The 144,179-nt window shown below is 38.7% G+C and overlaps 6 protein-coding genes and 1 non-coding gene across 12 annotated transcripts in view; 2 read left to right on the top strand and 5 right to left on the bottom strand.

Moving 5' to 3' along the window:
- Positions 1-2,682, bottom strand: part of LOC104212701 (mitochondrial fission 1 protein A-like) — a 9,633-nt gene extending 6,951 nt beyond the window's left edge. Inside the window, exon 1 of the mRNA XM_009762048.2 lies at positions 2,442-2,682. Within this exon, the coding sequence (XP_009760350.1) occupies positions 2,442-2,534 (93 nt within the window). The 5' untranslated portion in view covers positions 2,535-2,682. The remainder of the gene's footprint in view (positions 1-2,441) is intronic.
- A 75,234-nt stretch (positions 2,683-77,916) lies between these two features.
- Positions 77,917-88,285, top strand: LOC104221429 (homeobox-DDT domain protein RLT1-like). Of its 2 annotated transcripts, none has more exons than XM_009772499.2 (8): positions 77,917-78,322; positions 80,005-80,112; positions 80,213-80,860; positions 81,793-81,863; positions 86,718-87,173; positions 87,259-87,342; positions 87,437-87,534; positions 87,991-88,285. In XM_009772499.2, exons 1-8 carry the CDS (start codon positions 78,316-78,318, stop codon positions 88,061-88,063), a joined length of 1,545 nt encoding a protein of 514 aa, XP_009770801.1. In that variant the 5' UTR covers positions 77,917-78,315; the 3' UTR covers positions 88,064-88,285. The 2 variants fall into 2 exon arrangements, with proteins under 2 accessions (XP_009770801.1, XP_009770802.1); XM_009772500.2 differs by having other exon boundaries at positions 78,185-78,322; positions 81,811-81,863.
- Positions 88,286-88,312: 27 nt separating this feature from the next.
- LOC138882401 (U6 spliceosomal RNA) lies at positions 88,313-88,415 on the bottom strand. Its single transcript, XR_011404008.1, has one exon. It is a non-coding gene; the product is annotated as a U6 spliceosomal RNA (small nuclear RNA).
- A 1,569-nt stretch (positions 88,416-89,984) lies between these two features.
- LOC138881866 (uncharacterized) lies at positions 89,985-90,500 on the bottom strand. The gene has a single exon (XM_070162154.1). The coding sequence runs from the start codon at positions 90,498-90,500 to the stop codon at positions 89,985-89,987; it is 516 nt and encodes a 171-aa protein (XP_070018255.1).
- Positions 90,501-102,121: 11,621 nt separating this feature from the next.
- LOC138881865 (uncharacterized) lies at positions 102,122-102,628 on the bottom strand. The gene has a single exon (XM_070162153.1). The coding sequence runs from the start codon at positions 102,626-102,628 to the stop codon at positions 102,122-102,124; it is 507 nt and encodes a 168-aa protein (XP_070018254.1).
- A 6,864-nt stretch (positions 102,629-109,492) lies between these two features.
- Positions 109,493-109,954, bottom strand: LOC138881864 (uncharacterized). Its single transcript, XM_070162152.1, has one exon. The coding sequence runs from the start codon at positions 109,952-109,954 to the stop codon at positions 109,493-109,495; it is 462 nt and encodes a 153-aa protein (XP_070018253.1).
- Positions 109,955-124,981: 15,027 nt separating this feature from the next.
- LOC104216505 (pentatricopeptide repeat-containing protein At1g07590, mitochondrial) lies at positions 124,982-130,954 on the top strand. Of its 5 annotated transcripts, none has more exons than XM_009766558.2 (5): positions 124,982-125,190; positions 127,021-127,107; positions 127,234-127,480; positions 128,018-129,547; positions 130,123-130,954. In XM_009766558.2, exons 3-4 carry the CDS (start codon positions 127,307-127,309, stop codon positions 129,266-129,268), a joined length of 1,425 nt encoding a protein of 474 aa, XP_009764860.1. In that variant the 5' UTR covers positions 124,982-125,190; positions 127,021-127,107; positions 127,234-127,306; the 3' UTR covers positions 129,269-129,547; positions 130,123-130,954. The 5 variants fall into 5 exon arrangements, with proteins under 5 accessions (XP_009764860.1, XP_009764857.1, XP_009764858.1 ...); XM_009766555.2 differs by having other exon boundaries at positions 127,021-127,480; positions 130,123-130,734; positions 130,835-130,954; XM_009766556.2 differs by adding an exon at positions 126,051-126,253 and having other exon boundaries at positions 127,021-127,480.
- Positions 130,955-144,179: the final 13,225 nt, after the last annotated feature.

Genomic DNA, 144,179 nt, shown 5'->3' with positions numbered 1-144,179 from the left:
GAACAGCAAAAGAAATATTCTGCTATCCTTCAACTATACTCTCCCCTTTAGTCCCTGTTGTAATTATCAACACCATGAACTCCTAGAGATGGTTGGCACACCCACAACGAATTTCTGCTTCGAATGTGTAATGATTATTCAATGAAAACACCCAAAATTGACACACGATCATCCAGAATCCAAAGAGCCAAGTGAGCAGACCGACCTAAACTTTTTTGTTCTGTTGTCTCGAGTGGAATGGTTTGTGGGCATCAGATATGCTTTAAGTGCCTCTGATTTGAGTTCAGAAATTACTTGAGAGTCATATCTCATATCTGAACTCCAATAGTAGTTAAAAAGGGAAAATGCATAAGTACCCCCTGACCTATATTCGGATTTCCAACTACACACTTTTTCTTTGCGGGAATCCTATTACCCCCTTAAACTTATTTTAAATGGAATTATTTGCACCCTTAACGCTAACAACCAAACTCTTGGCAAGTGGTGAGCTACACGCGCCCCCACATGTATTTTTAGTACTTTTTTTATTCTTTTTTTCTTTTCTTATCCTTTTTTCTTATTTCTTATTATTCTCATTTTTTTTGGTTATTTCATTCTCTTTCTTTTTGTTTTGGTCACCGGCGGTATAAAATGGTGGTCGTCGGAATTTCACAAACACCATTTTTTCCGGCGACAGATTTTTATCCCGATCTAAGTGCTTTATATATATATATATATATATAAATTTTTCTTGAAAGTGTAATTTATGTATGGGAGGAAGAGCAAAGGAAATAAAAATGAATATAAGCTGAGAAAACTTTTTTCAATTAAAATTTCAATACATCATTTTTTTCCGGCGTGGGAAGGTTTTCCGATGATGAATTTTTTTCCCCAAATCTGAGTGTATTTTGCTTTGCTTATGAATAGATCTTTTTGAGAGTTTAATTTGTGTATGAAAACAAAAAATGGAAGAAAAACGGTTAGACAAAATCGACGGTGAATGAATATCCGCCGGAATTAGAGAAGAAATGAAAAAAAAAGTAAAAGAAAAAAGACAAAGAAAAAGGAAAAGGAAAAGGAAAAAAAAGTAAGAAAAAAATGGTAAAAAAGAATAAAAAATAATCCGAAAATCATTTTTTCTTGCTTAAGGAGAGTGAAATACACACTCTGCCACGGCAGCATTAAGGATGCAAATAATTCCATTTAAAATAAATTTAGGGGGTAATAGGATTCCCGCAAAGAAAAAGTGTGTAGTTGGGATTACGGGTATAGGTCAGGGGAGCTATTTATGCATTTTCCCTAGTTAAAAATGGTACTGTCTTTCAACGAAGTAAGCAGCACCAGTCTGATATACATCATATAAATAGTTTGTAGTAAAGTTGCCACGACAACTTACTCATTTTAGCCCCGACTCATGGAATATTTCATCTCTCGGGTGGTTGTGTTTCTCTAACATATATTTCTTTCTTGCTTAAAGCTACTTATTTATGTTACCTTCTGGAAATGAATCAAGACCTCGAGAGACAACTATTGAAAGTAAAACAAAGAAGGACTGGGGAAGCTAAAATTGGTAAATCACTTGCTAAGGCCAATTATATTGCACTTATAATGTGAATGTTCTCCAGACGGTTGCTCTATATAAATCAAACCCATTGCAAACATATTCATACTGCTCGGAAAAAATAAAAAACATAAAAAGCAAAGTTCATTTTGAGCTCTTATTTTGGATTGATTTGAAAACCACTTGAAAACGTGCCTTCCAAAATCTTAAACGAAAACTTATAATTTTGAAATCTCCTCTTTATCCACATTTCTTTGCTCAAACCATCCCTAAACATTTTTATTCCCCCCACTCCCATCCACCCCACCCCAAACCACCCCCAAAAAAACCACACGCACACACACCCGACCTTTAGCTAAAGTAATCCCTCAGCATGCACCTAAACAGGTTACTCCATAATTTGCCGCACAACCCATCTGAGTTAGCTCTTTCCTTCTCAACTTCAAAATAAAGATACGACAAACAAACAAACAAACAAACAAACAAACTACAACTACGCCTCAGTCCCAACCAAATTTAGAGTCAACTATATGAATCCTCACCGACCATGTTACACCATTTAAACTCATCTCATCCCAATATTATGTAACTAGACATAAAAATTATTATAAATTCTCTATATTTCCGAACTTATAAATCTCTGAAAGGCTAAATCATTTCCTTAATAGCAAGGACCTACAGTAAAAGTGCAAACATCTCAAACATATTCTCAACTAATAGGTATCGCTATGCTCAATCTTTCACTATGTCTGCACGAATACCTAGAGGTTGTAGGATAAACACCAAATATACAAAATTTCAAATAAAAAAACATATGTATAGATAAAACTGCAATTTACTGATAAACTCACTAAAGCTTTATAAATCAAATTGCAAAATTATTGATAAATATGGTACTTACAGTGACAATATCGGAATCGCACCAAGGAATCTGATCTCCGCCGCTGAAGAAATTTCCGACCGATTCGATGAATTTTCCAATCTTCGCTTCCATGTTTCTCTAGCTTGTACGTTATGCTGCTGGTATTGTACGTAGTGGGGGTTTAAGGAGATCTGTGTAAGCAAAGAGGGACTTTTTTGAAGTAAAGAAATACAAACTTGGGAGTATAAAGTGATTTGCTTTTTGACTCACTTTGATGGTTGAAAATTAGCGTCTGCGCCCATACAGTTTTAACAATTGCACTTAGGGGTCATTTAGTAGGGTGTATAAGAATAATGCAGAATAAGGCGTATTAGTAATACATGTATTATTAATGCATGAGTTAGTACTTAGTAATGCAAGCATTAGTTATGTCATATATTATTTCTTATCTATTGTTTGGTGTATTAAAATTATAAATGCATTGCATAATTTTAAAGAAGAATAGTTGTTTACAAAAATGGCCTCGATATTCTCTAGCTTTAAAGGACTTTTAAGTACAATCTTGTCTTTAACCATACTAATACAAGCATTAATGTCCTTGGTATTACTAATGCCATATTTTTCTATGCATTAATTATACATAGGATAATACCAAGTATGATGTAGTTATACAAGTATTAGTTATACATAGGTTAAAAAAATATACCAAACAAGGTATTAGTAATGCATAGAGCTAATGCTTGTATTATTTTTTCTAATACCTCCTACCAAACGACCCCTTAGAGTCTAAACTTTCCATTGTTCTTAAATAGTCACTTCGTTCCTTTTTAGTTGTCATGGTTTCCTTTTCAATAGTCAATTTAAATAATATTTTATGGATCAATTTAATATTTTAAAATTTAAATTTAAAAATTTAAAATTTATATAAAAAGTACTACGAACTACGATTCTTCTCGTGTCAATTTATTAAAAAGTTACATTTTTAAAATATTGATCAAAGTTCACATAGTTTAAATTTCGAGAAACAAAATATGACAATAAATTTGGAAAGAATGGAGTATAAATGTATGTCATGCTGGTTTTCGATTTTTAGTTTGTTCCCAAATGATCCTCAAATTTTCACTTTGGCCTTTAAGTGGACCTCAAAATGGTTGTTGGTGGGTGGGTATTAGTGTTGCTCCCTAACGCACACGCAAATATACGTGATCGTACAAATAATAAAATGATAAGTCGAGTGTCGAACTCACAGAGACTTGTATCAACTATCCACTAAGTTCACCAAGATTGTTATTTAGTTGAGCCAATTCGAGTTCAAGAGTTAACTATACTAAACTATAATCTATCTATTAATAAAAGGAGAGGCAAAAGCCACTATTTTTTGACAAGTGACATCATCACAATAAGTCATTTGGCACTTTAGGACATAGCTCCAATAAAATAGGAATTAAAAAATAATTTGGACAAAAAATCTCATAATATCAGTTATTTTTATTCTTTAAGAAGCAAAATATCAAAAGCATCCTAAAGCTTATGTGCACGTTTAGGAGGGACACATTTTTTAGACCTATATTTTGAGAAAATCTCCAGCAAAAATCGATATTCCATTTTCGTGAACTAAAAGTTTCAGGTTATTTTATTTTCAACAAGTACTAACTGATTTTACACGTGAACGTGAATACACACGTTTATATCTCACTTATCCTATATTTTAGATTTTATTTAAACTTACGCTATGCAAACCTACCCTCGATCTGTAACCATATGTAACTGTTCAAATTTGGATAGGTAGCATATTCCGACTAACTTGCCAATCTCAACGGCTGTTAATTTGTGTGATATGCGTCCAAGGCTCTCATGCTTTTAGGTTTGTCGAAACTTTCTCTTAGAAATTAGTATTGTTTTCAAGTCTTGTGGTTGCTTCAGAAATCATTGAAAGAATCAGATGAGATCACCAGAAAATAGAGTTGTTGTACATCAGCTTCATCACACTGAGGGTTGGCAACTAGCCCCACTAAATTTGGCTTTGCTTTTCCAAAGGACTCTACAACTTCTCACACCAAATTTTGTTTCTACGGCACTTTGACATGGAATAACAGAGGAAACTCGCAAGAAAAATAGAATATGCATACGGAGCCAAAAATGGCCTAAATATTCCTCGGATAACAAAGGTATGAACTGTTAACATCACTATCTACAAATTTTTATATAAAATTATATAATATTGTACTTAAAATTACGAACACTAAAAACTGATTGTGACCTATGAAAATAGAAAAATATAATTTTATGCGGTCCTTTTGTTACAATACAGTTGTACTCTTTCTTTCTTTGTCGTTAATTTGATTCTCCTTCTTCTAACTTGATTCGTCTTTCTCCCTAGCTTTTTATTTTGCCCTAAACTATCGATCAACTCCTTAAGTTTCTTTAACTATTCAAATTGTAGCATATTATCTGTGTACACTCTAATGATGAAGAGAAAAATATGTACATTTGTTCCAATACAGTTGTCCCATGTTCTTTTGTTTTGCTTAAATTAGTTTTTCCTTCTTTTTACCTCATTTGTTTTTTCTAATTGACCAGAAATAATTTGCCCAAAAATATTGGTGATGTCCTTAATTTTCTTTAATTGTTTAAAGCTCTTGCATATTATATGTGTAAATTCTAATGATTATCTATGTTGGGAAAAATAGTGAAATTAGATGTATTTGAGTTTACACGATTCTAGATTGTTCATTGAAATCATGTATTTCATTATGAAGCGATGACGTAAAAGATCTATATTATATGCGAGAATGTCAAAAATTAAATTTGGAAAAATTTATAAATCTTAATAAAAGTAATACATGATTAAGACAAAACAAATACGTATAAATTAATTGCTTGAAGTCCAAATTATCTTTGTCGATTTCTCATATACTTTACTTTAAAATAAATTAATAATATACAGGGTTCTGCAATTTGATGTTTAAATCTTAAATAGAAAGAATTTTAACTTGAATTATGTTAGAGCTCCTAACAAGAACTATTATGGACTTGACAAAAATTGTTTCTCTAAATTATTTTCACGTTCAAGCTCTTCTTGGATTAAAAAAAGTGAACATTCAGAAATTTATTTATAGAGTTTTAAATTCATGTCATTATCGTCCGTAGCTTCCTATAGAATTCATAGGGTGATCCTTTCATGCTGGCACGAGGCTATATAATTTGTTATCATCTCTGCTCTGTTTGACAATCTCATCCTTCTTGTGAAGTTATTGAATCTAATAGCATTTTTTAAAGTTCTTTTGACAAAATTAGTTGTGTACGTCTATCGTATGTATTAGTCGCTTTTCTACATGCTTTAGTCTGTTGCAATTAGAGAAAACCCACAAAACAAATAAGCCCTTCATTACTTATATTTTTACCTTTAAAAGTGGTGTTGGCTTTAAACATAGTTATATTAGTTGATTATATTGTATATATTACTCTGTAGGAACTATTTTTTATTGTTCTTAAATTCCTTGAATAAATTTAGGGTCAATGAAGTAAAACCTTCTTTTTTGATACTTCAAACGCACTTTGGTATGTAAACATAGGAATAAATTTATAAATAAAACACATCCAGACACGACATCCTTTATTGGTTTGATATTTTCCTAAGTTTTTCATCTTATAACAATTAGCTAATTCTTCTGTTTTATGGTTTACAGAATTTATTGATCCTGCTACTATCAGAAGGAATGCTTTTTGAAAAAGAAAAAACGAAACAACCATTAACAGACATAATAAATCGGCAAAATCCTACTCGATTACGTAGTACACCCATAAAGAGTTGTGGACACATTTCATCGTCTCAGTCTCAGGCACAATATCCAAATTCAATGCAAGAACAAGATCTGTGATGTGGTTTGGCAACTTCAAATGTGCATACAGATCTTCTTCTACCAGATTTAAATGAGCTACTACTATTACAAGGTATTTATTTGACTTAACTTTATTTCTATAATATGAATAGTTCATAAATACTAATTGCATATTATTATAACTTATTAGTAGAATTTGAGGATATCAAACTTTCTGTGTTGTACAGTCTCTCCATATAGGTAATGAGGTTATAAAGTTAAATACTTATACCTATTAAGCTTAAAAGATTGGAAAGAAAAAGACCTTTAAGTTTTTTTAAAGTTAAAACTTTCAATTTCTTTGTTATTTTTTAGTGGAGTTATCATAAGTTACGTGTAATTTGACCAAACGTGAAATGAGAAAAAACCTATGGTGCAAATAATGGTGTCACACCTCCTTTTTTACTACACCCCCGGAAGGGTATATAAGGGAGTTTTTTCCAACTCAAAGTGACAATCGAAACAGGATCATTTTATTAAAAATTCAGAGTCGCCACTTGGGATAATTTTATGGTGTCCCAAGTTCGGTTCAAATCCCGAATCGAGGAAAAGATTGACTCTGTATTATAGTCCGCAAACCAGAAATCCGGGTAAGGAATTCTGTTAACCCGGGAGAAGGTGTTAGGCATTCCCGAATTCCGTAGTTCTAGCACGGTCGCTCCACTACTATAATTGGCATAATTTATTTTAAAACTCTTTTAAAACCTATGTGCATTTTTAACTTTAAAACCGTTTTTATTTATTTAAAGAAGATTTAACATCGTGTAAAATATATCTTTGGATTACGCCACATGAAATGCACCCGCAATCCGAAACACATTTTATCCAACGTTATAAGGACTTGGATATAGGTCACATGAAATGCACACCCGAGTTTAGGAAGGTTAATTTTTAAAATAGCGCGCCTAAAGCAACTACGCATTTTTAAGTTTGCGAGGGACATGGAAGATTTGCTAAATGGCACGCCTCGAGTTCTAAGGATTTAAAATATTAATTAAACGAGAGCCATGCAATTTAAGGTTTTTGTTCGGTACGACACACCTCGATTTGTTCTAACCAAAGGTTTCTAAATTAGCACGTGAGGGCCATAAATTATAACTCGTCTAATATGGTTCGCCTCAAATTCATTTTAAGACAAACTAGTTAATTAAAAAGAAATGAAGGGATCTTAATTGATTGTTTGCAACTACGTAGAAATTAACAGAGGAGTTGTATCGAATAATCAATCACCTGAAATTTGCACTTACGCCAAAGCCTAAATGAGTGAAACAACTGCATTTGCATGAAACGAAACAAATCCGAAGGGTAAAACAATCTATTTACAAACACATTCAAGCTTAGGCTCAAATGAGCCCAAATTTGATAGAAGCCAAAGCATTCATGGCATATGCGCCAGAAGTGAGGCTTTTAACACTTAGGCCAGCACTAGGCCCAACGTTCAAACCCAAACAATGATACTCGACCACTTAGAATGCAAACCCAATCAGAAAATACGAAACATGCTACTGGATCGACATTTTGCTTTTGTATTTTAAAACTAATTGAATCCTAAATAGTCTAACCAAGCATTTTGAGATTCAATTCTAAGCTTAAACGTATTCAACATGCCATCCAAAATAAATTAATGCATGCTTTTACCCTTTTAAAACAACCTGAACCATTTCCCTTTTTACTAACAGGATTATGCGTGCCCTACACTTAAGAGAAACCTTCAGCCACCCCAATTTCATGAGTGTGGCAGCATCCAAAACCAACAATACTTGACAACAATGTGAATGAAATTACATTGTAAAAAATGTCCCGTGCAATTACAGGGTTTAATATGCAGAATCTATACTACATGATTCAACCAAATAAATCATTCTTCCAGTTTCATGACAGTCCCAAATTAAACACAATAGTAAAAGCTCACTTGTTCAAGCTAGAACTCAATTAACACATCAAGTCAAGAAAACGAAATCAAAATAACACTATTGAATCAACAGAACAAACGAATGCTAAGCTTTAAATTTTGTCTTTCATTTCATTCTTCAAATCAACTTCACAAACATTGAGACTCAAGAGTGTGTACCTGGATATCGAAAGAGAAAAACAAAGAGATGAAGAATCAGTAGCCAACAACAGAATAGAGCCCAGCAACAGAAAGACAACCAGCAACACTAAACCCAGCAAACAACCAATAGAACAGTAGAAAGCAGTAAACCAGAACTTAATCTTCAAACCATCCTCAATTCATTTCTCAAATCAGATTATAACTATGGAATTTTGGAGAATTTTAACTAGCACAAGATGGGTCAGAAATCCAAATAAGCAAAATTTGATAGTTCTTCCACCATGAAATGCAAGAATTTTTTAACTTAAAAAAAATTTCAGCCGTCTCAGCTTTTAGGTTTTTTATCTCCTTCCCCTCTGCCTTGAATGCCAAGTTAGACGTGCCTTTAAAGGCAAGACATTAGGGCAGCCTAAAGTATTCAGTTTTTTGCACCTTACCCCTTTTGAAATTCTCCTTTTTGCTTAGACCTCCTTAGTGTAAAATTCAGAATTGCAGATTAATCCCTACCCCAGCTTCCTAGAAGCTTCCTTAGGTAGTTATTTGCATAAGATTCCCCAAAATACCCTTTAAACCTCTGAAAACAACGCCTCCAACCCAAGTATAGGTCACACTGACCCGACTCAAATTGGTAGGGGTCTGCAAACCCAAATTAAATCCCCACTTGGGCTTTCTGATTTTCGGAGTCCAATTAAAATCCATCAGGGATTCTAAACTCGAAAGACTGGCCAAAATTTCCCTACAAGAAAACCTGAAACCCCTTCTTTAAGATATAATCAAGCAAAGACAAATATGAATGAGCTAATTAATAGGAAATCGACTAAATTAAGACCTAATTAAGTGATTTAATGAACCAGAAACTTAACCTGTTTAACAAACTAAAAATGTCACAAAACGGAATTCACGAAGAAAATGAGAGAAAATAGAAAAATAACGAACGGAAGAACAAACTTGGACTTAGAAGATTAATTGAATTTTCGACCAAATTATTATAAGAAAACTAGTTTTAAGAAAGGAAAAGATGAGGATGACAGAAAGGAAACCAGAGAGGGAAAGGGACTCACCAAATTGAACCTCGAAACCGGACGGGGACAAAGAACTTAGCCAAACTTATGTCGATCCCTTGTTCTTTGTCAAGAACAACTGAACGACATCAGTTTCGCCGAGTCCAAACCTCAGAGTTTGAAAGAATAGTGCTCCCCCGAACATGCATGCTACCAGGCTCGATGAAAAATGACTTTGAACTTTTTTGGGGTTTGAACTCGGATTCAAGATTCGCGGAGCTCCGGGCAGATTTGAAGGAAAATAGTTGTGGATTTGGTATGAGGGGATCATGGGGGTTGTAGGGTGTTAGTTTGGGGCGGTTTGGGAACAACGCCGACGACGACAAACGGTGGAAATTAGGGCGACGTCGCTAGGGTATCGGTTGGGGACGATAGGGTCTGGGAAATGAGACGGGGGGAAGTACAGGGTTCAGACAATCTTATACCAAACGACCCCCAACTTCCCAGCCGTTAGATCAAGTAACCTCGACGGTTGTGATCACATTTGCACTAAACGACGTCGTTTGGGAGGTGAGGGATGAAGACTGGGTAATGGGGCGGGTTTTGGGCCAGATCGAGAAGGGTTAATGGGGAACGACTTGGGCCTGGGCAGATTCAAGGGTTTTGGGAGGGGAAATGGGATTGGGCTTAGGCATATTAGCCCAAAATCAAGGCAGCCTTTTTTATTTTAATTTCCTTTCTTCTTCTTTTTTCAATTTTCAATTGTTTTCTTTTCTTTCTTTTCTTCTCAAATTAATTTAAATCATAATTTAACTCTTAAACTAAATTAATTTACTAAATTAAGCTAATTACTCAACGCAGTATTTTCAATAATTAATTAAGTCCTAAATTAGAAGAAAAACTATAAAATTCAAAATTAAAAGTTAAAAATGCAAAATGAGTTATTTTTGTGATTTTTCTCTATTTTTGTCAAACAAATTAATTTACTAATTAATCCAAAATGTAAAATTAAGTTTTAAATGCAAATGCAATGTATTTTGTATTTTCATGAATCAAACAAAATTAAACATGCACAAACAAATGGCAACAATTAACAAAATGCTACAAAAATCTACGAAATTGTAAATAATGGGAAAAATTATTTTTCTTAAATTTGTGGGAGTAATTCATATAGGGCAAAAATCACGTGCTCACAGCTGCCCCTCTTTGCTCGGAAACACGGAGAGTTTTCGTGCAAAGATAAAGTGAGCGGATACGAGCGATTTTTGCCAGTTTGAATACTCCATGGGAAACATCTTTGAAAGATTTTACTGTACCCTGCTTCCAAGGTTGCCTACATATCCTTGGCTATAAAGGAATCAGGTCAGTATAGTTCGAGATGTTTTGGGTAGCTGGGACTACCAGAAGCTGTGATTTCATTGTTGTTGCTGCTGCTACTACTGCTTACTGAGCCCCTTATTACACCATGACAAAATAAAAGAAGCTAGACTAAACTATGATCTACGCATTACAAAATCCTATCTATATCCTCGAACTTGATCTTGTGATTCTTGTTGCCTTGTTGATTTATATTCTCCCGGTGAAATCCCTTTGTTGCCAACTTGAATTGTAACCTGAGATGTTTTCCTTTTCTCCAGGTGGACGCCTGATTGCTGAACTCGAATTGTATTATGAGATGTTTTCCCTTTTTCCAGGTGGATGCCTGACTGCTGAACTTGAATTATATTCCCGTGCTCTCCAGGTGGGCGCCTGACTGCTGAACCTGAATTGTATTCCCATGCTCTCCAGGTGGGCGCCTGACTGCTGAACTTGAATTGTATTCCCATGCTCTCCAAGTGGGCGCCTGACTACTGAACTTGAATTGTATTCCCGTGCTCTCCAGGTGGGCGCCTGACTACTGAACTTAAATTGTATTCCCGTGCTCTCCAGGTGGGTGCCTGACTGCTGAACTTGAACTGTATTCCCGTGCTCTCCAGGTGGGCGCCTGATTGCTGAACTTGAACTGTTTCTCCCTGTTCTCCAAGTGGGTGCCTGATTTCAACAAAATAGACAAAACAAAGAAAATTTTCTGTCCCAGTTTGGTAGCTGGGCACATATGTGAGTGCTAAACTAAATCATATTACCAAATATTACTAAGAGTTTGAAAGTTAGGTCCCATTATCCAAGAGGGGTCCTGACAACGCCTACTTACACGACAGTTTTAAATCTAAATTATATCTCCTAAAGGTATTACTTTCGCTACATCTTGTTATCTAAGCTGATCTTAAAACTCCACCCCATTATCCAGGAGGGTCCTGACAATTCTTAATTAAACGACAATTTTAAATCTAAGTTATATCTTCTGAAGGTAAGAAAGTATTAAAGTTGCATCCCACTATTCAGGAGGGTCCTAACAATCAAAAATCAAGTCTTATCTTAAGAGTGACAACTTTTACGGCTGAATTATACTTCCTTACAACAGAACTTACGTTAAATCTTGTTATCTAATGGAAATCTTAAAGCTAGGTCCCATTATTCAGGAGGGTTCTGATAACTCCTAATTGAATCCTATCTCAAACTTGCAAACTTTGAAACCAACTTATATTCCTTTGTGGTGCATTTATGCTAGATTATGCTACTCATGATTGTTTTGAATTTTAAACTAGGTCCCATTTTCCATGAGGGTCTTGAGAGTTTACGATCAAACTTGTCTGGTACTTGCCTTTCCTTATAGAGGGTTTCTCCGAAACAACGAAACTTTCTTCCCCTATTTCAATCAAAGAAAAATCTTGTCAGTTTAAAATGTGGTGGTTAGTTGATGGCATTCTTGATGAAGGTCTCTCCGCTGTCGTGCTTTGTTTTGACTGGCTTCCCCGAACTGGCCGAGAACCGTTTGACTTTCTGACTGACTTTCAAACCTCATGACCTTGGATGACCCAAGTGTTCTATACCCGAACCACTATTTTACACCTCTGACCCCTTTTACCGAACCTCTGCATTTCCCATGAAATTACTAAATCATTCCATCGGTGGATCTTTTGCTGGCATTTTATCCCACTCTACATCATGCTATCTTTAGCAATGCCTTGTCCACCCTGTGCCTTGTGCAACTTTGGAAGTTGGGAGTAAGCTTTGAAATTCCCTCTTACTTGCTTAAACAGAACTGACATCAGGAACATCTTAAAGAGATAACCTAAAAGAAATGAAATGGGATGACTTTTAGAGTTAAGGATAAATAAAATCCAAGACTGGATGACTTGCTAAAAAGGGAAAAAGGAAAGAGACTTATCTGAGTGGAATAGCTGGTACTAATGATCATGACATGCATTTCAGATTAATTGGCCCAATCTGTCCAACCAATCAACTTTCAGTTGCCATACTTTGTTGCCCCGGAGTTTCCATAACCCGACTTCTTTTCCAAAACCTTGACTTGTTCGGCCTGCGGTGCCCTGAAGGGTTTTCACCACCAAGCCTCTCTCATTTGTTCATCTCTCAACTCACTTTCGCCTTACGGTGCCCGTGAGGGTTTTCACCAATAAGACTCTCTCATTTTTTCATTTCCTGCTTGGGCCAGAGTGTTGCCCCTGATATGAATCACCTCTACTTGCTCGACTTGGCATTTCTCGAAGACTGGTCAGAAGGTCTTTCTTTGGATCATAACGTGGGCTTTTGGATAGTGTTATCAAAAGGCTCAAAACAATTCGAATGTGTTCAAAATTACAACTTTCGGAATCAAATTTCTTACAATAACCATAACTTCTGCCCCAGTTTCTTTGCTTGGGGACTTTTAGATTTTTGTTTGATGGGACCGAACCATGAGGCTGCCTACGTATCCTTTATAGGAATCAGGTTGAACGTAGGTCAGGTAATAGGAATTGCTCTGTTGTTGTAATTATTTTTTCTTTCTTTTCTTTTCTTTCTTCCTTTTTCTCTTTTTGTTGTTTTGTTGTTTTTTCTTTCTTCTTTTTCCTCTTTTTTCTTCCCTTTTTTTTCTTTTTTTTTCAATTTTCATCTTTTCTTTTCTCTCTTTTCCTTTACCTAGCTTTCGCGCTCGTGTTTCTGATCTTTGCTATTGATTCCAAAAGAGGGGTATGAAAGGAAGTAAATAAGGGTCGAAAGGGGTAACAAAGGATAAAGTGTTTATATAGTAGAACAAAATGCCTTCGTCATTCCAATCTTCAAAATATGCCAATTACAAACAAACACAATTTAACTGAAGAAATCATACATAATATCTTTTGACCTCATTAGAATTGATGGTCATTTCTACACATTTGCCTTCTACATCTGTTAAATACAAAGCATCATTGGATAACACTCTCGTCACGATGAACGGCCCCTGGCAGTTTGGGGCGAACTTGCCTTTTGCTTCAGCCTGATGAGGAAGGATACATTTCAATACTAACTGACCCACTTCAAACCTCCGTGGACGCACCTTCTTATTATATGCTCTTGCCATTCTCTGTTGATACAACTGGCCATGACACACTGCTGCTAATCTTTTCTCATCAATTAAACTCAACTGTTCCAAGCGAGTTTTGACCCACTCATCGTCGTCAATTTTGGCCTCAACGACAATCCGAAGGGACGGGATTTCAATTTCCGCAGGTATCACTGCCTTAGTGCCATATACCAATAAATAAGGAGTTGCCCCTACTGAAGTGCGAACAGTAGTGCGATAACCCAGCAATGCAAAAGGCAGCTTCTCATGCCATTGCCTGGAACCTTCCACCATTTTCCGAAGTATCTTCTTTATATTCTTGTTGGTCGCCTCAACTGCTTTGTTTGCCTTAGGGCGATAAGGGGTGGAATTACGATGCGTAATCTTGAATTGCTGACATACCTCTTTCATCAGATGACTATTGAGATTAGCCCCATTGTCTGTAATGATCACCTTCGGTATCCCAAACCGATAAATGATATTTGAGTGCACAAAATCAACCACCGCTTTCTTGGTTACGGACTTGAACGTTTTAGCCTCTACCTACTCGGTGAAATAGTCGATGGCCACTAGAATGAACCTGTGCCCATTTGATGCTAATGGCTCAATTGACCCAATGACATCCTTGCCCCACGCGACAAAAGGCCATGGTGCAGACATTGTGTGCAATTCAGATGGTGGAGAATGAATCAAATCTCCATGCACTTGGCACTGATGACACTTGCGCACGAAACTGATACAATCTCGCTCTATAGTGAGCCAATAATAACCTGCTCGGAGGATCTTCTTTGCCAACATGCACCCGCTCATATGCGGTCCACAGACTCCAGAATGTACTTCGGTCATGATAGTTGTGGCCTGTCTAGCATCTATGTATCTCAACAATCCAAGATTCGGAGTCCTTTTGTACAAAACCCCTCCGCTGAAGAAAAATCCGCTCGCTAACCGCCGAATTGTTCTCTTTTGATCACCTGTGGCTTGTACGGGATACACCCACATACTGATATATTCCTTGATATCATGAAACCAAGGCTCTCCATCAAGTTCTTCTTCTACCACATTATAGTAAGCATGTTGATCATGGACCTGAATATGCAATGGCTCAACATAAGCCTTATCCGGATGATGTAACATTGACCCAAGGTAGCCAAAGCATCAGCAACTTCGTTATGGATCCTTGGAATGTGCCTGAACTCTACTGATCGAAACCGTTGACAAAGATCATGCAAACATTGCTGGTACGGTATGAGTTTTAGATCTCGTATTTCCCATTCCCCTTGAATCTGATGCGCCAGAAGGTCCGAGTCCCCCAAGATCAAAACTTCTTGGACACCCATGTCTGCAGCTAACCTCAAACCCAAAATGTATGCCTCGTATTCAGCCATGTTATTAGTACAATAGAAACGAAGCTGAGCCATAACAGGGTAGTGATGTCCTGTTTCAGAAATCAATACAGCTCCTATCCCAATGCCTTTCATGTTAGCAGCTCCATCAAAGAAAAGTTTCCAACCTGGCTCTCCAACTTGTTCCAACTCATCAAGGTGCATTACCTCTTCATCAGGGAAGTAAGTCTTCAAAGGCCTATATTCCTCATCCACTGGGTTCTCAGCCAAGTGGTCGGCCAATGCCTGGGCTTTCATCGCAGTCCGGGTCACATAGACGATGTCAAATTCTATGAGCAAAATCTTCCACTTTGCGAGCCTCCCTATGGGCATAGGCTTCTGAAAGATATACTTTAATGGATCCAAACGAGAGATGAGGTAAGTAGTGTAAGATGACAAATAGTGCTTCAACTTCTGTGCTACCCAAGTTAGGGTGCAACATGTCCTCTCAAGGTGAGTGTACTTAACCTCGTAAGATGTGAACTTCTTGCTGAGATAATAGATGGCCTGCTCTTTCCTGTCGGTGATGTCATGCTGACCCAGTACACAACCAAACCAATTGTTCAGAACCATCAAATATAGAGTCAAAGGTCTGTTCTGATGGCACCAACATAGGTGGGTTTGACAAATACCCTTTTATCTTATCAAATGCTTCTTGACACTCATTTGTCCACTTGACCGCAACATCTTTTTTCAACAGTTTGAAGATAGGCTCACAAGTTGTCGTAGGCTGAGCAATAAACCTGCTGATGTAATTCAACCTCCCTAATAAACTCATCACCTCAGTCTTGTTCTTTGGATGTTGCAATTCTTGGATAGCTTTAATATTTGACATGTCCAATTCAATACCTCAGCGGCTGACTATGAATCCCAATAATTTTTCGGATGGCACACCGAATGCGCATTTTGCAGGATTGAGCTTAAGATTGTACATGCGAAGCCTTTGGAAGAATTTTCTCAAATCTTTGACGTGATCAAACTGCTTTCTAGACTTTATGATTACATCATGCACATAAACCTCGATCTCCTTGTGTATCATGTCGTGAAATATGGTTGTCATTGCCCTCATGTAAGTTGCCCCAGCATTTTTCAACCTGAAATGCATGACCCTGTAGCAGTATGTTCCCCATGGTGTGATGAATGTCGTCTTCTCCGTATCTTCCTCATCCATTAAGATCTGATGATAACCCACAGAACAGTCTATAAAAGACCCAAGCTCATGTTTGGGGCAATTGTCAATCAAAATGTGGATATTTGGCAGTGAGAAGTTATCCTTGGGACTCGCTTTGTTGAGATCACGGTAATCAACACATACCCTAGTCTTGTCATTCTTCTTTGGCACATGTACTACATTGGCTAACCAAGTGGGATACCGAGTGACCCGAATGACTTTTGTATCAAACTGCTTGGTGACCTCCTCTTTGATCTTAACACTCATATCAATCTTAAATTTCCTCAGTTTCTACTTGACAAGAGGGAATACCGGGTCAGTGGGCAATTTGTGAACCACCAAGTCAGTGCTTAAACCCGGCATGTCATCATATGACTATGCAAAGACGTCTTTGTACTCAAGTAACACTTTAATTATCTCTTCCCTGAGTTGAGGTTCAAGATGGACACTTATCTTAGTTTCTCTGATATTATCTGGGTCCCCTAAATTGATTGCTTCTGTATCACTCAGGTTAGGCTTGGGTTTTTCTTCAAAATGGCTTAGTTCTTTACTAATCTCTTCAAAGGCCTCATCCTCATCATATTCTAATTTGTCATCACACTCTATTTCTTGAATTACTATTTCAGAATTAGACTGGTTTTTAAAACTAGGCCGAAAATTCCTCATGCATGTCATGTCATGGAAACCAGCATAAAAAACTGTACAAGAAAGAAAAGAAAACAAAAATAAAACTGTTAGGAATGAGGAAAAAGGAAAATTGCATTTCATTGAAATTGAAGATAACAGGGTTTATACATCCAAACGGACGGAACATAGAATCTGAATTACAACCCTGGAATAATCTAGATAAACTGAAAGAAATCAAAGCAAACTACCAAAACTCCTTCCTAGTGGGGAGAGGAGTATCTTCCCAATTGTTAATCTTTGCACTGGTCCCAACAAATTGCACATTTGTCTTGCTAGAACCCTCTCCAGCTTCCACCATGTTCACCTCGTCGAATAATTTCTCAAACCTTTCAAGCAACTCCTTATCAGGACCAACCACAGAACTGGGGACTGTTGTTGCTGGGCGTTTCTTGGTACCGGGCCTGACAAATGATCTGGAGAGACGTGGGATGGGCTTTGGGAGGACCCACTCCCTTTGTTTTAACTTTCTGGCTCTTTTTATGTCCGCAACTGTGGGCTTGAACCCCAAACCAAATGTATCCAAGTTTTTGGGGAGAGATACCGGCTGTACGATACCTTGCAGAGATGCACCCAAACCCTTGCCTGGTACAAAACCATTTTTCAACATTTCAACGGCTACCATGACTGATGTGACAACTACCCTCGGAGTTGGAACACACTTCCCTTCTGGAATTTTCTCTACTAATACCGTGTCAAAAACCTGATAAACCCATGGCCCCTTGTCGTCTTCAAACTCTATGAACGGAATAATGGCATCACTGTGGGCACACAAATTATCCTCATCGTGCACAACAATTTCCTATCTATCCCATTCAAACTTGACCATTTGATGCAGAGTAGACGGGACCGCTTTTGTAGCATGAATCCAAGGTCGACCTAACAGCAGATTGTAAGAAACAGCCACATCGAGCAGCTAGAACTCCATGGTAAATTCAACTGGCCCTATAGTAAGCTTAAGTACTATGTCCCCGACCGAATCTTTCCCTCCACCGTCGAATCCCCGAATGTAGATACTGTTCTTGTGAATTCTTTCATTGGATTAGTGGAGAGAGGGCAAATGTTCGCACTGGAACCATTGTCGACTAGTACCTGGGTAACCATGGAATATTTGCATTTCACCGTGAGATAGAGGGCTCTATTGTGCTCAGTACCCTCTGCGGGCAACTCATCATCAGAAAAAGTGACTCTATTTACCTCAAATATCTTGTTAGCTATTTTTCCCAAGTGGTTTACTGAGATTCTGTCAGGGACGTGGGCCTCATTCAAGATCTTCATCAAAGCCCGACGGTGCTCGTCTAAATGGATCAATAAGGACAATAGTGAAATCTGGGCCGGCGTCTTCCTCAACTGCTCCACAATGGAATAGTCCTGCACTTTCATCTTTCTCAAGAATTCCTCTACTTCTTCCTCGGTCACAACTTTCTTCACTAGCACTGGGTTATCTTTGGAAATCTTAGCTTTTCTCAACTCTTCGGGGGCAAAGCATCTTCTCGATCGAGTCAAACCATGGATCTCACAAACTTCTTCTTTAACCTCTTTCCCCTTGTAAGTCACTATCACTTGTTCATAATTCCACGGGACCACCTTGTTGTTGACTATCGGTAATTGAGTTACCGGCTGATAATGACAAGGTCTATGCGGGCACACTCCACAATTACAACAGGCTTGTTCGCCACTCCTGGCACAACTACTTTGGCTACTTCTTGTTTTATCGCCACATTACTTGGGGTACCCTTCTTGGCTACTGCAGATGGTTCATTGTTTGCCCCGCTCAACCGGATCACTGATTTCTCACTTGTTGGCTTTTCAACCGGCCTGACTTCACTGGACCGGATCATCATGACGGTCTGTGAAGGCTTCTTGGGCTCCCTTTCCCTATGCACTATCTCGATCATATTTGTCTCAAGATGGCCGGCAACGGATTCTGGTTGATATTGGGTGCCTCCGGAGCTTGGACCTCAATCTGATTAGTATCAATAAGCTCTTGAATAACTGTTTTCAATTGCCTGCACTTCTCTGTGTCGTGCCCCGGAGAACCAGAACAATATTCGCAATTCACAGGGTGATCAAGGTTCCTCGGGGGAGGATTTGGTAGTTTTGGCTCGATCGGACTCAGCATACCCAATTGTCGCAACCTATGGAACAAACTGGTATAGGATTCTCCCAATGGAGTGAAGGTTTTCTTCTTTTGCAACCTCTCGTTCTTAAATGCTTGGTTGAGTCAGAAACCTGATCTAGGAGGGTTCCGGTAGGCTCTTAGGGGTGGATAGGCATTTTGTGGAGTTGGGTATGTATTTTGTGGTACTGGCACACGTCATTGTGCGTGGGCCGGAGGTTGGCTGTATGTTTGGGCATAGTGGACAGAAAAATGGGGGTCTGGTGGTGGGTTGTAGTGTTGTGGTGGGCTATATAGGGTATGAGGGTAGGTTTGATGGTGGGGTCGAGGCTGGTTATAGTAATGTGATAGGCCCCTAGGTCCGAACCAAGCTCCTAAATCAGTCGCTGCTACATCCTCTTTCTTCTTCTTTCCAATTACTACCCCAGTTTCGCTTTGAATAGCCTGGGTGGTTGTCTTAATAGCCGAATAACTCATGATTTTATTTGTCTTGAGCCCTTCTTCTACCATACCACCCATCTTTACCACTTCATTGAAGGACTTACCTATAGCTGATACCAGATGACCGTAATAAGTAGGTTCTAAGGCCTGCAGAAAATAACCCACCATTTTACTTTCTTTCATTGGAGGGTCAACCCTTGCTGCTTGTTCTCTCCACCTAAAACCATATTCCCTGAAACTTTCATTGTGCTTTTTCTCAAGTTTTGTCAAAGACAGACGATCCAGAATAATCTCGAGATTATACTAGAAGTGGAAAGCAAATGCCTGGGCTAGATCATCTCATGTGTACCATCTTCCGTGATCCTGCTGAGTATATCATTCTAGCGCTGATCCACTCAGACTCTGACTGAAATACGCCATTAGCAGCTCGTCTTTCCCGCCAGCTCCCCTTATTTTGCTACAAAAACCTCTCAAATGTGCTAATGGATCACCGTGCCCATCATACAAATCAAACTTGGTCATCTTAAACCCTACTGGCAATTGCACATCCGGAAATAGACATAGATCTTTGTAAGCCACACTTACTTGACCTCCCAACCCCCGCATGTCTCTAAATGACTGTTCCAGGCTATTAACTTTCCTAAACATCTCTTCCTGTTCGGGATTTCTATATGGTTTTTCAGTTTCCACAGGGAGATCAAAATGGGGAGTGTAGGAATAAGGTTCGGGAACCTTGAAAGTGGGCTCCGGGGGGTAATAATGGTTGTCGTGAGTCTGGAACAGAGGATCAGTGTAATGCAGCAGGTGGAGGGGCCACAAAAATAGGAGTGACTGTTGGAGGAAGGTACGGGGTTTGTTTGGGTGGTGGAGCTTGTGATGTACAGGAAATGGTGTCGTAGCATTATTGGTATAGGGGAAAGGTCGGAGATGAGTTCACAGTGGGAGGTTCCTGGGCCTGAGCCAATGGTGGGATAAAAGCAGGGTTGGCGGGGTAAACTGGCGGTGGGTGCCCTTTTACCCATGTTTGGTACATTTCAGCCATCTGCTGCTTCATCTTATACAACTCATCTTTCAGATTAACCTCCGATTCTTCCACCTCTTTTGACGGATCGACAATACTTGCTTCAACTTCCTGGTTGGCCATGTTCAGCTTGTTTTTGGACCGGGTGTTGTAGGAGTGAATTGCCAGAATGCCAATCAAACTAACCACCTCTTAACCCTCACATTGCTGTTCTCTTTTTTCCAACTTTCTCCCATTATTCAAAAGCCGGTCAGAAGGCAAATCCAAATCAAATAAATGCACAAGTAGCAAGTAAGATGCATCAATATGGTCTTTTCATTTTGGGGTACACCTGTCTTAGACAGACCCAACCCCTGTGTTGAGTCTCCAAAGTCAAATGCACGTGATGCAAGCAAACGCTCCTACTAGGGATCCAGCATGAGGTCTTGTTATACAATATTTAAAACCTGGGTTTATTGTTCTAGACCTGGCTTACCCGAGCGGACAACTCGAGCCGAGGGGGCAGCGTACCAGGAATACAGAAGCTTCACCGGCTTTGCAACTTGTCCGAACATCGTTCTAAAATTTGGGATATGACTCTAACAGAAGAGAAGTCACACGAAGTGCACACTCCTCCATGATTTAGAAGATTCAGAGAGGAAACGTTTCGTGATAATTTATATACAGTTCACAGAATATCAAAGCGGTAAAAGCAACACTTGACATACAAAATTAATAAAGCCAACTATAACAATTCATCTAAGCTCGAATTCTGAACCCTGAACCAGAGATCTGGGTTAGATCCCCAGCAGAGTCGCCAGAGCTATCACACCTCCTTTTTTACTACACCCCCAGAAGGGTATATAAGGGAGTTTTTTCCAACTTAAAATGACAATTGAGACGGGATCATTTTATTAAAAATTCAGAGTCGCCACTTGGGATAATTTTATGGTGTCCCAAGTCACCGGTTCAAATCCCGAATCAAGGAAAATATTGGCTCTGTATTATAGTCCGCGAACCAAAAATTCAGGTAAGGAATTCTGTTAACCCGGGAGAAGGTGTTAGACATTCCCGAATTCCGTGGTTCTAGCACGGTCGCCCCACTGCTATAATTGGCATAATTATCTGATTTTAAAACTCTTTTAAAACCTAAGTGCATTTTTAACTTTAAAACCGTTTTTATTTATTTAAAGAAGATTTAATATCGTGTAAAATATGTCTTTGGATCGCGCACATGAAATGCACCCGCAATCCGAAACACATTTTATCCAACGCTATCAGGATTTGGATTTGGGTCACATGAAATGCACACCCGAGTTTAGGAAGGTAAATTTTTAAAATAGCACGCCTAAAGCAACTACGCATTTTTAAGTTTGCGAGGGCCATGGAAGATTTGCTAAATGACATGCCTCGAGTTCTAAGGATTTAAAATATTAATTAAACGAGGGTCATGCAATTTAAGGTTTTTGTTCGGTATGACGCACCTCGATTTGGTCTAACCAAAGGTTTCTAAATTAGCACGTGAGGTCCATAAATTATAACTCGTCTAATATGGTTCGCCTCAAATTCATTTTAAGACAAACTAGTCAATTAAAAAGAAATGAAGGGACCCTAATTGATTGTTTGCAACTACGTAGAAATTAACAGAAGAGCTGTATCGAATAATCAATCGCCTAAAATTTGCACTTACACCAAAGCCTAAATGAGTGAAACAACTGCATTTGCATGAAACGAAACAAATCCGAAGAGTAAAACAACCTATTTACAAATACATTGAGGCTAAGGCTCAAATGAGCCCAAATTTTGATAGAAGCCAAAGCGTTCATGGCATGGCATATGCGCCTGAAGTGAGGCTTTTAACACTTAGGCCAGCACTAGGCCCAACGTTCAAACCCAAACAATGATACTTGACCACTTAGAATGCAAACCCAATCAAAAAATACGAAACATGCTACTGGATCGACATTTTGCTTTTGCATTTTAAAACTAATTGAATCCTAAATAGTCTAACCAAGCATTCTGAGATTCAATTCTAAGTTTAAACGTATTCAACATGCCATCCAAAATAAATCAATGCATGATTTTACCCTTTTTAAACAACCTGAACCATTTCCCTTTCTACTAACAGGATTCTGCGTGCCCTACACTTAAGAGAAACCTTCAGCCACCCCAATTTCATGAGTGTGGCAGCATCCCAAACCAGCAATACTTGACAACAATGTGAATGAAATTACATAGTAGAAAATGTCCCATGCAATTACAGGGTTTAATATGATCGTTGCCGACTCGACACTACACTATGGTAGGAAGAGCGGATCGCAATAGCTTTTACCCGAATAGAGGTCCGGGATCGAATTTCCACAAGGAGCTAGTAGTGGAGTTGTATTTTCTGTCTAGCCTAGAGTTGTGGTTGTGCTTCTAATGTCACTTCAATCATCTTTTGAGTTTTTGTATTTATAACTAATATTATAAAACTACGGATTAAAGCTAGATTATGCTAGGAGAATATTGCTAAGTTGTAATTAATGGGAAGGAAGAGCACTAGGGTTGTGGCATTACCTTGGTGGCTAATTGACAGGTAGATGTTACTTAGGTTCGGTTGACTTGTTTGGGGTTATATTATAACCGTTGCACAAATTTTACCCACTCTCACACCTCTCGGTAGAGAGAATAATTTTACCCAATTGACTCTCTCGAGACCAACTGGGTTGGCAAATTAGACCAAGCAACTAGGGTTCAAGTAGGGTGATTACTCTCTCAAGATTTAACCCGTTAATTGGGACTATCATTTCTCATGAGTCCATTCCAATTCCTTGTTGGGTCAATTTTGAGGTCATAAACTCTCTTTCTTAAGAAGAGTTAAACCCACAAAGCTTGAATCAGTATTTGCAACCACCAATTCTAAATTTAATCATAAAATCAACCCAAATAACAAACACTCATAGTCAATCTAACCCTAGATGGAAACACCCATCAATTACCCACACCAGGGTTGAGCCACAACCCTAGCTAATGGGTTTGGCTACACATAATTAAAGAAGAAACTGAAGAAATAGATGAAGAACTACACATATTAATTAATTACTAAGAAGAAACTACAATAATCTATTGTTAATGGGAAGCAAATATGCCAAAAATGGCTACAACACCAAGCGTAGCTATTCTTATGTTCTCAGATCTGACATCCCCCCTAAAAAAATAGTAAAATGTGCTATTTAAACTAGGCTGGAAAAACTGGACAAAAATACCCCTGTAGGGTCAGTGCGAGCTGCACAAAACGAACCGCGTCCGTACTGGCTCTTGGGTTTCAGTTGTTTGATGACTTGAACTGGGGAATGCAGACCGCGTGAGAGTGTATCGCGGCCGCGAAGGCAACTGGCGCGGTCTGCGCAGACGTGACCGCGGACCGCATGAGGACAAATGCCCCTTTGCTGAACCTTATGAACGCGGACCGCACAGAAAAGGAGTGCGGCCACGAAGCTTCTCCGCGGGCCGCGTGAATCCTACCGCGGCCGCGTGACCTTGATCGAAAAATGTCCAGTCTATGAACCTCCTAGTGTGGCCGCGGTCATTGTTACGCGGTCCGCACTAGGCCCCTTTTGTCTTCACTTCTCTTAGTCTTTGATACTTAAGCAGGTTTCACTCCTTTTTGAGCCGATTTTTGACATCTCGTCACTTTGTCAATCAACCCTGCAATCAACCACAACTTGTGAGAATTTTGGGACTGTTCTTGTATCAATTTATACTCAAAGCATAGTCAAGTAGGGACATAAACACTTTAAAATCCTAACTTATCAACTCCCCCAAACTTAAACCTTTGCTTGTCCTCAAGCAAACAAAATAAGACACGCCCCTTAAAGGAACATCCCAGTGATTCCAGCTATCCTAAAATAACCTCAGCAAGCATCAATTGGGACTAACAATTTCCCTCAATACGAATGCATCATTAACACATTTAAAACTTTGAAAACAATGGATCAAGTGCGACACAAGAGCATCAAGAGTTGACACATTTCATCAAAGAGCTTTTCTCACTTACTTTGGTCATTGTGGAACCCAAACTCTCACATACTCAACTCTCCCTAAGGGAACCTCACCTTTTAAATATTGACACACAAATCGAATCGAAGCAAATGAAATTTCACTCATCTCTCTCAAAAAGGAAGGTCACAAGTCCGGCTCTAAGTACCATATGCTTGCCCCTTATGTAAGTATCAACTAATGTAGGCTCCCTTCAACTTGAGATCAAATAGGGCTTTTGTGGAGTCATTTTGAAGGCTTTTAGGCAAGGGTAGGACATGTTTTTATTCACGTGGGGTCAATCTTCCCTTAAGCACTTCTTTTGATTCATTTCGGCACAACTTTCTTGGATCTTTTTGAGGATTTCATTTCTTCACAAGGGGTTAGAGGGACACATTGTCACTCTTTCTTATACAATTCAAAATATTTCTCCTTTTTCTACTTTCTCCACAACTCTCTTCTCTTTTTTTTCCTTGAATCCCTTTTTATTCTTGTTCACATGGGATTTTCTTTTTGTCCTTTTTCTTTTCTTACTTTTTCATTGCCTTCTTTTCTTTCTTTTGTACCTTACTGCTTTGCTTCCTTTCTTGTCTCTCCCCCCAAACTTAGATTTTTGTCATTACTCAAGGGAAGATTTGGGTGCCAAGAGAGGGTAATCGTTTAGAACGGGTATAGGCTTGTAGCATTGGTTCTTGAAAGAAACAGGTTTAAGGCTCAAAAGGGTTAACTAGGGATTATTTCATTGGAAGGCTATGAAATTGTTCAACTTAGCATTTGAATCAAGGAGAGCCTATAATCATTTCTCAAGTCAAATTTCACCTAGTATTTTGCCTCAACAGACATTCAGGGCAAGTTCTAGACCATTGGCTCGGGACTTGGACTCAAATTTCAATTCCTCACCACACACGCTAGGTATTTGCTAAAGACATCGAGTCGAGGGCCCACAACGACCTTAGTTATGATTTAAACACACAATGATCCAAAAAGACCACACGATGATCGTTTGGTCAACGCAGAAGTCTCAAAGCCATGACTTTCACCATCCTGAACACAACATTATGTATTTGACCATAGGATCAAAGGCAAATGTGTTAGGCCTAAGTGAAACCTTGCTTGAGATGCTTTTAACTACGCTTATCAAAAACAAAAGAAAAATCAAAGAAACGGACTCAAACCCTTAAGAAGGTTGTCACGCCATCTATCATTGGGAAGAGCCACCCGGTTCGCACAATACTCCATCCTTGGAAAGAACCGTGGCATTAAGAAAACCAAGGGCTTATTGGAAACGCCAAAATCAAAACAAGCGGCTACAAGCCTAACTACAAAGCTAAAAATGAAATTTAGCAAAAATAGAAAATAGAATGAATATGTACAATAGGGGAGTAGAATATACAACGGGAGATGAATATATACAGAAATGTAAAGTTATATACAGCCCAAAGTAGAAAAAAACACAAAATCAATAAAAATAAACTAAGAATCTATATATATACAATCATCCAGAAAAAGTAGGGTGCACCCCCACGAGTAAAAGCTGACATTGTCCTAATGCCAACTATCAAATAAATATCAAAACAACAGAAAGGATATAGTATCTCCCTAGGCCTTGTCCGTATGTATGGGATCATCAGTGGTCCCCAAGTCCTCTGTATGTATAGGACCCTCAAACTGGTTCCCGATCTCCTACTGCTCAGCTGCTGAGATTGGGGCCTGCTCCTGAACCGGCTGACTGATAGGTGCATCACTGGAGGGGGTCTCCTGTGGGTCTGGTAGCTCAATAACTACACCAACTGAACTGGGGAGCTTCCTCTTCTTCCTTGGGGGCCTGGGTGCCTGCTCCTACTCTTACCGTAGTTGTGGCACTGGTGCTGCTGCTGGGGCTGGATCCCCGAATAACAAGTCTAAAGGCATCTGGTCTGCCAATAGCCTGTCCACATCAGTCCGTAGCACTCTCATCGACTCCTTGGACGCCCTTGACTTCCTCATCTTCTTGTGCTCCTTGGCAAGCTCTCTCAAAGCCTTGCCATGTGAATCTACCGCCATAGTCAAGGCGTCCTGAGTCCTCATAATCTTTTCCTAATTTTCCAGGAGCTTTTGCAGTGTGTCCTCAATGGACTGAGGAAACTGAGTAGTGGAAGGTGCTGAATGGGCCTCAACTGTAGCAGACAATGTAGACAACTTGGATGTCGCAGCTGACATCCAGTTGTTCAAACTGGCTAGTGTCCGGCTCAACTGCTGGGCCGTGAAAGGATGAGTCCGGGAAAAAGGGACCCCCGTGTCAACTGAAGTACTGGGGCCAGCAAAGGAGGAGGGTCGTGGAGGCAAATTATCATTAGTGGTGACCGTAGGCATGGTGGAAGGCTCTGTGGGGGGCTCAACTGAAGACACTACCGCCACTGGCTCCTCAGACTGGCCAGCTGGAGTGGAGGAAGGCGGTTTGTAACCTTTGTCTTTGGGGTTGTCTGGCCCCTTCAAACTGTACCAGGAAAATGGAGCCACAGGTTTTACCTTGACATCAAACGGTCTCTTCTCCACCTCCAAGTCCCGGAAATACATAGTAAGGGTGCTGGGAAAAGGGTAGTTTCGGTCATGCTCAACCCCGACTGCAGAAATGGTGCGGGACATCACATTTCCCACATTGATAGGGTAACCTGCCATAATAGAAGCAATAAGAACCGCCCGGGAAGGTGGAATAGTCTGATCATGAGTGGTCGGCTCGAGCCGACTGCATACAAAGGTCAACCACCCTCTAGCCTCGAAGTTTAAAGTTCTCCGAAGTATTTTGGTCCATGCTTGTAGCCATTCTGGAACCGTACCCGGGATTGCTAGGTACGAAGCTAGCCACGGACGAACCTCCTCGCCCATTGCTAACTTTTCATTGTACAGGGACTCATCTTCGTCAATGAACCCCAAATACTCATTCAATGCCTTCCCGGTGAAAACCACATTTTTGTTTCTCACTTTCGTCACTTTAGTGCCTTTCATGATATGGGTCACATTGCTGTAAAACTCCTTGACAATATGCTCATTTGCCTTCAAAAAATTGTCTTTAAAGAACTCCCAACCCGCTCAAGCCTGGAACTGTCTATGCACATTGGGGTTTAGGGGTAGAAGGTCTTTGTCAATAAAGCTCCGCTCAAGTATCAACATCCGTGCCGGCCACCATTCTCTAAATTTGTGGAACGCCACCCGGCTGACAAACCGATCTTCCCAAACTTCAGGTTTTCTAGTTCTCTCAACACCCCCAACCTGGGGCACCCCACTGCTTAGTACCTCATTATCACTATTAGTCCTGCTTTCTGCACTCTCCCCAGATACTGAAGCTGTGGGGGAGGTGGAGTATTCACCACTGCCTGCTGCTGAGCCATCAGATGACTCAGAATGTATACGTTGTGAGGCTTGGGCGGTATGTGAAGCCGGGACTGTAGTAGCTGGCCCTGAATCAGAAGAGAGGTCCTGGGTGGTACGTACTCACTCCCCAATTGGTCGTCTATAGCAATTTGTTTCCTTGTTTTCAGTTTAGGTCGGGAAGTGAGTTTAACTTGTTTCCCTATTCCTCCCTGGGAGGAGTCACCTCGGCTGGGTTGTTTAGCTCTTCTTCCTCGTTGTTCTACCATTGTCTACAAACAAACACATCTAACATTGTTAGTTGAAGCACAGGCAGTGAAACATGTGACTGAATTAAAATTGCAGAAGCAAAATGAAAGTTGCAGACATTGTTGCAGAACAAGGCACTGCGGACCGCGCCATTAGGAATGCGGCCACGTTGGAGGCACCACGGACCGCGCTAAGGTGACCGCGAGCTGCACTGATCAAAACCCCAGGAAGGGTCTTCTCTGAATCTCACACCATGGTTTGCAAAAAATGGGGTCGCGACCGCGGTGGGCCAGCGCGGACCGCACAAACGTTACCGCGTCCGCGCTAGATACAAGTGGTTCCTCAGTCATTCAAGCATCGCAGACCGCATGGAAGCGTAGCGCGGATCGCGTTAGGGCACCGCGGACCGCGCGAAGGCGACCGCGGGCCGCACTGGGTTAGGTTCAGTGAGTAAACTAGGGATTGCATGCTTTTGTTCTATTTTTTGTTCAACTTTTTACCCTACTTGTCCCTACTCATGTACCCAATCCTTAGTTATTTCAAACTAACATGGAAGCTGCCCTAGACTAACAATTCAAAGACAACTGTAAAGGCAAAGAAGATACAGACTATTGGCAAGCAATTAAGATAAAAATAAAAATAAAAGAGTAATAATCAAAAATGTATGAAATGTTACCAGGATTATGAAGAATGAATGCAATATATCCACACAAGCAAGAATCTCAGTTTTGGACGGGGATGAACAGTAGAATTAGGGTTCTGGGTTTCCAATTTGCAAAAGGGGTAAAATGAGACCCTTGATCTCTATTTATAGAGCCCCAGTAGGACCCGTACTCACCTACCAACGCGGCCGCACAAAAGTGATCGCGGACCGCGCTGGGTTTATTTGTGTGACCTCTCGTGATGAAGCCTACGTGGACCGCACAGACATGTACCGCGGCCGCGTCAGTCTACTGTGGACCACACTAGCTTGACCGCGGCCGCGGTGAAGAACTTCAGAGAGCCCCCCTTTTGACTCATGCCAGCGCGGACCACACAAAATGCACCGCGGCCGCGCTGGCAATCTTCAGAGACTATGCCATTTTCCAACTTTGTTTTGCACTGTTTCAACACAATCCCTGCAACATCTCATAAACAGTTAGTTCAAAAATCCTAAGCTACACATGGGTTGCCTCCCAAGAAGCGCCTGATTTAACGTCACAGCACGACGCATGTTACCATCACATCACTTTAGATGAAGAAGCGCCACTACGTGGCTGCCATCGAACTTTCCGAGATAATGCTTGACCCGGTGACCATTGACTCTGAAGACTTCACCATTTTTGTTTTTAAGATCAAGAGCACCAAACGGGGTCACGAACACAACTTCAAATGGCCCACTCCACTTTGACTTGAGCTTACCCGGAAACAGACGTAACCGGGAATTAAACAAGAGAACCATATCCCCAACTTTGAACTCCTTGCCCCGAGCATATTTGTCGTGAAAGTACTTCATTTTGTCCTTATACAAGGACGAGCTGGAGTATGCATGGAATCTAAACTCATCGAGCTCATTAAGTTGTTCAACCCTCAGATTTGCAGCAACATCCCATTCTAAGTTCAACTTCCTCAAGGCCCACATAGCCTTGTGCTCCAATTCCACCGGAAGATGGCAAGCTTTCCCAAACACCAAACGGTATGGGGACATACCAATCAGAGTCTTGTAAGCTGTCTGATAGGCCCAAAGAGCATCATCCAATTTTTTCGACCAATCAGTCCTATTTGCATTTACAGTTTTAGACAAGATACTCTTAATTTCTCGGTTGGAGACTTCCACTTGACCGCTAGCTTGAGGATGATAGGGGGTGGTTACTTTATGACTAACTCCATACTTGGCTAGCAATGAATCAAAAGCTTTATTGCAAAAGTGAGATCCCCCGTCACTAATGATAGCACGGGGAGTGCCAAACCTCGTGAAGATACTATTTTTAAGAAATTCCACAACACTCCGGGCTTCATTGTTGGGCAAAGCCACGGCTTCGACCCACTTGGAGACATAATCTACCGCCATCAGAATGTAAGTGTTTCCACAAGAGCTCACGAAAGGACCCATGAAGTCGATGCCCCAAACATAAAAAATGTCTACCTCGAGAATTGTATTGAGTGGCATTTCATCCTTTTTTGAAATTCCACCGGCTCGTTGGAATTCATCACATCTTTTGAACACATCACCGGCATCTTTAAACAAAGTAGGCCAATCAAATCCGCAACTAAGCACTTTAGAAGCTGTTCTCGCCCCGCCATGATGGCCACCATAAGGTGAGGAATGGCAAGCTTCCAAAATACCCAATTGCTCCTCTTCCGGGACACATCATCGAATCACACCATCGGTGCAAATCTTAAACAAATAGGGCTTGTCCCAATAATAATCCAAGCTATCCCGTTTGAGCTTCTTCCTTTGGTTAGAAGAGAGCACACACGAGATGATTCCGGTAACCAGATAGTTTGCAATATCGGCGAACCACGGTATTCCACTCATTGACACCGCAAGGAGTTGCTCGTCAGGAAATGTATCATTGATCTCAAGGCCATCACAAGTCCTCCCCTCCTCCTTCAATGGGACAAGTGGTCCGCCACTTGATTCTCGCTACCCTTCCGGTCAACAATTTCTAAATCAAACTCTTGAAGGAGAAGAACCCATCTTATCAATCTTGCCTTTGAATCTTTCTTGGTCATCAAATACCTAAGGGCGGCATGGTCGGTGTGCACAATAACTTTAGCCCCCATAAGGTAAGGATGAAACTTTTCCATAGCAAAAACAATAGCCAACAACTTCTTTTCGGTGACTGTGTAGTTCTTTTGAGCCTCATTCATGGTCTTGCTTGAGTAGTACACCGGGTGGAACATCTTGTTGATTCTTTGGCCTAAAACTGCCCCCATCGCAATGTCACTCGCATCGCACATGAGCTCGAATGGTAAGCTCCAATTTGGTGCGGTGATGATGGGGGTAGTGGTCAACTTTTGTTTAAGGAGCTCAAAAGCCTCCATGCATTTCTCATCAAAAACAAACTTGGCATCTTTCTCTAGAAATTTACACAACGGGTTAACTACCTTAGAAAAATCTTTGATGAACCTCCGGTAGAAACCTGCGTGCCCAAGAAAACTCCTCACTCCTTTGACAGAAGTAGGGGGAGGAAGCCTTGAAATAACCTCGATCTTGGCCTTATCAAATTCAATTCCTCGCTTCGAGATCTTGTGACCCAACTCTATACCCTATGTTACCATAAAATGGCACTTTTCCCAGTTTAGAACAAGGTTGGTATCTTCACACCGGGCCAACACTCTATCCAAGTTTACCAAGCACTCCTCAAAAGAGTCCCCAACCATGCTAAAATCATCCATGAAGATCTCCAAGATATCCTCCACCATGTCGGTGAAAATAGCCATCATGCAACGTTGGAAGGTCGTCGGAGCATTACATAATCCAAATAGCATTCTGGAGAAAGCGAATGTGCCATAAGGACATGTGAAAGTTGTCTTCTCTTGGTCCTCCGGGGCAATAAGAATTTGATTGTACCCCGAGTAACCATCCAAAAAATAATAGAAAGCCCAGCCCGCAAGACGATCAAGCATTTGGTCAAGGAAAGGCAATGGGAAATGATCTTTTCTAGTCACCTTGTTCCGCTTCCGGTAATCCATGCAAACTCTCCAACCCGTCACTGTCCGAGTCGGAATAAGCTCATTGTTGTCGTTGGTCACCATAGTCATTCCACCTTTTTTCGGTACATATTGCACCGGAGAAGTCCATGAACTGTTAGAAATGGGAAAAACCACACCTGCGTCAAGCCACTTGATAACCTCTTTCTTTACTACTTCTTGCATAGTCTCATTTAGTCTTCTTTGATGCTCAAGTAAAGGCCTCACATCCTCCTCCAATATGATTTTATGCATGCAAAAGATAGGGCTTATACCCCGAATATCATCTAGAGTCCATCCGATTGCCCTCTTTCGCCTTTGAAAAACTGCCAAGGTGGCCTTAACCTGCATGTTAGTAAGGCAAGAAGAAAGAATGACAGGTAAAGTAGAATTTGAACCCAAGAATTCATACCTGAGGTGTGGAGGAAGTGGCTTCAACTCCAACACCGGTGGCTCCTCAATCGATGGCTTCATTAGTGGAGTTTTGCGATTTTCAAGATCCAAAGATTGCCTTCTAGGCTCATAAGAATATGAACCCATACCATGCAATACATTCACGCACTCCACATCATCATTGACATCCATGTTAAGAACCACGGCCTCAAGAGGCTCTTCAACATTGATCATGGAACTTGTGTCATCCACTATCACGGCTGTGACAATGTCCACAAAATAACACACCTCCGTGCTATTTGGTTGTCTCATTGATTTGCAAACATGGAATACCACCTTCTCATCTCCCACTCGGAATGTCAACTCACCCGCTTCAACATCAACTAATGCCTTACCTGTAGCTAGGAAAGGTCTTCCAAGAATAATCGGCACTTCAAAATCCACCTCACAATCTAATATGACAAAGTCGGCCAACAATATGAATTTATCAATACGGACAAGAACATCATCGATTATGCCCAAAGGTCGCTTCATCGATCGATCCGCCATTTGATGTCTCATTGAGGTAGGTTGAGGTTGCGCAATTCCCAAAGACTTGAAGACCGAGTACGACATCAAATTAATACTAGCCCCCAAGTCACAAAGGGCCTTTGAAAAATCCGCACTTCCGATGGTACAAGGGATAGTAGAAGCTCCGGGATCCTCAAGGTTGGGTGCCATTGAATGCACTATGGCACTCACTTGATGAGTCATCTTAATTGTTTCACACTTCATCGACCTCTTCTTTGTAACCAAATCTTTCATGAACTTCGCATACCCCGACATTTGCTCAAGTGCCTCAACCAAAAGGACATTGATTGTGAGGCTCTTCATCATGTCAATGAATTTTTTTAATTGATTGTCACTCTTTCGCTTTGCTAACCGTTGAGGATAAGGTGGAGGTGGCCTAGACAAAGGTGCCTTGGCTTTTTGTACAACCGGCTCGGGCATGTCAATCACGTGTTCCCTAGACGGGTTTGTCACACCTCCTTTTTCACCTGCGCCCGCAGGGGCGTAGGGGGAGTTTTTCCAATTAAAGGACAATTGAAACGGGATTTATTTTTTAATTCATAGTCGCCACTTGGGAAATTATGGTGTCCCAAGTCACCGGTTGAATTCCAAATCGAGGAAAAGATTGACTCTGTATTACAGTCCGCGAACCAGAAATCCGAGTAAGGAATTCTGTTAACCCAGGAGAAGGTGTTAGGCATTCCCGAGTTCCGTGGTTCTAGCACGATCGCTCAACTGTCATATTCGGCTTATTTATCTGATTTTAATACATGTTGAACCTATGTGCAAATTTTAACTTTTTACCGCTTTTATTATTTTTTAATGAGAATTGCAACGTCGTGAAAACACATCTCGAACCACGTCACATCAATGCACCCGTGGTTATTGACATGTTCCGACTCCGTTGAGATTTGGATTTGTGTCACATAAATGTGCACCCGAGTTTAAGAAAGTACTTTATTTAAAGCGCGCCGGAAGTGACTTGCGCGTTATTATCTTTTGGGGAAGGCCGTGAAATTTGCTAGATGGCCCGTCCCTAAATCTAAGTATTTTAAAACAAATATTTATTGAGGGCCCCGCAATTTTGTAATTTTTTTATTCGGCGAGGCTCATCTCATTTTTTATTCAAGGATATCCTAAAGCGACTATGATTTTCTATTTATTTGTGTCTAAGTATAAAGAAAATCCTAATCAATTAGCACTAAAAGTTCGGGCTTAAAGTTCAAGTCCGGGTCCAAACAAAAAGAAACACCTTCTAGTTTGAACCTGCTACCTAACTTAAGATCCGCCGCCTGCCGTTGTAAATATTGACAAACTAGCTACCATTTCGATTCAGTTCAACTTTAGCTTTATTATATGAATTGGACTATTGGAATTAACTATGTGGAATACAAAGCCATTTTTTGAGCTCTTTTTACGATTTGCTGAAAAATGCATCAATGCTTAAAACTGTCATCAAGCTAACATTAATCACTAACATTTGAGAACTAACATGAGTTACTAACATTATTTACGTTGCTATTTAAAATGATGTTATTTACTCAAGTGAACTCGCAATTTCAGAATTAGACCTATTAAACCAACATGCTGATTTCCATAAACTATTTGAACCTGTTTTGTGACATAAACTATTTGAAACTATTTCACGACTACTGAAAAAAAAAGAATTAAATACAGTATATTTCGTAACTAGTAATCACCAACTAAGATTAATTACAATTGATATTCCATGTTTGTAGAAATAGATTCAATCAGTCCATTTTATGCATTCCAAAGTCATTCCAATACATACTATGAAATATCAAGTGAACTACTGCTTATACATCAAATTAAACACAAAGAAATAGGGGAAATTCAGAAATCCATTCCAACAACTCTTTACTTCCTTTCCTTTAAATTTGAGAGCTTTAGAACGTGTATCTGGATAACGGAAATACAAGAAGATGAAGGAGCAATCGCCAACAGTAATGACACAGCAACGCAGTGACAGAACAACCTAGTGACAGATTAAAAAGGAAGGAACCAGCAGAGTTTCAGCAACACCCAATGAAAACAGTAGCCAATAACCAATAGCAAACTCAGGAAGAACCAATTGAAACCCCAGAAATACCAAACAGCAACACCAATGAAATAGCAACAGTACTAGTTCTGATATTCAGCAGTAAAAGAAAAGACTCACTTTTCAGTTTCTTAGCTCTCCAAACACTGAACCTTTTAGGATTAAAAACCAGCCTGTTTTTTACTCTCAAATTACTGAACTTTTAAATGGTAAAAATCCAGCCTAAACTCCTTGGAAAAAAAACTCAAAGAGAAACTGACTTTCCTCTCCAAAAACCAGCCCGTTTTCTGTCTTGAAATGACCCAATTTATAACCCAAAAACAGGTATGGGCAAGATATTTTAATCAATCCTTTTTAAGCTTTTCATACCATTATGTTTTGTTCCCCACACTTGCATGCCTTGTTCCCCATACTTGCATGTCTTGTTCCCCACTAGCAAATGTCTTGTTCCCTACTAGCAAATGTCTTGCCCCCCACTATGTATTAAACAATGCCTTATTTTAATATTATTAGTGCTTCGTGGACAGAGCACTCAAATTATCATTTTTAAAACTTTAAATCCCAAAATACTCCTGAAACTATTGAAATTACCATTCTACCCCATCAGCTATATCCAATCCTCCTAATCAATTAACCAAACTATAGCAGCTATAACCAATCTTAATTGAGAAATCCTAACAATTGACTAATTAAACACATGAAACTAACTCCCAATCAACATCATTAGGACAATTCAACAAGGCCAGATTCATATCAGAACAAACTTAACAGAACTAACAAGTATATCCAAATCACTAAACACAATCATCAATTGAACTCAAAACAGTAGGAAAGTCATCAAAACGCATAAACATATAATTTCAACGAATATGCAGTAGGATACTTCATGTGAAAACTTTATCAAAATGAACCCACATTAAAACGAAACCACAAATAGACCCGTGAATAGCATAGATTCGAGGTAAGAGATATGACCTTTACTACTGCACTTTCTTGCTCCGTTACGCACAATGAAAATGAAACTCCAAAGAAAAAAAAAAAAAATCCATGAACGAGCTATGACTGACCTTTATGCTAACGATCCGAGTCGAACAATGTTGATCTTCCGATGAAACACAGCTTCGTTCACAACACTGCTTCGACGCTTGACTAACAAACATGGACTCGGATGGAACCTCGACGCACTGCCTCGACGTACGACTGAGCACGACCTCGGATGGTTGGTCTCGTTTTGGACTGGAGGGTGGCTGGAGAAGGTGAGGCGGGCTGTTTCAGGTGGTCGAACGAGCTGATGGAGAAGGCTGGCTAGTGGTCATTGGTAGTAAGGCTGGCGTGAAGGGAGGTGGTCGTGGTGGGCGTGAGGCGGGCTATCGACGAGTGATGGAGTCGCCGGTAGTCGTTGGACGTCGATGGAGAAGGCTGGCCAGTGGCCAGCAGTGCAGCGACGGGCGGACTGGCTGGAGCTCGCGACTGGAGGGTTGTTAGGCTGTAGGTTGTCGACTGGAGCTTGGAGATGGTAGTGGGGTGGTCGTTGGTTCGAAGAAGAAGGAGGGCAGCCATGGATGTCGAGGGAGCTTGGAGATGGCAGTGGGTTGGTCGTTGGTTCGAAGAAGAAGAAGGAGGAGGGCAGCCATGGAGGTCGAGGGAGCTTGGAGATGGCAGTGGGGGGGTCGTTGGTTCGAAGAAGAAGAAGGGCAGCCATGGATGTCGAGGGAGCTTTGGAGATGGCAGTGGGGGGGTCGTTGGTTCGAAGAAGAAGAAAGAGGGGGCGGGTGGTTTAGGGTTTTTGGATTGGAAATGAAAATGAAAATGGAGAAGGGGGGTGGTCGTTTGGGCTATGGGGCAGACCGGGTCGGGGATGGGGTATGGGTTGGGTATCTGGGTTTCAATTTCAAAGGGGAAGAAAAATTGTTTGGGATGATGGACTTTAAATTGATTTGGCCCAAATATGACTTAACACTCTTTTATTTTGCCTTTCTTTTCTTAAACTAATAAAACTAAAAATTCCAAATAGCCTAAATTAACTTATAGGACTAGATTAATTTATAAAAGTACTAACTAACTTTTAATAACAATTAACACACACAATCAAATAAGATCACATAACTTGGACATGAAATGCTAAAAATGCAAAAATACATTATTTTGTAATTTTCTTTCTCTTAAAAACAAAACATGGTTCAATTAATTCCTAAGTGCACAATTAAATCTTAAATGTGCATGCAACATTTTTGTATTTTTCTTAATTAAAGTAGAAATAAACATGCACAGACAAAATACAAATAAATCACAGACAACGCAACACCATTTTATTTTTTGAATTTTTTGGGAGTAGTTCTCATAGGGCAAAAATCACGTGCTCACAGCTGCCCCTCTTTGTCCGAAAACACAAAGAGTTTTCGTGCAAAGATAAAGTTAGCAGATACGAGCGATTTTTGTCTACTGGAATACTCCGTGTGAAGCATTTTTTGAAAAGATTTAACCGAACCTTTGCTTCACAGGTTTCCTACATATCCCTGGCTAAAAGAGAATCAGGTTAATGTAGTTCGGGAAGTTTTGGTAGCTGGGACTACCATGGGACTGCAATGTTACTGCTGTTGCATGCTGTTATTACTGCTTTCCGACCTTCTTATTACACCATTGCTAGAAAGAAAACAAAAAGCTAGACTAGACTAATGATTACATAATCTTATCTATCTTCGACTTGCTCTTGTAGTCTTCTTTCAGATTTCTGAAATGGGATTCATGCTGGGGGTATTTTTGTTGTAACCCTCCACATTACTGACTTCTGGCTTGATCTTGAAATGTATTCCTCTGTTCTGCAGGCGAGCTCCTGATTTCAACTTGAATGTGTACTCCTTTGTTCTACAGGCGGGCTCCTGACTCCAACTCAACTTTAAAAGATAATACGGCCTCCATTCTCCAGGCGGGCTCCTGAAACGACTTCTTAAAAATATAACACCTCTATTCTCCAGGCGGGCTCCTGACTTCATCAACTTAAATTTTAACAACCTCTATTCTACAGGCGGGCTCCTGACTTCTTCGACTTAAAATTATAACAACCTTCATTCTAAAGGCGAGCTCCTGACTTCTTTGACTTAAAATTATAACAACCTCCGTTCTACAGGCGGGCTCCTGACCTCAATCTTGAAATTTATTCCTCTGTTCTACAGGCGGGCTCCTGACTCCAACTTGACTTTAAAAAAGATAATACAACCTCCATTCTCCAGGCGGGTTCCTGACTTCAACAGCAATTTAAAGATAATGCAGCCTCCATTCTCTAGGCGGGCTCCTGACTTCAACAACTTCTTAAAAATATAATACCTCCATTCTCCAGGCGGGCTCCTGACTTCTTCGACTTAAAATTATAACAACCTCCGTTCTACAGGCAGGCTCCTGACTTCATCAACTTAAAATTTAACAACCTCCATTCTATAGGCGGGCTCCTGACTCCAATAGCGACTTTGCAAATAAATCAGCCTCTATTCTCCAGGCGGGCTCCTAATTCAACCGCAACTTTAAAGTAAATACCTCTATTCTACAGACGGGATCCTGACCCCTTCAACTTAAAATATGACAACCTCCGTTCTACAGGCGGGCTCCTGACTTCATCAACTTCAAATATAACAACCTCCGTTCTAATAGGCGGGCTCCTGACTTCAACTACAACTCAGAATATAATACCTCCATTCTCCAGGCGGGTTCCTGACTTCAATTATGACTTAAAAAATATAACACCTCCATTCTCCAGGCGGGCTCCTGACTTCAACAATGACTTAAAAATATAACACCTCCATTCTCCAGGCGGGCTCCTGACTCCTTTAACTTAAAATTAACAACCTCCGTTCTACAGGCGGGCTCCTGACTTCAACTATAATTTGAGATATAACACCTCCATTCTTCAGGCGGGATCCTGACTTTGACTGCAATTTAAAGATATAACACCTCTATTCTTCAGGAGGGCTCCTGATTGCAATAACTTCTTAAAATATAACACCTCCATTCTCCAGGCGGGCTCCTGACTTCAACGACCTCTTAAAAATATAACAGCTCTATTCTCCAAGCGGGCTCCTGACTGCATAAACTTCTTAAAAATATGACAACCCCCGTTCTATAGGCGGGCTCCTAACTCCTTTATGACTTAGAAAGATAATACCTCCATTCTCCAGGCGGGTTCCTGACTTCGACTGCAACTTAAAGATTTAATACCTCTGTTCTCCAGGCGGGCTCCTGACTGCGATAACTTCTTAAAATATAACACCTCCATTCTCCAGGCGGGCTCTTGACTTCAACAACTTCTTAAAAATATAACACCTCTATTTTTAGGCGGGCTCCTGACTTCGACTACAACTCAAAAAATATAACACCTCCATTCTCCAGGCGGGCTCCTGACTTCATCAACTTAAAATTTAACAACCTCCATTCTACAGGCGGGCTCCTGACTTCATCAACTTAAAATTTAACAACCTCCATTCTACAGGTGGGCTCCTGACTTCATCAGCAATTACTTCCCTCAAACTGGTGTTTTCACTTCTCTGAAACCTGGCGGGGATAACACTGCTGGGGAATTATCTTCCTTCTTTAAGACTAGTTACTTTCCTCCTTTTAGCAATGGTGGGGATGATATTGATTCAAAGACCACTACCCTTAAAACTTGGGTTATCTTGCTTCTTCCAAGACTGCTTTCTTTAAAACTTGTATTGCCTTCTCCCGTAAACTGCTGGGATTCCACTTCCTTCAAAACTTGTGTTATCTTCCATCTTCCCCAAGTGGGTATCTGATTTCAAGAAAATTTTTGCAATGAGAGAAAATTTTCTGCCCCAGTTTGATAATCTTCTTTGTGGCCATGTCTTCCCGCTGTCAATAACATTTCCTTTCCCTGCTTTAAATCAAAGAAAAATTTGTTAGTTTAAAACGTGGTGAGTGGTCGTGCCACTCCTGCTGGGGATGGTTTTTCCCTTTTTCCTTTCCCTGCTTTGCGTTTTATTACAAAACTTGCTAGGGATGATATTATTTGCTGGGGATGATATTCCTGCTGGGGATGGTTTTTCTTTTCTCTTCCTTCCCCGCTCTGTGTTGTCCGACCATCGCGGAACTTGGTCGATAATTTGTCGGAGTTGTTCCTGCATCTCGCAAATCTGCTGGGGATCCTCTTGGAATTTGATCCATAACTTTTCAACTGTTATTTTTCTGTTTTTCTCCAACTTCCCCTGTAAATTTGGTCCTCTTGGAATCTAGACCCATTCATTATTTGGTCTTGCGACAAACTTCTTTTCGCTTTGTCGCCTTATCTTTGGCCTATCCTATTCACATTGTGTTTTTGCACCATCTTGGCAACTGGTAATAAGCTCTGAAAATGCTTTTCAAAAACAAACTGTTGGGGAGATAAAGTCTTTAGATCAAGAAATGAAAAAGTGGTGATTTCAAAAGATAGAAAAAGAAGAAATTTTTCTGAACAAATGCTGGGGAAAAGGAAAGAAAAGAACTTATCTGAATGATATAACCGATCCCAATGATCATGTCGTGAATTCCGGATTAATCAACCCTGTCCACTTGTATCAATCAACCTTTCGGACGGCCTCATCTTGCTGGGGAAAAACAGGCACTCAACTCTTTGCCAAATGCGGATCCTTTCAGCCAATCTTGTCTTGTCGCCTCATAGTGCCCTTCGAGGGGTTTTTACTACTAAGACTCTGTCATTTCTCTCAACTCCCGTCGCCTTATGGTACATGTGAAGGTTTTCACCGATAAGACTCTCTCGTTTTATTTCTCTCAACTTACGTCGCCTTATGGTGCCTGTGGAGGCTTTCACCGATAAGACTCTCTCATTTTATTTTATTTTTTCCAGCTGGGGGTCGGAGTGTTACCGATATGACTCTCTCTGTTGGGTATTCTTTCGGCTACCAATTCATTTCTAGCTTATGATCCTCTTCTCTGCTGGGGATCAGAGTGTTATTCCCGACTTCAGTTTGCATGACTTGGCACTTCTCGGATACTGATTGGGAGGTCTTTTTTGGACATCAATATGGGTTTTTGTGTATGGCTAAAAGAAAAAGGGTAAAAGGTTCAAAATAATTTTGATGGGTAAAACATTACAACTCTTGGGATCAACTTTCTTTCCCAAAATTATAAACACAACTTCTGCCCCCGTTTTTCTTGCTTGGGGATTTTTTTTTTGTTTTTTTTTTGTTTTTTGTTACACTATGACCGAGCCATGAGGCGCCTACGTATCCTTTTTTGAGGAATCAGGTCAAACGTAGTTCCCAATTCCTTTGTTTTTCTTGTGACTTTTCTTTTGTCTTTATTATCATTATTTTCTCTTCTCTTTTTCTTTCATTTTCATTACAGATTCCAAAAGAGGGGTATGAAAGAATAAATAAGGCTCAAAAGGGGAAGCAAAGGTTAAAGTGTTTGTATAGAAGAAAGAATTGCCTTCGTCATTTCATTCTCCGATAAGTGCCAAGTACAAACAAACAAACATCAATTGCAATCAAAGGAATTACACATAATATCTCTTGACTGCGTCAGAATTGATAGTCATGTCAATGCATCTTCCCTCGACATCTGTCAGACATAAGGCGCCGTTGGATAACACTCTGGTCACAATAAACAACCCTTGCCAATTCGGGACGAACTTGCCATTTGCCTCGGCCTGATGTGGCAAGATTCGTTTCAGCACCTGCTGTCCTACTTCAAATTTCTTGGGACGCACCTTCTTATTATATGCTCTTGTGATCCTCTTCTGATACAACTGGCCATGACATACTGCTGCCAATCTCTTTTCATCAATCAGGCTCAACTGCTCCAATCGGGCTTTGACCCATGATCATCATCAATCCCAGCCTCAGCGACAATCCGAAGGGATAGAATTTCAACTTTCGTCGGTATCACTACTTCAGTTCCGTATACCAACGAATAAGGAGTTGCACCTACTGAAGTGCGAATAGTAGTGCGATATCCCAACAATGCAAATGGTAGCTTTTCATGCCATTGTCTCGAACCTTCTACCATCTTTTGAAGTATCTTCTATATGTTTTTGTTGGCTGTCTGAACTGCTCCATTCGCCTTGGGACGATATGGGGTGGAATTGCGGTGTGTAATCTTAAAATGCTGACATACCTCTTTCATCAAATTGCTATTAAGATTAGCACCATTATCCGTGATGATCACCTTTGGGATTCCAAATCTACAGATGATATGGGCGTGAACAAAATCTACCACTGCCTTCTTGGTTACCGACTTGAAAGTTTTAGCTTCAACCCACTTAGTGAAATAATCGATGGTCACTAGAATGAACCTATGCCCGTTGGATGTTGCTGGCTCAATTGGTCCAATGATATCCATGCCCCAGGCGACAAATGGCCATGGTGCTGACATGGTATGCAATTCTATTGGTGGAGAATGAATCAGATCTCCGTGTATCTGACACTGATGGCATTTCCGCACAAAACTGATACAATCACACTCCATAGTGAGCCAATAGTACCCTGCTCGAAGAATCTTCTTCACCAATACATATCCGCTCATATGTGGCCCACAAACTCCAGCATGTACTTCTGTCATAACTGTCGCGGCTTGACTAGCATCAATACATCTCAACAATCCCAAATCTGGTCTTCTTTTGTACAACACTCCTCCACTAAGGAAAAATCCATTTGTCAATCGCCGAATGGCTCTCTTTTGATCTCCGGTGGCCTGCTCCGGGTATATCCCCATCCTGAGGTATTCCTTGACATCATAAAACCATGGCTCGCCATCCATTTCTTCCTCTAACATGTTGCAATAAACATGCTGATCACGAACCTGGATATGCAATGGGTCAACATGAATTTTGTCTGGGTGGTGCAACATCGATGCTAAAGTGGCCAAAGTATCGGCAACCTCATTATGAACTCTTGGGATGTGTCTGAACTCCACTAATCAAAATCGTTTACTCAGATCAAGCAAGCATTGTCGATATGGTATGAGCTTCAAATCCCTTGTTTCCCATTCACCTTGAATCTGATGCACCAGGAGGTCCGAGTCTCCCAAGACCAAGATGTCCTGGACATCCATGTCTGCAGCTAACCGTAAGCCCAAAATGCATGCCTCATATTCAACCATGTTATTGGTACAATAGAAATGTAGTTATGCCGTAACAGGATAATGATGTCCTGTTTTAGAAATAAGTACCGCTCTTATTCCAACTCCTTTCGTATTTGCGGCTCCATCAAAGAAGAGCTTCCAACCTGGATCCTCAGATAATTCCAACTCATCTACATGCATCACTTCTTCATCAGGAAAATACGTCCTCAAGGGCTCGTATTCTTCATCAATAGGATTCTCGGCCAAGTGATCGGCCAATGCTTGGGCCTTCATAGCCGTCCTCGTCACATAGACGATGTCGAATTCTGTGAGTAATATCTGCCATTTCGCCAATCTCCCTGTGGGCATAGGCTTCTGGAAAATTACTTCAGTGGATCCAAGCGTTAAATGAGATAAGTAGTATATGATGACAGATAATGCTTCAATTTCTGGGCCACCCAAGTTAGGGCGCAACATGTTTTATCGAGTTAAGTGTACTTAACCTCATAGCATGTAAACTTCTTGCTGGGATAATAGATGGCTTGCTCTTTCCTTCCTGTAATGTCGTGCTGCCCCAGTACGCAGCCAAACGAATTCTCCAGGACCATTAGATAAAGAATTAACGGTCTTCCCGGCTCAGGTGGAACCAACACAAGTGGATTTGATAAGTATCCTTTGATTTGGTCAAATGCTTCCTGACATTCTGTCGTCCATTCTACCGCAGCATCTTACTTCAACAACCAAAAAATGTGTTCACAAGTTGCTGTGAGTTGAGCAATAAACCTGCTGATATAATTCAACCTTCCCAACAGACTCATTACTTCTGTCTTGTTCTTCGGCGGTGGCAAATCTTGGATGGATTTGATCTTTGACGGGTCCAACTCAATGCCTCGCCGACTGACGATGAATCCCAACAGCTTTCCAGATGGAACACCAAATGCATATTTGGCTAGGTTGAGCTTAATGTCGTACCTTCAAAGTCTTTGAAAAAACTTCCTTAGGTCTGCTACGTGGTCTTCCTGATGCTTGGATTTTATGATCACATCATCCACGTATACGTCAATCTCTTTGTGTATCATGTCATGAAACATAGTAGTCATTGCTCTCATGTACATTGCCCCAGCATTCTTCAAACCGAATGGCATTAACCGGTAGCAATAAGTCCCCCATGGCGTAATGAAAGCCGTCTTTTCCGCATCTTCTTCATCCATCAGAATCTGATGATACCCAGCATAGTAATCCACAAAAGACCCGATCTCACGTCTGGCACAATTATCGATCAAGATATGGATGTTGGGTAATGGAAAGATATCCTTTGGGCTTGCCCTGTTCAGATTGCGGTAATCGACACACACCCTGATCTTCCCATCTTTCTTCGGCACTGGCACCATATTAGACAACCAATCGGGATATTGAGTGACCCGAATAACCTTTGCTTGCAGATGCTTGGTTACTTCCTCTTTAATCTTCACACTCATGTCTGTTTTGAACTTCCTCAATTTCTGTTTGACGGGAGGGCATACCGGGTTAATGGGCAATTTGTGAACCACTAAATCCGTGCTTAACCCCGGCATGTCATCATACGACCATGCAAAAATGTCTTTGAACTCAATAAGTGCTTTGATTAGTTCTTCCCTGATATTCGGTGCAATGTGGATACTTATTTTAGTTTCCCTGATATCATCTGCATCCCCTAAATTGATGGCTTCTGTGTCATTTAAGTTGGACTTGGATTTCTCTTCAAACTAGCTTAACTTTCTGTTTATCTCTTCGAAGGCTTCATCCTCATCGTATTCCGATTCATCATCATAATCGACCTCGTGTACAATTAGTTCGGAATCAGATTAATTTTTAGACTGGGTTGAAGATCCGTTGTGCATACCATGTCATTAGAATCAATATAAAGAGAACTGTTCAGAAAGAGAAAAGAAGAAAACAAAATTAGAACAAAATAAGAAGAGAAAACTTTCACTTTATTAAAATATGGGATAACAGAGTTTCACGCTTTTGTCGAATACAAAAATAAAACAAAACTGGATTACAACTCTGGAATAATCCAGAAAACAAGAAAGAAAATCCAGAGCCTACTACCAAGACTCCCTCCGGGTAGGAAGAGGAGTAGCTGTCCAATTGTTGATATTGGCCCTAGGCCCCACAAACTGTATATCTACCTTACTGGAACCTTCTCCAGCTTCTATCACGTTGACGTCGGCGAATAACCTTTCAAAGCCCTCATTCAAATCTCCATCTGGCCCAATCAGTGGTCCGAGAAATTTGGGGACTGACAACCTTTTGATACCTGCTCTAACAAAGGATCTGGAGAGACGCGGAACCGGTTTGGGAAGAATCCAAACTCTCTTCTTCAATTTTCGAGCCCATCTTACATCCGCCGCTGTAGGCTTGAACCCCAACCCAAAGGTGTCTAGATTTTTGGACAAAGAAATCGGCTGAACAATACCCTGAAGATCAGCCCCTAAACCTTTGCCTGGCACAAACCCATTCTTCAACATCTCCGAGGCTACCATGACAGTCGCAGCTGCGATCCTGGGAAGTGGAAGGTCCTCACCTTCAGGAATTTTATCCACTGAAACCGTATCGAAAACCTGGTAAACCCACGGTCCCTTATCATCATCAGTCTCTATGAAGGGCATGATGACATCACTTACGGCGCTAGCATTGTCTTCCCCATGTACTATGATCTCTTGACTATCCCACTCGAATTTGACCATCTGATATAGTGTAGAAGGCACTGCTTTGGCGGCGTGGATCCATGGTCTCCCCAACAGAAGATTATATGACACTGCCACGTCTAAAACTTGAAACTCCATGGTAAACTCGACCGGACCAATTGTTAATTCAAGTATGATGTCACCCACTGTGTCTATACCACCACCATCAAACCCTCGAACATAGATGTTGTTCTTATGAATCCTGTCACCATCGACCTTCAGTTTGTTCAATGTGGTCAAAGGACAGATATTGGCACTGGACCCATTATCAATCAGTGCTCGAGTGACTACCGAGTCTTCGCACTTCACGGTCAAATAAAGGGCTCTATTATGTTCTGTACCCTCCACGGGCAACTCGTTGTCTGAAAAAGTGACCTTGTTGACCTCGAAAATCTTGTTTGCTATTTTCTCCAGATGGTTCACAGAGATCTTTTCCGGAACATTGGCTTCGTTCAGAATTTTTATTAATACCCGGCGATGCTCATCTGAATGGATCAACAAGGATAACAATGAGATCTGGGTCGGGGTCTTCCTCAACTACTCCATAATGGAGTAATCTTGTGCCTTCATTTTCTTTAAAAATTCTTCTGCCTCTTCCTCGGTAACTGGATTCTTTGTCGCTACTGGATTGGCCCTTCTTAACTCTACGGGAGCAAAACACCTTCCCGAACGAGTTAACCCTTGTGCCTCACATATTTCTTCCACAACTTCCTTCCCCTCATGCATTACCATTACTTGACTGTAGCTCCATGGCACAACTTTCTCGCTGATTATCGGCAACTGCATTACTGGCCTGATAACAACCGGTCCTATGCATGCCCCCTTCATGGCTACTGGCTTACTTGATATCCCTTACACAGTTACTTTGACCGGCTCTGGATTCTTGGCAACATCAGACGAACTCTTCCCCATCACCACCACTGGCTTGCCTTCTTCCCTTTCCGACTGTACTACCGCCTATCCACTAATCGATTTTTCTTTCGGACTGGCACGGATCATCATTACCGTTTGTGAGGACTTCTTGAGCTTCCCTCCTTCGTGCACTAGTTCGATCATGTGGGCTTTATGGTGTGCCGGCAACGGATTCTGATTGATGTTGGGTGCCTCTAGCTCCTGGACCTCGATCCTATTTGTGTCAATAAGATCTTGTACGACAGTCTTCAACTTCCAACACTTCTCAGTATCATGCCCGAGAGCCCCGAACAATATTCATAGCTTACCGAGTGGTCCAGATTTTTGGGAAGGGGATTTGGCAATTTGGGCTCCACAGGACTCAATAGGCCTAACTGCCTCAATTTGTGGAACAAAGTAGTATAGGTTTCTCCCAGCGGAGTGAATGTTCTCTGCCTCTGCACCCTTTCATTCCTGAAAGTCTGATTCCCACGGAAACCTGGTCCCGAAGGATTCTTGTAGGCCCTTGGTGGTGGATATGTGTTTTGTGGAGGTGGATATGTATTTTGTGGAGGTGGATATGTGTTTTGTGGAGGTGGATATGTATTTTGTGGAGGTGGATATGTATTCTGGAAACCCAGTGCACGCCATTGCGGCCGAACTGGAGGCTGGGTGTAAGTTTGGGCGTGATGGACAGAGAAGTGTGGCTCTTGTGGTGGGTAGTAGGGTTATGGAGGGCCGTATGGAATGTGTGGGTAATTTGAGTGATGGGGTCTAGGTTGGTAGTGAGGGAGGGGACCTCTGGATCTGGACCAAGTACTTGCCTCGACTGTTGCGACATTTTCCCTTTTCCGAGCGCACATCCTGTGCCGCTCTGGATGGCCTGAGTGGTTGCTTTAATCGCCGAATAGCTCAGGATTTTGTTGGACTTAAGTCCATATTCAATCATACCGCCCATCTTTTCTACTTCGTTGAAAGATTTGCCAACTGACGTCACCAAGTGACCAAAGTAAGTTGGCTCTAGAGTCTGCAGAAAGTAGTCCACCATTTCCCCCTCTCTCATCGTAGGATCAACTCTTGCTGCCTGCTCTCTCCAGTGGAACCCAAATTCTCGGAAGCTTTCCCCGGGCTTCTTTTCAAGTTTCAGCAATGTGAGATGGTCAGGGACGATCTCAAGGTTGTATTGAAAGTGACCTGCAAATGCTTGTGCTAAATCGTCCCAGGTGTACCACCTGCTCGGATCCTGTCTTGTGTACCATTCCAGTGCAGAACCGCTCAGACTCTGACCAAAGTAAACTATCAGCAGCTCATCTTTTCTCCCGGCCCCTCTCATCTTACTGCAAAACCCTCGCAGATGTGCCATTGGATCACCATGCCCCTCGTATAGATCAAACTTTGGCATCTTGAACCCTGTCGGCAATTGAATGTCTGGGAATGGGCACAGATCTTTGTAGTCCACACTGACTTGGTTGCTTAACCCATGGATATTCCTGAAGGACTACTCCAGGCTTTTAAACTTTCGAAGCACTTCATCTTGCTCTGGGATCTTAGTTGGCTTTTCAGTCTCTACTGGGATCTCAAAGTGAGTATTATAAGTATGAGGCTCGGGCGCTTTGAAGGTTGGTTCAGGGGGTAATATTGGTTATCGTGAGCCTGAAACAACAGCTCGCTGGATGATCTTTGCAGCGTGGCTGGTGGGGGTGCCACGAAAACAAGAACATTTGGTGGAGGAGGGTTCTGATCGGGTTGTGAAGCTTGGGGATCATAAGCATTTCTTCCCTGATAGTATCGATGACTGGGGGAAGCTTATCGAAGGGCCGGGGGGAGGGTATTCCGGCGTGTGTCCTGGTGGAAGAGTGGGAGTAATGGGAGGGTTAGGCACTTTTTGTACCCTAGCTAAGGCCAACTGCATTTCTTTCATCTCCTGTCTCATCTTATCCATTTCCTCCTTCAGCATTTGATTCTCCGTCCTTTCATCCTCGACACTTTGGTCTGAACTAGTCATGCTTTTTAGTATGGGCCCTTTGGATCTTGTTTGGTAATGGTAATCTGCCAGAACGTTCTAACAAACTAACTGGTTCGAAATCTCTGATATAAACAACAAACTTGTTAGCGTTAGAGTTTAACACATATTGCAATTTCACATTGGGGAATGCAATGTTCCTAGGCAGTTTAACCATTTCTAACATGTCTTTGCTTCGACCGCATGCGTCATTCCGGCTTACTTTGTTTGTGCCTCTTTTAAGTGTTTCTGAAACTTTCTTTATCTCTCTTTTTATTTCTTTCTTTTCCTTTCTTTTATTCACTTTGCCTTTTTTTTCTTTTCTTTTTAGTGGTGGTCGAATCTTATGTGGATTGCCTACGTATCATGTCCCCGCATGAATCAGACCGGGCGTAGTTCTTCCACAAGTGCGGAAAATAAAGACACCATTTTTGGATTTTCCAACCTTTACTAGCAAAACGTTTTATTACAAGGCAAAACATTTTTGAAAGGAAATTGACAGACTTGATACAGACTACAGACTTTATGCCAAAAAGGGAAATACAAACTCCGACGGACAACAGACTCTGAAGACAAGGAAAATACAGACTCAAACTATGAATGTTTCCGAGTTTTGAATTTTGGCGTCTGCGGGGCGTCGTTCAGCCTCGCCGCGGGTTTTGGTGCAAGGCCCCTTTGTAGGTCTTTCAAATATTCCATGATCTGGTGGACATAAATCATTATTGAAGCAAAGAAGGTGGCCTTTCACCACCTAAATCATCCCACCATAGCCGCAACTTGAAAGGGATTTTAGTCATTATTGAAAAAGGTTCATTTTGCATCGTACTCATCCTGCACATTTATTAAGGTGATTAAGAAATAAAATTTATTTGACTCAACAAATTGACTATTTTTAATTTTTCACAGATTAAAAGGAAGATCCGGCTCCGCACACGGCTTTTCAGCACTTCGAGAACGAAGATTTTAAAGCTGGGTGAGTCAACCGGTCAAAAATCCAAAAAATGACTAAAAGTGGCCGTTTATGCAAAGTCAGCCTTTCGGCGTCCCTTTCGGGAACATTCGGCTATTCTTGCCAAAAATGGCATCACCCGACTTATTTATGTTGACAATTAAAATTTGATATTTTTGGCTATTTTTGTAAACGGGGAGGTTGGACCCGATGAGGGTTGCCTACGTATCCCGCACCCTGTGAGAATCAAACCGGCGTAGTTCAGGTAGATAAAACAAACTTCTTTTGAAAACAAGACTCTTTCCAATGGCAAATAAAACCATTTTTCATAAACAAAACCCTTTTTTTTTCTTCTTTTTTTCATTTTCTCAAAAATTCGATAGAGTTTCGACGCTATTTGGACATTGATTTTTTCAAAATAGGCGATTAACTACCTCTATCTCTCTTTTCTCAAAGTATTCAAAAGCCGGTCAGCATGCAAGTCCGAAGTAAACAAATGCACGGGTAGCAAGTTGGATGCATCAGGATGGTCTTTTGTCGTTTTGGTACACCTGTCCTAGACAGACCCAACCCCTATGTTGAGCCTCCAAAGTCAAATGCACATGATGCAAACAAACGTTCCTACTAGGAATCCGGCATGAAGCTGAGTTATTCTAGGTTCGTAACCTGGGTATTTGTTCTAGACTGTGTACCCGAGCGGACAACTCGAGTCGAGAAGGGGGCTACGTACCGGGGACCCACGGGATCGTCCGGCTTTGTAACTTGTCCGGCCTCTTTCTTATCCCAAGGTAAGACACTAACATAATAAGGAGTCTCGACCAGCAAGCACATCCCCGGAGGTAAGAAAAGAAGGGTTTCAACACAGTTTATATACAGTTCAGATAATATCAAAGCGGTAAAAGCAGTATTTAGCACATTAGGCCCAAACATATAAAAATCAGATAATAAACAAAGCCAATTATAACAATTATTCCAAGCTCAAATTCTCGAACCCTGAACCAGAAGTTCGGGGCTCTTGATCCCCAGCAGAGTCGCCAGAGCTGTCACACCTCCTTTTTCACCGGCGCCTACAGGGGCGTAGGGGGAGTTTTTCCAATTAAATGACAATCGAAACGGGATTTATTTTTTAATTTAGAGTCGCCACTTGGGGAGATTTATGGTGTCCCAAGTCACCGGTTGAATCCCGAATCGAGGAAAAGATTGACTCTGTATTACAGTCCGCGAACCAGAAATCCGAGTAAGGAATTCTGTTAACCCGGGAGAAGGTGTTAGGCATTCCCGAGTTCCGTGGTTCTAGCATGGTCGCTCAACTGTCATATTCGACTTATTTATCTGATTTTAATACATGTTGAACCTATGTGCAAATTTTAACTTTTTACCGCTTTTATTATTTTTTTAATGAGAATTGCAACGTCGTGAAAACACATCTCGAACCACGTCACATCAATGCACCCGTGGTTATTGACATGTTCCAACTCCGTTGAGATTTGGATTTGGGTCACATAAATGGTGCACCCGAGTTTAAGAAAGTACTTTATTTAAAGCGCGCCGGAAGTGACTTGCGCGTTATTATCTTTTGGGGAAGGCCGTGAAATTCGCTAGACGGCCCGTCCCTAAATCTAAGTATTTTAAAACAAATATTTATTGAGGGCCCCGCAATTTTGTATTTTTTTATTCGGCGAGGCTCATCTCATTTTTTATTCAAGGATATCCTAAAGAGACTACAATTTTCTAATTATTTATCTCTAAGAATAAAGAAAATCCTAAGCAATTAGCATTAAAAGTTCGGGCTTCAAGTTCAAGTCCAGGTCCAAACAAAAGGAAACACCTTCTAGTTTGAACCCGCTACCTAACTTAAGATCCGCCGCCTGCCATTGTAAATATTGACAAACCAGCTACCATTTCGATCCAGTTCAACTTTAGCTTTATTATATGAATTGGACTATTGGAATTAACTATGTGGAATACAAAGCCATTTTTTTGAGCTCTTTTTACGATTTGCTGAAAAATGCATCAATGCTTAAAACTGTCATCAAGCTAACATTAATCACTAACATTTGAGAACTAACATTAGTTACTAACATTATTTACGTTGCTATTTAAAATGATGTTATTTACTCAAGTGAACTCGCAATTTCAGAATTAGACCTATTAAACCAACATGTTGATTTCCATAAACTATTTGAACCTGTTTTGTGACATAAACTATTTGAAACTATTTCACGACTACTGAAAAAAATTAAAAAAAAATATAGTATATTTCATAACTAATAATCACCAACTAAGTTTAATTACAATTGATATTCCATGTTTGTAGAAATAGATTCAATCAGTCCATTTTATGCATTCCAAAGTCATTCCAATACATACTATGAAATATCAAGTGAACTACTGCTTATACATCAAATTAAACACAAAGAAACAGGGGAAATTCAGAAATCCATTCCAACAACTCTTTACTTCCTTTCCTTTAAATTTGAGAGTTTTAGAACGTGTACCTGGATAACGGAAATACAAGAAGATGAAGGAGCAGTCAGCAACAGTAATAACACAGTAACGCAGTGACAGAACAACCTAGTGGCAGATTAAAAAGGAAGGAACCAGCAGAGTTCCAGCAACACCCAATGAAAACAGTAGCCAATAACCAATAGCAAACTCAGGAAGAACCAATTGAAACCCCAGAAATACCAAACAACAACACCAATGAAACAACAACAGTACTAGTTCTGATATTCAGCAGTAAAAGAAAAGACTCACTTTTTAGTTTCTTAACTCTCCAAACACTGAACCTTTTAGGATTAAAAACCAACCTGTTTTTACTCTCAAATTACTGAACTTTTAAATGTTAAAAATCCAGCCTAAACTCTCTGGAAAAAAACTCAAAGAGAACCTGATTTTCCTCTCCAAAAACCAGCCCGTTTTTTGTCTTGAAATGACCCTATTTATAACCCAAAAACAGGTATGAGCAACATATTTTAATCAATCCTTTTTAAGCTTTTCATACCATTATGTTTTATTCCTCACACTTGTATGCCTTGTTCCCTACACTTGCATGCCTTGTTCCCCACTAGCAAATAATGCCTAGTGGACAGAGCACTCAAATTGTATTAAACAATGCCTTATTTTAATATTATTAGTGCTTAGTGGACAGAGCACTCAAATTAATCATTTTTAAAACTTTAAATCCCAAAATACTCCTGAAACTATTGAAATTACCATTCTACCCCATCAGCTATATCCAATCCTCCTAATCAATTAACCAAACTATAACAGCTATAACCAATCTTAATTGATAAATCCTAACAATTGACTAATTAAACACATGAAACTAACTCCCAATCAACATCATTAGGACAATTCAACAAGGCCAGATTCATATAAGAACAAACTTAATAGAACAAACAAGTAATCCAAATCACTAAACACAATCATCAATTGAACTCAAAACAGTAGGAAAGTCGTCAAAACGCATACACATATAATTTCAACGAATATGCAGTAGGATACTTCATGCGAAAACTTTATCAAATGAACCCACATTAAAATGAAACCACAAATAGATCCGTGAATAGCATAGATTCGAGGTAAGAGATATGACCTTTACTACTGCACTTTCTTGCTCTGTTACGCATAGTGAAAACGAAACTCCAAAGAAAAAAAACAAAAAAAAAATCCATGAACGAGCTATGGCTGACCTTTATGCTAATGATCCGACGTCGAACAATGCTGAACTTTCGATGAAACACAGCTTCGTTCACAACACTGTTTCGACGCTTGACTAACAAACACGGACTCGGACGCAACCTCGACGTACGACTGAGCACGACCTCGGATGGTTGGTCTCGTTTTGGACTGGAGGGTGGCTGGAGAAGGTGAGGCGGGCTGTTTCAGGTGGTCGAACGAGCTGATGGAGAAGGCTAGCCAGTGGTCATTGGTAGTAAGGCTGGCATGAAGGGAGGTGGTTGTGGTGGGCGTGACGCGGGCTGTCGACGAGTGATGGAGTCGCCGGTGGTTGTTGGACGTCGATGGAGAAGGCTGGCCAGTGGCCAGCAGTGCAGCGACGGGCGGACTAGCTAGAACTCGCGACTGGAGGGTCGTTGGGTTGTAGGTTGTCGACGGGAGCTTGGAGATGGCAGTAGGGTGGTCGTTGGTTCGAAGAAGAAGGAGGGCATCCATGGATGTCGAGGGAGCTTGGAGATGGCAGTGGGGTGGTCGTTGGTTCGAAGAAGAAGATGGAGGGCAGCTGTGGAGGTCGAGGGAGCTTGGAGATGGCAGTGGGGGGGTCGTTGGTTCGAAGAAGAAGAAGGGCAGCCATGGATGTCAAGGGAGCTTTGGAGATGGCAGTGGCAGTGGGGGGGTCGTTGGTTCGAAGAAGAAGAAAGAGGGGGCGGGTGGTTTAGGGTTTTTGGATTGGAAATGAAAATGAAAATGGAGAAGGGGGGTGGTCGTTTGGGCTATGGGGCAGACCGGGTCGGGGATGGGGTATGGGCTGGGTATCTGGGTTTCAATTTCAAAGGGGAAGAAAAATTGTTTGGGATGATGGACTTTAAATTGATTTGGCCCAAATATGACTTAACACTCTTTTATTTTGCCTTTCTTTTCTTAAAATAATAAAATTAAAAATTCCAAATAGCCTAAATTAACTTATAGGACTAGATTAATTTATAAAAGTACTAACTAACTTTTAATAACAATTAACACACACAATCAAATAAAATCACATAAATTGGACATGAAATGCTAAAAATGCAAAAATACATTATTTTGTGATTTTCTTTCTCTTAAAAACAAAACATGGTTCAATTAATTCCTAAGTGCACAATTAAATCTTAAATGTGCATGCAACATATATTTTTGTATTTTTCTTAATTAAAGTAGAAATAAACATGCACAGACAAAATGCAAATAAATCACAGACAACACAATACCATTTTATTTTTTGAATTTTTTGGGAGTAGTTCTCATAGGGCAAAAATCACGTGCTCACAGGGTTCACGGCATCTTGAGTCTCTACCTCGGCCACCTCATTAATATCAATCCGCACATCATTGTTTGCATTTTGATTAACCACATCATCAACAATCAAAGGTATATCATCATCCCGCAACTCAACATCTTCATCCATAACTTGCTTTTGCATTGAGGCATTCACATCACCGCCTCTCCCACTTCTTGTTGTAACCGCCATACATGATTATTATTCCTACCCTTCGGATTCACCACCGTGTCACTTGGTAGCGCACCCTTGGGACGAGTATTCAATGCTTGAGAGATTTGGCCTAATTGCACCTCCAAGTTCCGGATGGATGTGTTATGCGAAGCTAATTGAGCCTCGGAATCTTGGTTCTTTTTCATCATTTGCTCGAACATGCTTTCAATTCTCCCCATATCACTTCTGAATGAACTCGGACCTTGAGAAGGAAAGGGGGTGGATTGTTCGGTTGTTGGTACATGGGGGGCCTTTGAAAGCCTTGCCCCCGGTTGCCTTGGTTCCCGCTATTGTTCCACCCACCTTGATTGTTGTTGTTGCCCCAATTATTGTTACTCCCATTCCAATTTCCTTGGTTGCTTTGATTACCCCAATTGTTGTTTTGGTTGTTGTCATTCCAATTACCTCCGCCTTGTTGTTGATTGCCCCAATTTCCTTGAGGACGCCATTGTTGGTTGGATGAGTTACCTCTATTCCCTTGGTAGTTGTTGACATATTGGATCTCTTCGCTTTGATCATCATAGCACTCATTTGAATAACCACCACCATCATTGTTGTTGTCATATTGTTCAAAATTACCTTGAGGTTGTTGTCCTCTTTGTCTCCTTTTCAACATAGAAACACCTTCCATTGCATTGACTTGGCGTGGGTTTTGGACTTGTTGCAATTGCGCCTTTGCTAATTGATTCATAGTTGTTGTAAGCTCGGCGATGGCTTGGCCATGATCATGCAATTCCTTGTGCAGATGGATGACCGTGGGGTCACCTTGGGGTACATTTGCTCTGCTTTGCCATGCCAAAGAGATGTCGGTCATTTCATCAAGTGGTAAGAAAGTTTCATAAAGTTCCCTCCAGTCAATTGGTTCACAATGCATTGATTCATGGTGTTGATGCCCCGATAAAAGGCTTGTTGAATCATAGCCTCGGTCATGTCGTTATTAGGGCACTCTTTCACCATTGTTCTATATCTTTCCCATATCTCGTGCAAAGGTTCTGTTGGCTCTTGCTTGAAAGCTAGAATTTCATCCCGAAGAGCTGCCATATGACTTGGAGAAAAGAACTTGGAAATAAATTTGTCCGCCAATTCATCCCATGTTGTAATAGAATGATTGGGGAGCCTTTCTAACCAATCCAATGCTTTACCCCGAAGAGAGAACGGGAAAAGCCTCGACCTCAATGCATCCTCGGACACGTTGGTCTGCTTGCTACCCCATCATGTATCCATGAACCCCTTCAAGTCTTGTAGGCATTTTGACCAGAGGCACCCGTGAAATACCCTCTTTGCTCGAGCAAGGTCAACATAACATTTGTGATTTGGAAGTTCCTCGCCCGGATTCGGGGAGGAACAATAGCACTGGCGTATCCTTGATTTGGTAAAACTCTGGGAGCCACTCTCGGTGGTGGTGGGGGAGGGTCTGGAATATTGTTGTTCTCATTTGCATTTACATTGACATGTCGGCCTCTCCGTGGAAGTTGAGGTAAGACCTCATCTGGTTCTAGATCCTCTACCTCCTCCCCCATTATCACATTGCCGAGAGGGTCATTTGCATTAAGAGCCATTGTACCTGATTGATCGACACAAACAAAATTAGTAAACAAGAAGGAAAGAGAAGTACAACATAAAACTAACTAAACATATAGTCAACACCGTAAGCTCCCCGACAATGGCGCCAAAAAGTTGATCGCTGCCGACTCGATACTACACTATGGTAGGAAGAGCGGATCGCAATAGTTTTTACCCGAATAGAGGTCCGGGATCGAATTTCCACAAGGAGCTAGTAGTGGAGTTGTATTTTCTGTCTAGCCTAGAGTTGTGGTTGTGCTTCTAATGTCACTTCAATCATCTTTTGAGTTTTTGTATTTATAACTAATATTATAAAACTACAGATTAAAGCTAGATTATGCTAGGAGAATATTGCTAAGTTGTAATTAATGGGAAGGAAGAACACTAGGGTTGTGGCATTACCTTGGTGGCTAATTGACAGGTAGATGTTACTTAGGTTCGATTGACTTGTTTGGGGGTTATATTATAACTGTTGCACAAATTTTACCCACTCTCACACCTCTCGATAGAGAGAATGATTTTACCCAATTGACTCTCTCGAGACCAATTGGGTTGGCAAATTAGACCAAACAACTACGGTTCAAGTAAAGTGATTTCTCTCTCGAGATTTAACCCGTTAATTGGGACTATCATTTCTCATGAGTCCATACCAATTCCTTGTTGGGTCAATTTTGAGGTCATAAACTCTTTTTCTCAAGAAGAGTTAAACCCACAAAGCTTGAATCAGTGTTTGCAACCACCAAATTCTAAATTAAATCATAAAATCAACCCAAATAACAAACACCCATAGTCAATCTAACCCTAGATGGCAACACCCATCAATTACCCACACTAGGGTTGAGCCACAACCCTAGCTAATGGGTTTAGCTACACATAATTAAAGAAGAAACTAAAGAAATAGATGAAGAACTACACATATTAATTAATTACTAAGAAGAAACTACAATAATCTATTGTTAATGGGAAACAAATATGCCAGAAATGGCTACAACACCAAGCATAGCTATTCTCTTATTCTCAGATCTGACCTCCCCCCTAAAAAACTAGTAAAATGTGCTATTTATACTAGGCTAGAAAAACTAGACAAAAATACCCCTGTGGGGTCAGTGCGGGCCGCACAAAACGGACCGCGGCCGCACTGGCTCTTGAGTTTCAGTTGTTTGATGACTTGAATTGGGGGATGCGGACCGCGTGGGAGTGTACCGCGGTCGCGAAGGCAACTAGTGCGGTCCGCGCAGACATAACCGCGGACCGCACGAGGACAAATGCCCCTTTGCTGAACCTTAAGAACGCGGACCGCACAGAGAAGGAGTGCGGCCGCGAAGCTTCTCCGCGGGCCGCGTGAATCCTACCTCGGCCACGTGACCTTGATCGAAAAATGTCCAGTATCTAAACCTCCTAGTGCGGTCGCGGTCATTGTTACGCGGTCCGCACTAGGCCCCCTTTTTCTTCACTTCTCTTGGTCTTTGATACTTGAGCAGGTTTCACTCCTTTTTGAGCCAATTTTTGACATCTCGTCACTTTGTCAATCAACCCTGCAATCAAGCACAACTTGTGAGCATTTTGGGATTGTTCTTGTATCAATTTATACTCAAAGCATAGGCAAGTAGGGACATAAACACTTTAAAATCCTAACTTATCAATATGCAGAATCTATACTACATGATTCAACCAAACAAATCATTCTTCCAGTTTCATGACAGTCCCAAATTAAACACAATATTAAAAGCTCACTTGTTCAAGCTAGAACTCAATTAACCAATATAACACATCAAGTCAAGAAAACGAAATCAAAATAACACTACTGAATCAACAGAACAAACGAATGCTAAGCTTTAAATTCTGTCTTTCATTTCATTCTTCAAATCAACTTCACAAACATTGAGACTCAAGAGTGTGTACCTGGATATCGAAAGAGAAAAACAAAGAGATGAATAATCAGTTGCCAATAACATAATAGAGCCCAACAACAGAAAGACAACCAGCAACACTAAACCCAGCAAACAACCAATAAAACAGTAAAAAACAGTAAACCAGAACTTAATCTTCAAACCATCCTCAATTCATTTCTCAAATCAGATTATAACTATGGAATTTTGGAGAATTTTAACTAGCATAAGAGGGGTCAGAAATCCAAATGAGCAAAATTTGATAGTTCTTCCACCATGGAATGCAAGAATTTTTAACCTAAAAAATATTTCCAACCATCTCAGTTTTCAGGTTTTTTTTTCCCTTCCCCTCTGCCTTGAATGCCAAGTTAGAGGTGCCTTTAAAGGCAAGGCATTAAGGCAGCCTAAAATATTTAGTTTTTTGCACCTTACCCTTTTTGAAATTCTCCTTTTTTGCTTAGACCTCCTTAGTGTAAAATTCAGAATTGTAGATTAATCCCTACCCCAGCTTCCTAGAAGCTTCCTCAGGCAGTTATTTGCATAAGATTCCCCAAAATACCCTTTAAACCTCTGAAAACTACCCCTCCAACCCAAGTATAGGTCACACTAACCCGACTCAAATTGGTAGGGGTCTGCAAACACAAATTAAATCCCCACTTAGGCTTTCTGATTTTCGGAGTCCAATTAAAATCCATCAGGGATTCCAAACTCGAAAGACTGACCAAAATTTCCCTGCAAGAAAACCCGAAACCCCTTCTTTAAGATACAATCAAGCAAAGACAAAGATGAATGAGCTAATTAATAGGAAATCGACTAAATTAAGACCTAATTAAGTGATTTAACAAACCAGAAACTTAACCTGTTTAACAAACTAAAAATGTCAAAAAACGGAATTCACGAAGAAAATGAGAGAAAAGAGAAAAATAACGAACGGAAGAACAAACTTGGACTCAGAAGATGAATTGAATTTTCGACCAAATTATTATAAGAAAACTAGTTTTAAGAAAGGGAAAGATGAGGATGATAGAAAGGAAATCGGAGAGGGAAATAGACTCACCAAATCGAACCTCAAAACCGGACGGGGACAAAGAACTTAGCCGAACTTATGTCGATCCCTTGTTCTTTGTCAAGAACAACTGAACGACATCAGTTTCGCCGAGTCCAAACCTCAGAGTTTGAAAGAATAGTGCTCCCTGATCGTGCATGCTACCAGGCTCGATGAAAAATGACTTTGAACTTTTTTGGGGTTTGAACTCGGATTCAAGATTCGCGGAGCTCCAGGCAGATTTGAAGAAAAATAGTTGTGGATTTGGTATGAGGGGATCATGGGGGTTGTAGGGTATTAGTTTGGGGCGGTTTGGGAACAACACCGTCAGCGACAAACGGTGAAAATTAGAGCGGCGTCACTAGGGTTTCGGTTGGGGACGATGGGGTCTGGGAAATGAGACGGGAGGGGGGGAGTACAGGGTTCAGACAATCTTATATCAAACGACCCCCAACTTCCCAGCCGTTAGATCAAATAACCTCGATGACTGGGATCACATTTTCACTAAACGGCGTCGTTTGGGAGGTGAGGGATGAGGACCGGGTAATGGGGCGGGTTTTGGGCCAGATCGAGACGGGTTAATGGGGAACGACTTGGGCTTGGCGGATTCAAGGGTTTTGGGAGGGGAAATGGGATTGGGCTTAGACATATTAGCCCAAAATCAAGGCAGCCTTTTTTTATTTTAATTTCCTTTCTTCTTTTTTTTCAATTTTCAATTGTTTTCTTTTCTTTCTTTTCTTCTCAAATTAATTTAAATCCTAATTTAACTCTTAAACTAAATTAATTTACCAAATTAAGCTAATTACTCAACACAGTATTTTCAATAATTAATTAAATTATAAATTAGAAGAAAAGATATAAAATTCAAAATTAAAAGTTAAAAATGCAAAATGAGTTATTTTTGTGATTTTTCTCTATTTTTGTCAAACAAATTAATTTACTAATTAATCCAAAATGTAAAATTAAGTCCTAAATGCAAATGCAATACATTTTGTATTTTCATGAATCAAGCAAAATTAAACATGCACAAACAAATGTCAACAATTAATAAAATGCTACAAAAATCTACGAAATTGTAAATAATGGGAAAATTTATTTTTCTTGAATTTGTGGGAGTAATTCATATAGGGCAAAAATCACGTGCTCACAAATGGTTCCTTTTGAGCTTTTCTTGTGATTTTGTTATGCTAAATCAATACTATTTTTTCCAGATTTGTTTTCCTCAGCCCACCTTACTACTAAGTAGTTATGTATTTTTTGAATATAATTTAAGTCGAAATGTCATACATTTAAGACGTCGAAATGTCATAGGCTATAGAAAAATGGTTCAAAGCCTTTGTAATGGCTGTTATTTGGAATACTAATGGATATGGTAAGCATTATTGTTGTTCTTCTTCTATGATACAAATGTTTGATGCAAATTTGTTAACAATTGCTATAGACTATAACAAAGGTGAAAAATTAAATTAACTTATACTTTAACCATCCTTCCTCATTGTCAGTTGAAGTAATTGTACAGTCATGTAAAATGGCTAGGTGTATAGTTGTATGCTTTGTTAGTTTTAAGGGAACTTCCAGTATATTGTATCAAATATTATGAAAGTTTTATATTTGTTTCCTAAATTTAGTACATGTTTTTGAATTATTCATTATAAATTTATTGTACTATATTTCACTTAGTTTGATGTGTTGATGCAAGCTCCTTTTAAAAATAATTTACTATCGTAGATCAGTTCTCTTACATCGATTATGTTTTTGTTAATGATATATTGATTAGTGATACAAGTGTTACGAGTGTCTTGTATAAATTTACTTTAACAATTGCTATAGACTATAATAAAGGTGAAAATTTGAATTAACGTATACTTCAACCATCCTTTCTCATTGACAATTTGAAGTAATTATGCAGTCACGTGAGATGGCGAGGTATTGATATTCAACAGATGGATATATAGTTGTATGTTTTTTTATTGTTAAGTCGAAATCCCAGTATATAGTATCAAATATTATGGAAGTTGTCTTTTTGGTTCCTTGATTTAGTTAGTGTTTTTGAATTATTCGCAATTAACTTATTGTATAGTATTTTATTGTGCGTTTATGCAATCTCATTTTTAGAAATAACTTATTATCATAGATACCTTCTCTTACATCAATCATATTTTTATTAATATTGCCTTTATTAGTGTTCATTCATAAATACATTTGTGACTATGTTTCAAATAGATAGGATTTCTTACATCAATCGTGTCTTTTTTCTATTATGTCATGATTAGTGTTCCTTCACGAGGGTAATCCAAAATATATTTTTTTCTTTTAGATGAGTTTTCACTTTTAATATCTTATATATGTATGCCTTATAAAATAATAGATTGTGCACATTTGAGGAATATTTCATGTGTGATTTGGATGATATTACTTCCTATGTGTACTTTCAAAGCTCTTGCATATTATTTGTGTACATTCTAATGATGTTAAAAAGTTTTTGTGTTCTGAAAGAGTTAGTGATAGAGTTATTTGAATTTATGCAATTCTGAATTGTTTATTAAAATCATGTTTTGCACAATGAAGTCGATGGCGTAAAAGATCTATATTAAATGCAAGAATGTTAAATAACAAATTTGGAATATGTTATAGATCTTAATAAAAAGTAATGTTGAAACATATCTTGGGGATTGGTGGTCCCTAACCAAAAAAATTTAGACAGACAATTCAATTAAATTCATCTTTTTCTTTTTGGTTTAATTCTTTTTAATACAGTCGACAAATTTAGTCTGCAATATACATCTGTTTCCAATATCTCTCTCCACTTTTTTTATTTAACTGATCCATGCATTACGCGGGTAAGTATACTAGTTCTAAGTTACAACTAAATTATCAAGCAGTAAAATGATTGTTGTGTATTCAATAGAAACAAATATTCCAGGGTAGTGATCGATTCACCAATCCTATTTTGTCCTAGTTAACTCTCCCTTTCATACAATTCACTCATGGTTGTTAATTACTCGAACAATTGCTCTCATAGCCTTCTCCCGAAGTACTACTCGCCTATTCAAAATAGATTAACGTATATACTCCTATGAAATCAATCTATTAAGTACCATTAAGACTATGATGTTTAAATAAGTACGGTGACTACGTATATTCCTATCCTAACCACAAATCCCCCTCCCCTCCTCCCCTCTCCCCCCCCCCCCGAGTTAAGATCACGCTCTCTTCAGTTCTTCTTTAATCTAAACATGTATTTCCAAAACAGAGCATAGATAGTAAATAGAACCTAACTAACGGCCAGACAATTAAACAATTAATCACAGAGTGAAGAAACAACCATATATTAGTGTAACGACCCGACTAGTCATTTTGAGCTTTTGTACTTTGATCGCCAGTTCTCGGGCATGACTTGACCCGTATTATGTATTATGACTGATGTAGATCGATGGTTTTGATTTTCAGGAAAATCGGAAGGAATTTGAAAGAACAGTCTTAGATGAAAGCTTTGAATTTGAAAGGTTTGACCAAGAGTTGACTTGTTTGTATATGATCTCGAATCGGAATTTTTATGATTTGGTTAGCTCCGTAAGGTGATTTATGACTTAGGAGCGCGATCGGAATGCATTTTGGAAGTCCGTGGAAGGATTTGGCTCGAATTGGCAAAGTTAGTATTTTGGCGAATTCCGGTTGATAGGTGAGATTTTGATCTGAGGGTCAGAATGGAATTCCGAGAGTTTATGTAGTTTCGTTATGTCATTTGTGATGTGTGTGCAAAGTTTCAGGTTATTCGGATATCGTTTGGTCTGGTTTTTGATCAAAAGTATATTTCGAAAGTTTTTGGAAACTTAGGCTTGAATTCAATGAGTTTTGGGTATTCTGATGTTGTTTGAGGTATTTTGATGATTGGAACAGGTTTTAATGATGTTATGAATTATGTTGGAAAGTTTGGTCGGGGTCCCATGAGGCTAGGATAAGTTTTGGAAGAGTTTTTGGAAGATTTTTGTCGTTTTGAGCATAAGCATGTAATAATCCCAAGGTCCATTTTTAGTTCTAGAGATCGAAATTTGATTTCAAGACTTCCAAAATTTCAATAATGAATTATAGGAGTGATCTGGAAAGTTTGGTCTAATTTCATCAAATCGCGACTGGGTTTTGACGCAAATCATGAGTTAATTGTTTAACGAGCGAAATGGATATCGCACTGAGAAAACGAGCTCCGAATTGAGTTTTAATTGATGGACTATGTTCGTATCATTATTTGTGACTCATAGGAACAAGAATCATCGAATTCCGAATTCGTATGATGGAGTTAGAGCCTTTTTAGTGAAATTAAACATTGCTGGTGCAGCAGGATCTAGTGCGCACCTTTAGCGACCAGATTTGTCACTTTTAGCGACGGGAATGGCTCTTTTAGCGACCAGAATAGGTTTATTAAAGCTGTTGCGTTTTTCTGCTCATTTTGATCTTTTTTTTGGTGAAAGAACACGGCTTGGGGCGATATTTTAGCAAGAAATCATGGGAATTCTTGAGGTAAGTTACTTGTGATCATTTCTACTTCATAATATTGAATTATCATCGAATAATCCGACTAGATTACATGCTTTTGAGGTGTAAATTGGGGATTTGGACTTAGGGATTTGAAAATAAGATTTGAAGATTTGGAGGCTGAATTGTTATCGGAATTTAGTAATTTTGGTATGATTGGACTCGTGGTTGAATGGGTTATCGGATTTTGTGAGTTTCGTCGAATTTTGAAGCGTGGGTCCGGGGGTCGGGTTTGAGCAATTTCGGGATTTTGATGTTAAATTTGATATTTTCGAGTGGGCTTCGCTCCCTTAGCATATTTTAATGATTATGTACTGATTGTGGATAGATTTGGAGCATCCGGAGGTTGATTCGTGCGGGCGATCCATTGCGGGCTAGATTTTGGACCGGATCGAGGTAAGTAATGATTGTAAATATTGTCTTGAGGGTTTGAAACCCCGGATTATACATCGTTGTGTTACTTTGAGGTGACTTGCACGCTGGATGACGAGCGTGGGCTAGAGCACCGCTGGGGATTGTGACCTAGTCCATCCCGAACGAATATTTTAATGCGTATTTGATAGTTAATTGTTTGACATTATTATATTTTTGGGTTGTATGCCATGTTTGGGGCTTTGTGGCGACTTGTTGAAACCCTTAGGGGCATTTTTACTATCTTTCCTCACTCTATTTATTTGAAAGCATATTCTCAGTCATGTTTTACCTGTTTACTGCTCAAATCTGGCTTTATCACTATATTCTTAACATGTGGAAATTGTTTTGGACTGAGTTCCCTGTTTTACTGAGATAGACCGAGAGTCTGATTGTGAGATTGATGGCTGAGATAGACTGAGAGTCTGATGGTGAGGTTAATGACTGAGAGAGGCCGAGTGCCTAGTTGTGAGGATTATATATCTATGAATCGGGTTGCACACTGCAACAATGTATATATATATATATATATGTATATGGATCGAGCTGCACACCGCAACGATACTTATATGGATCGGGCTGCGCACCGCAACAATATAGCGCTTGGGCTGTAGGAGCCCCTCCGGAGTCTGCACACCCCCAGTGAGCACAGTCGACTATTTATATAGATCGGGTTGTGTGCCATAGCGATGCATGGATCGGGTTGCACGCCGCATCGGTTACTTTGATTTCAGTTATTGTAAGAGATATACGGATCGGGCTGCACGCCGCAGCGGTTACTATATGGTACCAATTGAGCGTGAATGCTGAGTGCGAGTACTAATTGGTAAGAGTTGAGTCACGAGTGACAGAGAGGCTATCCCGAGGGGCGATAGATATACATGCATATGAGTAGTGTTTTGCCTGAGAGGCATGTTTATGGACTTATTGATTTCACTCCTCTTAAAATGAGTTTCTAGCGAAATGTTGATTTATTGACTGTTTTCACTCATTTTTATATTGAGCCTCTGTCGGAAAGTTGCACAAATGTTTTAAAACAACTTTTATTTAAACTGGGGTTTATGAGATGTTCAGAAATTAATCACTGATTTTACATTGGTTATTTCCACTGAGATTTTCAAGTTATGAAGTGTTTGTGATTATTGTTTTGCCCGAGGGACTGTTTTACGAACTATGCTTTGCCCGAGGGGCCGATTATGACTTTAATCTCTATTATTATTTTAAATGGTATTGAACCCCTACTGAAACTATTGGAAGGTATTTCAAAGATGATTTTTACTAAAAGCTGGATTTTAAAAGGGAAGATTGACTCGTATTATGATTTGAAAGCAGGTTGTGTTTATTGAACCCAGCGTAAATGTGGATTCATTGTTTCCTACTGCTCGGCCTTTATTTACTCTTATTACTTACTGGGTTGGAGTACTCACATTACTCCCTGCACCTCGTGTGCAGATTCAGGTATATCGGAACCCGGTAGCGGGTGTTGATAGCTCAGCCGCGGAGTCATCAGAGTTAGCAAGGTGGTTGCATGATGTTCGCAGCACCGCTTCCTTCCCCTCATTGTTGTTACTGTATTTAGTACATTTTTAGACTTTTGTTGTATTCAGACCTTGATAGTTTCTCATGACTAGTGACACCCCGATGCTGGGCTGGTATTTTATTCCACACTGTTATTCCAGGATTTTATTATGAAACATTGTTTAATTTAAAGACTTAAAAATGACTCTTAATGTTTAAAGAGTTAAGGTGAGTGTTGTGTCGGCTGGCCTTGTCTTCACGAGAGACGCCATCACGACCGGGCCGGTTTGGGGTCGTGACAATTAGTGAATTATAATCAAGGTTAAGTCAACTTCAAACAACAATACTCATGGCTAAATCACAACCCCATAACTATGGGTTTTAGCCACTCATGATAGTATCAGACAAAGTCATTAATGTTGAATAATTGAAAATACTAAGAAGCGATGAAGAAATCTAAGATAGCCTTGCTCCCGAATGCTCCGTGTCCCCTAGGTCTAAAGTATGTTAAAAGTCCCTCAAAATAACGTTTTATATGTATTTATACCATGTAGGGTCGGGTCCAACCGAAATTACCTTCTCCTACGCGAAATAGGATTGTTACTCTGTAAAACGTGCACAGGCGCACCGCATGAGGTGACGCGCCACGCGGGGTGGTATTGGACTTTATCAGGAACCTTGCAATTTCGAGGCAGGAGCAAAATAGGCAGCCGTGGCGCGCCACGTGCCGCGACTGTGGGAATTTGAAAAAATTTAAAACATGAAAATTGTAGCCCTTTTAAATAGCTTTCCAATGATATATTGTGGAGCCCAAACGAATTTATAAGCGAAAAATTATGTGCATTTTACTGGACAATACGCAGTATGCCTGCTCGATTTTTCGTTTCGTCCTTAAAGTGCACTATCATCTGTTGATCCCGAACACGATCCCAACTTAATCCCTGAGCTTTTAATCAGACTTCAAAGCTCCAGAATAGCTTGAATTCGAATTCATCCAATAATATCTATATAGATCGAAATCACTCCTACAAAGCATAAAACACACATTTAGTGCAAAACACTAGCGATTAAATCTCAAACTCAATTAAAGTGCAGTAAATTAGAGAGTAATAAGCGACTAAAATACATAATTATAGTCTACTATCAATTAGTCGATTCGGTTTGCTTTTAAATGTTATCGATTCAGCGATTCAACAATATCAGTCATCTGGTTTATAAATATGCCAAATTAATAATTGAACTAATAAAATATCAGTTATTGGATATCAGTTAATCGATTTGATCATAACAATTCACTTATTGATTTACCTGATAAGATGAAGTAATGCCTTAGTGATCAAGGAGATGACAAGATGATTAATAATTTTTTAATCAGGAGCTTTATGAGTTTAGAAGATGGATATAAGTAATGTCTTAACCGATCAACTATAGAGGTTGCTGGATGGCATTACTTAATAGTTCTGTATGTAGTTGGTTTTTAACAAATACTACCTCCTATATCTCATATTATTAGTTCGTGATTACTAGAAATAATTATCTCAAATTAATTGTCATTTTAAAAGTTTAAAACAAATTTTTTCCCTTTTTTTATCCTTAGTAATAATTGTTCTTAAAAATAAATATAATACATGAATAGAATATATATTCAATGAATAGAGATTTTATCTTAAGACATACGTAAGAGTAAAATAGTTTATTCATTTTTAATTTAATGTTTCTTAATAAGCGTGTAAAAGAAAAATACAATAAATAATATGAGACGGAGGGAGTATAGACATGTAATATTCTTTTAGCACTAATATTAAGGACCCGTTTGTCATAGATTTTGCCAAAATAATTTTGGATTTTATTTGGCAGACACATGTTTGACCATAGATTTTGCCTATATTTTGGCGAAATCCCAAATCTCAAAACCAGCTCAATAGCAGTTTTTGGGCCAAAATATCACTATTACGTTTTTTAAAAATTGCCCCAAACTTTTGTATTTTATAAAAGAGCCCACCATTTATTATTTTGTAACAATATTACTTCGTCTTCTCGGTCATCTGATAGTGTATCATGTAGTTCATTATTATTATAATAATTTTGTACCAAATTTATTTATGTTCAGGACTATGATTTCCGATAATATTATGAAAGTTATTGATAATGGTACTGTTGGGTATTTGTGATAGTTTTTAGAACTTGTGGGTATAAGTCATGTTTCATGTTTTTTCAAAATAAATTTGGGAAACATGTTTTGAAAACTGATGTCCAAACACATTTCATCTTCAAACTAAACTTGACCTAAATCAGAATTTTCAAAATAAATTTGGGAATCTAAAGCCAAACGCTAACTAAAACTTACCTAAGTCTGAAGAGTGAGGAGACCGCAGGTGTGAAAATTTTAAAACGAATGTCTCTAAGCCCTAAGGTGGCTTTTACACCTAAGAATAAAATTATTATTAATAAAGCTTATTAGATTATCGTAAATCGTTAATTAGGTAAAATGTTACCTAATTAATTAAATAATCCGATGACAATAATCCAATAACATATTTTCAAACAATGGGTTTCCTTTAGTTGTTGCTAAGTCAATTTCCTTTCTTTTGCTTTATATTTCAGACACCTACAATATGACAAATCAAGAGAAGAGAATAGTGACAAAATTGAAGTATTTAATTTCTGAATACAATGAATGTATGGTTTGCATTTACCATGTGAATCCAAAGAGAGTCTCATATAATTCTTATATTCTTATTTTAAAAAAATCATTAATATATTTTTTTGTGTACTAGATACATTAATAATTACTCCATCCAATTCACAATAAGTGATCAATTTACTTTGGACGCATCCCGTAAGAAAATATTAAATTCTAGATAAAAGTAGTTAGTATGACTAAACTACCCTTAATTAAATATTGCAGCATAGTTAATGTGAGGAATAAAAGACTTTTTAGGGATACATATATGAGAGTAATTTTGAAAAAATAAATTTAATTGTTTCTTGGCTATATAACCAAACCAAACCAAACTGACCAAAAACCCCCAATAAGCTTTATTAATAATAAATGTCAATTTATAGGTATCGAATAAGTTTGGTTTTGGTTTTGAATTTTAAAAACCGATCAAATTTGATTTGGTTTTGGTCTTAATTAGAAAAAGAAACCGAAAAAATCGACTATAGGAGTAGCTATTTCAAATTTATTATTATATATATATATATATACATATATATATATATATATATATATATATATATATATATATATATATATATATATATATATATATATATATTTACACCAGGATCTAGGTAGGCGGGCGGTAGTCACCGCCCGGCCATCCAGATCTAGCTGCTTTAGTACACTTTTAAAGGTTGGCGGTAGTCCGCACGACCAATAAAGATTCGAAATATACGGAAATTCTATTATAGTTTAATGACTGTATGGAAGGATCTATATCCTTTTACCCAAGCAAGGGGCCTGTCTAGGCCCGATACATACTCTTACTGAGCCCATGTGTCTAGCAGTTCTAACTGTGAAAGAGATAGCCCTTTTGACAACTTCAGCGGGCTTTAATGTCACAGCTGGCTAGATGTAGCCACTAAGGCAAAGCCAATAAGAGTAGTACCAGAACCGACTGTACCACCATCTTGGAACCAAATCAAGAAACTATATTAAAATTTTCTTTATATTTTGAAAGAGTCTGGATTCTTCATGGTTAATATGCAAGAGAAATTAGTGCTTCAACATAGATATGAATCCGTTTAGCCGGACATAGTCACGGCTTAGGGAGAGAGACTAAAAATACCTAAAAGAAGAATAAATATGTACCTTGTAGGCCGAGAAGCAAGGCCCTGAAGAAGAACTTCAAAACTTTTATTAATTCTTGAACTCGATTTACAAACTAAGCTATGAACTAAGTGTTTACAAAGGGGGTTGGTTGAGAGAGAGAGAGAGGAGAGAGAAAGTAGAGAGAGAGGGGGGTTCCGGCCTTCTTCTTCTTCAAATGAAGAAGCATTCTTAAATAACAAAAAAAAAGAATCTTGAATAGTAAAATGGGTCCCACATCTGGGTCCCTACACAGTGTTTTTACTGTAGATAAACAGTGTTTCTACTGTTGATGAACAGTGTATCTACTGTTTAAGTGGGTCCTGGCGGCTGATAAGCTGTCAAGTCTTCTTTTTGTCCATATTTTGCATCTGTTGGAGGAATTCTTCCACCTTGTCAATTTCTCTGTCAGATAATATCATTTCTGGCTGTATAGGTTGAGTATCTTCTACGAGGTCATCACCACTCGTCTCACTTCTCATTGAAGTGTCTGATTTTTCACACTGATCCAGTGATTGGAGCAGATTTCTTTTCAACCCTTCTAAGTATTGATTTATCAAATCCAATTTATCTCCATCTTGGATTGATATTCTCCGAGCAATATGTTTAACAGTGCTTTCTTCTACTATCCTTTTTTGAGGGGCTGTCACATATAAATGAATTTGTGTTTTTATAGAATCTAATAATTCTTGGCCGTATAACGTCTTTGTTTTGGGATCAGTTTTCATCAATTTGTCCCAAAAATTGTTGTAGAATACCCTATATAAACAAGGGATTTGTTCTTCCGTATAACCCATTTCCGGGGTCCATTTATGGATCCAGGGGATAGAAAATTCAATAAAGAAGTAAATCTGATCAATTTTTTCTAAATAGCAGATATGATCTGCGTGATATAAATCTGTTAAGAATGGAGAGGCTTTTGTCCATTCTTTGTATAATTTCAGGAATGGTTCAGGCAAAATTTTGGTAGTAGGACCGTGGTATGACCACCAGTTTAAAAACCAGTTAGGGATAGGTCCTGTAAATACCTTGGCGCATACCTTGATAAACCAAGTATGCTTATGTCTTTCATTGTTATAATAAAGCACTCTATCAAATGCTTGAATATAATCCCAATAAGTGAAATTCATTGGTGATTTATTAAGGCTTATCTGCCTTTCTTTCATTGTGGAAATACCCCATTCTTCAACAGATATAATCTGTTTGATAATGACCTTTGAAAAGTTATAAACATTTTCATTTGTGTTATAACCTGAAAAGTGCTGGAATTCTGCACTACCTGTACTGATCAGGATAGTTTCATAATAGGTGCGGGTTTTATATGATTCACCCGGATAGTATAATCCATTAATCAGATATCTCTGAAATATTTTCCACGGTTCTTCTTTTCTCTGAATCTCAGAGTTTTCAAGGAGAAATATCATTTCTCTTTTTGGTAACTTTTCATATGACTTGATATCATCATTGTCTTCCTCTTTAGCAATTGAAGCAAAAGTATCACTTTGCTTTTTAGATGCTAAATAAGCCTGCAGATGTCCGTATAACGGACTGTCTTCTGGAATATCTTCCAGATGTATAGAATGTCCTGAGGATTCTCCTGTATGCGGCACCTTTGAGTTTATCAAACTCTTTTTTCCTCTTTGTATTACTGGAGAGGTTGATGAGGATCCGTATGACGATCCCTGAGAATAAGTTCTACTAGGGGAAGATCTTCCCCTACCTCTGCCCCGGGTGACCCATGAAGGGTCCATTCTGCGGAAATTGCAAATCATTATTAATTAAAAAGTGATTGCAAATCATTATTAATTAAAAAGGATAACATAATTCTAGTGCTGATATCATCTTGACCGAAGGGACGCACATTTTCAATTAACTGAAGAATATCAATAACTTCTTGAAAATTAGAGTGTTCTTCTTCCCTTGTTTGAATAATGTCAGCCATAATAATATCAAGTATAACTTCTTGTAAGTCTCTATTTAATTTAATCACTTTAAGAATAGTGATTAGTACCTTATCATCCAAAAACATGGTATAATAATTCATAATCTATTCTAAATATTCCCGGGATAGAAAATCCGGAAGGGAATTATCAATTCCTTTTTTGTATTGTATTTCAAAATCGAAAGGTGCTAGCTGAGCCTGCCATCTAGCAAATATTAATTTTGAAGCATCGTGCTTAAAATCTTTGTCAAACATGTATTTAACCGATTGAGCATCAGTTTTTATCAAAAACTTTTGGTTGTATAAGTCGTCTTGAAATTTTAATACACACTTAACAATAGTTAACATTTCATGCGCCACAGTAGCGTATTTCTTTTGAGCTTCGGTCCATTTACCAGAGTGAAATCTTATTAAGTATTCACTCTTATTATTGGGATTTACTTGTTTCAAAATCCCTCCATAACCAACATTAGACGCATCTGTCTCGATAATCTTTTGCCAAGTAGGATTGGCAAGGGTTAAACATGGTAACGATTTAACACGCCCTTTAATACTCTTGACTAACTCAGTATGTTGGTTAGTCCAAGGGTGTTTATGATCTTTCTTTAGCCGATCGTATAGAGGGGCTAGATCTCGTGACAAACTTTTATAAAAAGGGGAAATATAATTTAGGCTTCCTAAAAATCTTTGTAATTGAGTCCTGTCAGTGATAACATCAGGAAATTTCGAGGCAAAATCAATAGATCTTTGTATTGGGGTAATTTTTCCCTGGCAAATATTATGACCTAGAAAACGAACACTTGTTTGGAATAGACTCATCTTGGGCTTAGAGATTACTAAACCGTTTTGTATAACAATTTTCTTGAAAATATCAAGATGCTTAATATGCATCTCCAGAGTTTTAGAAAATACCAATATGTCGTCAATATAAACGATGATAAAATCCAAATATGGGTTAAAAATATCATTCATAATTTTTTGAAATTCAGAAGGGGCATTTTTCAAACCAAATGGCATAACATTCCATTCATATTGCCCAAATGGAACATTAAAAGCAGTCCTATAAGTATGCTCTTTAAATATTTGAATTTGCCAATAACCAGATTTTAAATCAAATTTTGAAAATATATTGGCGTCATATAATCTGGATAGCAAGTCCCTTTTGTTAGGGATAGGATACCTAATCCATTTCAGATGTTTATTTAATGGTTTATAATTTATGACTAAGCGAGGAATACCTCGTTCCTTCTCTGCCGCATTATTAACATAAAAGGCAGAACATGACCAAGGAGATTTTGAGGGTTTTATTAAACCCTTTTGTAACAAACTATCAATCTCGTTTTTGCAGAATTCAACTAGCTCAGCATTCATCTGGCAAGGTCGAGATTTAGTAGGAATATCATCCTCAGAGAAGGTTTCCTCGTATGGAAGAGTTACAATATGCCTTTTCCTGTTCCAAAAGGCACTAGGGTGATCGGCGCAAACATCAACGGCCATTTTTTCAGCAATTAATTTAATCTTCTGCTGAACTCTTGCAGATTGTATAGTATCAAATATATTCATACTAAGAATTTCTAATTGTAGTGAATCAACATGCCTTTGTTTCATATTAATCAAGGCATTAATATCTCTAGTTACGGGATCTGTAACAAAGGAATAGCTTATCTTTTTATCTTGATAAGTAGCAGAAAAACCATGTTTATCTATATTATTAAACGGATAAATAGCATTAATAAAAGGTGTTCCAAGTATGATTGGAGGGTATAACTGGTTTTTTACCAAAAAGAAGAAATGTGGAATACAGACTTTATTCTGGCAAATATGAGTATTAGGCAATTTGTACTCTATATCTAAAGCATGACCAGAAGCGGATTTCACCAAATGAGTAGTCTTTTGAAAATATCTAGTAGGAATCAATCCTTCCTGAATGCAGCTTACATCTGCACCACTATCAATCATAGCTATATCAGTTATAGAAAAATTATTATCAATTAAAATAGTACATTTAATATACCATTTGTGTGCAGTAACAATTTGCATCATACCTAAAAATAAATCAGATTTTTCATCAGAAATTTCTTTTCCTTTATCATTAGAAAATTCAGAAAATCCTTTAGTCGAAGATTCAGGTAGAGAATTATTTTTCTCAATTTGAGTAATCCGGTGATCGCAAATCATTTGATTTTGCTTAAGAGACTTAATATCTCTTTTCAAATTTTCGATTTCTTCTTTTAAATCATCAAAAGAAGTATCTCGACTAGGAGTACTGGACTTTTGAAGTCTTCTATTTATTTCAGATAAAGAATATGGTGCAAAGTGTTCAAATTCGTTTTTGTATTTTTCAACAGTTTTTGAACTACTAGAACTTGAACTTGCAGCTAAAGTAATGATTTTTTCGCGAAGTTTTTCATCAGTAACTTCTTTTAAAAGTTCTATTACATTGTCAGATGTAATAGTTTTTATATTAAGATCATCAAATTGTGATTTTAATTTATAAAATTCGTCACTATCACAAGCACAAATATCACCTTTGCAAGCAGTGCAAGCAGTATCAACATTTTTATTATTATCAGAAAAATCAATTAACTCAACTTCAGCTTCAGATTCAGTCTCTGAGTAATAGTCAGATTCTGATCCCGAAGTGTATAACAAGCCATAAACCTTATCGTGTAACTCATCATCGAGTTCTAAGGTTTTTAGCTTTTGAAGCTTGCAGTTTGGAGAAATATGACCAAACTTTCCACACTTATAACACTTAATATCAGCGAGATCACGTTTGGATCTATTCTTCGCAAATCGAGTAGATTTCCTGTTCGCTTTTCTAGTATCACGTTCTTCCTTAGGCCTATATCTAGACCTCTTTTTCTTATACGGGCTATCCGGGTTAGGGTACCTATGATATTTGGTTTTCTTCTTCCTATTTTGAGTGGAAGTTCCGGGTAAACCAAACTGGGTACAAAAGTCACCTACTTGGGACCTTTCTTTAAGCTTATCTATCTTAAGCTGTCTAGAAAGTCTTAGCTCATTACATAATTTAAGACCTTCTTCTGTACAAACACCTATAAGCTTACCATAGGTATAATTATTATACAGAATCTCTCCGCAACTACCCTTTAACACATTCCTTACTCTTTCAGCAAATAAGGAAGGGAGGCCGTCTATAAACTTGGCTTTCCAGTGCTCATATCTATTCTCGGGTAGTTCCATAACTCTACTCATAAAAGTATCTTTATACCATCTAAACTCACTAAGGGTCTTACATCTAAGTCCATTAAGTAAAGTTCGGACGGTCTGATGGTTTGAGGTAAATCTACCGTTGAAATGCTCTAAAATTGTAAGGATAAGAGTATAAACTGCATCTTCTCTACCCACTACCAGAGCCATACCTATGTTATCAACACCTTCGTCGGTTGCCGTAGCATTTATAACGAACGCCTTTTCCTCTACAGATAAATGATTATCCCACCAGCCACGAAGTTGGCCAGTAAAACCTGCAATAATCATTTTGCAAATAGTTCTATCTGTATTTTTAACACTTTTACAGATAGTCGAATACATGAGCATTCTGTGTACGAGAATGGTTAATTGTCTATCAGTTAGACCATCAAGATTCCATTCATAAATTTCGGAACCGTTATAAGACGTATTAGTCTGATTCCAATCTCGTTCCTCAATCAACACATCTTGAGGAGTAGGACGAGGATAATAATAGGTCTGCATTCTCGGTTTATCAGCATACCTATGATTTTGTTTAACAATCCCTTTGAGTTTATTAAACTCTGACCAAGTCTCAGTTTTATAATCAGAAACGGTCTCCATTTTATCAGCAAAATTTTTTGATAAATCAATAGGTCTAATATTTAAACCAGAAAGCTTTTTATCTAAAAGCTGAGCTAAGTCATCAAGAGATTTAAATTTAAAATCCTGAATCTCAGGAGGTCTTTGAATATGGGTAAGAATGTTTTGATCAACTGTTTTACTTCCTGAAGTGGAGGCAATATCAGTTGGTCCTTTCTTAGTACCCATTTTTTTTATTAAAATAGTCAAATCATCAAGTTTTTTATCAAGAGAACCAATATGTTCTCCTAAAATTTTAACATATAAACCCAAATAATTGTTTTGAGAAATCAATTTATTAATTTCTGCAATACTAATAGCTGCCACATTATCATCAATAAATTTTTGAAAGGCAGTGAAAGTAATACCAGTATTATTAGGAAGAATAAAGGGAGCCTGAGGCGGATAAATTGCTTTAGTAATATTACCACTCCCGTCTTTATAAGATCTTTCTAATACCTTTATATAAAGAGGTAAATAAGTTGTTATAAACCAAGGAACAAAATACATAATTTGATTATGTAAGGCACAAGTTTCATAAAATTCTTGAGATATATTACTCAAATCCTCTTTACTATAAGTATCAAAAAACCATGTTTTAAACTGGTTCCATTTTTCACTAAAAAATTCTTTTTGAATATAAATACGGGCCCGAGAACCTGGGCTAAAATCAATTTGGTGTGGAATCATTAAATATTATTGGGGTCGAAATCCATCTCAGATAGAGAAGGAATATCCTTATCTGAAATATTGTCATTATCTTGAACAATATTTGTTTGAGGGTTAATCTTAACCCTTTCAACCCTCTTATCTTTGGAATCAGGCTTATCGCTAGCAATAGTGTGTAAAGAAGCCGCACGATTGCGAGCTGGACCGTAAACTGGTTCAACAGGGGAAATATGTTGCATAGCAGGTAGAAGTCTGTGATTAGAAAAAGAATGTCTATTATAAATAGTAGACTTATCATCAAATTGAATACAAATCCTACCATCCGGATTTTGAGTGACATGCGAAAATTCAGTATTTGACAAGTCGTTAGTAATCTGACTTGGGGATATAACAGAATTTAAAGTCCATGTAGTCGGAAAATTAATTTCCTCCCATCTGATAGGTCTCCTAGTGGTGACCTTGGACTTTGCAAAATTGGTTTCGACCAATATGGTCTGATCCGAAGTATCGTATAACTTACATTTCGGATTTAAAGTAGATAATAATTTGAAATAAATCCTATAGGACAGACATATAAGTTCAGAACCAGGCGCATAATTATAACCATGCGTTTTCACATTTAAAGTTAAAGCATCAAGAATATTAACATCAGAAAGAGATAGTTGCAAATTGGGTTGAGTATTAAAATATACTGGACCATAGGCCACTGTAGATTCTATCGAACCCATTAGAGACTGTCTGAAATTCAGATTTCTAGCATCTCTAAGAGCTGCTAAGAAGGTCTCTGGTAACCCTTTAAGGGTTAAAGGTTTAAAAGCAATTTGAACCATACCAATATGCACATAATGGTAATGATGTTTATATAAATCTATATCATGCTTGTTTAACAAACGAATAGTCTGTTCAGATGAATTTAATGCTAAAGACTGTTCAGTCGTTTTTATCAATTGTTTAGAAGAAAGTTTATCAAACAACCGAAAAACTCGAAAAACTGACAAAACCCGACATAAACCGAATGGAGAAAAAACCGACTTAATTGATTTGGTTTGGTTCTAATATTTAAAAAACCGACTTACTTGGTTTGTTTTTTTTATAGGGAAAAACCGATCCAAAACGAACCATGAAGACCCCTACCGGTAGGGGTGTTCATAAAAATCCGAAAACCCGAACCAAACCGACCAAAAAAACTGATACTTTTTGGTTTGGTTTTGAAATTTAAAAACCGATCAAATTTGGTTTGGTTTTGGTTTTAATTAAAAAAACCCGAACCAAACCGAATATAGGAGTAACTATTTTAAGTTTAGTATTACACCTATATATATATACTTTTATACAAAGTTTTAAAAATCTTATAGTAAATATTAATCATTTGCACTTTTAGTACAATTCTTTACCTTTACATTCTAGTTTAATTGGTAGTTTTCTTTTGTTAAATGTAAAAATCTATTTCATGTTAAAAATAATATATTTTTAATTGAGTCCTTAAATTATTCATCACTATTTGATTCAATTATCATCAATATATCTTGGTAAATAATAGATTTCTCAAAGTGCAATTGGTTTGATAGTGTTACGTTGAAAATGTGGTCGCCGAAATGTGTGTTTGGTAGTGTGTCTTATATTTAAGAAAAAACCGAAAACCTGTCATAAATCGAATCGAGAAAAAACTGACTTAATTGGTTTGATTTGGTTCTAATATTTGAAAAACTAACTTATTTGATTTGGTTTCTTTTTAAGAAAAAACGATTCAAACCGAATCATGAACACTGTGACTATAGGAGGGTTAACCCCTAAAAACAACTTGAAGATTAATAAATATCTTATTTTTGGTGGTATTGTCAAACAAAGCCCCCTTTCCCGAAAAAAGAAAAAAAAAGTCCTCTTTCACAGGGTGCAAAACTGAAAGCATTTAATTAAAAAAAAAACTGTAAAAATCAATAAACAAAAGAAAAGGGAGAATTTAGGAAGTAGCGCTATTTATTTATTTTGCCGCAGTAGTAAAGTGAGAAATAAATTCAGAAAAATTAATTGAAAATACAGAGAGAGAAGACGAACGTGTAATAAAGAAGAAAAGAACTCGAAGCAAAACCATAAGTCCATAACTTATTCCCAATTACCATTTAATTTTTTCCTTTATTTGCACAACAATTCTCTTACCCTTCTGATAATAATGCTTTCTCCAATCCAGATTTGTATCAAATTACAATTTTATTGATTATTTATTTTGTATATACAAATCTTTTTTTTTCCTCCAATTTCTTCCTCTGCATAAGATGCACAAAAGGTTGCTTCAATTCTTGCATTCTCCGTCTGGGAACGCATCAAGGTTGAGTCTTTGAGGTGATAGAGCAAAGAGTAGTGGAAATAGGCGAAAACCCACAAAAATTTTGGTGAAAAATTATCATGGAAGGTATAAAAATTTGACCTTTTTTTCATTACAGATCAAAATTTAATTGTAATTTGGTGTTTTACCGCTGTGTTGGATTTTACAATTATAGGCGTTTTTTTCTGTTTTAGAAATATTGGGTTTTGTGTGCAGTTTTAAGTTGAGTTCTATGGGTAAATTACAGTTTCTGCATTGTTGCGGGTTTAAAGTTTTGCAATTTTTAGTTCTGTGATATTGAGTTAGATGTTCTGTTTTGGTGATAAATCATAATGGAAGGTATCAAAATCTACCTTCTTTGGTTACAGATCAAAATCAAAATGTAATTCTGGGTGTTTTACCACTGTGTTGGATTTTACAACTGTAGGTGTTTCTTCGATTTTATGTGCTGTTTTAAGTTGAGTTCTATGGGTAAATTACAGTTTCTGCATTGTTGTGGGTTTAAGGTTTTGCAATTTTTAGTTCTGTGATATTGAGTTAGATGTTATTTTTGGTGATAAATCATAGTGGAAGGTATCAAAATTCTACCTTCTTTGGTTACAGATCAAAATCAAATGTAATTCTGGGTGTTTTACCACTGTGTTGGATTTTGCAACTGTAGGTGTTTCTTCGATTTTATGTGCTGTTTTAAGTTGAGTTCTATGGGTAAATTACAGTTTCAGTATTGTTGTGAGTTAAAGATTCTGATTTTGCAGCTGATGAGCTTTAGGTGTTCTTTTTTGAGAGATTGATCGTTCGGTTTTTGTACGGGGATTAAGCCTTGATGTTCTCTTTAGTAGAGAATGTTAATATCTGATAGTTCATGGTGTATAAATATTGTAAATCATGGTGATATTGAGGATTCAAATAATCTATCAGGGATTGGGCGCAGTTGATTGATATTGATTAATAATGGTTCCAGAGGAGTGGGCAAGTTGTTGTTGAATATTCCTTTATACCTTGAGATTTATGTGCAATGTAGGTATTTTGTGGTTTTGTGTGCCTTTTAGGAGGTGGGGATTGGAATGTTTTGCTGGTATGCAGATTACCTTATTTGTAATATGATATTTGCAGTGTCCTGACAAGGGAGGTGTTAATTGGTTATGATGACAGGGAATGAAATTGAGTCCTGATTAATAAAAAGTGGTTGAAACTTGAGATGATGATGGTTGAGATAGCATTTTTTTCTTTCTATGCTAGGTGCATGACTAAGATCACTGGGTATCAAGTACATAGTGTATTTGAAATAGGGAATGCCCCTTTCCTGTCCTTTTCCATTAGTACTGGAATTCACTTTCAAGTTAAACTCAAAATAAATTATATGGATGTGCTAAAGTGATATAGGTAAATGTGACTAGAGTCAATTCAGATGAGATAGGGAGGAGTTAAGTAATGAACTATTGTTTCGTCTTTTGTACGGATCATCTTTTGAAGTGGTCCATTATCACAGAATTGTTACACATGACCCCTTCCAAAGTCCCCTTCTTTTAAATGCTTACCGGTAGATACAATACCATCTTCGGTCTCTAGATTCCTTGAGAAAAAATTCTTTTCTATTTTCTTTTTGGTTTTGGATCCTTGATGTTTCATATAATAGTTATGAAGTTTGTTCAATTTATATACAGAATAGCAAATATTATTTCTTTTTCAAGTAGAATCTATTATTGTCGGAACAGTTAATAGTCTTTATTTCCTGCTTGGATAATAGTTAAGTTGTTAACCTTTTGCAGATTTATGTGAAGTGCATTCTGAAGACGATAAAGGTCACCCTGAGAAAAACAAGAAAAGAATAATCAAGACACGTGCTCAGGTCGAAGCTCTAGAGAAACTTTATGAGGGTAAGAGATCGTATTTACTATTTTTTTGTTTTGCAATTAGCTACTACATCATACCTGTTGTTTCAGACATCGCAATAAGAGAAAGCTTATAAATTTTCAGAACACAAGTACCCTACCGATGAGATGAAAGCTGATCTGGCAGAGTCATCGGGATTAACAGAAAAGCAAATTTCTGGTTGGTTTTGTCATAGGCGGTTGAAGGACAAGAGGCTGTCAAACGGGGAAAGATATGCAAATGGAAGACAAGATCGTTCAAGTGGCGTCATTCAGGACCATGGCAGTGGATTTAGGCAGGATTCTTGTGGTAGCACTAAGCAAGCGGATGATAAGAGATTTGATCATCGGGAAGTTGAGAGTAGAAGATTAACTGGCCCAGAATTCTCAACTGCAGATGTGACATATGAGGTTGGCACTCATTTTAGAGGGAAGTCTAATCCCATGGATGACGCATCTTCAAGAAGTAGCTCTTCGTTAAGGAATGAATGTTTTTCACACAATGCAGAATCATATGATATAGCAACTTCGAGATACATATCACAGAATTTGCCTGCTGACTTTAAGGGTGTAAAACCAAAGAATGGCCCATCTGGCTATTTAAAAGTAAAGGGTCAGGTAGAGAACGCTGCAATTACTGCTGTGAAGAGGCAATTGGGGAGGCACTATCGGCTGGATGGTCCAGCACTTGGTGTTGAGTTTGATCCACTTCCACCTGGTGCTTTTGAATCATCAGTGCCAAATCCTGTCAATGGTGAGGTCAAATGCTTGTTTGTTTTTTGGTGTTTTGGTTATCCAAGTTTTGTATTCCCTGTTGTTTCTATTTGGTACTACTTATTCTTTTTCTTCTCTCTTCCTTTTCTTTCCTCCTCCTCCTCCTCCTCTGTCAATGGCGAGGTCAAATGCTCGACTATTTTTTGGTGTTTTGGTTATCCAAGTTTTGCATTCCCTGTTGTTACTATTTGGTATACTACTTATTCTTTTCTCCCTCTTTTCCTTCTCTCTTCCTTTCCTCCAAGTTTTATGCTGTCTGGAATTACTCTCTTTTTTTCCAGCTCGTATGCCTTAATCTTTCAAGAAGATGCCTCCTTTTTCTGCTTTGCCATGCTTAGTTCTTATTCAGCGTGGCTGCTTACTTGTTCACGTGTCATATTTTATATGAATACACAATTTTTTGTCTTATCAAAGCTTTATCACAGAAAAACATGATACAGATAGCTTTATCTTAGAAATATGATTATGCTGTCAGCTATGTTTTGCTTCAGCTTTTGCTGCGTCTTCCATATATTGGGCAATAACTGTTAAACTCATCTTCTTCACATCTGAGGGGATTAAAATTGGAACAGTTTCATTGTTTTATCAACTATGCTGAGCACTTTATTATATACATGAAATTTTGTTTTTCAAATTATTCATAGGCATTAGTCCGTGCCGGGTGGTGTATGATATTGACATAGATGTCAACCTTGGTTCTGTATTTACAATAAGAGTTTGAGGGATTTTTCATGCTGAATGTCAAGCGCTTATTAGTATGTCCAGTATCACCTCAACTCTGTTATATATCTGCAAGTTTATATTCTTAATGTTACATTTCTTGGTTGTATGTCTGAAATATGGATTCCCAAGTAACTTAGTTTCCTGATACAAAGCATTGCTCACTGATACTGTCATATGAATTTTTCACAGACCCTTATTATTCTACAGAACCTGTTCCAGATTGCTCACCAGATATGTCCAACGTCTGCAGGCGGTCAAATGTAAGTGGATCTTGCCGCAGTCCTCTTAATTGGTTTGGTAGACGTCAATTTAGGAATTTCAAAACCGTGAATGTTCTGCATATTCCACAAGAATGCTTAATTTGTTATGGCAACTCAATTAAAACTAGAATTTAGACGATATTTTTTACCCTTTACTACTTGATTGTTTTTTTGACAATGTAGCAGGTATGTTTGTATTAATCAATCTTCAGCACAAAGGTTGTGTTGGAAAAAAAAGTTTACAAAAGCCTACAGAGCTCCCTATTCTAATCCTTGCTCATCTTACAAGGAGTCTAGGACCTGTAGAATTGACTCTTAAGTCAACACTGTATTCTTTTTTACACCAAAAACAAAAAAGAAGAATACAATTCATCTTAATTTTCTGAATAGAACTAGTTGAATCCTCAAAACATCTTGCGTTCCTCTCCTTCCATATTGTCCACCAAATAGTTGCAGGGACAATTTTCCACCTGTCTTTGTTGGAGGCAGTGCACTTCCCCCCTTCATTCCAGGTTGACAATAGTTCAGATGTTCTTCCTGGCATTGACCATCTAATGCCTCTGAGGTTGACGAATAAGTCCCACAACTGACTGGTCACTCTACAATGTAGAAACAGATGGCTGATTGTCTCTACCTCTTGACCACATAAGTAACATCTCGAACAGATTGGTATTCCCCTTCTCCTCAAGTTATCATGTGTTAAAACTGTTTCTCTAGCTACCAGCCAGACTAAACATGCCATTTTGTATGGTATTTTGACCCTCCAGATGTATTTCCAAGGCCATAGGTTGACTTGTCCACCATCTTGGTTTAGGTATTTGTAGGTTGAGCTGAATGTGTACACCCCGCTGCTGTTTTGGCACCACCTAAGTCTGTCATCTCCCTCCTGTAATCCATTGCATAGCTCCAGAGTATTGAAAAGATCTGTAATTCTGGGCAGCTCCCAATCATGTAAAGGTCTTCTGAAAGTGAGGTTCCAAGCATTTGCCCCTCTAAGATGGTGTACTGTGGCTCTGTGTTGTTGATTCAGAGCATAAATGTCAGGAAAATGGTTCATAAGATAACCAATACCTAACCAGTTATCTTCCCAGAAGAGAGTTTTCCTTCCATCTCTTACTTTGAGTTGAAGTTTGACAGCAAGGTTTGGCCACAGATTCCTTATAGTTCTCCATAAGCTGGTTCCATAAGCATTGTTTACCTGCTTAGTCATCCAGAATCCTTCCATTCCGTATTTAGCCTTTATAACCTTGCTCCACAAAGCTTGATCCTCCCTTGTAAACCTCCAGAGCCATTTCATCAAAAGGCTTTTGTTCTGCAGTTTCAAATTCCTGACTGCTAGACCTCCCTTCTTTTTACTGAGGGTCAATGTTTTCCATTTGACTAGGTGAAAACCCTTCTTCTCTTTGTTTCCATGCCAGAGGAAGTTTCTTCTCAAGGTGTCCAGTCTTTTCTCTACATTGGCAGGTATAGGAAATAGGGACATCATATATGTGGGGAGGGCATCTAGTACAGAGTTAATGAGGACCAATCTACCACCCAAAGAAATGTAGTTCGATTTCCATCTTGCTAGTTTTTTCTCACATTTTTTCAGAACTCCATTCCATATATCCTTGGATTTGCTTTTAGCACCCAAAGGCATCCCCAAGTAAATGGTTGGGATAGAACCAATTTTACCTCCAGAACACCTGCCAGCAGCTGAATATTAGAGACCTCATTGACCGGAAAAATTTGGCTTTTCCTCCCGTTGATATGTAGACCAGAGATGGCTTCGAAGATTATGAGGATCACTCTTAGATACTTTACTTGGGTCACATCAGCATCACAGAAAATGAGGGTATCATCTGCATATTGAAGGTGAGTAACCTCTAATCTGTCCAGTTGTTTTTTTGCAACGTTGAAACCTTTAATCCATCCATTGCCCTGTGCTGTTCTTAACATATAGTTAAGCCCTTCCATAGCAAGAATGAACAGGAAAGGGGATAAGGGGTCTCCTTGTCTCAAACCCCTTTCCGAGGGGAAAAAACCTTCAGGGGCTCCATTGATCAGGATGGAGAACTTGACAGTGCTTATACAGAATCTGATCCAGTTGACCCATTTCCTACCAAATCCCTTCTTCTGGAGAGTTCCTAGCAAAAATTTCCAGTTGACATGGTCAAAAGCCTTTTCAATGTCTAATTTGCACATAATTCCCATCTTCTTCTCCTTGAGTCTGGAATCTACACATTCATTTGCAATCAGTACTGCATCTGTGATTTGTCTCCCTTTTATAAATGCCATTTGCTGTGAGTCTACCAATTTGTGCATCACCCTTATCTTTCTATCAGTTTATAGATGCTGCCTATGAGGCTGATAGGCCTGAAGTCCCTTAACTCCTTTGCACCACCCTTCTTAGGAATCAATGCCAAGAACTCCTGAGAATGAAAGTTTTGAATAGTAGCCATGATGTCCGGTTTCACCATATCCCAGCATTTGATGAAAAAGCCCATAGTGTACCCATCCGGTCCCGGAGCTTTGTCTATTGCACAAGCCTTTAAGCATTCAAAAACTTCATTCTCCTCGAAAACATTTTGCAATGTCTGTACTTCAGCTTCAGAAATAGATGGGCAATTGTTCATATTGCAGGTTGGCCTCCATACTTCTGATTCAGAGTATAGCTTCTGATAGAAGTCGATAATCTCCTTTTTGATCTCAGCTGGTTCTTCAATACTATCCCCATTTACCTCCAATTTGCTGATGTTGTTGAATCTTTTATGTGCATTGGCAGTTCTTTGGAAGAACTTGGTGTTCCTATCTCCTTGTTTGAGCCATAGAGCCCTAGATCTTTGTCTCCAGGCAATTTCCTCCTTTGTAGCATATTCTTCAAATTCTATGGATAGGTTTGTTCTCCTAGCCATCTCCTCCTCATTAAGGTTCCTCTGTTGTTGGATAGCATCCAACTCAGCTATTTGGTTCAGTATGATATTTTTCCCCCTCTCCAGGTTGCCATAGCTATTCAAGCTCCATTCTCTCAGTTTGCCTTTCAAGGCCTTTAGTTTGCAAGCAAGGATATAGTCCGGTCTACCTTCAAAGATGAAGGATGTCCACCAGTTCTGGACTCTGTCAGAGAAGCCTTCAGTCTCCAGCCACCAGTTTTCAAATTTGAAGTAGGATTTGTGTGAACCCAGCTACCACACTGTAGCATTAAGGGTGTGTGATCAGAACAAACTCTAGGAAGAGTTTCTTGTTTAATGCGGGATGGAATGAAATTTGTATATTCCTCTCCATCAATACTCATTCCACTCCCACTTTACTACTTGATTGTTGAAGCGAAGGAACTTAGGAAGTGCCATATTTAGAACTATGCTATAGCAAAACTGCACAAATTTGTATATATAAGTATTAACTGTACTTCAAACCATTGTGTGATATGAAATGTTGAAACATATTTGAAGCTTGCAGACTTCTTTGGTAAATTCTTAGATGGCACATCTTTGATGGACTAGATTTCCCTTTTGATTACCGGTATGGAGGCCAAAATTATTGAATTAGTTATTATCTCACAAAACAACAACAAACAAACCCAGTATATTCCGGGTGCGGGGAGGGTAGAGTGTACACAGACCTTACCCCTGCCTTTTAAAAGGCAGGGAGGTTGCTTCCGGTAGACCCAGTATTTTCTCACAAAAGCTTGTAGAAATTCAATAATATTTTTCTTGGCTTGCATCTTTGGCGAATTAGAGTGCTTCAAGGTTGGATTATTGGCCCAAAGTTTGTAACTTACCAAAAAAAAATTCTTAAAAATGCACATCCAATATACAGGAGGTATTTTTTTTTTTCCTTCTATGTATTTGCATCTTCTTCTTCTCTTTTCTTTTTTTGATAAGGTAAGATAGATATGTATTTGCATCTTCTGGATGCTTGTTAATGAAATATCTTACTTCATCAAAATAAAAACTTACTCTTTAAATATTATTCCATATTTTCCTTCGTATTTGTTGGGAACTTTAGAATTTTTCTCTTCCTTTTGTCCGTGAAGAGAGACTTGTTTCAACTGGACTATAAGATACCGGATTGGGTCATTCATGGCAAACCTATTTTAAATTTACAAGGGATTACTATCTTCAGATAAAAATGATTATAGCTGTTGACTTATCAGAATAAGGATTGTTATAGCACCGGAAACTTTTAGCAAAGAAATGGAAGGTTCTGATTGTTGCTTCAGTGTTGTCAGTTTTCTTTAAACATTATTATTTCTGATAAATAGTATAATACACTTCTTATTACTAGTCTAATCACTTTGTTACAATAAAAATGCTTTTCTCCAAGGGATTTACCAGTACTTGGTGTAACGTACCAGATTAGATTCTTTATATCATGACTTAACCTTCTCCAAATTCAGTGGAATTACTGTCCAAGAATAAAGATTAGTACATTAATGGAATCTTTAGCAAAGTAAAGTAAGGTTTTGTAGGCTGCTTGAGTTCTGTTGAATTACTTTTAAAATCAGCTCTGGTATGAGAATCACGCCTTTGAAAGTTTGAAAGTGATGGTTGCACTAATCAAGAGAATTCCTGAATTCTTATAAAAAGGCTGCTTTGTGATTACACCAGTGATTTCATTTGTCACTTACCTTTCCTGGGAATCAATAAATAGTCTGTACTCTGAAGTAACCTTTGTCTTCGGAATAAAAATCACTCCTTTTTATATATGTATCTTTTAATTTTTAGAATGGTCTAAAACGGAATTGTGCTTTACTTGTTTTTAAGGGCCACTCATCTTACCAAGTTACCATATAGATCTTACTATCTAAACCGAAGTCTCGTGATATGTGGTTTCTATAATTATACATATTTTGTTTTTGCATTGCCCCATCAGGGACACAGATCCAATTCCAAGTCCAACTCGCATGATTCTGATCTGGATGGTTTGAGCTTCAAAAGAAAAACCAATTCCGCTCATCCTGAATATCACTTCAACCTAAAGCCTAAGCCGAATTTCTCTGAGCATAATGAATATCCTAAGTGGAACTCATCATTAGACACGTATGAAGGCTCTGCAAGAAAAATTGCAGTTGACAGCAGAGACAGCTGTAAGTTTATGCCCAAACATGGACGTGCAGAAATTAGAGCTATTACTGGTTCGAGCAATGGTCTTCGAAATCCTTACGTTGGAAAAGTCAACGGGGAGCAATTGAAACCTCGGTTTAGTAGCCACAGTGAAGTGAGCCTTAAGGCTGTTGAGAAGGAACATTCTGATCACAAGCCTTCTGATTATAAGGGAATTAACTATCATAATTTTGAGGGGAGAGAGCTCCCCAAAATAGTGGAAAAGGTATAGTATAGTACCATATTGGCTTTATGTACGTTGTTTTATGGTTCAGCAAATCCTGATACCTATTTCCTGAAATGATATATAGGATCACATCAGTGGAAAAAGGACAGCAGTTGACGAAAACCATGATCTAGTTCGTGTGAAGGTTCCCCGGCACAATGAAACAAGAGTAAGCTTTATGGTTGTTTTGGTTTAATTCTTGCAACTTCCTTTTGGTTTGGACATGCTTATGAGTTCTCTAAACCCCACTTTAAAATTTAAAGGTTGTACATCGTCCAATGGATGAAGTCCCTGACCATCAAGAATACTTGAGGAGAGCTCCTGCCTTAGAAATTCCGCTGCAGACAAATCACCGGATAAGGTTAGACCAATTTAAAGAGCTTGATCGCACACCACTTAGTATGCATGAATCTGCATCTGTGACTAGATTCCTATTTACCCTTTGAATGCCTTCTCTTATTCAATTTCGAATCTAAAATGGTAACATGATGGCTGTCTTTCTCAAAATAAATTTTTTTGTCAAAAAGAAGAATATATGGCTGTGCGCCATGCCATCTTAGAACTGATTTAAGACCTTTATTTGCTTATCTCGATCCATCTCTAGAAGGTTGATTCATGAACAAAGTGCAGGCTAATATTTTCTAGTACATGCATTTATCTTCTCGGCAGTTGCTAAGTTGTGATGTTATCTTAAAAAGACTTCCTACCTGCTATGACCAATTATAGGAGCAAGGTGTTATTTATTATATTGCAAGCAAAAACCAAAGATTTTGAAAACTTCTCTGGTTAGCAATGACTCTGTTTATGTTTGCTATAGGACTGCTGCAGAGATGCGCCGTAGCTTTAGCGAAGATGAAGAAACAGAAGAATCGAGTTCCTTTGACGATTAAAAGATTTGATTTTGACTGAAGGAAAGTAACAGGTCCATTAGTTAGGGATATTTGTTGGATTTCTGTGTCGATAGGACTCCTTCGGATTTGTACAGTTGAAGTATTTCATCATGTGAAGAGATCCTTCAGGGCTTGTATAGTTCAAAATATTTGTATCCCATTTTGTAGGTTGATGCTGAAATAGGAATACTGCGAGTAATATATATTGTCAATTGTCATTTAGCTTAAAGTAAGGTACTTCTGTTATACAGAAGAGGAGATCATTTCTCTATTTGTGCGTGTCATCCTCGCACAGAGGCCATGCCTACTTACTCTATATCGTTCCAATCTTATCGGATGTCCCATAAGGGACTTATATAAAAGAGGCAAGTTTATTAAAACAAACCTCCCTGCAGTTACTGCTACAGTAACTTGATGATCATCTGGAAATTAAATAGGTAATTCAACTCGATTACTAATATGATCATAGAAAATAAAGGGAAAATGACATTGTATAGTCGCTTTCAAAATATATATATATATATATATATATATATATACAAAAATTATATAAATTTTATATACTTTTTCGGCTATTAAATATAAACTAGTAGTCGTATTTGTCACTTCGTTAATTTTTTGATGCTATATTTGGAATTATCACAATGATTTGCTCCTCTTATTATATATAAATAGAATAGATATTGTCTGATTTTAATAAATAAAATCTCCATTAAATTAAACGGACTTATATAGTCATCAAATAACTTTTTGTTATGTATTTTTATTTATTATATTATCCAGTGTTTAGTATAATTATATTGTTAATAGAAATTATTAGCATATTACTTGTTTAATATTTTTGTTTGCTAATTTTTTTTTGTAATATAATAGAAGATATATATTTTATTACTCTTGAAAATATTTTTTATTTTAAATTTTATTATAATTTCTCAATAATATATTTTGAATTTTAATGAATAAATGCACTTTTTATTTCAAAAAAGTAAAAAATGAATAATTTTAAAAAATGAAATAAAATGATTAACTAACCTAAACCAACCCTCAGCCATATTTGAGTAGTTAATTTAGATAGTTAATTTCTTTGTTAATTTTCAATAAATAATTTCTTTGTTATTAACTAATTATGTCATGTGGCTTTTTTCTAGGCTACCACTTAGATTAATGCGGTGCCTTTTTCTTTGGCTTTTAATAATATATAGATAGATTATTAGCATATTACTTGTTTAATATTTTGCTAATTTTTTTTGTAATATAATAGAAGATATATATTTTATTACTCTTGAAAATATTTTTTTATTTTAAATTTTATTATATTTTTCTCAATATTGTTTGAATTTAATGAGTAAATACACTTTTTATTTCAAAAAAAGAAAAATGAAAATGATTTTAAAAAATGAAATAAATAAATTAACTAACCTAAACCACCCTCATGTATGTTTGAGTAGTTAATTTCTTTGTTAATTTTCAATAAATAATTTCTTTGTTATTAACTAATTATGCCATGTGGCGTTTTTCTAGGCTACCACTTGGATTAATGTGGTGCCTTTTTCTTTGAATTTTAATAAGATATAAATATAGATTTGAATTAGCAATTTTTTAATATTTTTTATTATAAAATAATTTTAAAGTTCCAATTTTGTTGGAGTTTGTCCTAAAATCTACACTTGTTATCTTATGGTTATACTACTTGGTATCATATAATTTTTTTTGGTAATTAAACTTCCATTTACCAGGAAAAATATTTACAAGTAAATCAAAAAACCTTTACATATATCCTGAGCTATCTGTACTTCGCACCCCCCCTAACCACCTTACTATTGCTATATAGTTTTGACTATTACATAGAGTACCAATACAATCTAGTTAAAACTTTCTCCACATGCTTATTGCTTCGACAGTGTAGTTCCTGTATGATCATCTAGCCAAGCACCTCACATCGTCTCACTTTATCTTGGAAAATTCTGGTATTCCTTTCTTGCCACACATAGTATACACATGCTGCCAATGCCATCTTATATAATTCAGTTCTTGCATTTTGCCTCTTCAGCCATTTTTCAGCCCAAGCTAGTTCCTCAGACCATCCATATATTGGTCTTCTTATCACTTGCCAATTTTGCAGATTACCCCACAATTCAGCTGCATATGAGCACTCAAAGAACAGATGCTGAACAGTTTCATTTTTTTTTCTGCACAGTACACACTCCTGATCAATTTGTATTCCCCACTTACTCAGTCTATCTTTAGTATACAACTTGCCATGTGCTATCAATGTTAATATAACTGTCCACCTAGGGCAACCAACATTGCTGCATACAACTCTTCTCCAGCTCACTTTGTTGAAACTTCCTCTCAGCTTATGATATATTTGCTTAATTGAACAGTTGTTCATCTTCATGATATCCTCAAGGTTAAGTCCTGCTTCCTCAAATGTCATCTTTGCTTTTAAAATCTTGTTCATCATCCATGATGTTTGCTTCAGTTGGACTTCCCATATGTTCCTTCCGCTGATGTAGTAGTTGTGCATCCACTGAATCCAGAGTTTGTTCTTCTATTTACATAGATTCCAATATTGTTTACGTATAGCAGCTTTGTTCCACATTGTGATGCTTATAATATTGAATCCCCTTGCTGATTTGGGCATACATACTTTTTCCCATGCAAGCAATGCTTTCTTAGAGGTGTTGCCCTCACTTGTCCACAAGAAGCTTCTGCATATTGCCTCAATTAGCTTAGTAATCTTCTTAGGGAGCACAAAGATTTGTGCCCAGTAAGTTTGCATAGAGATTAGAAACTTTTGATCAATTGAATCTTTCCATCATAAGATAGGAATTTTGCTATCCATGAGGTTATTCTGCCTACTATTTTGTCAATTAAGGGCTGACATTGAGCTACTGATATTCTCTTGGCCGCACTGGCTCTTGAACTTTAACTGTTTGATGACTTGAGCTGGTGGACGCGGACCGCGTGGTAGTGTACCACGGCCGCGATGGCAACTGGCGCGGTCCGCGCAGTCGTGACCGTGGACCGCGTGATCAAAAATGCCCTTCCCTGAACCTTATGAACGCGGACCGCACAGCGCAGGAGTGCGGCGTGAAGCTCCACCGCGGACCGCAAAGATCCTACCGCGGCCGCGTGCCTTTTAGCCTGAATATGTCAAGTCTCTGAACCTCCTAGTGTGGCTGCGGTCACTGTTGTGCGGTCCGCACTAGGCCCTTTTCTTCTTCAATTCTCTTGGTCTTTAGTACTTGAGCAGGTTTCACTCCTTTTTGAGTCGATCTTTGACATTTCGTTACTTTGTCGATCAAACCTACAATCAAGCATAACTTGTGAGCATTTAGGAACTAATTTGTAGCAATTTATATTAAAAGCATAGGCAAGCAGAGGCAATAACACGTTAAAATCCTAACTTATCAACTCCCCCAAACTTAAACCTTTGCTTGTCCTCAAGCAAATAAAATAAGACCCACCCCTTAAAGGAACATCCAAGTAAATCTAGCTACCCTAAAATAACCTCAACAAGCATCAATTAGGACTAACAATTGCCCTCAATACGAATGCATCATTAACACATTTAAAACTTTGAAAACTATGGATCAAGTGTGACACAAGAGCATCAAGAGTTGACACGTTTCATCAACGAGCTTTTTACTTACTTTGGTCATTGTGGAACCCAAACTCTCACATCCTCAACTCTCTCTCAGCAAACCTCACCTTTTAAGTATTGACACACAGATCGAGGTTAATGGAATTTCACTCATCTCTCTCAAAAAGAAGGTCACAAGTCCGACTCTGAGTACCATATGCTTGCCCCTTATGTAAGTATCCGCTAATGTAAGCTCCCTTCAATTTGAGATCAAATAGGGCTTTTGTGGAGTCATTGTGAAGGCTTTTAGGTAAGGGTAGGACATATTTTTATTTAAATGGGTTCAATCTTCCCTTAAGCACTTTTTTTGATTCATTTTGGCACAACTCTCTTGACTCTTTTGAGTATTTCACTTCTTCACAAGGGGTTAGAGAGACACATTGTCACTCTTTCTTGTACAATTCAAAAAACATTTCTCCTTTTTCTACTTTTTCCACATCTTTTTCACTTTTGTTTTCCTTAAATCCCTTTTTATTCTTGTTCACATGGGACTTTCTTTTTGTCCTTTTTCTTTTCTTACTTTTTCATTGCCTTCTTTTCTTTCTTTTGTACCTTACTGCTTTGCTTCCTTTCTTGTCTCTCCCCCCAAACTTAGATTTTTGTCATTACTCAAGGGAAGATTTGGGTTCCAAGAGAGGGTAATCATTTAGAACGGGTATAGGCTTGTAGCATTGGTTCTTGAAAGAAAAAGGTTTAAGGCTCAAAAGGGTTAACTGGGGATCATCTCATTGGTAGGCTATGGAATTGTTCAATTTAACATTTGGATCAAGGAGAGCCTATAATCATTTCTCAAGTCAAATTTCACCTAAGATTTCACCTCAACAAACATTCAGGGCAAGTTCTAGACCATTGACTCGGGACTTGGACTCATATTTCGATTCCTCACCACACACGCTAGGGAATTGCTAAAGACATCGAGTCGAGGGCCCACAACAAACTTACTTATGATTTAAGCACATAATGGTCCAAAATTACCACATGATGATTGTTTGGTCAACGCAAGAGTCTCAAAGCCACGACTTTCACCATCCTGAACACAACATTATGTCTTTCACCATGGGATCAAAGGCAAATGTGCTAGGCCCAAGTGAAGCTTTGCTTGAGGTACCTTTAACTACAACTATCAAAAATAAAAGAAAAATCAAACAAACAGACTCAAACCCTTAAGAAGGTAGTCACGCCATCTATCATTGGGAAGAGCCACCCAGTTCGCACAATACTCCACCCTTGGAAAGAACCGTGGCATTAAGAAAACCAAGGGCTTATTGGAGGCGTCAGAAACAAAACAAGAGGCTGCGAGCCTAACTACAAAGCTAAAAACGATTTTTTTTCCGAAAATAGAAAATAGAATGAATATATACAATAGGGGAGTAGAATATACAACGGGGATGAATACATACAAAAATGTAAAGTTATATACAACCCAAAATAAAAAATATCAACAAAAACATAAACTAAGAATCTATATATACAGTCATCCAGATAAAAGTAGGGCGCACCCCCACGAATAAAAGCTGGCATTGTCCTCAATGCCAACTATCAAATAAGCATCAAAAACAAAGTAAAGGATATAGGAGCTCCCTAGGCTTGGTCTGTCTGCATGGGATCATCAGTGGTCCCCAAGTCCTCTGTATTTACGGGAACCTCAGGCTGGTTCCCGATCTCCTGCTGCTCAGCTGCTGGGACTAGGGCCTGCTCCTGGACCGGCTGGATGATATGTGCATCACTGGAGGGGGTCTCATGTGGGTTTGCTAGCTCAATAACTGCACCAACTGAACTGGGGAGCTTCCTCTTCTTCCTTGGAGGCCTGGGTGCCTGCTCCTGCTCCTGCTGTGGCACTGGTGCTGCTGCTGGGGCTGCATCCCCGAATAGCAAGTCCCAAGGGATTGCCAGGTATGAAGCTAACCATCGACGAACCTCCTCGCCCATTGCTAACTTTTCATTGTAAAGGGACTCATCTTCATCAATGAACCCCAAGTATTCATTCAGTTCCCTCCCAGTGAATACCACATTTTTGTTTCTCACCTTGGTCACCTTAGTGACCTTCAAGATATGGGCCACATTGCTATAAAATTCCTTGACCATATGCTCATTTGCCTTCAAACAATTATCTTTAAAGAACTCCCAACCTGCTCGAGCCTGAAACTGTCTATGCACATTGGGGTATAGGGGTAGAAGGTCTTTGTCAATGAATCTTCTCTTAAGAATCAACTTCCGTGACGGCCACCATTCTCTAAACATATGGAATGCCACCTGTCTGACAAATCGATCTTCCCAAACTTCAGGTTTTCTAGTTCGTTCAACACCCCCAACCTAGGGCACACCACTGTTCGGTACCTCATTATCACTATTAGTCCCACCCTCTGCACTCTCCCCAGATACTGAAGTTGTGGGGGAGGTGGAGTATTCACCGCTGCCTGCTACTGAGCCATCAGATGACTCAGACGGTACACGTTGTGGGGCTTGGGCAGTATGTGAAACTGGGACTGCATGAGCTGGCCCTGAATCAGAAGAGAGGTCTTGAGAGGGTACGTACTCACTCCCCGATTGGTCATCTATAACAATTTGTTTCCTTGTTTTCAGTTTAGGTCGGGGAGTGAGTTTAACTTGTTTTCCTTTTCCTCCCCGGGAGGAGTCATGTCATTCCCCGAACCTGGGCCTAGACGTAACACGACACTCGGTGCCTGACTACATGTGACCGAGCGAACCAACTGGCTGGCTGAATCAACATGTGGTGTAACTATGAGCTAGAGATAAATATAAAACATTATAATCTACTAAAGAGTCTGACTGAAATATCATAGATGCGGAAAATACTAAAAGATCTACAAGTATAAACAAGTAGCCGACAAGGCTTGTAAGCACGTGATTTTTGCTTCACGGACAATCACTCCAAAAGAAAACAAAAAATAGTGACAAATGACCTCGCTGTACAATTTTTCGATTTTCCGTGACGTGTGCTGTTAGTCATTTGTGGTTCTGTCCATTTTTCATTTAATCTTATCGAACAAAATACAAAATATGTATGCCATGGTAATTAAACCATAATTCGGTCATTAAAAGAAAATTCACAAAAAATATATATGCATCTTTTATTCTAGGTTGTGATTTAACCTACTTCAAATATTTTTATATGTGTGTGATAATTGTGTTAAGTGATTAAATTAATTGTGGTTTTAATTTCATTTTTTTTATTTTTATTTTTCTTCAAAATTAGAAAACAAAAAGAAAAGAGTGATGAAATTAGTTTGGGCCAAGAAATGAATCAAAATCAAGCCCAAAACCAGGACACATGTCCAGTCCAAGCACAGGCTGCCCGGGTACGTCCCAAACGACGCCGTATCAGCGTCCCTGTGTTGAGCCGTTGATTTGATTCAAATAAACGGTCCCGATCGGGCCACTCATTTAACCCAAACGACGCCGTCTTAGGCAATTGATCTGAGCCGTCCAACCCCTTGATCCAACGGATCCAGGCCTTCCCTTAGGCCTGTCAAATTTGACCCGATCCAATCCCCTACCCGGTCTCAACCCACCATCAGCCCCCGAACGATGTCGTCTCTCTTCAATGAGTAGATCCTGGCCCTTGATCTCACATGATCCGACGGCCAGGATCTAAACCTCAAAATCATATATAAAGCCCAACTTGGTTACCCCGCCCCTATCCAAAACACCCCCCCCGGCTTCATCGTCTCCCTGACCAACCCTAACACCCAAACCCTAGTCGCCACCCCACCCCTTCGCCTGAAAGCCGGCGGCAACGGTGCCGTTGGCCATGAGTCTAACACCCCTGAACCACCATGACCCCCCTCTCCAAATCCACACTCAGCTTACCTCGAATCTTCCCCGAACGTCTCGAATCTTCATTCGAAGATCCGAGACCAAACCTAGATCTATACCAAACCACCCCATATTCACCCTAGTCAATCCCCTAACGTCCCTCAGGCCTTAATCAGCTTTGGTTCCGGTCAAATGCAAGCAGAACTTGTCGAATCCCAAATCTGAGTTCAAGAACCCTAAAAAACCAAACCTGTTTCGTGTTGAGGTAAGTTCCCGGTGTAATCTTCTTTTCTTTCCTTTTGTTTGTGCATATGTTCGTATATTTGTTCTGAATCTTTTGATTATTTTCTGTCAGTTCTCCCCATCTTCAAAAGACCCTTTTTGTTTAGTCGATTTCTTTTCTTAAATGTTAAATGAGTGTTATAAGATGTTTGTTCGCTTCGACTGATGTTGTCGACCAGTTAAGTTTCATAAACTCCGTGTTAAATGCCCTGAGTGTTGAAATAAATTGGTGCCTTGTTTAGTCTGTGTTGTTTGTCGATTAATTGTTACGTATATTAGTTCGTATAGTCGATTTGAGTAACGTCGTCAAATAATTAAGTGTCGTAAAGTTCCATCGTTGTTCGGAAAAATGCCTGAATCACTCATTTGTTCGGTTTTGAGTTCAGTCGATCATCGATTAGTTAGTATACATTATAACTCGCAAAGTCGACTCGACACATGTTGTCGTTAGTTTCACAGCATCAAATAACAAACGACCTAACTCTTACTGGCTGGTTTTGTTAAATGCTTGTGTTGGACTGATTGTAGGTTGGTTTGTTAGCTGTGGGAGGGGGGTTTCGAACTGGTAGATTGACAGATACAATAGAATGAAAGGGTGGGGCAAGACAGCAATGATCAAGGGTATGTGGGATAGTTTTGGTTGGGGGGAAGAAACTGACTAAGTGTTCAGGATTAAAGAAGCTGTCAAGTGTCAATTAAAATACTATTAATGGGGAACAAAACACAAGAGCATGGGAATTAAATGAATACTTTAAACCCATAACTCTTGATTAGAGCAATAGGACAAAGCATGGGGGGATGATTAAGTTTACCAAGAAAAATGCCTCTAGGCATGGGAAGCTAAGGGGTATGGGCAGATTGCAATTGGCAGGATCCAGACAGCTTGACTGCACTGGGTTGTTGGCTTATAACTGTTTCAGAACTTAAAAGGGGATGGACTTTTAGTTTTCAGAAAAAGAAAGAAACATAAAGAAATTTTCAGAATATTGTAACCAAACACTGTCTGAAAACTGCTTAGGAGTTCAAGTTGGCCAAGCTGTCTTTGCTAATTGTTTGTGGGTTATTTGCCGAGCTGTTTGTGTTTGTCGAACTGCTGGTGCTGTTACATTGAGTACTCTGGCTTTCTGTTTGTTTCATCATTCTATTTCTGGGATTGTTTGATTGTTGCTCGACCAACTGTTGGGTTTCCCTTGTTGTTGAGACTGCTGCTGTTTATCTGTGGACTATTGGTGACGTTTGTTGCTGCTTGTTTGCTGTTGATTGTTGAATGCTGCTTACCTGCTGTTGCTGTGTTGTTGTATACTACTCAGCTGATCATTCTCATTCTTCTTTTGCTTTCCTATACCAGGTACACGATTAATAGTGTCAATGTAACTTGAAAGCTGAGCATGAATACAAAAGAGAAGATCTGAAGATGTTTATTTCATACATAGACTGTTATATTGAACATCATGTAATGTATAATAGTTTACATTCTTGTTTGGATCATGTAAGGTAGCCTGCATGCCCGGTAGATATCAATGTATGGTGATTGAATTTTAGTTTGTATAAGTAGGCTGATAGATAAAAGTATTCTCAATGCAGTAGGGTGTATCTTAGACTTTATCTAATTATGTTTAGCATGTCCTTAACTGCATCAAACTATCCATGTTAGTTGATTTCATTTCCTTTTGATAAATTGCCTCCTTATAATTGGCAAACCATTGCTTTAAAAACAAACAGCGCAAGCCTGCACTTCTCAACCTCACGAAGGTCGAGCCCGAATCGAACGAACTCAACGGGTTTTCATCAGAAAGGCAATGGCCTAGGCCCAGCCGATACCGTATGGGTTGGGTTTGGGACAATAATGTCCGATTAGCTGCCCACGTGCATGGCCATGTCTTCTTATTCTGCAAAGGCATTCGGAATTCTGTTATAAATAACCTGCAAGCATGTAATTGAGTAGGATCATTTTACTTTCAATTAGTAGAAACAAATGCGACAAGATAACATAGCCGCTATAGGATATCCTTTAAAAATAAAGACGAGATGAGCCTCGACAAATAAAAAATGCACAAGCTGCGGGGCCCTCCAAATGTATATATTAAAATATTTAGAATTCGGGACAGGCCGTTTAGCGAATTTCACGGCCTTTTCCCAACATAACAATACGCTAGTTGCTTTAGGCGCGTATTTAATAATATTATCTCCTTAAACTCGGGTGCACATTTATGTGACTCAAGTCCAAATCTCAACGGAATCGAAATGTGTCTCTAATCACGGGTATATTGATTATGGCATGGTCCGAGATGCATTTCCATGACGTTGCAAATTCTTTTAATAATAAATGAGACGAGCCTCGACAAACAAAAATGCACAAGCTGCGGGGCCCTCCAAATGTATATATTAAAATACTTAGAATTCGGGACAGGCCGTTTAGCGAATTTCACGGCCTTTTCCCAACATAACAATACGCTAGTTGCTTTAGGCGCGTATTTAATAACGTTATCTTCCTAAACTCGGGTGCACATTTATATGACCCAAATCCCAATCTCAACAGAGTTGAAACATAGCTCTAACCACGGGTACATTGATTGTAACGTGGTTCGAGGTGTGTTTTCCACGATATTGCAATTCTTGATAAAAATAACATTAAATGATAAAAGCGGTTAAAAGATAAAATTGACACATAAGTTCACATTTGCATAAAAGCAAATAATTAAGCCGAATATAACAGTTGAGCGACCGTGCTAGAACCACGGAACTCGGGAATGCCTAACACCTTCTCCCGGGTTAACAGAATTCCTTATCCGGATTTATGGTATGCAGACTGTAATATAGAGTCATCCTTTTCCTCGATTCGGGATTAAATTTGGTGACTTGGGACACCCTAAATCTCCCAAGTGGTGACTCTGAAATAAATAAACGAATCCCGTTTCGATTGTCCTTTAATTGGAAAAAACTCCATTGCACCCCCTCGGTGCGGAAAAAGGAGGTGTGACAAGGCTAACACATGAAATCCTGCTAAGATCTGACTGACTGGGTTATAGTCTGCGAAGCCTCTAAAGAATACTGAAAATGCTAACTGTTTACCGGAACAAGTTCCCCGGTATACCTTATTAACTGAAATACTAGAATGACTAAAACAAAAGAGAAATAAGGCCCGACTGGGGCTCACCAATAGCTGATACGAGATGTCCTAGCAAGCAGAATCGTCAACCTACAAATCGTTACCTGCATCGCGAGATACAGGCCCCGGGCAAAAGGGACGTCAGTACATTTGAATTGTACTGGTATGTAAAATAGCTGAACAAAAGAACTGTCAATACTGAAACTGAAACTGAACTGCTAGCTGATAAACTGATAACTGAACAAGGAAGTAAGGATGTGAATACTCCCTTTTTTGAATGATGAACAACCTGTTTAACTGAATATTAAAACTGCGGCCTCAGGCCCGATATATATATATATATATATATATATATATATATATATATATATATATATATATATATATGTGCACAACTGCGGCCTCGGGCCCAAGTATACGTATACATAACTGCGACCTCAGGTCCAAAATGCATAAAGCATAAACTGCGGCCTCAGGCCCAAATGCAGGTGTTCAACATTCAGGAATTTAAATCAGGAACTGAGAATCATACTGTAATATGTGATACTGAAATAATGAGCCATACCAGCTTACATGATACTGGTATAGTGAATAGGATTAAACTGAGATGAGTATTCATAATAAGTTGATTTGTCATAACTGAAACTCATAGAATATCGAATGATTATGAAACTATGTCATCTAGAGAATATAAGTTCTACTTCTATTCATGGAACCAAGGCATAATTACTTTCTGAGGAAACTAGTAATGTTCATGATGAATGGGACGTAGGGAGAATCATAGATATTCCCAAACGTAAAGAGTTAGCCTTACATACCTCAATTTGCCCCTTAGTGATACTACAATGATCCACACTACTAAGAACCTTCAATCTACAACAACAACATCCAATGGAACCCAATATTAGTAATAAATTCCATAACTTATGCCATTTAGGCATATTATCAAACACCTTGAAGGCATAGATATTTACACCTCATAACTATAGTGTTGGTTCATCCAACTATCACCATTAACCAACAATTCATTCCACCATCATTCCTAACAAATTTATAACTTCCAACAACATATGTATGACCATCCATTCACACCCAACCAACAAATCCTATCAAATAATCACCTTTAAATCCCTACCATGGTCATGCATTTAAATTGGGAATTTATGACTTCCAATCACCATACCATAAGTTGTAATACTTGATTCATACTCATAATTCCATAATAACACCATATATGTAAGTCTAAGGGTGTAGGATTACCTCTTGTAGACCAAATCTTGAAAGACAACTTTTGGGGTGTTCTTGAGATTTTGAAGAAATCCTATGAAACCCAATCAAAATCATGTTGTAACTAGTGATCGAGAGGTGAAATCACCATGAAAACACACTTAAAAACTCACCTTAGGTGTGCAATTGGATGCCTTAGTCAAGTTGGGGTGTAGAGGAAACCCTAAGCTTGAGAAGTGACTCAATTTCTATTATTTCCGGCCTTTAAAGTATTTAAAACTTTCCAGATGCGAGAGTTCGCGCACTTGTTCGCGCGATTGTTCGCGCACGAGGCAGAATGCTCAGCAAAAATGCGCGACTTGGCGCTAGTGACACCTGCCCAGTAAAATGGTCATAACTTTATGTATACACATCCAAATGACTAAAAGTTTATTGACTTGGAAACTAGACTCAAAGGGCTTTAATTTGATAGGTTATTCATCTCACAACCCGTTATATAACCGGAGATATGATCGTTCAAAGTGAGGTCTTGTGCGCACTCATTTACAGATTTGTCTAATATGAAACTTTTCCAACTTGACTTAGACTTAGGCCTCTCCTTAGACCCCAATTCACCTCTAATATGACTTATACACTTATTAACATAACCACTCAATTACCATCATGATAATGCTCATTTAATGCATCCACAACTGATTCAAATTATGGGGTGTTACATTATCTCCCCCTTGGGGTCATTCGTCCTCGAATGATGGTCCTGGCTGCAACTACGGCTATCTATGGTCATTAAATGGGTGTTATGGAGATATGAGAATACTAAAATATTATGAATACATGTATATCAAACTGAACGAGCACGTGATCACTAAATACTAAGCTAAGTAGATATTGTAGGACACAGAGATTATAATATAAGACCTGAATGGAAAGGTTAATTACCTTCCACATTTTCCTTTTGCTCTTCAAAGAGATGGGGATATCTGGACTTCATGTATTCCTCGGCTTACCATGTAGCGTCTTCAACCTTTTGATTTCTTCAAAGCACTTTTACTGAAGCAATTTCCTTAGTTCTGAGCTTGCAGATTTGTCGATCAAGAATAGCTACTGGAATTTCCTCATAAGACAGGTTGTCCTTAACCCCTATAATCTCTGTAGGAACCACAAGTGACGGGTCTCCCATGACTTTCTTCAACATGGACACATGAAACACTGGGTGTACAACAGCTAGTTCTTGTGGCAATTCTAACTCATAAGCCACATGTCCGATCCTTCGCAGGATTCTATATGGACCAATATAGTGGGGGCTAAGTTTTCCCTTCTTTCCAAATCTCATAACGCCTTTCATGGGCGATACCTTCAGAAATACCCAATCATCAACTTGGAACTCTAAGTCTCTACGTCGTACGTCCGAATAGGACTTTTGGCGACTTTGAGCTGTCTTCAAATGCCTTTGTATCAAATTAACTTTCTCCATGGCCTAATAGACCAAATCGGGTCCTAACAACTTCGCTTCTACGACTTCGAACCAACCAATTGGTGATCTACACCTTCGCCCATACAGAGCTTCATACGGTGCCATCTTGATACTAGAGTGATAACCGTTATTATAAGAAAACTCTACAAGAGGTAGATGATCGTCCCAATTACCTTTAAATTCAATAACACATGCCCTGAACATATCCTCAAGGGTCTGAATGGTGCGTTCCGCCTGGCCATCTGTCTGAGGATGAAAAGCGGTGCTGAGATTCACCCTTGTGCCCAATCCCTTCTAAAAGGATTTCCAAAAGTTTGCTGTGAACTGAGCACCACGATCTGAGATAATGGACAAAGGAGTCCTATGCAATCGGACAATTTCTTTGATATACAACTTGGCATAATCCTCGGCCGAATCTATAGTCTTCACTGGCAAGAAGTGAGCTGACTTGGTAAGTCGGTCTACAATCACCCAAATCGAATCATGCTTCCGGTACGAGCGAGGTAGACCTGTTATGATGTCCATGTTTATCATCTCCCATTTCTAAATGGGAATTTCTATATTCTGAGTTAAACCGCCAGGCCTCTGGTGTTCGACTTTCACCTGCTGGCAATTTGGACACTTAGCCACGAAATCTGCTATATTCTTTTTCATATCATTCCACCAATAAACCTCCTTAAGATCATGATACATCTTTGTGGAACCTGGGTGAATAGAATGCCTGGAATTGTGGGCCTCTGACATAATCCACTCTCTAAGCTCATTTACATCTGGAACGCATAGTCTGCCTCTGTATTTTAAAGTGCCATCATCTCCCCCTTGTTCAAAAGCCATAGTCTTGTGTTTGCGAATTCCTTCCTTCAGCTGCAATAAGTAAGGATCACTGAACTGTTTTTCTTTTACTTCGGCTACTAAGGAGGATTCAGCCCTGTTCTGGAGAACAACGCCACCATCTTCGGAGTCCAAAAGTCGAACTCCTAGATTTGCTAAACGGTGGACTTCCTTCATCATAGTTCGCTTGTCTGCCTCAACATGAGCTAAGCTCCCCATAGAACGCCGACTGAGAGCATTGGCTACAACATTTGCTTTCCCCGGATGATAGAGGATATCAACATCATAATCCTTAAGTAATTCGAGCCACCTTCTCTGACGTAGATTTAATTCTCTTTGCTTGAAGATGTACTGAAGACTCTTGTGATTTGTAAAAATGTCAACATGTACCCCATACAAATAATGGCGCTAAATCTTAAGCGCGAACACCACAGCCGCTAATTCAAGGTCATGAGTCGGATAATTCTTCTCGTGAGCCTTGAGCTATCTCGACGCGTAGGCTATGACTTTACCGTGCTGCATTAGTACACACCCCAGACCAACCCCTGAAGCATCACAATAAACAACGAACCCTTCGTTTCCTTCTGGTAGTGTCAAGACTGGAGCTGAAGTCAATCTCTTCTTTAACTCCTCAAAACTTTTCTCGCACGCGTCCGACCATTGAAACTTGACTTTCTTCTGAGTTAATCTAGTCAAAGGGGACGAGATAGAAGAAAATCCCTCTACAAAATACCTATAATATCCTGCTAGGCCCAAGAAACTTCTTATATCGGATACTGATGTGGGTCTAGGCCAATTCTTCACTGCCTCTATTTTCTAAGAGTCCACCTTCACGCCTTCCCCTGAGATGATATGGCCCAAAAACGCTACTGATTTTAACCAGAATTCACACTTAGAAAATTTGGCATATAGCTTGTGATCCTGCAGTGTTTGCAACATAATTCTAAGATGTTCGGCATAGTCAGTCTCGCTACGGGAATAAATCAAGATGTCATCAATAAACACGATAACAAACAAATCAAGATAAGGCTTGAAGACCCTATTCATAAGGTCCATGAAAGCTGCTGGTGCATTCATTAAACCTAATGACATTACCAAGAATTCAAAATGCCCATATTGAGTCCTAAAAGTTGTTTTTGGAATATCAACTTCCTTAACCTTCAACTGATGGTATCCCGATCTGAGGTCAATCTTGGAATAATACTGGGCGCCCTGAAGTTGATCAAATAAATCATCTATTCTGGGAAGAGGGTACTTGTTCTTGATGGTGACTTTATTCAACTGACGATAGTCAATGCACATGCGCAACGACCCATCCTTCTTTCGGACAAACAAGACCGGTGCGCCCCAAGGTGAGACACTTGGCCTTATAAATCCCTTATCTAGTAGGTCCTTCAACTGGACTTTTAACTCTTTCAACTCTGCTGGGGCCATTCTGTAAGGCGGAATGGATATTGTCTTAGTGCCTGGAAGTAGATCAATTCCAAAGTCAATCTCTCTATAGGGAGGAATTCCAGGGAGATCTTCGGGAAACACTTCTGGAAACTCATTTACAATTGGTACCGACTGGAGAGTAGGGATCTGAGCATCTGCATCCTTAACTCGAACCAGGTGATAGATATATCCCTTGGAGATCATCTTTCTGGCTTTAAGATAGGAAATAAACCTACCCCTAGGTGCTACTGCATCACCCTTCCATTCTAAGACTGGTTCACCGGGAAACTCAAAACTTACTATTTTGGTTCTACAACCCACTTTGGCATAACATGACTCTAACCAATCCATGCCCATGATCACATCGAAGTCTAACATCTCCAATTCTACTAAGTCTGCTACAGTAAGACGATAACGCACTTTAACTGGACATCCCTTATAGATATACCTTGCTATAACTGATTCTCCAACTGGAGTGGACACTTCAAAGGGTTCACACAACTTTTCTGGTTCTATCCCAAATTTCTTTGCAATATATGGGGTTACATAAGATAGGGTGGATCCTGGATCTATAAGAGTATAGACATCAAAAGTGAATATTGTTAGTGTACCTGTGACAACATCTCCACGAGCCTCTATATCCTGACGGTCTGCCAGTGCATACAAGCGGTTTCGACCACCGCCTGCATCATTAGACTTTGTTGCACCACGCCCTTGTTGGGCCTGAGAGTTATGATGGGATGCTGAATTAGTGGACTGAGCTGCATTGCCTCCATTGTTCTGTTTTGCTGATGGACAATCCCTCAAGAAGTGGCCCTGCTGACCGCACCCAAAGCAACCATTTGTGCCCAAACGACACAACCCTCGGTGTCTCTTACCACACGTGTTGCAAATAGGGTAATCAGGGACTCTGTAGCCCACACTAGCCTGTGACTGTGAATCTACTATTCTGAAATTCTGGTTTTTCTTGTTAAACTTCGACCTCGGAACCGGTGTACTAGCTGAAGATGGAGCAGGTCCTGATTTTGATTTTTTGAAAAACTGGCGATTGCCTCCTGCTTGAGATCCCCCATGGTTGAAATTTCCTGCAGACTTAGCTGTTTTGCTGAATTCCCTCTCATTCTCTCTCCGTAGCCGCTCTTCTTCCTTCAACCTGTCTTCGTTCCCTTGAACAAAGGCAGCTATCTTAGTGATGGTCATGTCATTATTCTAAGCAGCTATATTAGCATCAGCAAACAATTCATCTAAGAGCCCCAACACAAACCGCCTAACTCTGGCCCTCATTTCACGTACCATTTCTGGAGCATACTTGGCCAGAGAGACGAACTTGAGGTAGTACTCATTCACACTCATATCATTCTGTCTGAGTCTCTCAAACTCCAAAGCCTTAGCTTCCAAGACCTCAATGGGTAGAAAGTGCTCAAGGAACGCATCTGCAAAATCCTTCCAAGTCGCAGGATCTGCATCCTCCCCTCGGGACTCTGCCCATGTTTCATACCACTGTTGGCAACATCCTTCAGCTGGTATGCAGCAAGCTCTACTGCCTCAGTGTCTGTAGCATGCATCACTCGAAATATCTTCTGAACCTCATCAATGAAATTTTGCGGATCCTCATCCTTTTTAGACCCTGTAAAGACGGGAGGTTTCATGTTGAGGAATTCCCTAGACCTGGAACTACCCGTCTCACGAACATCACTTGTTCCCTGTCTTTGAGCCTGATTAGCAACAATCTGGGTGAGCAACTGGATAGCTCCCCTGACATCCATGTCTGAAGCACTGGGCACTGAGCCCGATGCAACTCTCTGGGCTGGAGTGTCCTCCTCCTGAGCAGCATTAGTTGTGGCCCCCTGGCTAGTAGCTGAGGCCCTCCTGGTGTACTTTCTTTTTGCAGGCATTTTTCTGAAATATGCAATTCGCATGGGTTAGAAAGATTCATGAAAGCAAATCTCTAACTGCACGATCTAGAGTATGAAAGAAATGGAACAATCCTAGATGTCTTGGTGGTCAACTACTTACATGTGTGGCACGCACACACACATAAAAGAGACCCCACTAGACACGGCTTCGTAGATTTCCTAGGACTCTTGAACCTAGGGCTCTGATACCAAGCTTTGTCATGCCCCGAACCTGGGCCTAGACGTAACACGGCACTCGGTTCCTGACTACATGTGACCGAGCGAACCAACTGGCTGGCTGAATCAACATATGGTGTAACTATGAGCTAGAGATAAATATAAAACATGATAATCTACTAAAGAGTCTAACTGAAATATCATAGATGCGGAAAATACTAAAAGATCTGCAAGTATAAACAAGTAGCCAACAAGGCTAACACATGAAATCCTGCTAAGATCTGACTGACTGGGTTATAGTCTGCGAAGCCTCTAAAGAATACTGAAAATGCTAACTGTTTACCGGAACAAGGTCCCCGGTATACCTTATTAACTGAAATACTAGAATGACTAAAACAAAAGAGAAATAAGGCCCCGGAAGACTGGGGCTCACCAATAGCTGATACGAGATGTCCTAGCAAGCAGAATCGTCAACCTACAAATCGTTATCTGCATCGCGAGATACAGGCCCCAGGCAAAAAGGACGTCAGTACATTTGAATTGTACTGGTATGTAAAATAGCTGAACAAAAGAACTATCAATACTGAAACTGAAACTAAACTGCTAGCTGATAAACTGATAACTGAACAAGGAAGTAAGGATGTGAATACTCCCTTTTTTGAATGATGAACAACCTGTTTAACTGAATATTAAAACTGCAGCCTCAGGCCCAATATGTATGTATGTATATATATATATATATATATATATATATATATATATATATATATATATATATATATATATATATGCACAACTGCGGCCTCGGGCCCAAGTATACGTATACATAACTGCGACCTCAGGTCCAAAATGCATAAAGCATAAACTGCGGCCTCAGGCCCAAATGCAGGTGTTCAACATTCAGGAATTTAAATCAGGAACTGAGAATCATACTGTAATATGTGATACTGAAATAATGAGCCATACCAGCTTACATGATACTGGTATAGTGAATAGGATTAAACTGAGATGAGTATTCGTAATAAGTTGATTTGTCATAACTGAAACTCATAGAATATCGAATGATCAGGAAACTATGTCATCTAGAGAATATAAGTTCTACTTCTATTCATGGAACCAAGACATAATTACTTTCTGAGGAAACTAGTAATGTTCATGATGAATGGGACGTAGGGAGAATCATAGATATTCCCAAACATAAAGAGTTAGCCTTACATACCTCAATTTGCCTCTTAGTAATACTACAATGATCCACACTACTACGAACCTTCAATCTACAACAACAACATCCAATGGAACCCAATATTAGTAATAAATTCCATAACTTATGCCATTTCGGCATATTATCAAACACCTTGAAGGCATAGATATTTACACCTCATAACTATAGTGTTGGTTCATCCAACTATCACCATTAACCAACAATTCATTCCACCATCATTCCTAACAAATTTATAACTTCCAACAACATATGTATGACCATCCATTCACACCCAACCAACAAATCCTATCAAATAATCACCTTTAAATCCCTACCATGGTCATGCATTTAAATTGGGAATTTATGACTTCCAATCACCATACCATAAGTTGTAATACTTGATTCATACTCATAATTCCATAATAACACCATATATGTAAGTCTAAGGGTGTAGGATTACCTCTTGTAGACCAAATCTTGAAAGACAACTTTTGGGGTGTTCTTGAGATTTTGAAGAAATCCTATGAAACCCAATCAAAATCATGTTGTAACTAGTGATTGAGAAGTGAAATCACCATGAAAACACACTTAAAAACTCACCTTAGGTGTGCAATTGGATGCCTTGGTCGAGTTGGGGTGTAGAGGAAACCCTAAGCTTGAGAAGTGACTCAATTTCTATTATTTCCGGCCTTTAAAGTATTTAAAACTTTCCAGATGCGAGAGTTCGCGCACTTGTTCGCGCGCGAGGCAGAATGCTCAGCAAAAACGCGCGACTTCGTGCTAGTGACACCTTCCCAGTAAAATAGTCGTAACTTTCTGTATACACCTCCAAATGATTAACGGTTTGTTGACTTGGAAACTAGACTCAAAGGGCTTTAATTTGATAGGTTATTCATCTCACAAATCGTTATATAACCGGAGATATGATCGTTCAAAGTGAGGTCTTGTGCGCACTCATTTACAGATTTGTCTAATATGAAACTTTTCCAACTTGTCTTAGACTTAGGCCTCTCCTTAGACCCCAATTCACCTCTAATATGACTTATACACTTATTAACATAACCACTCAATTACCATCACGATAATGCTCGTTTAATACATCCACAACCGATTCAAATTATGGGGTATTACAAGTCACCTCGGTCGGGCTGTTTGGCACCTCTTCCTCGTTGTTTTACCATTGTTTGCAAGCAAACACATCTAACATTGTTAGTTGAAGCACAGGTAGTGAAACAGGTGAATGACTTAAAGTTGCAGACAGCAAAATGAAAGTTGCAGACAGCAAAATGATTGTTGCAGACACTGTTGCAGAACTAGGCACCGCGGACCGCACCATCAGGAGTGCAGCCGCGTTGGAGGCATCGCGGACCGCGCTGAACAAAGCCCCAGGAAAGGTCTTCTCTGAATCTCACACCACGGTCCACACAAAATGGGGTCGCGGCCGCGGTGGGCCAACGCGGACCGCACAAAAGTTACCGCGGCCGCACTGGACACAAGTTGTTCTTCAGTCAATCAAGCATCGCAGACCGCGTTAGGGTACCACGGACCGCGCTAAGGCGATCGCGGGTTGCACTAGATCAGTTTCAGGGACTAAGCTAGGGTTGCATGCTTTGTTCTATTTTTGTTCAAATTTTTACCCCTACTTGTCCCTACTCAGGTGCCCAATCCTTAGGTACTTTAAACTAATCACGAAATCTAACCTAGACTAACAATTCGAAGAAAATCATGAAGAGAAAGAAGTTACAGACTACTGGAAAGCAAATATAATAAAAATAAGAAACTAATTAATCATGAATGCATGAAATGTTACCAGGATTAGGAAGAATGAATGCAATCTATCCACACAAGCAATAATCCCAATCTTGAAAGAAGGTGAACAATAGAATTAGGGTTCTGGGTTTCCAATTTGCAAAAAGGGTAAAATGAGACCCTTGGTCTCTATTTATAGATACCCAGTGGGACCCGTACTCACCTACCAGCGCGACCACACAAAAGTGACCGCGGATCGCGCTGGGTTTATTTGTGTGACCCTTCATGAAGCACCCTACGCGGACCACATAAAAGTGGAACGCGGCCGCGTAGGTCCCCCGCGGACCGCACTAACTTGACCGCGGCCACGGTGAAGAACTTCAGAGAGTCCCCTTTTTGACTCATGCCGGTGCGGACCGCACAAAGTGCACCGCGGCCGCACTGGCAGTCTTTAGAGACTATGCAATTTTCCTAATCTGTTTTGCACTGCTTCAACACAATCCCTGCAACATCTCACAAACAATTAGCTCAAAAATCCTAAGCTACAAAGAAAAATCAAAAGGACATGGGTTGCCTCCCAAGAAGCGCCTGATTTAACGTCACAGCACGACGCATGTTACCACCCCATCACTTTAGATGAAGAAGCGTCACTACGTGGTTGCCATCGAACTTTCCAAAATAATGCTTGACCCTATGGCCATTGACTCTGAAAACTTCACCATTTTTGTTTTTTAGATCAAGAGCACCAAATGGGGTCACGAACACAACTTCAAATGGCCCACTCCACTTTGACTTGAGCTTACCCAGAAACAGACATAACCGGGAATTATATAAGAGAACCATATCCCCAACTTTGAACTCCTTGCCCCGAGCATATTTGTCATGAAGGTATTTCATTTTGTCCTTGTACAAGGACGAGCTAGAGTATGCATGGAATCTAAACTCATCGAGCTCATTGAGTTGTTCAACCCTCAGAGTTGCAGCAACATACCATTCTAAGTTCAACTTCCTCAAGGCCCACATAGCCTTGTGCTCCAATTCCACCGGAAGATGGCAAGCTTTCCCAAACACCAACCGGTACGGAGACATACCAATCAGGGTCTTGTAAGTTGTCCGATAGGCCCAAAGAGCATCATCCAATTTTTTCGCTCAATCGGCCCTATTTGCATTTACAGTTTTAGACAAGATACTCTTAATTTATCGGTTGGAGACTTCCACTTGACCGCTAGCTTGAGGATGATAGAGGGTGGTTACTTTATGATTAACTCCATATTTGGCTAGCAATGAATCAAAAGCCTTGTTGCAAAAGTGAGATCCCCCGTCACTAATGATAGCACGGGGAGTGCCAAACCTCATGAAGATACTCTTTTTAAGAAATACCACAACACTCCGGGCTTCATTGTTGGGCAAAGCCACGACTTCAATCCACTTGGATATATAATCCACCACCACAAGAATGTAAGTGTTTCCACAAGAGCTCACGAAAGGACCCATGAAATCGATGTCCCAAACATCAGAAATATCTACCTCGAGAATCATATTGAGGGGCATCTCATCCCTTTTTGAAATTTCGCCAGCTCGTTGGCATTCATCACATCTTTTGACCATATCACCGGCATCTTTAAACAAAGTAGGCCAATAAAATCCGCAACTAAGCACTTTAGAAGCCGTTCTCACCCCGCCATGATGGCCACCATAGGGTGAGGAATGGCAAGCTTCCAAAATACCCAATTGCTCCTCCTCCGGGACACATCATCAAATCACACCATCGGTGCAAATCTTAAACAAATAGGGCTCGTCCCAATAATAATCCAAGCTATCCCGCTTGAGCTTCTTCCTTTGGTTAGAAGAGAGCTCACATGGGATGATTCCGGTAACAAGATAATTTGCAACATCGGCGAACCACGACATTACACTCATTGACACCGCAAGGAGTTGCTCGTCGAGAAATGTATCATTGATCTCAAGGCCGTTACAAGGCCTCCCCTCCTCCTCCAAACGGGACAAGTGGTCTGCCACTTGATTCTCACTACCCTTCCGGTCAACAATTTCTAAATCAAACTCTTGAAGAAGAAGAACCCATCTCATCAATCTTGCCTTTGAATCTTTCTTGGTCATAAAATACCTAAGGGCGACATGGTTGGTGTGCACAATAACTTTGGTCCCCATAAGGTAAGGACGGAACTTTTCCATAGCAAAAACAATAGCCAATAACTCATTTTCAGTGACTGTGTAGTTTCTTTGAGCCTCATTCATGGTATTGCTTGAGTAGTATACCGGATGGAACATCTTGTTGATCCTTTGGCCTAAAACCGCCCCCACCGCAATGTCACTAGCATCGCACATGAGCTCAAATGGTAAGCTCCAATTTGGTGTGGTGATGATGGGGATAGTTGTCAACTTTTGTTTAAGAAGCTCAAAGCCTCCATGAATTTCTCATCAAAAACAAACTTGGCATCTTTCTCTAGAAACTTGCACAGCGGGTTAACTACCTTAGAAAAATCTTTGATGAACCTCCGGTAGAAACCCGCGTGCCCAAGAAAACTCCTCACCCCTTTGATAGAAGTAGGGGAGGAAGCCTTGAAATAACCTCGATTTTGCCTTATCCACTTCAATTCCTCTCTTCGAGATCTTGTGACCCAACACTATACCTTCTTCTACCATAAAATGGCACTTTTCCCAGTTTAGAACAAGGTTGGTATCTTCACACCGAGCCAACACTCTATCCAAGTTCACCAACCATTCCTCAAAAGAATCCCCAACCATGCTGAAATCATCCATGAAGACCTCCAAGATATCTTCCACCATGTCGGTGAAAATAGCCATCATGCAACGTTGGAAGGTCGCCGGAGCATTACATAATCCAAATGGCATTCTAGAGAAAGCGAATGTGCCATAAGGATATGTAAAAGTCGTTTTTTCTTGGTCCTCTAGGGCAATGAGAATTTGATTGTACCCTGAGTAACCATCAAAAAAACAATAGAAAGCCCGGCTCGCAAGACGATCAAGCATTTGGTCAAGGAATGGCAATGGGAAATGATCTTTTCTAGTTACCTTGTTCAGCTTCTGGTAATCCATACAAACTATCCAACCCGTCACTGTCCAAGTCGAAATAAGCTCATTGTTGTCATTGGTCACTACAGTCATTCCACCTTTTTTTGGTACACATTGCACCGGAGAAGTCCATGAACTGTCAGAAATGGGATAAACCACACCTGCGTCAAGCCACTTGATGACCTCTTTCTTTACTACTTCTTGCATAGCCTCATTTAGTCTTCTTTGATGCTCAAGTGAAGGCCTCACATCCTCATCCAATATGATTTTATGCATGCAAAAGGCGGGGCTTATACCCCGAATATCAGCTAAAGTCCATCTGATTGCCCTTTTTCGCTTTTGAAGAACCGCCAAGGTGGCCGCAACCTGCATGTTAGTAAGGCAAGAAGAAAGAATAACGGGTAAAGTAGAATTTGAACCCAAGAATTCATACCTGAGGTGTGGAGGAAGTGGCTTCAACTCCAACACCGGTGGCTCCTCAATCGATGGCTTTGTTGGTGGAGTTTTGCGGTTTTCATGATCTAAAGATAGCCTTCTAGGCTCATAAGAATATGAAACCATACCGTGCAATGCATTCACGCACTCCACTCTACTAGCATCATCATTGACATCCATATTAAGAAGCACGACCTCAAGAAGATCTTCAATATTGATCATGGAACTTGTGTCATCCACTATCACAGCTGTGACAATGTCCACAAATGAACACACCTCCGTGCTATTGGGTTGTCTCATTGATTTGCAAACATGGAATACCACCTTCTCATCTCCCATTCGAAATGTCAACTCACCCGCTTCAACATCAACCAATGCCTTACCCGTAGCTAGTAAAGGCCTACCAAGAATAATCGACACTTCAAAGTCCACCTCACAATCTAATATGACAAAGTCGGCCGACAATATGAATTTATCAACACAGACAAGAACATCATCGATTATGCCCAAGGGTCACTTCATCGATCGATCTGCCATTTGAAGTCTCATTGAAGTAGGTTGAGGTTGCCCAATTCCCAAAGTCTTGAAGACCAAGTATGGCATCAAATTAATACTAGCCCCCAAGTCACACAGGGCCTTAGCAAAATCCGCACTTCCGATAGTACATGGGATAGTAAAAGCTCCGGGATCCTCAAGTTTGGGTGCCATTGAATGCACTATGACACTCACTTTATGAGTCATCTTAATTGTTTCACACTCCATCGACCTCTTCTTTGTAACCAAATCTTTCATGAACTTTGCATACCCCGACATTTGCTCAAGTGCCTCAACCAAAGGGACATTGCTTGTGAGGCTCTTCATCATGTCAATGAATTTTTTTAATTGATTGTCACTCTTTTGCTTTGCCAACCGTTGAGGATAAGGGTGAGGTGGCCTAGGCAAAGTTGCCTTGGCCTTTTGTACAACCGGCTCTGGTATGTCAATCACGTGTTCCCTAGATGGGTTCACGACATCTTGAGTCTTCACCTCGGCTTCATCATCAATATCAATCCGCACATCATTGTTCACATTTTGATTAACCATATCATCAATAATCAAAAGTACATAATCATCCCGCAACTCAACATCTTCATCCATAGCTTGCTTTTGTATCAAGACATTCACATCACCGCCTCTTCCATTTCTTGTTGTAACTGCCATCACATGATTATTATTCCCACCCTTCCGGTTCACCACCGTATCACTTGGTAGAGCACCCTTGGGACGAGTATTCAATGCTTGAGAAATTTGGCCTAATTGCACCTCCAAGTTCCGGATAGATGTGTTATGCAAAGCTAATTAGGCCTCGGAATCTTGGTTCTTTTTCATCATTTTCTCGAACATGCTTTCAATTCTCCCCATATCACTTCCGGACGAACTCAGACCTTGAGAAGGAAAGGGGGGTAGATTGTTCAGTTATTTATACATGGGGGGCCTTTGAAAGCCTTGCCCCCGGTTGCCTTGGTTCCCGTTATTGTTCCACCCTCCTTGATTGTTGTTGTTGCCCCAGTTATTGTTACTACCATTCCAATTTCCTTGGTTGCTATGATTACCCTAATTGTTGTTTTGGTTGTTGTTATTCCAATTACCTCCGCCTTGTTGTTGATTGTTGTTATTCCAATTACCGCCGCCTTGTTGTTGATTGCCCCAATTTCCTTGAGGACACCATTGTTGATTTGAAGAGGTACCTCTGTTCCCTTGGTAGTTGCTGACATATTGGACTTTTTTGCTTTGATCATCATAGCACTTATTTGAATAACCACCACTATCATTGTTGTTGTCATATTGTTCACAATTACCTTGAGTTTGTTGTCCTCTTTGCCTCCTTTTTGTTACGCCCCGCAATATTACGTCGATATTACGTCCGGCAATATTATATCACGATGATGTTATGGTCTGCAGTATTACATTACGGTGATGTTACGCTTTGCAGTGTTAAGTTGCGACGATGTTGCACCCTATAGTATTGTGCATTGAATTTGTTGTAAGGTAATTGGCATCAGTCCACGGAAAAGATTATTTGGAGATTATAAGGATTATGCTATTTCACAAGTGATTAGTAAATTCATGAAGGTGAAAGGGGGAGCAAGTCTAAGAAAATGAATTTTGTCAAAGTTTGGCATTTTGGGATAAAATACGGCCCGAGCTAAAATACCTGGTATTTATTGACTAGTGCCATACAAGGTACTATATGGCCATGATAGAAAGACATATAAAGTATGTGAACAGTGAGTAATATTTTAAGTAAGTGAGAATAATTCTCAATTTTTTGGGTGATTGGTTAATTACTGGGTAGCGGGATATTACTTAGTTAATTAATTAATTATTTGATGGATAAGATTAAGAATACCCCACCCCTACCCCAACGTGGAAGCATGGAACCACTCCAAAGAATGACTCTTAGTTAAAGTGGATATGTGGCATGATCAAAAGGGACATGGAGAAAGGGATATATATCGGCAGTATAAGACTAGGACACAATAGTCATTCCCCAATAACTATTTTGATAAAATTGACTTAAAGAAGTTGAAGATAAGACATTGACTTTTCAGCACTTTTATGCTAATTTGGAGCAATTTAAGAATAGAAAGGTAAGTGATTGTCAGATTCTTATACCCAATTTGCTTAAATCAAAGCATAAGAAGAAAGTTTACTATATTCCTTTACTACACTTTGGCTAAGACGGCTCATGAAGAAAAGGAAATAGATACAAAATTATTATGTATTGATTCTATTGGTACCATCCAAGAGGTGAAACAGAGCACCTGAGTACCTCGAGAAAAGATGACCTGGTATGAGTGCCATTTTGCGTTGCACTACACACAGGTGTGTAATTCGCGTTGTCGCAATCAACGGTATTAGAGAAATTGTTAAGAGAATCGGCTCAGGTATGTTAAGGCCCTCCCTTCTTTCTTTTGGCATCTATACGATATGAACGAAACGTGCAAATGCACAAACTCCATAAGTGACTCTACTCATAGAAGTAATAGAAATATCTATGTTCTTTAATTCCCATGTTTCATAATATTTTATCATCTGTTCATGGGTCTCAGAAAAATACGAAAGTTGAAAAGATGTTACTTTATGATATTGCTTAAGAGGCAAAGTGGTCTTATGACCTTCTGAATGATTTTATTGACGTACTTTTTATGCATTGCATTCATGTGCATTGACCCATGACCAGATAGCGTTATATACGCATATATATGTAAATATATGTATATGGGATATGGGAAAGGTTACGACGTTATATACGCACCACCACCTGATCAGCTAGTATATGATGATGATGTTGCCCACAGTGGCTGAAATATAATTCAAACGGCGTTATATACGCATATATATGTAAATATGATTCAAACGGCGTTATATACGCGTATATATGTATGTATATATGTATATGGGATATAGGAAAGGTTATGGCATTATATACACACCACCACCTGATCAGTTGATATACGATGATGATTTTGCCCGCAGTGGTCGATATGATATGATGGGATGCCTCAGAGGCTGATGATGTTATGAAACATGTACCAATGCACGACATGACATTCATACGCATACGCATGACGCTAAAAGTAATTTATGATTTACAAAGTTATTAAGAGTTACAAGTTGAGTCATGTACTCTATATGTCTTCCATATCTCTTATGTATTTATTTATGTGCCTTACACACTCAGTACATTATTCGTACTGATGTCTCTTTTTCCTGGGACGCTGCATTTCATGCCCGCAGGTCCCGATAGACAAATCGAGAGCCCTCCATGTAGGCTATCAGCTCAGCGGAAGATGTTGGTGCGCTCCACTTGCTTCGGAGTTGCTTGTTTGGTTAGTATGAGTTAGACGTATATTGTTTGGTATGGCGGGACTCTGTCTCGACCTTTATGATATTTATGTATTCTTAGAGGCTTGTAGACATATGTCGTGTACGTGAAGGATTGTACGGCCTTGTCGATCTATGTTTTGAGTTTATAAATGATTATGTTGGCCTATTAGGCCCGTATATCACGTGTATATGATGATGTAATAAGAAAGATGCATTACATTGGTATTCGGTTAAGTAAGGTACCGGGTGCCCGTCGCGGCCCATCGGTTTGGGTCGTGACACTTTTCAACATAGAAACACCTTCCATTGCATTGACTTGGCGCGGGTTTTGGACTTGTTGCAATTGCGCCTTTGCCAATTGATTCATAGTTGTTGTAAGCTCAGCGATGGCTTGGCCATGATCGTGTAATTCCTTGTGCAAATAGATGACCGTGGGGTCACCTTGGGGCACATTTGCTCGGCTTTGCCATGCCGAAGAGGTGTCGGCCATTTCATCAAGTACATCACATGCCTCTTGGTAAGAAAGTTTCATAAAGTTCCCTCCAGCCAATTGGTTCACAATGCATTGATTCATGGTGTTGATGCCCCGATAAAAGGTTTGTTGAATCATAGCCTCGGTCATGTCATTATTAGGGCACTCTTTCACCATTGTTCTATATCTTTCCTATATCTCGTGCAAAGGTTCCGTTGGCTCTTGCTTGAAAGCTAGAATTTCATCCCGAAGAGCTGCCATATGACTTGGAGAAAAGAACTTGGAAATAAATTTGTCCGCCAATTCATCCCATGTTGTAATAGAATGATTGGGGAGCCTTTCTAACCAATCCAATGCTTTACCCCGAAGAGAGAACGAGAAAAGCCTCAACCTCAATGCATCCTCGGACACGTTTGTCTGCTTGCTACCCCAGCATGTATCCACAAACCCCTTCAAGTGCTTGTAGGCATTTTAATTGGAGGCACCCGTGAAATACCCTCTTTGCTCGAGCAAGGTCAACATAACATTTGTGATTTGAAAGTTTCCTGCCCGGATTCGGGGAGGAACAATAGCACTGGCGTATCCTTGATTTGGTAGAACTCTAGGAGCCACTCTTGGCGGTGGCAGAGGAGGATCTGGAATATTGTTGTTCTCATTTGCATTTACATTGGCATTTCAGCCTCTCCGTGGAACTTGAGGTAAGACCTCATCTTATTCTAGATCCTCTACCTCCTCCCCCGCCATCATATTGTCGAGAGGGTCATTTGCATTAAGAGCCATGGTACCTGATTGATCGACACAAACAAAATTAGTAAACAAGAAGGAAAGAGAAGCAAAACACAAAACTAACTAAATAGATAGTCAATATCGTAAGCTCCCCGTCAAAGGCGCCAAAAAGTTGATCGCTGCCGACTCGACACTACGTTGTGGTAGGAAGAGCATGTCGCAATAGCTTTTACCCGAATAGAGGTCCAGGATCGAATTTCCACAGGGAGCTAGTCGTGGAGTTGTATTGTCTATTTAGCCTAGAGTTGCGGTTGTGCTTCTAATGTCACTTCAAATATTTTTGGGTTTTTGATTTATAACTATTTTTATAAGACTATTGATTAACACTAAATTATACTACAAGAATATTGTTAAGTTGTATCTAATGGGATGAAGGGCACTAGGGTCGTGACACTACCTAGGTGGCTAATTGACGGGTAGATGTTACTTAGGTTCGATTGACATATTTGGGGCTTATGCTATAACCGTTGCACAATCTTACCCACTCTCACACCTCTCGGTAGAGAGAGTGATTTTTTGCTCAATTGACTCTCTCGAGACCAAATGGGTAGGCAAATTAGATCAAGCAACTGGGGTTCAAGTAGAGTGATTACTCTCTCGAGATTTAACCCGTTAATTGGGACTATCATTTCTCATGAGTCCATCCCAATTCCTTGTTGGGTCAATTTTGGGGTTATAGACTCTCTTTCTCAAGAAGAGTTAAACACACAAAGCTTGAATCAGTGTTTGCAACCACCAATTCTAAATTAAATCATAAATTCAACCCAAATAAGAAACACCCATAGTCAATCTAACCTTATATGGCAACACCCATCAATTACCCACACTAGGGTTGAGCCACAACCCTAGCTAATGGGTGTAGCCACTCATGCTAGATACAGAAATTGAAGAAATAGATGAAGAACTAAACATATTAATTAATTACTCAAAAGAAACTACAGTAATCTATATTTAATGGAAAGCAAAATATGCCAAAAATGGATACAACACCAAGCGCAGCTTTTGTCTCTCGTTCCCAGAAAATCGATCCCTAAAAAATAGTAAAATGTTCTATTTAAACTAGGCTGGAAAAACTGGACAAAAATACCCCTGCGGGGTCAGTGCGGGCCGCACAAAATGGACCGCGGCAGCACTGGCTCTTGAACTTCAACTGTTTGATGACTTGAGCTGGGGAACGCGGACCACATGGCAGTGTACCATGACCATGATGGCAACTGGCGCGGTCCACGCAGTCGTGACCGCGGACCGCGTGATCAAAAATGCCCTTCCCTGAACCTTATGAACGCGGACAGCACAGCGTAGGAGTGCGGCCGCGAAGCTCCACCGCGGACCGTGAAGATCCTACCGCGGTCGCGTGCCTTTTAGCCTGAATATGTCAAGTCTCTGAACCTCCTAGTGCGGCCGCGGTCACTGTTGTGTGGTCCGCACTAGGCCCCTTTCTTCTTCAATTCTCTTGGTCGTTGGTACTTGAGCAGGTTTCACTCCTTTTTAAGCCGATCTTTGACATTTCGTCACTTTGTCGTTCAAACCTGCAATCAAGCACAACTTGTAAGCATTTAGGGGCAATAATTTGTAGTAATTTATATTAAAAGCAGGGGCAATAACATGTTAAAATCCTAACTTATCACACTCCCAGGTATCTAACTGGCAATTCACCTTTCCTAGGAATTCCAGAATAGCTTCCTGATCATCTTGTGGTACCCCTCCAAAAAAGATTGAACTCTTCTGTTTGTTAATCACCAAACCCGAAGCTTTTGAAAACTCCATGAAACAGTTATATAGGAGCTTGATTGATCCTATGTCACCTCTGCAAAAAAGTAAAAGGTCATCTGCAAAACCAAGCTGCATGATTTGCATCTTTTCACACCTGGGATGATAGTTGAAATCAGGGATCTTGTTCAGTGTATTTAGGTTCCTTGTCAAGTATTCCATTGCTAGCACAAATAGAAATGGGGATAATGGATCCCCTTGCCTCAGCCCCTTCCTAGCTTCAAATGGTTGTGTTAATGATCCATTAACCAATATTGTATATGTAACACTTTGCACACAGCTCATGATCCATCTCACAAACTGGTCTGGAAAAGCCATTGCATTCAGCTCCTGCTCCATGAACCCCCATTCAATAGAATCATATGCCTTTTGCATATCCAGTTTCATCATACACCTTGGTGACACCCCTCTTCTTCCATATCTTTTTACAAGTTCATGGCTAAGGATAATGTTATTTGTTATCACTCTTCCAGGAACAAAGGTAGATTGTGTTTTATCAATTAGTACATCTATCACCCTTTGTAATCTCTTAGTTAAAATCTTAGAGATCACTTTATACAAAATAGTACAGCAAGAGATTGGTCTGTATTCTTTAATGCTGGTAGGATTCCTAATTTTAGGGATCAAAGTAATTGATGTGCGGTTAATAGGTTTGTACATTTGTGATAAAGCAAAGAAGTCTAGAACAACCTTAGTCACATCCTCACCTATTACTTCCCATGCTTTTTTGAAGAATACTGCATTAAACCCATCATAGCCAGGTGCTTTTAAGTCACTAATATCCTTCAATGCTAGCCATACTTCCTCTTTTGTCACTGGTTGTATAAGTTGCAACTGTTGCTCCCTACTTAGTGTTGTTCCCATCTTCATGACATTTGGATTAATAGCAGGTATACTTTCTGCTCTTGACCCCAACAATTTCTTATAATATTCCATTTTTTCAGCCTCTATATCTTCTTCTAGCATTAGTTGGATCCCCACTTCATTTGTTAGAGCCCAGATGCCATTCAAATTACTCATGTTCTTCATTTGTACAAAGAAGTAAGCAAAGTTGGAGTTTCCCAATTTCAGCCATTGGATTCTGGATCTTTGCTTGTAGATACTCTCTTCAATCAGAGACCATTTTTCTGGTTCACATTTTAGTGGTTTCTCCTTCTCTATTAAGTCTGACTGTTGCCCACTCATCTCCTCTTGGACAGCTAGCAACTTCTTCCTTGCTTCTGTAATTCTATTCTCCACTCCTTGATATTGTTGTGTATTTATCCCTTTTATACTCTTCTTGACCCTTTTGAGCTTATTCTCATACCTCCTACATCCTTTCCTGTGTTCCATCTACATTCCATACATGTTCTACATGCTGAATAAATTGAGGATGGTCTGCTATACAATTAAAGAATTGAAATGTCCTATTCTTCTTCCTCTATATATGTTTAATCATTAGCTTAAGTGGAGAGTGATCAGATACAGATGGTTTTAGCACCTGTATTCTCAAGCTTGGCATTTTCAGCATCCAACTAGCATTAACCAGTCCCCTGTCTTTTCTACTATAAATATGATTATTGGTTCAGGTATAATCCCTTCCCACAGTTTGCAGCTCATTCATTTCAGTATCCTTCATGAATTATTTGAAGTCTTTTATCTCCATATCTTGTATCACTTAGCCATGTTGTCTATCATGTTCATTTAACACAATATTGTAATCTCCCATTGCTAGCCAAGGTCTCTATTGTGTACTATGAATCAGTCTCAATTTGTTCCACAAACTCTGCCTATCTTTGATGGTATGCAGTCCATAAATTGCTATAAAGCCAATTGTAAATAACTTTGAGACTGCTCTAAGCTGACCATGTATTAGCTGCTCATCAATTTCAATTGGGACAAATACATATATTCTAGGATCCCGAATCACCCAAATTCTACTTTTGTTCATTGTACTAATGTTAGTTATCCATTTCCATCCAGGTGCAATCTTCTTCATTACATCACTAGTTTTCTGTTCCTTTATTCTGTGCTTTATTAGAGCTATGACTACTTTTTTTTTATTTATAAACTCCTTTATCTCCTTTTGCTTATAGGTTTTATTCAATCCCCTAACATTCCATGTGATCACACTCATACTGGTATGAACTGAGTACCTTGATACAGCTCCTGCACCCCTCCACTCCTCATCTGCATACAACTTGTGCCTGGGTCATTGGTTGCTTGATCATTTCTCAGAGATTGAAAACCCTTATTCCCAACCAAACTCTGCTCCTCATTTTGTTTAGCTTTGGCTGCCCTTGCTACTGATTTACCAAGTACTGTTATCCACCCATCTTCCTTTCCTTGTTTTTCATTGTCCTTTGCCTTTGCCCCTTGTTCTGCAGTTTGAATTACTTCCTTCTTCTCACTTTGTTCAGCCTCCTGTTTATTTTCATTTGATCCATTTCTATCAGTTCTAAGCCAAACTTGTTTGACTCTATTCACCCTTCTCTGATATGACATTCTCTGTGGCTGTGGGGCTTTATCTTCATTACAGTCATGTCCTATTTTCAGACATTTAGCACAACATGATGGCTCCCAATCATATGTAATTTTCTGTTGTATTATTTTGCCCTTTGGATCTTGCAGCTTCACAGTTCTAGGCAATGGTTTAGTGACATCTATTTCAATTAGTATCCTTGCATAAGATATCCTAATTGATCCAGTAGTGCATTCATCAGCATAAACAGGATTTCCCAAAGCACTACCTAACTTACTTAGGGCCTTCATACTCCAGCAATTGAGTGGCAGATTTGGGAATATGACCCACAAGGGAATGGTTTTCAGGATTTCATTATGCAAATTGAAATCTGTTGACCAAGCTTTCATGATTATTGGACGATTATTTACTGTATGGGGGCCGGAATATAGTACTTGATCTCTTTATTCCAAGTTACTAAATCTTATCACAAAGTAATCATCATTATGATAGAAGATCTGTGGCTTCACTGAAAATTTACCTACTAAGTTCAGGAATCTTTCCATTGCTCCAATAGTAGGTGAATCTCCTATCACATAAAGCACAATTGCAGATCTCCACTTTTCATTTTCTTGCTCTACATCCTTAGGGTCTAATTGCACAATCTTCTCTCCATTTTAGATTATCGAAGCAATGAATTGTAGATACATACCTTTCATTGCTAATTTGTTGCCCCTACCACATTTGCCCATGATTGCATCTTGCTTTCTTTTCCTAGGTTTGCCGTTTTAGTATTCTCAACAGTACCTGAGATGCATGGTACTGTTCCATTGTTGATAGGCTGCATCACTTGTGTTTGAGCTTTACCATTTCCAGATCCACTACCTATAGCTTGCACAACTACAGGTGAAACAACAACTTCCTTCGATTTACCTTTATTCAGGGGTAGATCTGCTTCCTCCCTGCTCAGCTCACTCTTCATGCTCCTCGGAGTGCAATTTCCAGTTGGTTCTTCAATTCGTATCCCTTTTGGTGAAACAAAAAATTCTAATACAACATTCCTTGTTTCCGTTGATTGATGGTCATTGATTGGGACTTTTGTCTGGTTTTTCTTAGGTCTGCCTCTCCCTCCCATGGCTTCCAAGCGCACGTTAGATAGGCCACGTTAACGAGCGCCGAGAGAGAAATGTTAGATCATATAATTATTTATTTCTCTTATATATATATATATATATATATATATATATATATATATATATATATATATATATATACACAAAAAAAATATAATATTAGAAAGAAACTACTCCACAATTTGAATCAAAAGTTTTTTTTTATATCTTTATTTTCTTTTTTTTTATTTTAAAATAATTTTAAAACTCCAACTTCAAACTACTCCCCAATTTGAATTAGTAATTTTTTTAATTTCGTTTTTTATTTAAAATTATTTTAAAACTCTAACTTGAAACTACTCTCCGATTTGAATGAGTACTTTTTCTTCTTTTTTTTGGGTTTTTTTATTATAGCTATTTTCTTTTTCTTTTATTTTAAAATAATTTAAAAACTCCAACTTGAAACTACTCCCACCCAATTTGAATGGGTAGTTATTTTTTTTATATTTATATTTTTGTTTTTTTATTATAGCTAATTATATGATATCTATATTTATTAATTCAAATAAAATAACCAATATATATGGTAGTTTTTTATTTTTTATTATTTTCGCTTTTTATTGATATTTAAATTCAAAATTAATAATCAATAACTAATTATTAACTAAATAACTAATTACTAACTAATTATGCCATGTGACTTTTTAGTAGACTGTCACTTGGCTCAAGAAAAGGGTTTTATCCTCTCTTTTTAATAATATATAGAAAGATAATTTCTGGCTCGATCTAAAAAATAATGAGTATTATCCCGAAAATAAATGACAGTATAAGTTGTCAAAAGCCCAATGGCTAAGTGGCAATGGGAACTTGTCAAAAAGTCTTGTCCTTTTCTGTGTGTTTTTTTTTAACCGATGCTATCCAGGATTAGATTAAAGTTTTAGGGTGTCTTTGGTATGTAGGAAAATATTTCTTAATTTCTGTTTTGGATTAAATGTTTTGGAAAATATTTTCCTCATGAACTCATTTTTCTCCAATTAGATTTCAAAACTCTTTTTCAATATTCCTTATCCTATTCCTCATCCCAATCCCCACCTACCACACCCACCCCACCTCCACCCTCGCCCCCATTCCCACCCCGACCCCCCAACCCTACTCTAAATAAAAATATTATTAATAATACTTTCTTTTCATCTTATAGATATCATACTTTTTTTCATTTGAACAAATAAGTATTTTCTTTTGATGATATAAAAAAATATTTTTTTCATTTAACCAAAAAAGTATTTCTTTTCGTGATGTAAAAAAAGTATTTTCTTTCATTTCAACAAAATGTATATATTAAAAAATATTTCTTTTTCATTTCAACAAAATGATGCAGTAAAAAGTATTTTCTTTCATTTAACAAAAATATTATTTTCTTTTCACGAAGTAGAAAAAGTATTTTCTTTCATTTCAATAAAATGAGTATTTTCTTTCATTTCAATCTTTTCATGATACAGAAAAAATATTTTCTTTCATTTCAACAAAATAAATATTTTATTTTCATGATGTCCAAAAAGTATTTTCTTTTATTTCAACAAAATAAGTACTTTATTTTCATGTTGTAGAAAGAGTATGTTCTTTTCAACAACAAAAAAAGAGTATTTTCTTTTGAGTTAGAGCATAAATTTTAATGTTGTTTTTGCATAAAAAATTAAAGCATCATATTAGTTCCTTTGGGTTTGTATGAATTTTTAGAAGAATAATTAAATTCTTGAAGAAAATATAGTTCAAAAAAAATTGGGTATTTGTGGGGAAGGGGAGAGGGGAGCACTAGAAACATGGGGACTGGGGAAGGGGTTGAGAAAAGTAGCATAAAAAATTATTTTCCTAAACTATTTTCTACTTTCTAACCAAACACTAGAAAATATTTTTCGGAAAAAATTTCTCACTCCAACCAAACAAGAAAAAATAAGTGATAGAACCATTCACTTATTTTATTTGACTAAACACACCCTTAATATTGGAAATTTTGTAGTTTGTGTTCTTGCTTAATTTCAGTTTTGATCCCTGTTTTATTTGACTAAGCACTTATAACCTTCAATTATTTTAAAAGTGTGGTTTTGACCATTGAAGTTATAAAGAAAGTTAAAAATATTTGACGGATCGGATGAGTATTAAAAATGTAAAAAATAAAATATGAAATGAAGGGTTAGTGAGTTCTAAAGAGTTCCGCCATTAAACCTTCCAAATGCAAATTCATATTCAGAATTCATGAAATTTCTTCCAATCAATTTCCACTTCTTTCTTCTTTCTAGTTCTATTTTGGGAAATCTGTCTATTTAGCTCCATGCTGAGATAAAAAGAGTTCCAATCTGGTGAAAAACTGTTGTCAAAAAAGCTTGCAGTTAAGTTTAATGTTATGTTGTTGTTGCTTCTTCTTTCTTAATTGTTGTGGATAATTTTTTTTGGAAGATTAACATTTCTACTATGTTTAGATGTAGTTGTGTATTCGTAGAAAGTAGCCGCTGTTGAATATAGGGCACACGTAAACTTGTATTTGCTTCTTAGTTTTTGCTATGTGTGACACATTATTTGAACAATCTAGTATTTATCATTGCAGAAATTTGATTTATCTGTGTGCTTTTGTTTCACCAGAGTTTCACAGAAATTGCAAGCAAAATGAAAACTTAGGTTGGGCAGTAATGTTTCGATTTTCACTTTAGGCCGATAAACCAACCGCTAAGCCGATACGGAACCAACCTCGGTTGGCTGGCAGATTAGTACATTTAAACACTGATAACTGATCACAGTGGCGAAGCCAGGAATTTTGCAAAGGGTGGTCAAGGTTTAATATATATTTATGAAAAGTAATTATATAGTCAGTGTAATATTCCGATGAAGGGTGTTCAACTTACCCCCCTTCACTCTATGTGGCTACGCCACTGCCTGATCAACCAAACCATTAAGCGCAAATATCCAACCGATCTGCCCAATAAGCCCTAGTAGAAAGCACAAGTTGAATTCTAATTATGAATTAGGTAACAAGTTAAATATGTTTAATGTTTGCAAATGTTTAACTATCGTTAACTTCAAGGATCAAAACCAGATTTTTGAACTAATTAAAGGTTATAAGTGCTTAGTAAAACAGGGACCAAAATTGAAATTACACAATAACACAAGGACTAAAATTTCTATTTCCCCGATTTTAAATTTGCCTTCTAGGTGATTTTGGATTTGTTCTAATGATTGTTTGGTTTGTTACAGATAGAATATGATGTACCGGAACGTGCAGTTGATGACACAATCATATTTCTCTATGATGTGTTCCAATGATGCCTTTTTTTTGTGGATGATATTCTCTGGATTTATCCAAAATTGTTAAAGCTAATATGTAGTGGGTAAAATATTGAAGAATTAACCCGAATAGCGGCCCAACCAACTGCTTAAACTAAAAATAGCCGGTGGAGGTATAATATATACATATTTATGTATTATATGTGTATTATCAATGTATAAACTATTTATATGAATATGGACGGCTATTTGTGTAAAGATCCCTAAAATATTCATACTCCTAATTGGAATGTAACTTGAATTAATTTTTAACCAAAACTCTAATAAGAGTGAACTATTTTGGTATATATATATGTGTGTGTGTGTGTGTGTGTGTGTGTTTATTTTATGCTTAAGTTGTTATACTAGAACTTTAAGACCCTGTTTTTTTTTAATCTGATCATATTCAAATGTTATTCATTTTCTCACATGCCTATTCGAATAGAGAAACAAATGATTACATGTAATGCATAAGAACGTCAGTGAAATCATACAGCATATCCACTTAACAATTTTTGCTCCAATTCTTCGTCAAGATAAACAAGACGGATTCTATCATAAGTCATTCCCGCCAAGAAAAAAAGTGCAGCACCAATAAATCCATGAGAGATTAGTTGTAAATCTGTACGCTATTCCAAGTCTTTTTTAGGTTAGCCTGCAAGTCAATCTTAAGTAGTGTAATATTTTCATCACGTAGTTTTTTGTGCTGTAGTACTAATTATAATAAACTCGTAGGATAGGAGATTTGTTTTGCTCTGGGTATTGATTGATAATCCAATGTCTTTTGTAAATAAGATCTGTCCTAAAAATAGAGTCATCAGAGAGCTAGAAACTATTTTTATTTACTGGTTTTGCATGCCAAAATGACTCCTGATCTTTTGTTTTTATCAACCCGTGGCAGGTTCCCTCTAATGGTTTCTGTCGAGCTAGTGGCGCTGAATACATAATTTCAGAACAATTCATCCTTTAAGCAGTCCTGATGAGTAAAGTATGTTTTGTTTGACATACCGACAATGAACTTCATAACCATTTTGCGGCAACATAGGATCATTAGTGCAATTCATCCAACAGTTGTTATATCTTTGTACAAACAAAGTATTCATTCATGTCACAGTTTTTGCTCAAAAGTATCCGATGCAAATGAGAACTCAATATCAAAAAGAGAAGAAAGGTTGATAGATCAGGGAATGGTGGCAACAAGGAACAGCTTAAGTCACAGAATTGAAAGTGTACCCAAAGGAGAGTCCATCGGATCCGCTTTCCAAAGCTGGATGGGTGATGGTCTACCTATTCATAGAGGTGACATTTTCCATACTATCAATCGTTTGCGCAAGCTCAAATTCATCAAGCGCGGTCTTGAGGTTCTTTTACTCTGCCCCCTCTTGCCAAATCTGAAGATGGGCATTTTACCTATTATGAATTACGTGAAATATTCAACCTACTGAGAAAATCGCTATAGTTACTCTATATGTTTGTTTGCGAAATCTAAGTCTAAGGGGTAATAGTAGTGATGGTATTAGGGAAAGAGGAATACTTTGTCTTGCACAGTTCTGTCACATGTTTCAGGTAAAGCTGCTGCAGAGTGGTATGTTGTGAGCTATTCTGGCATTTTCAGCATACTGAATTTGCTCTATTCTGTTGTTGAGCTCATTCTCAAGTCTTACTTATCATAAAGTCAAATCAAGCTCATTTGTAGTTGATATTGACAATCTTTGAGGTTCTTAATCTGGCTCTATTCACTTGCATTTGATTGTTAGATTCAGTTATCAATTAAATAGATAGAATTTGGTGCTAACAATAAAAAAAAAAGTATAAATTTGGTGCTCAGTTAGAACTTCAAATGTAATTATATTGATATTGAGGGGTATTTTTAATCTTCTGTGGTTTACTTTTCACAGGTGATGGAATGGGTTATAAGGGAAAGACCTTACAGACCAAAGGAACTAGATTACTCATATTTACTAGAATTCACTTCTAAGCTTCATGGGATATCACAAGCTGAAAGCCTTTTCTCACGAATACCATCTGAGTTCCAAAATGAGTTGCTTTACAACAATCTTATACTCGGATGCTTGAACAGAGGCCTAATAAGGCTTTCACTAGCATATATGAAGAAAATGAGAGAGCTGGGTCATCCCATATCTTATTTGGTGTTCAACCATCTCATTATTCTCCACTCCTCCCCAAGCCGCAAGAAGTCCATACCTAAAATCCTGACGCAGATGAAAGCCGATAAGGTCATTCCACATGTTTCGACCTTTAATATTCTGCTCAAGATAGAAGCAAATGAACACAATATTGAACGCCTGTTAAAAGTATTTGGTGACATGAAGAGAGCAGAAGTTGAACCGAATGAGGTATCATACTGCATATTGGCCACTGCACATGCTGTGGCTAGGTTGTATACAGTTTGTGAGACCTATGTTGAAGCTCTTGAGAAGTCTGCAACTGGACGAAACTGGTCTACATTGGACATTCTTATCATACTTTATGGGTATTTGGGGAAGCGGAATGATTTGGAGAGAATATGGGGCATCATTATGGAGCTGTCCCATGTTAGGTCTAAGAGTTATGTCCTGGCGATCGAAGCATTTGGTAGGATCGGAGATATCTGTCGTGCTGAAGAGCTATGGTCCGAAATGAAATCAAGGAATTCTTTGAAGTCAAATGAGCAGTTCAATTCCTTGATAGCTGTATACTGCAGATATGGACTTATCACCAAAGCCACTGCATTGTATAAGGAGATGGAGAAAAGTGGGTGCAAGCCAAATGCCATTACTTATCGGCATCTTGCTCTTGGTTGCTTGAGAGCGGGGTTAATTAAGGAGGCTATTAAAACTCTTCAATTGGGGATGGATATGGCAGCAAGCATAAAGGTGAAAAGATCAACTCCATGGTTGGAGACTACTCTTTCAATAATCGATATATTTGCAGATAATGGTGATGTAGAGAATGCTGAAAAGTTGTTTGAAGAACTGAAGAAAGCAAATTATACTAGGTATACTTTTGTGTACAATACGTTAATTAAGGCGTATGTTAAGGGGAAGGTATATGATCCAAATCTGCTTAAAAGAATGATTCTTGGAGGGGCGAGGCCAGATTCTGAAACCTATAGCCTTTTGAAAGTTGTTGACCAATTTCGGACGTGATTATATTAGAATTATTTTATATGCTTATATACTGGTGGTTCAAGTTACTCGGCTAAGAGTAGTCCTATTTTTCCATTTGCTGAAGATAGCCATACTTAACGTGCCCTTTTTGTTCGAGTTTTGGAGAGATGGTGGCAGGTTAGACAAGTTACGCTATATTACATAGATACTTGGAGAGATGGTTGTACATCGTCCAATGGATGAAGTTCCTGACCATCAAGAGTACTTGAGGAGAGCACCTGTGATGGGAATGCCACTGCAGACAAATCATCGGATAAGGTTAGACCAACTTAAAGTACTTGATCTTACACCACTTAGTATGCGTGAATCTGCATCTGTATTTTTAACACGTTTATTTAATAGGATTCTTGGAATATAACTCCATTGTGAGATGATCATGTTATTAGATGTCATAATTTACCCTTTGAAGTTTGAATGCATTCTCTTATTCAATTTCAAATATAAAATGGCAATTTGAAGTGAAGAAGAATAATGGCTGTGTGTCATGCCATCTTTTAACTGATTTAAGACCTTTATGTGCTTATCTCGGTCCTTCTCTAGAAGTTTGACTCATGAACAAAGTGCAGGCTCATATTTTTGTAGTACCATGTGCATTTATCTTCTTGGTAGTTACTAAGTTGAGATGTTATCTTACGAGACTTTCTACCTGCTATGACCAATTATAAAAGCAAGGTGATGTACTATTTTGCAAGAATAAACCAAAAAATTTGAAAAATTCTTGGTTAGTATGTCTTATTAAGCAGTCATTATGTGTTTTTTTTTGCAAGCAAAACCAAAGATTTTGAAAAATTCTTTATGTTTGCAATGACTCCATTTGTATTTTCTATATATAGGACTGCTGCTGAGATGCCGTGTAGCTTTAGTGAAGATGAAGAAACAAGTTCCTTTGAGAGTTAAAAGATTTGCTTTTGACTGAAGAAAAGTAGCAGGTCCATTACTTTTAGGAATATTTGTTGGATTTCAGTGTCGATGGTACTCTTTCTGATTCGTACACTTCAAAGCAACTTGAATTCACTCGTCCGTACTCCAGTGTTTGAAGAGATCCTTCAGGGCTTGTACAGTTCAAAATAATTGTATCCCATTTTGTAGTTTGACACTGAAATAGGAATAATGTGAGTAATATTTATTGTCATTCAGCTTAAAGTAAGGTACTTCCATTGTACATAAGAGGAGACCATCACTCGATTTGTGAGATTACACTGGGTTTTTTGTTGTTGTTGTTGTTGCTGCACAGGGGCCATGCTTATCTACTCTATATCGTTCCAGTTTTATCAGATGTGAGGAGAGTTTATCAAAGTAAACCTAACTTACCGCTGCAATAGCTTGATGGTCTCTTGAATTGAATCCAAATAAATGCAGCACTATCATTTCATTGAAGACTGTACCAGCTAAAGGGAAGATGTGGATATGAACCAATAAACAATAGCAACATGGCAATTTTAACTGTGAGTTTATTTCTCTTCATAGAATCTACATCATATTGTATGATTGTTAAAAGTCTTTTTATATTCATAGCAATGTGTAAGGTAGGTTTTGATATTGTAGGAATTCCATGTGTATAAAAGCACCAGGGAAGGAGGACCCTAGTCCCAAATATAATAGCTTAAAGGAGTTGCAAGAATGAAAATACTAAAATGATATGACACTCCTGGTCACCTTTTTTCCTTTTTCAATTTTCCACTCGGTGTCTGGTACACGTATTAGGCCCCAATTAATGGTCAATTTTCTTGCATTTGAACTTTCTTTCTTCTGCCTGTATATGAGCTAATTATGTGGTGTTGAAGAGGAAGATTCCTTATACCACCGTTGCAGCCAAATTTCTTTATGAGCAGAATGTGAGGTATAGATTTCTTGACTTTGGGTTGAACAGTGGACAGGCTCAAAAATTAAAATTTAATGCATGCTGATCAGTGAGCTACCAGAAGCTATTCTCTGATCATGGACCCTAGTTGATAGCCTGATACAAATAATACAGGGAAAAACTCAGAAATAGCCATATTTACAATTGGTAATTGAAAAATAGCCACAGTTTCAAAAGTAATTAAAATTTAGCCACTTTTTTCATGTAAAGATAAAATTTGAACAAAAACACCCTTAAAAATCCGAAAAAATTTCAGCGAATATGCTGGAGTTCGAATTTTTTACATATGAGATTCCAGCATAATGTGCTGGAGTTCCAACATAATATGCTGGAAGTTTATATGCTAGGAGTTCCATAATCCAACGTAATAACTTTCAGTGTGCTGGAGTTCCGACATAATATGCTAAAAGTTTATACACATGAGCTCCATAATCCAGCATGTTATGTTGGAACTTTCCGAGAAGCATGTGCCCATTACTCCAGCAATGGCACCGAAGATGAAATAAAGAGTAACTTATATCCTTGTGGTTAGTAGAGAACAACCATCAGACCAGATTTGTCGTAAAATTGAGATTATTTCGTTTCCTTCCTTATCAGAGAAGGGCCTACAAGGCTTATTTATTGAAAAGGGGTTGGGTGGGGGGGGGGGGGAAGGGAGGGGGGAGGGGGGATGGAAAGCCCTCACTTTATTGTGTTTCAGCAAAACAATGGCTTTTTTATGACTTTGCTAGTGCTAGCTATTTTCAATTACCAGTCCGAAAATTGGCTAGCATATGCTATTTTCACAATAATATATGGATGATGCAGTAAGAAAATGATGGATTTTGAAAATCATATTATTATATAAAAGAAGCGAAACTTTGATGCAACGTAAAAGTTACGGTCATATAACTAGGAGGTTATGAATTTAAGTCCTAGAAATAACTTATTACAGTTTCTTGAACCCCACAGAGATTATATATCTAGCTGCACTTTTATACCATCCATGAAAAACTGGAAGGAAATTAAATAGGTAATTCAACTCAATTACAGAGATAAGATAATAGAAAATTAATGACAGTATAAGTTGTCAGAAGCCCAATGGCTAAGTAGCAAAACTTGTTATTGCCTGTGTTGGCACTGAATCCAAAAAATGTGTTGTTTTTATGATTTTTTTTTTACCTACACTAGACTAGATGCCTGATGCCATCTAGGAAGGTTATGTTACTATTGCCAGATCCAAAATTTTATATATTTATGAGGACTTTGAATGTTTGGCAGCAATTAGAACAAAGACAAGATGAAACTTATTCACTGGAAATGATTTTTTTAGTAAGTTAATCAATTCTTTTCTTATAATTGGCTATTGTGTTTAAGAAGTTGAAGTGTAAGGTGAGATGTTTTACTTATCGGGTATGAGTCTCATGGGTGACATAAGTCCTAATATGTCACGATTTTTAACTTTTATGCAGAATGACCTTATGATCCCTTAAATTTTTCTACCTGGTTATTAATTTGCGAATTTTCCATTTAAGCATTTTTACTTGACGAAATAACCATCAATAAACCCCTTCGACTAGGCGTGTCTCTTTTTGATAGCTATGTTTAGACAATAAATATCTCTCAAGAATAAATAATTTCTTCCGTCTTTCACCGGGCTACCTTCATCAAGGGTTGGAGCCGTGGAGTTAGGAGTTTTAGTCGTGAAATTAGCCATTAATGCTTGATAGACTGGTTACATTATACCCCTTATGATATAGCCCTTCCTCGAACCCGCATGAACACAAAATACTTTGTGCACTAAATTGACATTGTCACATGACAAAGAGTATCCTTTGTGAAGAAAAAAAAGGTGAAACTTATTTCAAAGTGGAGGTACTTTGCTTGAAGATCTTTACATCTTTGCATGTGGCAAATGGTTGTTGACTTTATAATTGATAAGCACATTACCCAAACATAATTTTGTAAAAAGGAACTAGGGGACCATTTTAATTTGCATAATTCTACCTTGTGGATCCTTCTATCTTTTCCTTTTTTCTAAAAAAAGTGCATAAAACTTATGGTGATAGTTATTGTCAATGTGTTGGAAAGACATGTGTTCTTGTCAAGGGTATTTTTGGTATATCTCCATTATATTGCTGACATTTTTATTTATTTTAACAAACTCTTTTTTCCCCCTTTTTTTGGTCTACATTTTTATAGATTTGCAAAAAGTTTAAACATTTAAAATTTTTTACTCAGATCACTCACAAAATTTTAAAAAACAACCCAAAATTATATTATGTCCAAACATAACTCTAATTTTCAAATACCATTTTCACTTGAAAAAAAAAATACTTTTTTTGGAATTTTATAATTCTTATGTCCAAACGCCCACTGGAAACGATAATTATTTTTCCGTGTTGTCTAATTCATTTTGTGTTTAATCTTCTTTCCCTCGCGAGACATGACTACTTTAAATAAGTCAATTGACGTTATTGATTATTTATCTCTTGAAATATTGGTCATTTTTTTCTTCATAATATTAACTCTATTCTCATTAGTGTTTATCAAAATTTTAAATGTTTACATTATAGAAGCTAAAACTCTTTGAAATAAGCGTGGAGTGACCTCTCAAGAATTAATCTTTGTAATTAACCTAAAACATTTATGAACCCTAATAAATGGTCCATTATTTTGTTTTTGTGATAAATGCTGCAAATTTTATGGTTGAGATGGTTAGTAAAAATTTTAAGTGTTTGAAACGGCTAACAATATAATATTCTTTTTTTTTAATCATCAAGGTGGCAGGTAGCTTGGATTTTATTAATTAACAAGAAAAATAAAAAATAAACTTATAATATAAAGAAATAATCTATGAGTAACTTTGAATTTATAAACTACCCGCGGTCAATGATTAACCATCAAGAATTATGGTGGGTTGAATAGGATCCCTCCAGCCTTAATCAATTTTCTTGAGTTCGAGCGCTCAAACAATAGGAACGTTTTCCCCATAGACTTTACGTAGCGCAAACACAAATTAGTCGAGACATCAAAATAAATATCAGAATGTTTTGATGATGTATAGGAGAATCAGAATATATTTTTTTAGCTTTTGAAATTTGGAATGGAATTTTTCTGTTGGAGAGAATTTGGACAGAATTCTAACCATATGCTTTGAATGTAGGAAATGAAAGGAAAAAGGAACAGAAGTACAAAAGGTGAAAATATGAGTGAAAATGGGGGAAAGAATTATTGGACTCATGAATCATGACAATATTACTTTTGATTTGGGAGTCGAATTTTTGTTCAATATAATTTTTTAAATATATAAAAATATATCTTTTTGAGAAAGAAAATGATTTTATCAAAAGAATGATTTGTAATGCTATTTATGTGATTTCTAAATAAAAATTTAAAATATGTTTAGAGATTTCATTAGTATCACAACTTCCACTCTTACCATAGTGAACTATACAAATCAAAGAATGTAAAAGAAGACATTTTTCTCTTATGTTTCTTGTTTTCACTTTTGCTGTGTTGTCTTCTTGAACCGAGAGTCTATCAGAAATAGTTTTTTTTATTTTCTCGGGTAAGAGTAAATACACACTATCTTTCCCAGACCCCACTAATAAGATTTCACTTGGTCGTTATTGTTGTTGTTGTTGTTCGCTTTTCATATGTGTTCTTTCTTCCCTTCCAAATATAAAATGGGATCACAATATACTTATAATTTTACTTACTATATTTTTGATAAGATGATAATTATCTCCCTCTATGTAGTTTGAGGTTTCGAGTTTGTTATTAAAACTGTATTGCTGTAAAATCAATAAAACAATAAACTTTCTGAAAAAACAGAAAAAGAAAGTTAGTAGAACTAGAACGTCAAAATAAATTCTAAAAACAGTATAGGAACGTCAAAATAAATTTTTGAAAACAGTATAGGAATAAATCGAGCCCACTGAATACACAATGTGTCCTTAAGGAAACTATTCCTCGCAAGTACCCAAGGTTCTGGAATATATCCTCCCAAAATAAAACGATTTAACTCACCGAAGTGTTGGTACCAAAAATGCCGATGAACAACGAACCACTCGAAGGCTGTAAAACACGCTGGAATTTTTATGTGCAGAAGAAGAAGAAGAAGATCAGAAAATTTCATAAGTAAAAATTCTGGGATTGAAGGAATATTTATAACCAGTTTGACACTATTTCTGAAAAGGTTTGCAACCTTTCAGAACAGCCATAATTGTTGGAACATGTGGGAAAAATTGTGGGAAAAACAAACGGATTTAAAATTAATCCGAGAAAGAAAACGGACCGGACCGGACTGGGTCGCAGGTCATGGATTATTTCGGATTGAATTTTTGTTAATTAATTTAATTAATTAATTAAATAATTGAAAAGAATTTCGTCCAAAAAGATTAATCAATCAATCTTTGACCAAATCCGAAGCCGAAGCCGAGTGACGACGACGACGGAGCGAGGCTTGCCTTCTTCTTAACTCTTTAAGAGCTAAAAGATGAGATTCTCTATATATACACAAAGATTTTCTTTCCTTCTACCAATGAGGGACAAAGTGCATTAGTAAAAAGAACTAATTCAAAATTTCACTTCCCTCCATTTTTTTTTCAACCATTTTCCATTCACACCTCTTTTATTATTAATAACAAAACCCAACAATTCCCCCACGTGCATGGGGAATGGCTATAAACTTAAAGGAATGCACGAACGTGTGTGTGTTTTACATGCAAGAATTAATTGCATATGGATAAGTAGATTTTCCTTTGAACTTTCCGTAGTGAACTTATGTCGGATATACTCGGTAAATCGGTAGATTTAATATCTTTAAACCGTCGAGCTTTGTTGTATACCTAAACAACATAAGTCACACAATCAATCCTTAACCATCTATGGTTCTCACGGTTGTGTTCGTTTCATCCATGAACACCGCCTGGTTTCATGAGTGCTTAGAGAATGGGCCTTTACTTTCATTCCCCTTGAAGCGGCTTACACTTCACACTCACATAGGTGATTCCTAAACGTGTAATCCTAAAGGCACACTATCTGGTCATTGTTACACCTCCTTGAAACAGGATTATTGCAATTAAAGATTCAGAGTCGCCACTTGGAATAATTTATGGTGTCCCGAGTCACCGGTTCAAATCCCGAATCGAGAAAATATTGACTCTGTATTACAGTCTGCGAACACAGAAATTCAGGTAAGGAATTCTGTTAACCCGGGAGAAGGTGTTAGGCATTCCCAGATTCCGTGGTTCTAGCACGGTCGCTCAACTGTTATATTTGGCCTATTATCTGATGTTAATACATGTTTTATCATAGGGTACATTTTAACTTATTAAACCGTTTTTAATTATTTTTAAAGAAGATTTAACGTCATATGAAACATGTCTTTGGATCGCGCCACATGAAATGCACCCGCAATCTGAAACACATCTTATTCAACGTTGTGAGATTTAGAGTTGGGTCACATGAAATGCACACCCGCGTTTAGGAAGGTAATATTATTAAACTACGCGCCTAAAGCAACTACGTGTTTTAACTTTGCGAGGGCCATGGGAATTTGCTAAATGGCGCGCCTCGATTTCCAAGAGGTTAAAATTGATAAATGAGGGCCATGCATTTAAGATTTTATTTTTGCACGGCGCACCTCGATTCCGATTTTAAAGGAAAACTCAAACTAAACTTTTGAGGGCCATAAACTATATCTTACTTAATATGGCACGCCCCAGATATATTTAAGGAAATCTAATTAATTAACACTAATGGCCTTTGAACTCTACTGTTAATACTAATGCTTAAACTAGTTTAAAGAAAATTGCCTTGAAGAGAAACTGGCTGATTATTTGAAAAGAAAATGGCTTGAGCCATCAACAACATTTATGTGGGGAAATTAAAGGGCAGGCCCAAACATGATAGAGTCAGGCAGTTCCGTTTCAGGCAATCTCATGGTTCAGGACCCAAAGAGGTCCTAAATCTTTTGAGATTTAAAGACTAAAGAGAATAAGATTCGAGTTTGAGTCTACAGGCATGCATATAGCGCATGAAATCAAAAACATTTACGTGAACCCCATGGAGCTTTCAATAAAAACAGTCATTTGGCAATCATGCTCAAATCAGTCTTCAGCTAAATTCGAAAGACAATCGCGAGATTTCAGATCCACTTAAACCTCAGTTTAATACATAATGATGAATAAGATCCTATGGGACTATCCAATAAACAGATATGAGCCTAGACATTAAACTCAAAACTAAACCTGCTTACAAAGTATAACATGAGTAAATCAGTACACAGCTCAATTCTTAAAGCAAGTTGGATCAATTCCCCTTTTTTTTAGCATGAATTCAACTAACTACTACTTCAGGTACTTAAACTCAATTAAAACTCTTTCCCAACACTAACAGTAACAAAATCTAAAATATTAGCGTACGATTTACTTGAATTCCAAAATAACACTAAACTTCTCAACAACAGGGATTCATTTTTTTCAACATATTAGTGAAGAAAGAAAAAGTGAAACAACATGTATCTACTCCATTGATTTCTCTATCACCCACGCATATAATCAGGAACTTCGAATATTTAAACTAAGAAAATGGAAAGAAACATTTGTCCAACACTATAATAGAGTCTAAAAATACAATAAATAAGAACTAAACAGCTTATATGAGTCTATGCAAATTGATCTCCAAACACAAACAAACTCAGCAACATTTTCCAACAACACTCCATGTTTCCCCTACACAAAACCACATTTACAACTTCACTTGCCATTCAATGGTTCAAAGACATACCTGGGAATAAAAGAGAAACAAAAGAAGTGAAGAATTAGTAGACAGCAGCAGCAGCAGGTCCAGTAACAAAGAGCAAACCAGCAAAGCAATTTCAAAACCCAGAAAATGAAATACTGCAGGCCAGAATTCAGTTTCAAATGCACATTCTACCCAACAAACCTCTAAACCAATGTCAATGACTAAGTCTCAAACTATTTCTAAGTTCAAATAATCAAGAAATCGATTCAGAAAGAAGAGGATTTCTGTCACGACCCAAACTGAAGGGCCATGACTAGCACCCGACCACACTTGCCGAGCACCAACGTACATTTCATCTAACCTTCATTATTATCTTTTAAGGCTAAAGAGATCAATATAAATGGTAGACCTAGATCATGGACAACCAGCAATAAAATATGACGGCATGAACATACATAGCAGGGGATGACCAGACAATCAAGAAACTACATATAAGGTATGAGCTACCACGCTACTATGAAAGACTATACAACAAAAACTAGCCGACAAGGCATACCAAACTATACATGAGCCGACACCTGTCTATGAGCCTCTAAAAGAACATAAGTGTTGCAACATAGCCGGAACAGGGCCCCGACATACCCATAATGTCTATAACAAAAATTGCATACCAAGACCAAGGCAAGTCCGGAGAAGGGATCTCGCCAATCACCGCTGAACTGGACAGTCTACTGTGGTGGGGGAGCTGCACCTGCCTGTCTATCAGGACCTGCAGCACGACATGCAGCGTCCACAAATAAAAGGACGTCAGTACGAATAAAGTACTGAGTATGTAAGGCAAGGAACCATAAATACGATCAGTAATGTAAGTAAGGATAGAGAATATACAACCTGTAACATCTTAGTACCTCTGAGGGCTACTTACATGAAATGCATGATACATATGTATAAATACATAAACCTTTAAAGCATTCGCCTCTGTGGGCATCATTATCATCATATCGTACCCGGCCATAATAGGCTCGGTAGAATCGTACCCGGCCACGTGGAGCTCGGTAAAACCCAACTGATCAGTGGTTGCACAATAGGTGTCGTACCCGGCCAACTATAGCGTGGCTCGGTAGAGTAAAATAGATACATATATATAATGCATGCTCGACTCATGGAATCACATTCTAAACCTTTCGGAGTGACGTAAGGTCGGTATCCTCTGTACACGTTATTAGGACTAACTCTTCACTATGAACCTTATAAGAATCAGGAAGTACCAATAACATTGATAACATAAGAATAAGAGAAGCAACATTAACATCAATCGTTCCATAAGAGGGAAAACAATGTAAGTACTGCTAGCTTCTAAGAGTAGAGTATCTTTGGAAGCTCGTTCATTACATTATGTACAATCGGAGTCGTGCAAAAGAAGGAAAGGGATAGCCTCACATACCTTGTATATACTGCCCCAATCTCAAGCTATGCAATTGTCAAAACTCCTTAGTCTACAATAAGAGAAATGATACTATCGTTATCATTTAAGCGTCATAACTATTATGTATCGACCACAACCTATTTTACGATGAAACGGACAGCACCTCCCCTATATATATGACCTCACACCATTCAAAACAGTCACCAAACAGCCCAAACAACATCAATAATAAACATATTGAGCCTCCCAAAATAGTCCACACATAGCCTAATCACTCCATACATACGACGACCACCGTAGTCGTGTCAAACAACCTGGAAATGTTACGAATAACTATCAGCCCATAACCCTACATATATATGGTGTTTCTCCACACCCTTCCTCCTCCAAAACTCCACAAGATAGTAGTAAAATATGCAGCCCAACAACAACGCAAAACAGTCCACAAAACAATAACATTACTACCAAGCCTTTCGATATATATCTCACAAGTTCTAGCTTCAATGGCTTAGCCGCAACTTGGATAATCTTAAATACATATAGAGTAAGAGGTTCCTTACCTTTATACAGAAAGAACAACTCCAATTTGACCTTAAATTTCCAAGAAATATCCCTCCAATGCTGCCACAACAACAAAAAAATGAAACTAGCGATCAATTAGTGTTTTTCGGCACTAGAATCACTTTAGAAGGCTTGAAATCACCTAGGATTGATATTAAGAACATTAGGGAGTATTTACAGAACATAAACCCTTTAAAACAACCTCCCACACGAGCTGGAACGACACAAAAATGAGCAACAACAAGAAGAACAAGAGACTTACTAGCGCCACGGAATTCCCGACACTTGATTTGTGTTGTTTGCCCTTTTTTTGGGTCTTGAATCTTGAGAGAACCTTGAGAGGATGTTCCTAGGGTTCTAAGGTCTGAAAATAGTGAAAATAAATGACTTAAAACGGGTTGGAGTCATCCTATATAGGTCCAAATATCTTAAACCGACTTAGTGGGCCCCATAGAGAGGTGCTTGGCGCAGTCTCGCGAAAACGCGAATATCTCTCTACTCCGAGATCGTATCGATGAACGGTTTAATGAGTTGGAAACTAGACTCATAGATATTTAATTTGGTTGGTAGATCACCCCGTAATTCCTTGTAAATTATGAGAAAAGATTAGAAACATTTGACCTAATGTTTAAGTAAAATTATGAACCTAAGTTGCGACAACTTTTGTCGACTTTTGTTTCATAACTCGTTTGACTTCAAGACTTATGATACGGATATTATATGATTAAAATACCTTCATAAATGACCTCTTGAGTGTATTAAGCACCGCTAGATTACCTGAAAATTCGAGTTACAACATCCTTGATTCGTTTAACTTCTAATACTGGTTAATCACCCTTATACACTCTTGTATCACTTAAGACCAATAGGATTGACTTCTTATCATCTCAAAGATAATTCCTTCTTGGATTTATGTTAACTAATATATGGCATGAACTAACACATGTGGATATGGGTTGTAACACCCTCCCCCCTTAGGAACATTCGTCCTCGAATGTAAGGGTTTATGGGGAGTTTAAATCATCGTGGATTCCAATGGAAATTTCCGATCAATTTTCCCCTATAAAATGGTCACTAGCAAAACTTGCAAGTAATTAATCCCAACATATGGCTTCACAAGGCTACACAAAGCATTATGCGTATTTACATTATCTACATATCACCATTTTGTATTAAGGAGGAGTATTCTCAAATTATTGCTTACCTCATAGAGCCGTTTCACCTTCCAATGTATTCTGTCTTCCACCAGCATCCTTGTTATCTTTATTCTGGAATAAGTAAGGGTATTTAGACTTCATCTCCTCTTCTGCTTCCCATGTCATTTCTTCCATATTTTTGTTCCTCCACAATACTTTGACGGAAGCTACATCTTTTGTTCTCAGCTTGCGGACTTGCCGATCTAATATCGCCACTGGCACTTCTTCATATGATAGGTCCTCTGTAACTTGTACATCTTTGATAGGGATGACTCGAGAAGGGTCTCCAATACATTTTCTCAACATAGATACATGGAATACCGGGTGGACAAATTCCAATTCGGATGGCAATTCTAACTCATAAGCAACCTGTCCAATTCGTCGAAGAATTTTATACGGCCCGATATACCTTGGACTCAGCTTACCTTTCTTCCCAAAACGCATAATACCCTTCATTGGTGAGATCCTCAGGAAAACCCAATCACCAACCTCAAACTCTAGATCACGACGTCGGACATCAGAATAAGATTTTTGCCTGCTTTGTGCCGTCCTCAATCGCTCCTGTATCACTTTCACCTTCTCAATAGCTTGGTGAATCAAATCTGGCCCATATAATTCTGTTTCACCGACTTCGAACCATCCAACTGGTGATCTACATCTCCTCCCGTATAGTGCCTCGTATGGGGCCATTTTAATACTGGAATGGTAGCTATTGTTATAGGCGAATTCTATGAGTGGAAGATGATCATCCCAATTCCCCTTAAAATCTAGAACACATGCTCGTAGCATATCTTCCAGTGTCTGAATGGTACGTTCAGCCTGTCCGTCAGTCTGCGGATGAAATGCAGTGCTGAGATTTACTTGTGTGCCTAAACCCTTCTGGAAAGACCTCCAAAAGTTAGCCGTAAATTGAGCTCCTCGGTCTGATATAATAGATATGGGCACACCATGAAGCCTAACAATCTCCTTGATATACAACTTCGCATAATCTTCAGCCGTGTAAGTTGTCTTTACTGGCAGAAAATGGGCACATTTTGTAAGTCGATCAATTATCACCCAGATGGAGTCAAACTTATGATAAGAGCGAGGTAATCCAATAATGAAGTCCATATTAATCACCTCCCACTTCCAGGTCGGAATCTCTATATTTTGAAGCAATCCACCGGGTTTCTGATGTTCTATCTTTACTTGTTGACAATTGGGACACTGGGCTACAAATTCTGCAATAGACTTCTTCATATTATCCCACCAATACTGCTCCTTGACATCATGATACATCTTTGTCGAGCCGGGATGGATGGAATATCGGGATTGATGAATCTCATTCATAATCTTCTCTCGCAACCCTGCCACATTAGGCACACACAATCGGCTCTGGTATCTCAGTGCCCCATCTTTTCCGATCCCAAAAGCCATACTTTTACACTGTTGAATGCTTTCTCTTAATCGTACTAAGATAGGATCTTCATATTGTCGTGCTTTTACCTCGGCTACCAAAGATGATTCTGATGTATTCTGTACAGTAACACCTCCATCATCAGAGTCTAACAATCTGATTCTCATATTGGCTAGCTGATGAAGCTCTTTAATCAACCCCCATCTACCTGCCTCAATATGTACTAAGCTTCCCATTGATTTACGGCTGAGAGCATCTGCCACAACATTGGCTTTACCGGGATGATACAATATCTCGACGTCGTAGTCTTTCAATAATTCAAGCCACCTACGCTGCCTCAAATTCAACTCTTTCTGCTTGAAGATGTATTGTAAACTCTTGTGATCTGTGTAGATGTCAACATGGACGCCGTATAAGTAGTGCCGCCATATCTTCAAAGCATATATTACTGCAGCCAATTCCAAATCATGGGTTGGATAATTCTTTTCATGCTTCTTCAATTGTCTTGATGCATAAGCAATCACATTCCCACGCTGCATCAATACGCACCCCAAACCTATACCTGAGGCATCACAATATACCACATAACCTTCTGTTCCTTCAGGAAGAGTGAGCACTGGTGCAGATGTCAATCGATTCTTCAACTCCTGAAAACTACGTTCACAAGTGTCAGACCACTGGAATTTGGTAGCTTTTTGTGTTAACTTAGTCAATGGTGATGATATAGAGGAAAATCCTTCTACAAACCGCCTATAATATCCTGCTAGCCCTAGGAAGCTGCGGACTTCTGATGGTGTTGTAGGTCTCGGCCAATTCTTTACTGCATCGATCTTCTGAGTGTCGACACTAATACCCTCATCAGATATCACATGGCCAAGGAATGCTACTGAGTTCAGCCAGAATTCACATTTGGAGAGCTTAGCATATAACTTACGATCCTGAAGCGTCTGTAATACTATCCGCAAGTGGCCCGCGTGTTCCGCCTCCGAACGAGAATACACTAGAATGTCATCAATGAATACAATCACGAACACATCAAGATAGGGCCTGAATATAGTATTCATGAGATCCATAAAAGCTGTTGGGGCATTTGTTAGCCCGAACGACATCACCAAGAACTCAAAGTGCCCATATCTTGTCCGGAAGGCCGTCTTTGGAATATCCTTCTCCCTAACCCTCACCTGATGATACCCTGAACGTAAATCAATCTTAGAGAAATACTTGGCACCCTGGAGTTGGTCAAACAGGTCATCAATTCTTGGAAGTGGATACTTGTTCTTTATAGTAGACTTATTCAACTGTCGATAGTCGATACACATCCGTAACGACCCGTCTTTCTTCCGCACGAATAGGACTGGTGCACCCCAAGGTGAAGTGCTAGGCCTAATAAAGCCCTTATCCAGCAAGTCCTTCAACTGCACCTTCAACTCTCGCAACTCTGCCGGGGCCATTCTGTATGGAGGAATAGAGATCGGTTGAGTGTCAGGCAACACATCAATGCTAAACTCAATCTCCCTTTCAGGAGGAAGGCCTGGGAGTTCATCTGGGAAAACATCTGGGAATTCGTTGACCACAGGGATTGATTGTAAAGTAGGCGGTTTCGCCTCCGCATCCCTAACGCGAACGAGATGATAAATGTAACCTTTTGAGATCATTTTCCTTGCCTTAAGATAGGAAATAAACCTACCTTTCGGTGTAGCAATGTTCCCTTTCCATTC

The sequence above is a fragment of the Nicotiana sylvestris genome, chromosome 11, assembly GCF_000393655.2.
Source record: "Nicotiana sylvestris chromosome 11, ASM39365v2, whole genome shotgun sequence".
Classification (NCBI taxonomy): domain Eukaryota; kingdom Viridiplantae; phylum Streptophyta; class Magnoliopsida; order Solanales; family Solanaceae; genus Nicotiana; species Nicotiana sylvestris.
This window is presented reverse-complemented; position numbering and strand designations above follow the sequence as displayed.

Excerpts from the sequence above, each read along its gene's own strand:
- LOC104216505 (XM_009766555.2), top strand. The coding sequence starts at position 127,133 with ATGAACTTCATAACCATTTTGCGGCAACATAGGATCATTAGTGCAATT. Across the intron at positions 127,481-128,017 it reads TCATCAAGCGCGGTCTTGAG|GTGATGGAATGGGTTATAAG; the intron begins GTTCTTTTACTC and ends TACTTTTCACAG.
- LOC104221429 (XM_009772499.2), top strand. Across the intron at positions 81,864-86,717 it reads ACGTCTGCAGGCGGTCAAAT|GGACACAGATCCAATTCCAA; the intron begins GTAAGTGGATCT and ends TTGCCCCATCAG. Across the intron at positions 87,343-87,436 it reads CCCGGCACAATGAAACAAGA|GTTGTACATCGTCCAATGGA; the intron begins GTAAGCTTTATG and ends TAAAATTTAAAG.
- LOC138881865 (XM_070162153.1), bottom strand. The coding sequence starts at position 102,628 with ATGGGGAGCTTAGCTCATGTTGAGGCAGACAAGCGAACTATGATGAAG.
- LOC138881866 (XM_070162154.1), bottom strand. The coding sequence starts at position 90,500 with ATGACATTTGAGGAAGCAGGACTTAACCTTGAGGATATCATGAAGATG.
- LOC138881864 (XM_070162152.1), bottom strand. The coding sequence starts at position 109,954 with ATGTCTCCGTACCGGTTGGTGTTTGGGAAAGCTTGCCATCTTCCGGTG.